Source organism: Ptychodera flava, chromosome 12 (genome assembly GCF_041260155.1).
Source record: "Ptychodera flava strain L36383 chromosome 12, AS_Pfla_20210202, whole genome shotgun sequence".
NCBI lineage: Eukaryota > Metazoa > Hemichordata > Enteropneusta > Ptychoderidae > Ptychodera > Ptychodera flava.
The window spans coordinates 24,376,626-24,520,804 of NC_091939.1; the positions used below are offsets into that span (position 1 = coordinate 24,376,626).

A 144,179-nucleotide genomic window follows, 5' to 3' on the forward strand; every position below is an offset into this window, starting at 1 on the left:
TTTCCCCGAAACCGCGTGATATAGTTTTCACTGCAAGTCGAAATATTTGGACCAAGTCGATCACCTCTGAGTCGGCTCGACTCTATCAACGGTTTTACACCCTAACATTGATAACTATGCTTTGCAAATGAAATAAAAATGAAATAATACAGCAACTCAAAGACTAGCATGAGGAAGGTCTATGCCTAGTCTGCATGATAATTACGAGGGAATTTTATACCAAGGCCCGGAGTGCTATATTACTGGATGGTAAAGGGAGAAATAAACCCTGAGCTCGACAGACAATTTAATTTTAACGCGAAAGAAGAGACTTATCACGGAAATTGAGGAAATTACAATTGCAATATTTCGGGAATAAGCTCGCCTACTATCACTTTTTAATTGAAATCTGATGTCGCTGTGACGCTAACATGTGATGTGTCCGCAATTACACCAGGGATTTAACAAGGGGCTTTAGAAACTGCTTGATGATTTCCAAAGACAGCATAGCCTGAAAGAAAATTATCTATATGACGCAACTAAGAAGCGGTAAGCTCATCTCTTTCTTTTGAATTATTTATCACAAGTCGATTTTTTATTCAAATTGTGCCAGATTCAATATTTGAAGATTGTCAACGCAGGATCGCCTCAAGCTTCAAAGCGCAAAAATTCTGAATGTCGAGGGTCACCCACAAAATAACATGTTAATATTTAACACGGTCGGGAAAGTGTAGAATCCCAGCACGATATTGCTATTAAACAAGTAACCAGTCATCGCATGGATAACAAGTCCTTTTTTTCAAGAAAGTTCTCGAGTTTATGTGTCTGATCAACTTATTTATAGCTTACTTTTCAAGTTGTGTGTCCTTTTTGCAGCGTGTCGTTCTTGTCATCCTTTGTAGTATATGCTACCTGCCCATCTCATAACAATGCATTATTCTGCCTAGTTGTCCAACAGTTGTTATAAGACACATATAGTAGTTAAAATGTAATATGTACTTCTTCGAGAATATATATATATATATATATATATATATATATATATATATATATATATATATATATATATATATATATATATATATATATATATATATATATATATATATATATGCAAAATTAATACAATGTGCCCTCCCGGTTATCACCATAATGGCTTTATGGCAACCTCTGAACTTGGGCACAGAGAGTACGGTTCCACATTGTTGAGGATTGAAATATGGACTCACCAGAGTGCTCGAACGGCAACACGTACCATGAGCGAAGCATAGTGCCAACAGTGAACGCCCCTTATTATGCTACACGAATAAAGTGCGCAAACGTTCAAGAGGCTGCCCAACGATCTCAGAGTGCTCTAACTGCTATTAAAGCAGTGAGCGAAATACACAAGATGTATACAATGTGCCCTCCCGGTTATCACTATAATGGCTTTATGGCAACCTCTGAACTTGGGCACAGAGATATATTATGTTATGAAGTGATATTAGGAGCGTCAGTTTAGACTACACAATGACATTTATGTTGATTTAGGTCGAAATTACAAAAAGACGGTCAAGAGTAATGTCTGTAAGTTTGAAGACGATAAATCGCAGAATACGTGTAGATACCCGTTGGTGCAAGGCATTCACTGTCAACAGATCGAGGCTGTTGGGCTATGATCAAACACGCCTAGCCTGTAAAGGTCTATGCTATGTTCCTATATATTATGGAATTCATCTTCTGATCAGGCCTAATACTAGCATATTAAATGAAGTGTTAAATTTTAATTTTAACTTTTGATATGCTCTCTCATATTAAATTAAGTACTTTGATAAGGGACCGTTCAGTTTTTACGGCCGGGGGGCCGGCAAAATCTTGTCGCCGGTGTTCAAAAAAATATAGACCCCCCCTGCATTTTTCGCGAAAAATGATGACCCCCCCCCCTTTGTCAGACGAAAAAATTTGATGACCCCCCCCCCCCCAGCTGAAAAATAACCAAAACCCATATGTCAAATTTACCCGCACGGTTTGGATTTGAACTCCGGTACGCGGCGCACTTTATTCGTGTAGCATAGATGCCAGTGCACAAACTTCTCAGCCACATCCATGCAAACGTCTGTTAATTAGGACGACTGTAAGGCAATTTTTAACTTCATTTCCATAGACAACTTATGTCCATGGACATTGTATAAAGTAAACTTTATTGGAGTGGTTCGCCAAAGGCAGCCCTCCGGTTAAGAGGGTCATGGGCCATTACGTAAAGTTAACTTTATTCTAGTGGGCCACCAAAGGTGGCCCGCTGGTAAAAAGATGGTCGATCATGGCAATTGCATAAAGTACACTTTACTGGACAGGGCCGCTGAAGGCGTCCGCCCGTTAAGATGGTCATGGGATATTACATAAAGTCAATTTATTGTAGTGGGCCGCCGCAGCCAGCCCGCCGGTAAAGAGGGTCGATCATGGCCATTGCATGAAGAAAACCTAATTGGAGTGGGCCGCCAAAGGCGTCTGCCCGTTACGCCAAAGGCGTCTGCCCGTTACGAGGGTCATGGGTAATACATAAAGTATATTTATTGAAGTGGGCCGCCGAAGGGGGCCCCCCGGTAAAGAGGGTCGCTCACAGCCAAGGCATAAAGTGAACTTTATTGTAGGTATTATGTTTTTGAAAATGTGGTGACCCCCCCTTCCTACCAGTGAAAAAGCGATGACCCCCCTTCGCGGATTCCAAAATTATGATGACCCCCCCCCCCTGGATTTTGCCGCCCCCCGGCCGTAAATACTGAACGGTCCCTAAGTTATGCAGCCATCTCATCATTTTATGTCACGTCAAACTGTCTTTAAAGTTCTTAGTGGGCGGTGCTTGAGTGCTGAACAGAATATTTAAAGCTTGACGTTGAACTTGTTTCAGGAATTTTGTAAAAGTTCAGATTCTAACTTGCAAAAAAGGTAAAGGAAGAATCGGACCACCAAGCTGCTTGTCTGAAATTTCCGATTCGTTGAAATGCGCCTTCGATGCAGGGAATACGCCCTCTATCGGTTGCTTTGGTTGAAAATATATTTTACTGGTTTCAATTATGTAGTTGGGTATGTACGTGTATGATAACGAATAGAAGACCTCTGTTCCCATGTGACATGATAAAAAATCGGATGTTTAAAATGCAGATACGCATTAAACTTTTCTTCTTTTGCACGAGCTTTGGTTACATTCATGGTTGCGCCTTCACGTCATAGAAAACCCTGCACACTCCTAAGTCTTGAGCCCATAGGTAGTCTATCAAAGTTTGTGTGCATGCTTGTGAGTGGCGAATGATTTTGTTCGAGATTCTTCTGTTTCTAAATCCCAGATACTATAGGGAATTGCGAAGTGTTCTTTTGACCACATGTCAATGTTTCTATGAATGCCCAGTCACAAACAAGAACAGCAATGTTTTATCAACTTGAAAATACTTTTTTCGTTTGTGGTTTTCCCTAGGATATAAAATGTATTTCATGTTGATGTGAAATTGCTGTGCAGTTTGAAGACTTGTTTTATATCTCTCTGTAAACGAATTTGAAATGTGCCTGATGGGATAGATGTTCATACACCAGCGAAGCGAACGTTAACCTCAGTTGTCTATTTCACAGCGGGCGAGAGGAAAGCCAATTTTTGGCTTTCCTCTCGCCCTAGCCCATAAATAAACGTTAATGGTCGCCCGTTATTTCTATAATAACGCGCGCACAAAAATGTGTCAGACGACAAGTTGTTCGTTGGTTGAAGTGCCATCATTTATGGGCGTCACCTACAAAATCTGGGTTCATAATCCTTGACACAAATCCCGCGTAAGCCCCTCATTTGAGTGAAAATTGATGACGATAGCATGCCACTACTTCATGATATCGTATTGATGTGTTGAACATATAGATTAACGCTACAAATGTGCGTAAGTGTGTTTGCAATAAGGGTGTCATTTTATGTTGATTTTGTCATTTAAGCAAACTTGACTAGCGATCAAACCCGCATTCAGAAACAACTTAGGTAAAATATTTTTGGTTCCCCGCAGCCGAGAACTAATGCCAGTGAGTGTTCGATCACGATAGTTACTGAAGTGGTGAATATAGTCTCGACTGCCTACATGAAATAACATGAATCAAATTATAATTGGCCCTTTTTAAAGGCACTCGACGATTGAAAGACTACAGACTCACATCTGCCACGTTATATGAACCCTAAATAGTACACAGTAGGGCCGTTCAACTCTATTTATTGTTATTATTTACCAACTTCCATCATGTTTGCTCGCCGTTTGTGACAACACCCTCATTGACGAAACTAGAGCTGCGGTTAAAAAATATCCATATTCTAGGGGCCCTTCATGTGCTCTCTGGTGATTCTTATATTGGTGTAGTAGTATTCGAACCGCCTTTGTAACCGCCAAATGTAACAGCAATATGGTCAATGGCAGTCAAGTTAACTTAAGTCCATACTATTATGATTTGTACTTAGAGGGAAACAGTCGTCGGAACTGCGCCTGTGCGAGTTTCTTGTTTACAAACAATGTATTCCGTGCACGATATCTACAGGCACCCCATCATCATAGCTGCAACTTTTAAATTATACGATGTTGATTGTAACAGAAATGTTTTAACTTTCATCAATCACGTGCACTGTCGTACATTGGATACAGTGCTTACATTGGTCATATGGGTCCCATGCGACCTTTGAGCCCAGTTCCGACGACTGTATCCCTTTAACAAAACTGTCTAAGTTTAATGAGTAGCTGCTGATCGTGACCCAGTGTCACGTGTTCAGGGCCTTCTTTCGTGCTTGACATCGTCCACGAAGGGAGGAGGCATTCTTATATACCATGCACAATGAAATGTTACTCCTAGGGGGGAATGGATTGGGGGACATTCTGCCGAAAGAAAAACACACACAGCTTTAAGTCAAGGCGCTCGGAGTGTTGACTGTGATAATACCAAAGCACTATACATTTTGTGCTGTTACTATACATTTAACACTCTGAACGCTTGCTGGTTTGTCTATATTATGCTATGGTGAAGGCCATTTCCATTGCAGTATAGGAGACGGCGTTATATGAAAGAGACTTTGCGAGGCCAGCTGACACCGAACATTGAAGACTAGCATGGAAAGTGGCACAGGCGTTCACGTGAGAGATCGCGATCGACGCGTGCGTTGATGAGATGTATTTTGGCCTTACATCCGTCACCTCAACGAGGAACAACCCTCTCGGACACGTTGATAATAGCAAGTTTTGCCTTTCTTTTTATTGCGGGATAAAATCAAGCGACGTTTTGACATCGTATTCGACATCGTAAAAATTTAAGTCTGCACAATAAACGTTAAAGGTTGATTTTTGCCTTTTATATAACAGGCATCGCAGTGTCGCAGCTCCTGAGCTGATTACTAGTTTCTATGGTTACTTTATTTAGTGCGCATTCACGAGCGCTTCAAATCTCAACAACATCTGTTGGGGCTTTCATGATGTGATCACTATGTAGTAAATAAAATCAAACTGCACAATCAGGCCAAAAAATATAATCGGATTCTTTCTCGCGATGTAGCTACATTGGGGAACCATTTAAAGAATCCATCGTAAGGCGGGGCAGGATATAGAGTCTACTCTCTACAGATTTAAGTGTGTTACCCTGCACTACGGTGTCCTAAATGATCTGGTTTGGCCAACCAAAAGCAAGAGATGTATCGAAACCAGCCGTGCCACCTGGCTGAACCGGGCTACACTCAGTGTGTCATAAGGGCGAGAGAGGGCCATACTGCATTCACAAATACCTCTGGAGGGGGAGATTTCAGGGGGGGGGGTTTGAAAAAATTTACAACACGCCGAGGGGTGTCTGAAAAAAGTTGACGTTGCAAAGGAGGGACTTGAAAATTTACTGAATATCAAATTCCTTTTCAAATACCTTCTGGCACTTTCATTTCCTGCTATTTCCATTTTCGGCGCGCCCTTCGAGTGCATGTTTTGGGGTATATTAAACAATTTATTGATGATCCAGGCGGCCATATTGAGGCAAAGGATTCAGGTTGTCATGATTTCTACTTACACAACCCCTCTGTTGTGCAAAGCTGTCCGCTATAATGACTAAAAGTTTCAACTTAACCTTTCAATAACGATTTGGGAGATAACTTATTTGATAACATTCTCCCATTGACAATACATCGGGTCTAGGTCAGTGTTAAACGTTCATGTCGCCGTAAGTACATTTTAATTTTTGAGGACTTTGACAGAATACAAACTATTTAGAATGATGCATACAAACTGATTAGAATAGTGCATAGTGTCATCAATAACAACAGGAAGCTCCAGGTCAAACAACCTTTGAATAACAATTTAGGAGCTGATAACCTATGCGTTATTCATAGTTTCCGCATCGATCACAATGTATAGTGGATTAACATTTCTTGTAACCACCCTAGTCTAATCAAGTACATTAACAATAATAATCAAGCATACATAATTACACAGATTTACCGAGTTTTGTATTTAAAAAATTATTCATAGTTTCCTCACAGACTACAATGTATAGTGGATCAACATTTTCGGCGAAATTCCTAAATCAAAATCTGTGCAAACATGTAACCCTCTTCTAATCAAGTACAAATATGTCAATTATTCAGGGTCCATATATGCACAAATATTGCATGTTTTTAATTGCCAAAAAATTATTCAACATTTCAACATTTTCGGTGAAATGCCAAAATCAAATTTCTTGTACACATATGGACTTGTAAACACCCCATGCTAATCAAGTACATTTATATAAGTTATCCAACGTCTATAGATGATATTGCTAATTTTATATTGGAAAATACGCGTTCATAGTTTTCTCATAGACTACCATGTACCGGTATAGTGAGTGAATCAACATTATCGATGAAATTTAAAAATCAAATTTTTTGTACACACATGTACTTTTTACCTGCAACTTCAAGCAAAGTACATTTTCATGTCAAATAGAATCCTGTGTATTATGATTTGATATTTTTTGACGAAGCACTATATCGGCCACATTTTGCCTTCCTTTCAGGAAGGATTTCAAAATTATAGCAAGTCAGAAGGTGGGGACTTGAACACATTGCGGGTTTGTTAGAGAGGGTATCTTAAAATATTTGAGAACTTTTTTGGAATCTCCTAAACCCCCCCCCCCCGAGGTGTTTGTGAATGCAGCCTAACCAACGAGGGGCTGTGAGAGAGTCTGTACAGATGGGGGCGTTTGGTGATTAGCCACAATTCAATATCGCCGTTCATAATTAGTACCATAGTGGGCCTGGTCAAGCGATTAACCCACCCTTGTGAACTAAAAATACATTTTTTTCGATGCATATGCCGCACCAGCCGCTCGTCACACCATACGTGACGACCTAATTAATCTTCACACCTAGCCAAATCGAATACAGTTTTTTGTGTTTACATCCCTTTTTATATGAGACCCAACACAAACTTATCGCCACAACGTGTCGCGATGACTTCACCCGGAATCATTCAAATATGTGAATAGCATATTGGCTTTGTTCATTTTTTGAGAGGTTGACACGATACAAGTTTGCATGTCCTTCCGATGGCCGACAGGGAAATATTTTTAACGATCTGAAACTAAATCATTAAACCGAATAACAGTATTGCGTCGTTCATAATCGCTCGGAGAAGTGAGCAGCGTGCTAGAATCAGGTTTAGCTCTTAACTGATTTAAATTTTATCGACGTCATTTTTAAGTTATTCGACTATACTATCTATGTGAGCGTAAGGTATTGTTATTGGTTTAAAGCTTGCCTTTGGCGGCAGCTGCACTTATAACAAAGACTGATATAACTTCCACTTTTCCGTTTGCGAACAGGAGGGGAAATATGTTTGCCGTGTTCAGGCACGCCAGGCTCCTCCTTAAAATCATATTCGTCGCCGTTGGGTTGACGTTGCTCGTGACATCACCGGCACCCATCATCTACGAGCTCAGGAAGTGGAAGGGAAGATCGCAATCTCTGGAGACTGTCAGTTTTCTATCGTCTACCGATCGCTTCGTCGCTGGCGGGCGGCTGTATGATATCGCCCGAGAGAGCGCGAGCCCCACGAACGTCGTATCTCAGTTACTACTGCGTCTCCACGATGTCAAAGTAGACTTGTCAGAAGAAACTAGGGGACTTGGCGTTACCGATGTCATGCGCCAAAGATCGATCGTTAATCAAGGTAACACCGAAAGACTAGAAAATATTTTATTTGAGGTGTTGAGGACTAATCGAACTCTAAACATAGGTGCTTTGGGAGGTTCTATAACCAAGGGTTTTCGGCTGTCGAACCCGAACGAGACATACGCCAGAATTTTCGGACGACGGTTGCAGAAGATCCTCCGTATACCAGTGAAAGTATACGTTGGAGCGGAAAACAGTCGCGGTAGCTATTATTTCCAGTATTGCGTCCAGGATTACCTTCCGTTGGAAAAATTAGACCTAATTCTGGGCGATTTCGCGGCAAATGATGGCTTTGGGCGCGTTTCTGCCGTCTTCCAGGAAACCCTGTTGCGCCTGCTGATGACTCTTAAACGACGACCACAAATCTTCTATGTGAATTTTCTTCTCGGCCCCTTTTTAAAATCAGGGAGTTGTGAGAATTCCGAAGATGACGAGATAACTCCTCTCAGCGAGCATTACTGCATACCCTCTCTCAGCTTCCGATCGGCGCTCTGCACACACCGACGGCGGCAGATTGATTTCTTCTACGCCGATGACGGCGTCCATCCGAATAGAATTTCTCACAAGCTGATGTCGAACCTCTTGTTGGAATTCACAGTCGACCTCCTCTTGAAATATTACGAGAAAGGTGATATGATATTACATGCAAATAGCATCAACCATAACGCTACGGATGCCAACGAAAGTACTCAGCTTCCGCGGGGTCTCTGGACATCCTCAAATGCCAGTTACCGGAACCGATGTTTGGTCAACTCGCCCACTTCGGCCAACAGATTAGTCCCGGTTGAGAAAGACCCCTCCTGGAGGCCGTGGCCGCACGGGTATAAAAGCGAACGCGCGAACACTTCCATCACATTTAAGGTAGCCTCGGCCGATCTCAGTGAAACCTGCGATATGTTACTGTGTGTGACACCTTGTGTGCAGTGCGGCAACTGTGGAGTAGAGGTCGCGGAAAGAGGCCAGGTCATAGCGTCCACTGTTATTGGTATGTATTCGGCTACGCCTGTTGCCTACAATTGGGTGACAATCGCTTCCAAGTTACAATCTGGAACTTACTCTGTGAAGTTCAAAAATTTAGAAAACAAGCTTACAAAACTCTCAACCATCGCAATGATCTGCACATGACATAGTTTTAAAACAGCATATCTTTCAAATTGTCCGTCTTTCAATTGATAACGGAATTCGATAGCAGATTTTGGTAACATCTGCGCCCATCGCGGGTGCTCATCGGAGGCCGAAGTATCTCACGGATACTATCCGCAGACTGTTGACCTGGTGGATACATGGAAAGGATGCAGAATCGACCAATATAAATCCTTTGGCAACCCTATAAAAGCCTATCATTGTTCATCGCAGCATGACTACTAGGCTGTGTTCTTGTTCATGAATGCTTTCAAACCTTTTCAAGTGACAACAGCCGAGTCGTGTTCACAGTCCCTCGTGGCTATTCAGCTCTGGGACTATTCGCCCTATAGACGAGTGTACAGGCGCGATTGTTTCTCGCTTCTGTACACTCGTCTATGGGGCGAATAGTCCCAGAGCTGAATAGCCCACGAGGGACTGAGCCGAGTCGTGTTCTATCAAGAGAACGCTCGAGACGACCTGTTCATATAGCGCCATCAACGATAGAGGTGGAGATACCGAAATGACTATTGGCCACTGAACCACAGGATATAGCGGGCAATATACGTCCAAGATTTATGATCAATATTAAATGTCATACTTTTTTATTATACAAGCCTTATCTGTGTCGTGTGTATCCTGTTACTTTATCCCCTACTATCTCTGTAAAGTATTTCAAAGAAAACAGTCCATTTCTTTCAATTGCCATCCCTAATTCCTTCATAAATTTGTTCTGCTGATCACGGGGGCTAATCGCACTGACCAAATAACTCGTTAGCTGCTAACGAGGTTATAAAAATGAGCTGCTAATGAGTTATTTGGTCAGGGCGATTAGCCCCTGTGTTGTTGATCGGTAGAACAAATTGATGAAGGGGATTAAGGAGGCCATTAAAAGATATGGAATGTTTTCTTTGAAATACCATACTGAAATAGCTAGGGTAAAGTAACAGACACACACACACGATGCAGTTAAGGCTTGTATCATGAGGAAGGTTTTATAAATGACATTTATTGATCATAAATCTTACATGAATATTGCCTGCAATACTCTGTTGGTTAAACTTTAAAGTCAGGTGTTATCAAATAAATCGCTTGGTTGTTGTAAACATATATGAGAGTACACGGTATTCGGAATGGAAATAGAAATTCTATATGTGGCTCTCTTCCTACCTCCATGCTTGACGGTTTGCTAACTCATTTTGAAACGCCTGATATCACTGGTCGGTATCTCTATTTATTTTGACTATGATGTAATATGTACATGTATTTTGAGTGCCAATCATTGCCACTCTTAGTGAATTTTGGAAATGTAAATAAAATGACCGTGACTAAAGAGTCGGCTTTTCTTGTCCCCTATTTGCTAGTTTCTTTTCCTTGAAGGTTTCACCGACTGCTCAGTACCTGCCAGATTTTAAATTTACATCCTGACGTGCCGTAAATGAACATTCCGAAAATGAGGAGAGTGTTTAAACATACAGTGGGGTTCCCTAAACTTTACCCCAAGTTCAAAAGTGTTCCCTAATGGCAACCCAGCTATATCATTTTCTAGCAATCATAAGTCTCTACGCGCTAGAGCTGTCAGATGTGCACCCTGTGCGTTTCACTCGCTGTTGCCCTCAGGTGATGCGGCAGAGCTGCTGTCTATGTCAACTCTAACGCCACTTTTTAGCTGTTATTGCTCTGAGTGAGGCCCGACTGTGTTTTTTCCGTGCATTAAACCACAATATCTAAGGGATATTTTACTTGAAATATTTTTCATAAGTAAAAATTACTAGTATTGAAACGTTTAAAATCACACTTTTTTATATTTTGCATGCTCCGCTAACACGTAATGATTTTGATCTAATATTTTATGCACAATAGGGACATGAAACGAGATTCACAAACGACGGCACCGCCACTAAGAATGAGAGATCCCGTCACCTTGAAAGCAAAGCACTCTCTGGGCTGTGGCAGGGATGTATTCTATCACTAATCCAACCGCTACAGCTGTACCCACTGGAACTACATTATTATAAACACAACAAAACCCCACAACGCAGATTAAACACCATTACCCAATCGTTATTATAAATTCGCGGCTGAGGAGGATTACTGCCGGTGGCCGAACGTGTCGTTTGATTGCACAGCTGACCTTTGACTCAAAATTCTCTTTTAAAAGTAAAAATCTAGGGGTCACGGCTCAAATTTTCACGTCAGAGCAACAATTTCTTCAGCACGCCTCAGTATCACGATAGGAATTGGAAATTATAGCTACACGAAGCATGAGAGTGGTGAACTGTAATGAAATGCTATCCATGCAATGATCGTTTGCAGCGATATGGTTATATGATTTTCCCAAGTTCAATTTCTCTCCACCCTTGATATGTTGAAATTCCCGGTTTATTGACAGATTGATTAAACGAATGCAAGACAGATTTGAAAAGCCCCAGTGATAGATGTCGACAATGTCTCTGACAAATATTTGTTATGTCCTTGTTTTGAATAAAGTAACTGTAGTTTCTGGTTCCTCTACAGTATGATGAAGTGATCAGATTATGAATGTATGTATGTGTTGTGATAGAGGGAGGGTCCTATCAAAAACTTAAAAATTCTATATCTAAAGGGCCATAAATTTGCGGAGGATGCGTTCAGAGCACATTTATGTGATGATACGGGTTTTTATTTTAATATTTATCTTACTCTTCTTTTTAGTAAAATGACTACTTTTTTCAGACAAGTTGCTTTGTAATTTTTTTTCATTCGCTCAACACATTTTTTCTCCACGTTGTCGGAATAAATTTATATATCTTTTCAAAAAAGGAGGGATAAAAACTTCTTGCTGTAATTTTCTTAGGGGGCATTAAAATCATCACGATATGGAAAATCCTCTCCCGCACAGAGTAAAATCTGGCCACTTCCTTACAGCGCAGACACGCCAATTGTCGTATTGTCGTACACATTGTTTACAGTGCAGTTCAGTTAGGTATCTATTATGACAGAAATATAATTATAACTATCATAGTGTCATAAGAAATTGTTCATTTGGGCCTACACATATAAATTAATTGATAAAATAAACAATTTAAGCTTTGATCGTGACTAATAATAAGTTTTCACTCTGTGCGCATGCACGCAGGATCGGGAGTTACAAACGAGACGCAAATGAGGAGCTATTAAAATTATGAGCGGGAGTATGTCCCGTAGTGTGATGATTGTTTTAGTGAACTGCAAAAAAAATGACCTTGTCATGAACATGACATCTGGAGGTATTGTATGTCACATACCTCCTTCCTACCTCCGTAATGTCAGTTTTGTGAAGAATATGCAAAATCGTGCAAATTTAAGCAAATTCACGAAACTTTATTTGCATTCAGAGTAAATTTTTAGCTACGTTTACTTCTACAAATTCTAAGTACTAAGTTAGTATGCATGGTAGGACTCAAATCACCCCAATTTATTGACGTTAGGAGAAAACAATATAATACACACCATGTAATCAGATTATGGCTGACTGGTCATAAAATATGTCCAACGTTTACCAACTATTTTGATTCATGGACTAAAACACATGGACTCGCCCAGGCAGAACCCAAGGAAGGGGAAGCATTTTGCAGTCAATGGAAAATGTTCAATAACTATTGCGGTAACAGTCTGAAACCAAAGTGGTTTAAAAAAGGAAATGATCAAAGGAAAGCGATCGAGTCACCAAATTGCCAGTTGCCAAATGTCCAAAAGGCCACTGAGAAACTTTCCTTTGAACCACATCCGGCGTTGATGTGCTTAATAGTTCGTCCAATCAGATCGATGCATTAACGAATTGTACACATTGATATTATACAATTTTCAGTGACTCTGTTTGTTACGGTTTGATTGTTAATTCATTTGCCAGGTTTTTTCTGTATTGTTTGTTCGTTGTCTTGTTTATTTCTCTTTTCTTTTTTATACGCTTTTTTTCGGTTTGTTCGGTTTGTTCGTTGTGGTTCAAGTCGGTGAATTTAAAAAAAATACCGTCAATGACGCTGTACCTTCTCTAATGTGTGGCCAGGTCAGGTAATTGGTTGTTGGCATGGAGTTGTTGGTAAATAGTTGATGATGTAGGGGCATGAGGTGGGATATGGACCCAAAGAACCCAAAGATGATTAAATACATCAATCAAAAAAATTCTAAGCTACTGTATAAACTGCCTAAAGATAGTTCAATGTGGAAAAAAGTTAAACAATTCAGAAATAAGAATTAACAGTCCAAAATAGTAATGACGCACTTCCTTACTGACCTGAGTGCATGTGAAATACACAACCTGGCATCTGTAAATTAAATGTATACCAAGTGATCATTTCCAGTCACTTTTAACTGTTTTTAATGGATTTTCCAAAGAGTCCTGTGGAAATGATGAAAAACGCCTATCTGGTCTTGTGTTTGTATAACCTCATGGCTGATAATTGTCATAGTATTGAAAAAAATTGAAAGTGAAGAAATTACTGTTTTTAATAGGCATATTTTCCTTGAAATACATGACCGTGTAAAGAATATATGCTAAAAGTGTTTAAGAGTAAATTTCTTTTCAAAAATAATTTAATTTGTGACCAAAGGATTTTTATTCTTTGAGTTTACAAATTCAAACATTGCAATTTGTTCAATCATCTTGTGCAGTGCAAAATTTATAAAATGACTGAAAAACAAAAAAAATTGGCAGAATTACAGTCTTTGTGATGTAAAATTATGGGTTGACATCACGATAACTGTTAATCTGTTTGAAGTACTAATATACTATAATTTAAAAAAGAAAAATTCATGCAGAAACGGTAAAATATATTGTCAGCAATGTAGTGTTAATTTTGACTTTACATCAAAATATGCCTTTGCTGGATACCAAATATATAGGGCGAAATATCAGCCATGTTCAGCAAAATCCACACAACAGCATTGATCCTTTTCTAATTTGATTTGATTTGCTTATGTTATCCTTGTATGACAGTCAGTACAATATGGAACTTGAACACAACACAGTGAATAAGTATGCTGTAAATGAAATGGTGTGGCTGCATCCACATGCAGCAATAGGAGTGCCTTTGTCTCTCACCCCTCATTTCCAACCTGTCCCATCCCTGAAAAAATAGTTTGGTCTTATATTTATAATGTTAATAATTTCTGTATTTGTTAAAATGTGCGCATCTCAAAAACTTTTGATCATAAACATTTTCATTGTTTTTTATAGCTGACCAATCAGTTAACCTGTTTATTTTGAATATTTGCGCATTTTTCCTCAGTATTTGACATTTTCTGAATACCTTCTTATTCAGTTTGTCATTTTCTAAAAGTTTAAATGCTCCATTGTGTGGTCAAGCTTCCACAAGCATCAAATGTGGTACTTCATATAGGAGGGTCTGCCTCTAGAGGGCGGGCATCATGAACATTCCTGTGTTTGTTGGTTAATTCCTCCACTTAAACTTCTGATTGTACTGTAAACATTGAACATGGCCGACGTCCGATTTTCCTGTCTAAAACTTTCACTCATTTTCGTTCATATGACTCTGAAACTCCAGGAAACGATTGGGAAGAAAGGGTTATCTTGAAATATTGAGGTACTCGCCGATATTTTGCAAAATTAAATGAGAAAAATGCAAGGAAAATGCCGACAGGCTTACACAATGACAGTTTTCAGACTCGGAGGCTTATGATCATCTCTGCAGATTATGCAACAGGCCCAGATCACGTGAGGCCATGAGGGGATATCCACACAACTCAGTACCAACACTAGCGCTCACAGAGTGAGCAAACACAAAGTGAGTACCCCTAACGTCAGCTCAGTAGTCTGTAATAGATTGTAGTCAACTAAGAAACCTTGGAGAAAGGCTTAACACTGTGGCTATGCCGCTAAGTCCCTTTTGATTTTTGTCATAGCTCAAAATCGTTCTCCCACACCTCAACCTGAGCCATGAACACCCCCACCAGTTTATGATATGACCCATCGCAATGGCATGCCGTCAACGGATCTTGACAGACGGAAGTCTTGACAGACGGAAGTTCTTGACAGCAGCATATTGGTTTTCAACTCTAATACCTTCTCTGTCTATAAATAGACACGAGAAGGTAAAAATACAATTAGTTTCTCTTCTCTCTCCTATTCCGTACAAATTAAACCTATTCCGAATTTGGCAGCCCTGACCAGGTTTTCCCAGCGATATAATGCGTTACCTTTGAGTCTGCGCAGTAGTGAGTTAGTTTCTGCCGTGATTCCGTGTGAAACTCCCTGTATAGCATCCACTCCGCTCACGCATTTCACATGAAAATAAAACACAAATCGTCGCGTTCACGCAACTCAAACATTCTCAAATCACAGACTTGAACAAAGTCTATCTTCAACCCCCGGGTTCAACCCACATGTATACACTCTTTTCCAGCGAGACCCAAAATAAGTTGTTTACTTCCGGGTTCCTAAACAAGATCAACGCGTGCTCATGCGCAATAGCACCAGCAGGGGTGGTTGACCTACAATGATGACCTCCCGAGTAGGACAACAGTTCAATGAAATGGCGAATGACTGTTAGACTTTAACCGTGGAGATGTTGTACATGTCATTCAACCAAGTGTCAGTCATTTGACAGTCTGGCCACTGCAACTACTGGACCCTGTTGGTTACACTGTACGGCCGAACGCACTGAGTTAGATCAAGTATGAGGGCGGCGGCGACAGTGCGATCACTTTTCCGCGGTTCGTACACCGCAAACGCCCTGTGTTATGGCCGCATCGTTAGTGGATCGCGGTTGTTCTCTTCCAAGGTCGCTGGTGGCGTTACGTATACGTTTCCAGATGGACATCCAAGTGGTAGTAAAGACGGCCAACTTGGAGGCACTCTTGAAAGTCTGGACAAGTTTAAGCTTCCTCCTGACGGGTACAGTGAAAGTTCAAGAGCAGAGGCCAAGAGAAACCTGCAAACACAGCTTGACTTCGGAGATGCCTCAAAAGCGTTCAAGGCCAAATCCACTGGTGAAATTTTCAGAGCTATTGTGGTCCTTAAAGTGTGTTCGTATGAATTCATGGTCAACAACGCTACAAAGGTGAACTTCCTTCTGCTTTCACACTATTATCAATTCCATAAGGCATACTTCATAATATGTAAGAGGGCGTTGTTGTTACGTAATTCAACTTGAAAACAATGATAATATTATTCGTGTCACATGTGTGTATTTGTTGTTTTGTTGTGCATGTGGTTATGTTTGCCATTTCCTGTTCACAGCCTGCAGTGCGTTTACTTAACTTCGAGGCTTGCCTAGTGCATCATAGTATGGATTGCACAGCTCACGTATACACACTATGTCTTTCTGGAGAGCTTGATGCAAGATAGATCAGTATAATTTATGAACAGAAGTTTACAGTAATAATATCGTACTCCTGTGTCTGTAACCTAAGGAGTGTTTTTATATGGTTAAGTTTCTCAATCTGTATGAGAGGATGCAGAGTCCTAAAAATTTTGGTTAGTGGCAGATGCCTTTTGACCTTTGACCTCAATCATTTTATGTAAACACTTTGACAACTACAAGAGTTCACCATTTTTAGCTCCGCTGTCAGAGACGCGGAGCTTATCCGATAGGCTGATTGTCCGTCGTCGTCCATCCGTCCGTCCGTCTGTCCGTCAACAATGGTCTTCTTCTCTGAAATTGCAAGTCAGATTTCTTTGAAATTTGGCATGGAGGTTCATAGGAGTGACCTCACTCAAGTTTGTTCAAATTGTGGTGAAATTTGCATAATTGTATTTTTGGGGCAATTTTTCCTGTTTTTGGTCAAGAAATCTTCTTCTCTGAAACTTCAAGTCAGATTTATTTGAAACTTGGTATAGAGGTTCCTAGAGGTAACCTCAGTCAAGTTTGTTCAAATTGTGGTGAAATTTGCATAATTGTATTTTTGGGGCAATTTTTCCTGTTTTTGGTAAAAAAATCATCTTCTCTGAAACCGCTCGTCAGACTGCTTTGAAATTTGATGTGCAGTTTACTTAGGGTAACTATAGTCAGATTTGTTCAAATCATGGTGAAATTTGCATATTTGTATTTTCAAGGCAATTTTTGTCGTTTTTGGTAAAAAAATCTTTAAAAATCTCCTTCTTCAAAACTACCAGTCAGATAGCTTTGATATTTGGTACATAGGTCCCTAGGGAAGATCTATTTCAGATTTGTTCAAATTGTGCAGAAATATGCAAATTTGCATTTTTAAGGCAATTTTTGCCATTTTTGGTCAAAAAATGTATTTCTCAAAAAGCACTGGTCTGATAGCTGTGAAATTTGGTATACAGGTTTGTATAGATGAACTAAGTAATATATATTGAATTTCTGATGAAATGTGTAATTTTGTGTTTTTGGGGCAATTTTTGCCATTTTTGGTCAAAAAATGTGTATTTTCAAAACTACTCATCTGATAGCTTTGCAATTTGGTATACAGGTTCCTACAGATGAACTTAATGACATTTATTGAAATTATGATGAAATCTGCAATTTTCGTTATTTTTGGGTAAGTTTTGCCATTTTTGGTCGAAAAATGTGTTTCTCAAAAAGTACTGGTCTGATAGCTTTGAAATTCGATATGCAGGTTCCTACAGATTAACTAAATTTGATATTTTGACATTATGATGAAATCTGCAATTTTGTATTTTTGGGGCAATTTTTGCCATTTCTGTTAAAAATATTTGTTTCTTAAAAACTGCAAGTGGATAGCTTTGATATTTGGTATACAGGTTCCAAGGGATTATTGTAATATGTGATATACTGAAATTATGGTGAAATCTGCAATTTTTATTTTTGGGGACAATTATTGCCATTTTTGGTCAGAAAATTTTATTCTCTAAAAACTACTCGTCAGATAGCTTTAGTGGACGTGTTCTTTGGAATGATCCGATGTAAAAATTCAAATTATGATGAAATCTTCAATTGTATATTTTTGCAGCTATTTTAGCCTCTTTTTTCTGGCCATTGAAATGAGCTATCAAAGATTTCCACCTTCTTCACCAACATGTGTCAAGAATAGTTATTCTCTACATAAACACAGCGGAGCTATATCGGCCGCTAGGTTGCTTTTTAAAAAAGATATACATCTAAAGTTCACAAAGTATCACGCAGTGACATTGATGGTAAGTCCAAAAGACCTGTGAATTTTGTGTAATTGTGCTGTTGAACTACAATTTCTTCATATGGGATGCATTCTGCAAGCGACTCCGATAGTTTTTCAGTCTGTACACACGCTGAATGTATGTGTGTTTGCATCCGAGTCTAAAGGGAAAATCACTTGCAAAATACCATAATCTATATGCAAGTATACACCTAGGTTACGTTTTATCAAGTTTTTCTTGGTCAAATCAACAAAAGGTCAAGGTTGTACATGACCTACACATGGCTGTGATCCAAGGGAAATTTAAGCCAGGGAGAGTGTACAGATAAAATGGGTTACAGTGTCAGATTATGAAGTTTATATCAGAGTAAAGAGTGAATCCTGACCATATTCTGAAGTTGAAATCACAGATTTCTATATATAATTGATACAAAATTATGTATGCATGTACTCGTTAATCTTTATTCACTTCTACTTTTAAAGTATAGAGGTGACTGCAAGTTTGAAAAACAACTCTTAGAACACAAGCGACTCCAACTATACGGGAGATAAAAAAATTGTGTTTAGAATTCAGGTGAATGATTTTACAACAGTTTGAAAAGTGAAAAATCTCCACATACACAGGTGGTTATTTATAACGGTTTAATAATAAAAGTTTGTGTTCTCTTTTGAACCTGTTTCTACTCTGAATATTTCTTATGTGATCAGGGATACTTAGATATTATTCCCTAATATTTTTCTTCGTTCAGCGAAGGAAAATACGAGTGACGTAATGACCGTGTCACCACGAGTCGAAGACGAGTGGTGACACGGTCATTACGTCACGAGTATTTTCCGAGCTGAACGAAGAAAAATATTAGGGAATAATATACTTATCACATGCACAAGCCAAGAATTCGTTATTTTTTGCAAAAGAAAATAACTTTTCCATGACGATTCCGCGTTTAAACTTTGAACTACTTTAGGAATAAATATCAGTACGCCGTGCACAAGTTGTCAATCATTTCCAGTCGTCCGTCGTGTGCGTTAGCGCTCACGTTCGTTCGTGTGTGGAGCAAATGACAGCTCTCGGTCTACACGTAGGCTACCTTCCGCAAAGTTATAATCTATTTCAAAGATAGCATAGTCCTAGAAATTTATCACAGACGAAGATACGGTATTTTTCGGGAACAAATATCGACTGAATCTCGACGGCGCGAACACTGTAAAGGTCGCGCCTGTTTGCAATGCGTACGGAACCCACGCCCACGGTAGGCTATACGCGACCACTTCGAGTTCGTTGTTTCCGCAAATTATTCACGTAATTCCTTCGGAATATACAGGCGGTACACTCTTGTGTTTACATTGTTCGGATAAGTAATGTCGTAGTCTGTGAAAATATCGATTTCATTACATGACTTTTGATCGTGGGAGAAACATCGGCCGCCATGTTGTTTGTTTACATATTTACGAGCACACCGAAGATCGACAAAAAAAAAGGTCCGACGCACCAAAATTGATGACATAGACGCGGGTTGTTGTGACGTAGAACGACCAGAGAATAAATCCCGTATTTTTTGTTCGGAGACGACAAACTTGGCTTGTGCATGTGATAACAAATGTTATTGTTCCAAATCTTTGGTCCAGCAAACTTTAACAGAAAATTGACCTGAATTGCTTTTATGCTTCGGAGTATGAAGATTACCATCAGCTTTGTGATGTGTGTCATTATGTGTCATGAGGGTAAAATAGTTTCTAAATTCTGGCGGCAACAAGTCATTCACTGCATCATGCACAAAAGTGCCAACTTGATATTCATGTTGTTTAAAAAGATCTATGCCCAAAATTTTAAATAACGGTGCTGTTCTTGAACAATAATTGCATCCCATGATTTCAGGGACAATTTTTTTTTCCTATACTTTAAAAATTTTCTCTAAGGAAGTGCGATAGGTATTTCCCCAAACTTCCGAACCGTAAGAAATATGAGGTAGAACAGGGGAATTGTACAGCATTACAAGTGTAGAACAGGGTAATATTGGCCTCAACTTATAAAATATACCAGCTAATATACATATTTTACTCATAACCCTTTGAATGCTATAATTTTTCCCGGCAAATTTTAGTGCAACATTTTACTAATTTTTATAAATTTTTCTGTAAGTTTTTTGATAATTTTGGACCAAATGGAAATCACATTTCATAGGCTACAGTTTTTTATCAAAATTTTGGAAAAAATCTAAAAAAACTGACTAAAGTATATTTTATAAATGTGACAAAAATTGACTTTGGTGCTCAAAGGGTTAATCAGTAAGAGGTTTCCATGTTAAAATGTTGTCATTCAACAATCTGGTCTGCATGTGTCTTTCTCATTTGAAGTGGCAGAATTTTAATGTAACCGGATTGCTATTGTCTACAATATTTTGTAGTTGATGTGGCTGTCACAGAGGTTCCTGGGGAAGACACTCTCGGATAAACTTCTGAAGTCAACCTTCTATGGCCAGTTTGTCGCCGGGGAAACAACAGCTGATGTCAAGACTCGCTGTGAAAAGCTCCGAGAGTCCGGGATACTGTCTGAAATAGCCATTCCTTTGGAAGAGGATGTTGGAGAAGCATCAGAAGGGTCAGTACTGTAACCATGCTACAAGTTCGACCAGTGAATGATAAATATGATTTATGAAAAAACAAACTGATGGGATCTATGGTTCCCAAATTGATAGCATAATTTTTCAAGGGCTGTTAGCTTACAGTATATAGGTAGTCTTATTCAGATAAAATGTGGATGTATAAGTTTGTGTGTGTATGTATGATATATATACATATATATCTACCATTTGTATCTCTATATATATATATATATATATATATATATATATATATATATATATATATATATATATATATATATATATAATAACACAAATTACTTCAAGTACAAATTAATGAAATCTGTTACTTAAGTTTCATGCATCCTGCAATCTTCAGACAGAAGATCTTCTGTCTGAAGATTGCAGGATGCATGAAACTCAGTAACAGATTTGGACTTGAAGTAATTTTTGTTATTATTTATAACGCTCTGCTTAGCATCAAGCACTGTAATTTCTCACGAGGACATCTGTATACTTTGATATATATATATATATATATATATATATATATATATATATATATATATATATATATATATATATATATATATATATATATATATATATATATATATATATATATATATATATATATATATATATAATATGGAAAATGGAAAACAAGAACACAACCGCCACCATCGCCAATAAAGAATGCAACTGCAGACAAAAGAGCAAATGCCCATTGCCAGGAAAATGCCTCACCGAGGGCGTGGTTACCAAGCAACGGTCACCAGAGAAGACAAAAATACACACGCAACATACATCGGCCTGACGGAGACTCCATTCAAAACAAGATATAATAACCACATGCTATCTTTCCGCAACACAAAATACAGAAACAGCACCGAACTGAGCAAGCACATCTGGTCACTGAAAGATGCAAAGACAGAATACAGGATTGACTGGAAAATAATAAAGCAATGCAATCCATACGCCAACGTCACAAAAAAATGCAATCTGTGCCTCCACGAGAAATGCATACTCCTCAGATATCCAGAATTGTGCTCCCTCAACAATAGAAACGAATTAGTATCGACCTGCAGACACAGGAGAAAATTTCTCTTGGGCAGTCACTAATTATTCAACCTTTTGCAACAAACAGGTGCCAACAAAAACAAAACAAAAGAAATCGTTTCCCGCCTAAAGTTTCAGTCGATCACAGCCACCCGATGAGTGTAGGCGGCTCTGCAGCCTATACGAAACAAATTTGTAGTGGAAATGTAATATTTTAGATTATCCTGATCAACTCAGTTGTGTATTTAGCTCTACTCTAGTATTGAGCACTCTACTCCAGCTGATCTTGAACTAAACAAGTATATATATATATATATATATATATATATAATATATATATATATATATATATATATATATATATATATATATATATATATATAATACCGGTAGAGAGAGAGAGAGAGAGAGAGAGAGAGAGAGAGAGAGAGAGAGAGAGAGAGAGAGAGTAGATGCACAGACTTGGTACATTTAGATTTAATTTTAATATATATACCTGGTATATAGTAAAATTAAAGCTAAATGAACCAGGCGTCTGCATCTAGACTCTGTCTCTCTGTAAATATAGACAACATATGCACAGACATTCTCAGTACATTTAGATTTCATTTTACTGCATGGCCATCGTCTGTGTCACCTTTCAAGACCTTTACAAACCATTTTCATCTTGTCTTACAAAACACATGTAAGAGTAGGTCTGTTGAACAAAATCCTCATTGCAGTATTTCAATCGATGTAAATGACGCACGGCATGAAGTAAATTATTTGAAAAGAAAGTGTTCTGGGCATTCTGTGAAAGTACGATTTCTGGTACTTGTCACATGTACCGGTAGTATTTTGGAAAAAGAAACGCTGTAGATAATAAGTCAATATCAAATCACTTTAATCATACGTCTGGAAAAATCTCCTTTCATTGGTAGAGTCAAGTTATTTAGGTAGAATGGTAAAAGTACCAACCCTTGCACAATAAAAGCTTACAGGTGACCACTGGGTCAAGCGCTGCTTGTCTAGTGTCAAGGCCACACTGTGTAGATTGAAAAGGGGTGAATGGCCAAGGTCTGTACCGTACATGCCATACAAATACTGCATGGCTTGGGGATAAGTAACATAGACACCACAGACAATGGACAACTAGACAACTGTGTAATTTTTTGCTCACGTGTTTACACACGTGAGCATATGTCGCAGTGATGTCTGTCTGTCTGTCTGTCCATCTGTCTGTCTGTCTGTCTGTCTGTCTGTTAGTCCAATATCTCAAAAACGGCTTATCAGATCAGAATCAAATCCGGTACATATATTCAGTTAGCAAATGGCAAGAACTGATTATTTTTGGTGGGTGTGGCTTGCATACTTTTTTCTCATTTGCATAATTAATGATTTTAGAAAAAACGGATATACATTAAAAACAACGCCAAACAATTTGATGAGATTTGCTACAAATGTTGATCGCACCAAGATATATCAGCAGTGGGAACCATTAAGGGGAACCATTAAGGGATGACATGAAAGATAAATGCTAATTTGCATATTTAATGAACTTTCCTAACTAGGGATATATGTCTGATTTGACTCGATCAAAATTAACCAAACTTGGTATGTACCGGTATATTAAAGATACTATGATTTAACATTATTGAAAGTCATTAAGCGTTTTAACTTCAGCCATTTTCTAATTTGCATATTTCATGAACTTTGTTAATTAGGAATATATATTTGAAATGACTGGACCAAAGTTGATGAAACTTGCTACATGTATTGAAGCCACTATGATACAACATTTTTGAAAGTCATTAAGCATTTTTACTTCAGCCAATTCCGAATTTGCATATTTGATGAACTTTCCCAATTAGGGATATATATCTGAATTAACTTGATTGTAGTTGTTGAAACTTGCTATATACATCAAAGATACTGTGATATAACATTATTGAAAGTCAAAAGACATTTTTACTTCAGCCAAAACCTAATTTGAATATTAAATGAATTTTCATTATTAGGGATATTTATCTGAATTGACTTGATCAAAATTGATGAAACTTGCTATGTACATTAAAGACACTATAATACAATGTTATTGAAAATTATTAAGCATTTTCTCTTCAGCAGCCAATTCCTAATTTGCATATTTTAATGATCTTTCCAAATTAGAGATATATGTCTGTATTGACTTGACAAAAGTTGACAAAATTTGCTTCACGTATTGCAGATACCATGATACAACATTATTGACAATCATTAAACATTTTTACTTAAGCCAATTCCTAATTTACATATTTAATGAACTTTGCTTATTAGGGATATATACTGGGATTTACTTGATCAAAGTTGGCAAAACATGCTATGTACATTGATGATTATACCAGGTACTCGGTCAAAACAATATCGAAAGTCATTTCACATTTTCATGTCAGCTAATTTATAATTTGCATATCCAATGAGCTTTCACAGCTCGGCATCACAGTCCCTTTTGTGGAGGGACCGTGTCGGCAAGTATGGCTTGAAGGACTTGGCCAACGGTAATTACACTTGCTATATAAAATGGTGATACAATGACAGCAGTCAAAAAACTTTAATATTTTTATTTCAGCTAATGACATATTTGTATACTTCATGACCTTTTAGAATTAATCTGTGGCGATTATTGTTCAATATGTTGATCATAATACTTTTAATGAAGTTGCAAACATGTGGCAAAGGTTCAAATTTACACGTAACTTCAACATATAATGAAACACGTGAGCATTTTCAGTTCATATCTGGTTATTGTAAGCAAGTGCCAACTACTGTATGAATTTGAAAGTGAATATCGCATGTGACAAAGGATCTACAGAGCAATGTCAAAAGGTAACCATCGCCCAAGCATCTGTTAACAGTGTACTCTGAGTCAAGGATTACTGTTCACAGTTGGACACTGCTGCCAGGCAAAGTGGATATTTCTTAGTTCAGATATTACTGATACTACAGGACAGGAAATAACCAGACAGCTCAAGGTTAAAGGTCATGTCACCTTTCCACCTTTGCTCAATGCTCTCCCAGTATGAATGAAGTTCCAATAAAGAGCAACTTATTTGTTTTTGACGTCTGTGGAAAATAGCAAGAGACCATGCGATATTCACAGTTGAATTTCTATTAAATTCACAGATTTTCAAATAACACTGCCTCCAACAGGCACTGCAGTATGCAAGTGCAATTTCAAAAGCAGGAGCGGTCTCCCAATGCCTCCTCCATATAGGTAACTAATTTACATATTGTGGGGAGCATTTTCATCCAAATGTTATTGTTTGTTGACTTAATTGATAATTGATATGGGTTTGCTTTTTTATCATAACAGTGACAGGGACAGCATCTATGAGCAGAACATCAACATCATGATCAAATGTGTGGATCAGACTTTGGTCATCTCGGACCGCAGTAAGCCACTCTTTATGCAAGTTAGGATCAGTCCTCTAGTACCACCGGACATCTTGGTACGTGGCGATATTTATCTGATTGGTATTTTTCGGGTTTGATTTTATAATCAAAACGGTCTAAATTGCAGAGCCCAGATTGGCATATCATCCATTGAAGTGTATGGGGTTAGGCAAATAACTTGTATGTATGGAAGAGAATCAATGTGCATATTACATTGTACAATGGGGATAGGCCTGTCAATGCCCATCAGATTGTCTGGCATCATCACTGAATGTAGGGTAATATCGATTTTGGGGAATAGGGTCAAAGCTCGTCACCATCTCACTGACTCTGATGTATACTGCCTTTGGCCCGTGGGTCAAATAATTTGTTTGTAAAACAAACATCAGCATGTGTGTAGCTGACAGTGAGGTACCTGTACCTGTACGACCCTTTACGTGAATAAGTATCAGGTATAAAAGTCATATCTCTGAACTGTGTATAATGTCATGTTAAATATTGTGTATCAGTGCAAAGTCAGCTTTAGAATACATTGACGTATCAAAGGTGAGAAAAAATACACCCCTATTTACCACAAGAGAACAATGCATATTTGCATAAAATCTGATAAGGACGATCCAGCTTGCCAATTGCAACAACAAAATTTTGAACTGCTGCTCACAAGGTTACTTTGGCAATCAAACTACCAGGTGAGGAAAAAGCATAATAGATACCCTCAAGATTACAACTAACAGCACTGTACAGCGTATCACTGATTGTTTTATGTACAAGAAACACAATATATATCTGTTATCAATTAATTCAATCATTAGGGGAAGGCTGCATTAACTTGCATGGTACCTGAAACCCGAGTTCTTGCCTGACCAACTCGGGTGACAAACAGAAGACTTTTAATCCCCAAGGTGTGAATGTTCCATTGATATGTTTATCTAATCCAGCTGGTGCCATTGTAGTGCCATTGTAGGAAGGCAGGTCTGTGAAATTGATCCTCTAGGGAAGTCGGGTATTCCTAAGTTAATGGAGCTTTCCCGTTATGGATGCAATTTGCCAGATCAGACAGTTGCTAGAGTTACTTAATTTCCAATGGAAAAGCCCCTTCCAAAATCAGACTTACATGTATTGTTGATAATGTATATTTTCATGAGTAAATAATACACTGTTCTTCAAAAACATACTGTATACCCACACATATGTACATGTATCTGTATGTAATCCAACTAAGATGAATTTCCCCCATGATGAATTGACTAATTGTTGCTCAAACTGGCGAATCGGAAAAGTGTTAGTATTTTGCTCATTGAATTTCTGTGAAATTTCCTACCCAAAAGTGACCCTGAGTTAAATGGTTCATGTATTGCAGGTCAAGATTGGTCAGATGGTAGAGCAAGGCAACTATAACTGTGATGAAAGTGATCCACTCAGTATTCAGAGCTTTGCCAGAGGACTTCAACAAAATGGAAAGATGGTGAGTCTCTATTAACATGTATTTTTTTTTGTGCAAAATCTTCTCATCATGTCAAGAGTGTTATATCAAAGATTAAGCCTTTGAATACCAATGTCAGTTTTTGTTGCCTTATTAGAATACCAGCACCAGCAATTTTTTTCGGATCAAGACAATTTTTATTTCTCAGTTTTCCACAAAAGTTTGGTGAAAAACTGTATCCTATGATAAGATATGTCCATTCGGTCCAAAAGTATGAAAAAAATTACAGCAAAATTCCTTAAAACTTGTAAAAAGTTGCACTGAAATTTTGTTGGGAAAAATTATGGCACTCAAAGGGTTAACTCAGGCTGAGGTAACCTTGTACACTGCTAATGCTGATAGTATTGCACACAGACTAGTGTGACAGAGAGTGGTGAGTGCACATGTAGACAACTCTGCAAGCCTTTGATCTCTTCACAATGAATACAGAAAGGTCTCTTATGAACTATGACCATTTCAAAGAAGGCCGTCAAAAGTGAAATTTTTGCAATGGTTCATAGTTGACTGTCCACCAATTTTAAAGTAAGCACAGCTTATCACTCGACACAAAGCTGAGGAGACACCTGGAAATGATAAGTGCACTCCATATGGCTTTTCATTGCACACAAAGTTCTATTGTTCTCAATGGTAGATGATAGTAATAATAACATTTATTCCACAGAATATTTTGATACCTGGCCTGAATGATGAAGAGAATGAATATCTCAATAAATGTCTACAACAGCTGGACAAAATGGCACAGGTATTGTGTAAAGTCATCATATAGATGTATCTTAGTTCACAGATATTTGGACTCTCAAACTTTTTCGATTCTTTTCTGATCCACCACTTATGGGGGTTCATTTTAAAGTTCTTGGTGTAAACAAACTTTGCACTGTCTTAAGTTTTTGAGATAACTCAGGGATGGTGGCCATTTTGAATGTAAAATATTAGTAAATCTTGGGTAATTTATTTCTCTAGTACCAAAATTTGCATGGTGACCCCCGATTTTTATTCTTGATTTTGAAAGAGAATAGTTGAAATGATCCTTGAGAAAAGTTCGAGCAGAAGTTTTCAATTTCTAGGCGCTTGCTACCTTAGGCACAGAAAAATCTACCAAACTAGTTGGCACTATAGCTGTTACATCTGGCGTAAGATTTCTGATACAATGTTTGGGGTAGACTTGGTTCAAGTCAGTGATTGTATAAAAAAATCAAGTCAATTCAGCAAGTTTTAACGCATCAATCATACTTGAATTTGTAATGAGATTCCGCAATACAATCCTATGCAGTCTTCACACTTGTGTGAGACGAACTCTCAGTAGTACATTAGTGCATGTGTGGTGTGAACAGTATCAGCAGTAAGTTTTTTGTGGAATCTCACATCAGGAAAAATTACTCTAGTACACAATGCCTTTATTAACTTAAGGTTTATTCACAGAATTGGACCTAGTCTAAGTTCAACATAGAATTATCAAAAAATTTAATTATAGTTAATGTAGCAGGTCATCAAGTAGTGTCAAATTTCTGTGACTCCAACTCAAAACAACGGCATGTTTTATGCACTATCAATAATCTGAAAGAGTCTCTGAACCATCCTGACAGTGATGAATTATATCACAGTCGTACATCTAACCACCGTTAAAAGAAGTTTGGAATTTAGGGGGAAAGTGTGCATCCATGCAAAATCCGTCCACACCCTCAAACAAAACTTAGTTGTAAATTTTTTCAACAAAAAAAAATACCAACCACCCCATGCAAGATATATTGGTTGATCTCTCTGAAAGAATCGTCCGAAATTTAAACTTACTAAATATTTGTGTTTAATTCTCTCTCCTGTCACACAGTATGCCGTGGACAATGATGTCAAAGTTCTAGTGGATGCAGAATATACCTACCTCAACCCAGCAATGACTCTGATTACACTGGCATTGATGTACAAATACAACAGACTTCAGCCATATTTCTTCAACACTTATCAATCATATCTGAAGGTACGGTGTTTACATATCCTGAATGTTACATCCTAACAGAAACCCTGTACAGTCAGCAAATATACATTTATGTACTGCATGTGCTTGGGATAGGATGTGCTATGCACAGTACAGATACTAAATTATAAAGGCACCTCATATACAATTGGAATTACATCATATACCAGTATATTGACAGCGCAAATACAGCGATCTGATTGGTTGCGCAATTTAGCAAGATTGGTATGCGCGTGAGCTCTTGGCAAGAGCAAAAATTATTTTTTGAAGTTCCATACCAGAATTTCAATATACTGTTATGATATAATAGTGATAAACCACACCCAGCAACGGTATACCACTTGGTTTTGACCAGTTCACTTTGTGTATATCTCGGTATCACTCGTGCGTACTGATATATGTCACGAGCTGGTCAAAATCTTGTGGTATACCGTTGCTGGGTGTGATTTATTGCTTCAATATAAATGCACATATCCATCCATACATAGTTTTACATATATACATGTACATACACATATATATACATAATTATATACATATTATTATATAGTAATAATAATTTTCAATGGGTACGATGCCTTTTTCCTTTCTATCGTGGTGTAAATAAGTCCTGTCCTTACAGTAATGATAGTATGTGTATCATTTTTATACAACAATGGAGAGAATTTTTTTTGAATTTTCTGTCTTGAAATTTTATCCATTCCTAAATTAAGTAAATTGAAAATCCATTACTCATCCATGAAAATGTGTTTCTGGTCACTGTGATGTGTTCATAGGAATTGGTCCTTATTGCTGGTGTGCTGGAAATCTGTTGACATGTTTAATGCTATTACATTTCATCACCATAATGAGTGCATGAGAATTGCTTCCGCAATATCAGACTACATTCAGAATTCCCCCAGTTTTCTAAAAAATTAATTCCCTTTTCACGTTTGTGAGTTAATAATGTTGTGTCCTCCAGGCATCTCAGAAAAACATTTCAGGAGATATCGCTGCCGCCCAGAAACTCGGGTTCTGCTTTGGAGTGAAGCTGGTCAGAGGAGCGTATTTGGACACCGAAAGAGCCAGAGCAAAAAATTTGGGATATGAAGGTATTTACTGATTTGCAAAAAAAAAAGATATTTAAATTGTGAAAATGTGCACAAGACAGACAGGAGATAGCTGTCTTTCTAAACCATGGAAGCAGGTTTAGACATTTATGCAGACTTTCCATACACATCTACACACTTACACCCCTAATTCCTGTATGCAGGTCCACCCATCCTACTAAAAACAATGGGAATATACCAAATTTTTGTGTTTAAAGGGCCATGTATGTAATACCTTGAAGTCTTTCAAAACAAATCCCTTTCATTAAACTTTTCATCCCCATATCCCTGCATGTGGATGTGATCACCCTATACAAACAATAGGGTGATACCAAATTTGGGGAGGTAAGAGGTTTTAGGCATTTTGAATCAAATCCTGATTGAAAAATTAATGATGATCCTTTGAGAGATGAGAATACCTGGAGGTATGGTAAAAAAAATTGATAAAAAAAACTGTAAATGGTTTTAAAATTTCAAATGAAATGGGATCCATTGATAACACAGTTTCCAAGAAGTAATAAACTCTTTCAAGAGACTCTGAAATTTAATGTCAGAGGTATTTAGTTCCATGCACCAGGTAATTTCCTTAATTACTACCACTTAATGAGGAGGCCACTTGAAATAAACTACACCATGACATTGTCATATATGAAAAGATGAAAATTTTGTGAAGAAAAATTTGGTGAACTAGAGAAATTGAGATCAACGAAAGATTCATAGTGGTCTTGTTCGCTGCAAAATGAATTGATAGTATGTTACAGTGAGGAATAGTGAAAGTATTTCTCAAAGCTATTCTACATGAGACCATGGGCAAAATGATAACAGATACAAACTTTTCATACCAGTGTCAGCAGTCTGGGTCATTTCCAAAATTGGCGACTCATTATGATAATGTATTCTGGCTTTTAGCCAATCATTGACCAGATTACATCATTAACACTTTCACTGCGTAATTAATTTTTATACGTGCATTCCTGTGCGTAGTTTTCTATAGAAATATGGCCTTATAAATATTGACTTACATGCATGTGCTATATCTTTGTAATTATTAGAGTATTCGGGACAATTTTTTCAGTGAGTATTGCAATATGACAGAGCATCACAAAAATGCACAAAAGGTCATGTGACACTCCTTGAAGATCACGTGATCATGGTGGCCATATTGGATTTTACAAAAACAATTCAAAAATTGTTGCATTTCTTGTTATTTCAATATACAAATGTATTTTCTCAGCATAACACTTTAAATATTATTACTTATGCTTTATCAACTCAAATTCAGAAGGGGGAAGACATACTCTGAAAAATATTCCACATAATTGAGATTAATATGCATATTTATTATAAGTTCATCTGACATTCAAAAGAGAGCTATATTACATACCAGTATAAGCTAATATACTGGTAGCCAGACCGATGTGTAATTGTTATTGATAGATTGATGTCGAACAACATTCACAGGATACCCCATCAACGTTTGTGACGTCGGACACCGGCCCTTTGTCTCACTTTTCTCTCAGCATGCTCAGCTTGCCTACCTTCCTGTCTTGCTTGCGATCTCTGTCTTTACTCGACTGGTTTGGGAACATATTCAAGTGCAGTATTAGAGGTGTAATTTGAAATTTGACTTCCGCTATCTCCGTCGAGTTCAGTTTCACGATCAGTGACAATTCCACTATTAGTGTCTAGAAAAACATGCTCAAGGGCATAGTGGGTGTTAAACTGTGCCCGCATCGCCATTTTAAATACCCTCTGAAAGAAAACAACAATCGATTACACGATCCTTACTAATCACGGCCGAGAAATGACCAAATATGGCGGCATTTGTTTACAAATTTAGCGCGCATGCTCATTTAGATGTGACCTCTACCTCGTACGCTACATTAGACTTGAGGAAATAGTCAACAAACATGATAAAGATCGAATAAAGCCAACGTATATCAAACGCATGTAAATGCATACGTTCTTGGCACGTTTACGCACCTCCCGCAGTCTGGCCGTTGACGCAGAATGCGCCCTTCCGCGGTGAAAGTGTTAATAAAGTACAGGTCACGCCAGGTCAGAAATTACGCACCCAGTGTGATCGGCAGTTTTGGGCCCCTTATTAAGCTTCTGCCTTATGAATTTCAACGAATTTCGACTGTCAACGTAATCCACGTGTTCTGCAGAAGATCATGTCCAACAACAAGTCCGATGAGTGAAAAAATATTCAAAATATTTATAATTCATTTCTACCCCAGTTTATCGATTTCGCTTAAGTACTGAGAATCGTTTTGTAGATGTTTGTCATCTCTATTAGAAAAACTGTTTAAAGGTTATTTGTGTAGGTACGCGTATGGCGTTTTGCAAGAAGGAAGAGCGATGTCAGAGCTTTAAAATGATACCTATTTTGTAGTTGTCCTACACAGACTAAAAATGGTACGCGATTTTGAAAATTAGTGACAGAGTGGCCACACAACTGTTCGACATTATGACAGAATACCGTAGAACTTGTGATCGCTGCCACCTCCGATACAAACGGGGTTTTCTGAATGATCTGTGTAGGTACACGATTTATATTTCGCAGGACTTCAGGCCAGAGTCCGGGGATCACAGCGATATATGGGTTTGGTTGTCTGAGCAAGACTAAAAATGGTACGCGATTTTGAAAATGTGTTTTGACAGAGTGGCCACACAACTGTTCGACATTATGACAGAATACGGCACGATTAATTGTTATTTCACAAACGACATCTGTATTCCCATGAAATGTGCAACACCAAGTGTTTTGGCAAAACCCCTCTTTCACAACTGACAATATTTTGACACTGATCTACGATAATTATACACAAAAAAGTTATGTGAATGGTGCAGCGGAGCAGTATATAGCAAGACAGAGTTCAACACAGTATGGCAAACGTAACCATGGACGCATGTGGAGGTTGCAAGGAAATACAGTTTTTACTGTAGGCGCACTGGCCGCTGATTGGCTAATGATAGGGCAAAATATTATGGTATAGCGTCGCCAGTTTTGGAAATGACCCAGACTGGTCAGACATGACATGACCCTGACTTTTTATGCTGTGACACAAATTCTCAGAATATTATGTTGCTTCTGTTAGAAGCTTGTGATACTGTTGAATTGGACTTCCTTATTAAAAAACTGTTACAATCAAGGTTTTGCAATAGTTCCTGTAAATTTATCTGAATTTCTAACTCCCATTTGATAAATTTATGTATAGCTTTTGGAGCTAATGCCACATTTGGATAAGTCGGCATATGTCTGAACGTATGTAAAGTAGTCAAAAATTTGTTGTTGGGCTGTTTTCCTTAGCCCAATGCCCCTAATGCCAGATAGTAACAATCAACCCTTATGCTTTCTGCTTTGATCAATATTGCGCATTAATAATTATGAGGATGATGATGATTATGGTGATGATTGTTATTTTTATTTATTTGCTCAGTAACAGTGCTGTGAGACAGTCACTCACAGATGAGAAAACAAATATGTAAACAACAGACAAAACAGATAAATAAATTGCTGTGTCAGGGAAAAACTCAAAAAAACCCAGAAATATGTAGACACACTTGGCATAATGCCAGAAACGAGTGAAAAAGTCTTTTAAAAGTTGAATAGGACTCACAATCAGTCATAAAGATTATCACTGAAATGTTTGAAAAGTCTTGATCTCGGCCCCAGTCTAGCCATTTCTGCCGACATCCACTCTACAGTAAGGAATTTGTGTTATTGAGGTCTATGTCACATTATACACAATGTCATAGACCTTGTAAACGGGTACATACTACTAGGCTAAGAATCACAAGAAATGAAAAGGATTAAGGTAGCGGTAAAGGCTAGAGCGTCAGTTATAAACTTCAAAAACTATTAAAACATAAAAGTAGTCAACATTCTCTGTGGAATAAAAAACTAGACATTTGGGGTCATAGGCATTGCAGAGTTATAGCCCGTTGAAACTTCTGAAAAACTGACCAAATAAGAGGAAGTTGGGGAGTCCTTAGTGTATTAACTATGGTAGAGGTCCCCTAGCTTTTAAAAAAATGTTTGAAAAGGGAAAGTCATTTTTTACTGTTTTTCAGGAAAGTTTGACAAGGCAGTGGTTGCATTCAGAATGCGTGACTGCTATTATAAATGCATTTTTAGATTCTTTGAGTGTCAAAGAGGTGTCAAAAGTGAGATTAACCAAAAAGACTGCTGTGTGACTTCAAAAGAGGGGTGCAAATATGGCTTGTTTTCAACATTTTTGACAGAATAACAGTTTTCCTACATAATTTTATACCAATTTAATCCAACCTTTGAAATGAGATATGGACATGGAATTTTTACAGCCTATTAACAAGGTTACAGATAAGATTTGTACGGCACAATTTTCCTGTATTTGAAGTACTTTTTGAAAAATCACATTTTGAAATTTGAAAGAATTTTTAATAATTTTTTGATATGTAAACCCATGTAAAATCATAAAAACAAATTTTATTTACAAATCCTGCCGTACAAATCTTACAATTAATAGTGTCAACATATTTATAACTAATTTGGTAATATTAATTTATTATTAAATTCAAATATGTAAAAAAAATATGAAAAATTAAATTTTAATATTGATTGGTGTCATATTTCAAAATCATGGCTACAAATATACAATTTTTATATTCTTTGGAGAAAGTATTAACTAAGGGAGTTATCCTGAAAATTTGAACTAAATATCTTGATTCTAACACTTGAAACTTGACATTAACTCTGAGAAAAGAATTGGTGCAAAAATAGCCTTTACCGCTACCTTAATGCATAAACATACAAACATAATTTCCAATGCAGAAGTGCGAAGGTGTAATCTGAATAAGTAACAGAGAGATTAGTAGTCAAATTCACACCGAGCTAAAATGTCTGTGTGCTATATATTCCAGTGTATAATGTAAATACTTTAGAAAATGTTTCTGGGTACAGTAGATTCAATGTGGTTGGCCTGACTGTCAGAAATTGAATTGAATATGATTGTATTGCAATTTAAAATTGAATGCACCATTGTAATAAATCAAAAAAGGCTGCTGCCATATGTCATTGAAATGATGTCACTGAAGAGCAGCTGCCATACGATCAATGTCAAATTATGCAAGACAAGACATGGGAAATTATTTGTGTGTATGTTTACCAACAATGTGATTGGCTTTTCCTGTAGTGGAATTTACGTAATAAATGAAGGAAGGATTAGCATCTCAAAGTGATATTTAAAGCTGTGGTGCAAGATGATCAAGCATAGAACTGCCAACACAATAATTAGCATGTTCACCCCCCTAATTCTCTGTAAACAGGTCCACAGCTACCATTGATAACAATGGGTTTGGGCCAAACCATGGTGATGAAAGGGTTAAACTTAATTAATCTCTTTGTTAAAATGACAATGTCTGCATACTTTAAATATGTAGGGGTTCAAAGAATCAATTGTTGTCATCCAATATTAGTACTGCATGTGGGTGAGGTCCAGTTGATGCAAACCAAACATTCCTTTTAGTAAGAAAAAGTAGTGGTCAGAAACCAGAGTTTTGGCGTTAGTTAGTGTGATGTTTCGCCAAGATCTGAGCTAGATTTTTTCCCATACTTCAAGTTCGTTCATTTTGAAGATTTGGTCCCTTGTAGGTCTTTGTCCTTATCATGCAGAGTACCCAAGGCTGGTACTTGGTCATAGATGTACGGTAGTCTGGTAGGTGTCATCTTCTCAAATCATTCCTCTAGATCTACATCCTCTCAACCTGTTCATCCCCAAAACCCTGTAAACAGGTCCACAATTACCATTTGTAACAGTGGGTTTGGGCCAAACTATTGTCATCAGTTACAGGGTTTTAAGGGGAATGTTGAGATTTTCTTCTTGTTGAGTTCAGGCAAATGGTCAGTAGTATTACCAGATACACATTCATTGGTCCAAGATCTCAACCAGTCATCTCCTCAAAATGTTCCCTCCTCGCATCTCAATAATTGCTTACATGTACACTGTACTTAGCTTCTTCTTAAAAACCCCCAAACGACTAGGGGTATTAAGACGAATGGAGCTTGTAACATGATCAACCTGTTAATGCTTTGAGATAATGGCTCACTTTCTGCCAAATCAGGATCACTAGATTTATCACCAGAAGCTTGAATAGGTCGAGAGATCTCTTCATCTTCAGCTTTACGTATTTTAATGTCTGCGTCATCTGCACTGTCATTAGCCCCACCTGCTTTGGTTGGAGTCTGATCCGTGTCGTTGGCCATTGTGGCCTCTAGCCGCTTCTCATTTACTTTGGCCTGTTCTTGGACCTTGTCAGTGCTCTTTGTTACTTTCTTTTTGTTGGCTTGGCATTCAGCCTCTGGTCTGTCTCGACTACTCTGTTCTTTACTCTCAACTCTCTCTCTACACAGGTTCTTATCGCAGTCAGTACACCAGTACATTGCTTCATGGTCGCTGCATCCATTGCACACCGCCTCCAGCTTTGTTGATCTTCTATCCTGACAAGGATTATTTTGATTACGATCAAGCAACAATTTTAAGTTGGCTGCGAAGTCATTGTCTTTCACTTTTGACACACCTCCTTCAGGAAGCTGTCATGACATGCAGCATAAAGGGCATTTTAACTCACCTTCATTCGTCAGCAGTGACACCAGACAATGCTCACAGAAAGTGTGCTGGCAGGGGAGAATTTTGGGTTTCCTGTAAGGCTGACGACAGATAGCACAGATGAGGAAATCACTTACTTTCAGGTGTTCTGGAAATGCAGACGCCATCTTGTTTAGGTTATACTGTTCAGTGAAGCTGCAATCAGACTTATGCCTCATGTATAATCATAATATTGTGATTTGAAACATGGTCATTCCACAATGTTCATCGTTCCTGTTCTACATGCTTAAGTTGTTGACTAAGACTTCAAAGCAGATTACAGGTGATAAACCACATGACATTTCACAAATGTCATACTGTATATGAGGGTACGTACTGTAACCTGGGAACACAGATGACGCACTTAATTTACTGTACAAAGACTAAAGGTCACTCTAAGCGACATACATGCATACCACAATACAAACCACCTGTCAGTGAGTATTTCAATACCAATCAATGCCTACATGTACATGTGTAGAAACAGCGAATAAACATTCAGTCATTTTTTGCTCACGTGTTGACACACGTGGGCATATGTCGCAGCGATGTCTGTCTGTCTGTCTGTCTGTCTGTCTGTCTGTCTGTCTGTCTGTCTGTGTGTCTGTCTGTCTGTGTACTCAATATCTCAAAAACGGCTCATCAGATCAGAATCAAATCTGGTACATAGATTCAGTTTGCAAATGGCAAGAACTGATTAGTTTTTGGTGGGTGTGGCTTGCTTACTTTTTGCTCATTTGCATAATTAATGATTTTAGAAAAAACTGATATATATTGACAACGACTGCACACAATTTGATGAGATTCGCTACAAATGTTGATCACACCAAGATATATCAGCTTTGAAAGATATTAAGGGGTGACCTGAAAGATAATTACTAATTTGCATGTTTAATGAAATTTCCTAATTAGGAGTATATATCTGGATTTACTTGATCAAAATTGACAAAACTTGGTATGCATATTGAAGATACTATGATTTAACATTATCGAAAGTCATTAAGCATTTTACTTCATCCAAATCCTAATTTGCATATTTAATGACCTTTTGAAATTAAGGCTATATATTTGAAAGAAATTACATGACCAAAATTGATGAACTTGCTTTGTACATTAAATATACTATGATAGAATATGATCAAATGTCATTAAGCATTTTTACATCAGCAAATTCCTAATGTGCATGTTCTATGAACTTTCCTAATTAGGGGTATTTATCTGAATTGACGAGACCAAAGTTGATGAAACTGGCTATGTACATTAAAGATACTATAATAGAACATTATTGAAAGTCATTAAGCATTTGAAGTTTAGCCAATTCCTTATTTGCATATTTAATGAACTTTCATAATCAGAGATGTATTCACAAGACCAAAGTTGACGAAACTTGCTATTATGTACATTAAAGATACTATGATACGACATTATTGAAAGTCATTAAGCATTTTTACTTCATCCAGCTCCTAATTTGCATATTTAATGAATTTTTGAAATAAGGGATATATATTTGAATTTACATGACCAAAATTGATGAAACTTGCTATGTACATTAAAGATACTATTATGTAGGCTAACTTTATTGAAAGGCATTAAGCATTTTTGCTTCAGCCAATTCCTAATTTGTCCTAATTAGGGATATATACTTGGATTTATTTGATCAAAATTGGCATAACATGCTATGTACATTGATGATTATACCAGGTTATATCAATATTGGAAGTCATTTCGCATTTAAGTTTTCATGTCAGCTAATTTATAGTTTGCATATCTAATGAGCTTTCAAAGTTTGGAATATATAGTGTGAAGGACTTGACCAAAGGCAAATACACTTGCTATATAAAGTGGTGATACAATGACAGCAGTCAAAGAATTAATATTTTTTTCAGCTAATTACATATTTCAATACTTAATGACCTATAGAGTTAATCTGTGGTGAATTATGTTCATTATGTTGATCATAATACTTTCAATGAAGTTGCAAACATGTGGCAAAGGTTCAAATTTACACATACATGTAACTGCAATATATAATGAAACCTGTGAGCATTTACAGTTCATATTTTTTGAGTATTTAACTACTTGTAAATCATGATATATACTGGAGATTTCAATTTAGCTAACAAGCTCTAGTGATAGAATTAATAATCCGCAGGTGAGAAACGTGTTGTCCATGCTTCATTCACAGACTGAATGTGTTTTTCCAAACAGAGAGGTATTAATGTAGCTTGCAACTTGTGTTACTGCAAATTTATACAAGGTCTCCTCTGCAAGAAATGTCTTATTATTGATAATCATTATAATAATACAAAGAAAAAAAGACCTGCTTAGATAAACAGGTGACGACGGCCCACATCATTAATGTTATGTAGGGAATGCATACTGTGTTACTACCGGTATGTGTGTGTATTGTCATTAGGGAAACCCGGCACCTGAAACCCGGGTCCTTGCCTGACCAACTCGGGTGACAAACAGAAGACTTTTAATCCCCCAAGATGTTAATGTTCCATTGTTACGTTTATAATATCCAGCTGATGCCATTGTAGGAAAGGCAGGTCTGTGACATTAATCCTCTGATAACTAAGTAGGGAAGTGGGGTATTCCTAAGTTAATGGAGCTTTCCCGTAATGTATAGGTGCCTTCACAACCTTAATGGAGTGTTATCATACAATATTACGGCGGCAGTACCAGAAGATGCACAATCCAATACAATAACTTTGAGTGTTACAATAATCAAATAACCTACCTTGAGTTTTGTTGAACTCTTCATGACCTTTGACCTTCTTTGTGCAGGATTCATAAACCCCAATTCACCACCATCGTCGATTATTATCAATGGGGAGTGTACAGAGAATTGGGGGTGAATTGGCTAAAAACTGGAACTGAATTGACAAGGTACATGTACAAGACTAATTCAAAATGCTTTTCCTTCCTTTTTAGATCCAATTAATGACACATACGAAGACACAAGCACATGCTACAATGCAAATCTTGAAACAATGTTAGATAACATCCATAGGCACGGCAACAGGTTCAACATTTTTGTCGCTTCTCACAACGAAGAGAGCGTCACCCTTGCAATTGAACAGTAAGTCTTCATCTCAGATTTTTTTATGACCAGTTTCATGAGAAGTTGATGCAAACTCCATTAAAAATCAAGAGGCTGGCTGCAACAAAACTGTGGACAGAACCGTGATTTGCTGAATGAATATGGATTGATAGTGAACACACCTCTGGTACTATTTTGCTTGTCTGTGTTGCACATTGTTTATAAGCTCCTCTTTGCACTTAGGCATTAATGTCGATGTGAATTAACATCACCAGCCCATCTAAACTTTGTATTGAATTGGCATTACGGCAATAAAAATGTTGTGTTAAAGAGAATTAGCAACAGAAAAAAGCTGCTGCTTCTTGTTCTTGCATAGAAAACTGGAAAGATAAATGAGAAATAAATTGAATAGAGAGTGATGTATATGCGTTAATGGGGCACTGGTTAAAACCCTAGATAACCCTCAAGTTCATGGCATTTTCTCTGTTCATGGAATGGGCAATACCATCAGGCAAATTTTGTTTTGAAATGTTTTGTCTGAAATATTGGTGTTTAATTTGTCACTGTTAGAGTCAATTATATGTCAGGTTTTCAGCACCTCTGAGTATTAAAATAGATCTCTTTCAAGGTAGCTCTTTAAATTTCCAACCTGTGCATCTACAGGATAGTTGTGAATTTATCACCATCCAATCTTTGGAGATATGTTTTTGATTTCCTTTATTAAGCTATACTGTTTTTGAAAAAGTAATCAATCTTTGGCAGTAGATTCGGTCAATTGTTCATATTGTTGATGTACTTTCTCGTTGTGGCCATACACATGTATAGGACTTGGAAGTCAAAATTATAATTACTTAAAGGGACAAAGTCAGCCACTTTTCATGAATTTTGTTTGATATGAGATACTACTTATATTGTTTGACACGTTGAAATATACTAAATGAATGGGTGACCATGCATATATTTGACCCCGGTTTTAGACAAATTAAATGAAACCATCGCGAAAATGAATTAATGGTCATGACCATTAATTCATTTTCTCAATGGTTTTGTTTATCGTCTCTAAAACCGGGGTCGAATATGTGCATGGTCACCCATTCATTTAGTATATTTCAACGTGTCAAACAATATAAGTAGTATCTCATATCAAACAAAATTCATGAAAAGTGGCCGACTTTGTCCCTTTAATCTATGTACTTGTAAGTAGGTTGCCAATAATGTTTGAAAAAAGGGTTTTTAGTTACACTTTGGTAAGCATTTTAACATACTGGGCAAATTCAGGCACTAATTTCAAACCATCTTATCAAATAAAACGCAAAAAAAAATGCAGCTAATGGGGCTTTAATCATCATCAAGTATTGACAATTAATTGACTTTTCCTCGTATAGTTGTGTCTTGCAACAAACTTTTTTACTGACATATTCAATGATCGCACACAAGACTGTTACCAATAACCATGAATATTCATTGACATTGACAAAGACCAAAAATTGCAAAGTGAATGAAAAACATGTATGGTACAAGGAAAGAATAGCAGGAGTTTGTTTCTGGTACAGTTTTCCATAATTTACATGTATCTTATCATTGCACATGAAACGTCTATAGCATTTACATGTATGTAAAAAAGCAAACAAAGGCAATGGTTGAGACAAAAAAAGTATACACTGTAATATTTAGAAATTTTCAAGACTGGCGAACTTTTCCCTTACAGAATGCGAAAATATGGTATTGGACCAGAAGATGGAAAGGTCTTTTTTGCACAGCTTTTGGGAATGTGTGATCAGGTTTCCTATGCATTAGGTAAGGTTATATATCAATTGATTGATTGATTTATTGTTTAATTGGTCAAATTATCAATTATTGATCTCTATGTACCAACATATGGGTCCAATGAAATAAATTTTGAGTTGTACAGAGAGTCTATTGATAAAGTTTTCTATGAGCCGTGGTGTCCCACATACACTTTTTGCCAGAAAGTATATCATATAAGCAGGCAGCCATCTGCCTGTGTCTTCATACTTGCTGTGTCCTGTTTTAAATGTCTAACACTGTCTGGTTCATCATAGATCACCAACCCTCTTCTTTTGTATGGTAAATTTTTGCATGATCTATAAGTTGTAGTATCATTGACATTGTACACAATGACAGTGATCATTTAAGAATTTTCTTTTCCAGCAGAAAAAAAATGTTCTGCTTGTGATAAATTGTAACATTTAGCGGCAGTGTGGAATGATGCGTTAAATTCTTGGCTTCTAATCAAATTAAGTTTCTGGTTTGCTGAGCCGCACTTCGCCAGATTTTTGTTTGATACCAATTTTTCAAAAATTATGTATTCTGTAATGGGATCTTTGTACAGAGACAGTGCTATACCTTTAGTTTATGAACACAAACATACTGTACACTGGTATTTGCTCCTACTCAAACGATACACTTGCCCCATATCTATTGGTATGTAAATATCAAAACAGAGTAAACTGAAGGAGTAAACTTCACTGTTGCTGTAGCGGTGAGGTGATTGCAAAATCCATACACAGACTGTTGTGTAAATTTTAGTGTGAATGTGACAGTCACATACTTGTAAACCTTGCAGAGTTTGGGTTGTAATAGTTCATAATGACATCAGTCCTTATGAATATGCATGAATGAGCAGGTACAGTTTTCCTAAGTGTACTCTATGACCATTGAATGACGTCCCATTATTACGTAAGTTTTAGTTCAATTAACAATGTTCAGTGCTTATATTTGTGAATGTTTTTCAAATCGGCTAGAATATGAATTTGATCAAGGCGGACTGAAAACCATGGAACATATGGAGGCATGGTTTAATGTGATGCAGGCGTATATCAGCACTGCACTGTGTAGTATGAGTCTTATGTTGGTGTCAGCTAACTTCCTGATCATTTTTTCTACTCCCATATTAGTCTTGAATCAAACCAAGAGGAGAAAACCTCCCTAAATAAGTTTCGGCTGCAAATTAAGATAATTCTTGTGATAAACTGATAACATCTTGAGTCCAATGACTTTGTTAATTGTTTGCTTACACAGTATGCATATTTATGTCAACAAAGTCTGCCTGTAACACTAGAGAGCGTTTCTTAGGTGCAGCAGTCACTTGGCCAGCCAGTAACTTACTGAGTCAGCCCAAGAAAAGCCAAGCTAGTAGAAGGTCCAATCTACTGAAATCTCACTGTGTCGCAAATCTGCAGTGAGTTTGCAAGAAACCTACGTGTAAATTAATTTGCATCTGCAATGCATAAACCCATGGTCCCTGTCAATTTGTAACAGTGCCACAGGGTTGCCGAGTGAATTTATGAGGCTTTAGTGTTTGCAAGATGCATTATACCCAAGTATCAGATGTGCCAATTTTAGACACTGCAAATGTAAAATATTACATACTTTGTATTTCCTAAAATACCAGGTACTTATCACTTACATCACTGCATTATTTAATGTATATCTCAAACTCAGAGTCTACAGCTGTCATTTTCATAGATTGTAGATTTCTGTTCAGATCCATTGTACTTTTGCAAGGTGGCGTCCTACCTAGATAAATTGATGGTGTTATAGACTTTTTAGCAAAGGTCAGCATACTCTCTCTCTCTCAATTTGTCATATGACATCATGAGACAATTATGTACATCATGTATGGAAATGTTGTTGAATTGTGTTACACTTGCTGTGCACTATGAATGCTGTTGCATTCCGTTACACTAGCTTTGCACTATAAAACAGTACAAGATCCATTGCAATACAAGTACATAAACCTGCCTGACAGCATTATTTCCCATCAGCCGAGTCAGTTCAAATTGGTATTGAATCAAAACCTACCATAGTATACGCATTGTATTCTCACTTGCGTGGCATATATGTTAATACGGTAGGTTTAGTCATGCTAGCTGCAGTAAAGACAATATATACAGTATCTCTGTTTTCAGGAGCCATCAAATATTCAGGTCTTTGTCAAAATGCAACATATGGCATGCATGTTATGCCTCACTCAGGTTTTCACCTACGTGACCCTAAGGTGACATATGAACTTTGCAGAATTGGGGTTTAGATATTTCTGTTATTTCGTCTTACGCCACTCTCCACACAAGGTTACATGCACTTGGTGAAATCAACACTTTAGCCGCCTGGTTCTGTCTCTGGCCTCTCAGCTAGGCGACTGATGCCGTATGTTGTGGGTTCGAATCCGATTGAAAACTATCCGTAATTTCATGTATATGCATAGCACTACTATCGTACACACTAGCTTTAAATGGCAAAAAGGCAGTCTGTAATAGCTGAGAAATTTTCCCTGTCTTTAAAGGACATACATATAATTCTTTTATTTGTGTGCGAGCTTCACAGTCAACAAAGCATCACATACGTATAATGCTTTTATTTGTGTGCAAGCTGTCAATTCCTGATTCCGATCAGTTTGTGACGAGTCATGTATAAATATTGCAATTGATTGCTCTCGTCATATGGTACCAGATTAAAACCAGTGAAAGTTCTCATAAGTAGGTTGTACAGCTTGTCGGCGGACAGAGCAGTCGCTCAGTGTAATTTTGTGACTGCTGTTTAATAGTTGTTCATCATTCTTAGTTGTATCCCGCTCTAAGCATTTTATTACAAAAATATCCCTGCAATTCTAAGGACAGTCATGTGGATATGACAGTGTATTGCTGATGTTTGCATCTTGTGATCAAAATCTCTCAAAATAACTCTTTGCTCCCAGCTGACTTATGTGTACCTACTGCTATAGACAAACGCAAATTTTTGAGAAACACAAATACTCTTCAGTATGGCCGCATTATAAGGCTTTTCAAATAACTGTGGTACCGATCTGCAGGAAAGACATAATAAAACGTAAAATTTACAGCGATAACTATTAACATGACTAATTTGGGATAATTGGATTTTTATATTTTTCAAATTTCTCAAAAGTATTAGGCGCCCTATAGCTTAATGTTGCAATATTACAAATTACTCATGAAAACAAGTGTATAATTTAAAAAGAAATGCAGATGAGGTTACATTTGCAGATTAAATCCTCACTACATGTACTTCACCATCCAATTATCCCAAATTAGTTCCAATCGTGTTTATTGTAGTACTGTATTCATTCATGCGATTGACAGTTGAGGGTTTTTTGTGCAAATCAGACCATCGCAAAATTTTTGAGGAATACCATTTTAATACTGTTTAATTCCTCTGATGAAAGTAAAAGATTTCAGACATTTTTTACGCATTTATAAGTTAATTTCATTGATTCTTTGCCCTGCAGGTCAAGCTGGGTATTTGGTGTACAAGTCGCTGCCCATGGGTCCTGTGCAGGACGTCATACCGTATCTGCACAGGCGGGCATCGGAGAACAGGTCGGTTCTTGCCGGCGCGAGACGGGAACAGGAATTGCTCTGGGGAGAATTCAAGCGACGCATGAAAGTGGCATGAAGTCAATTTGACAGAAAACTCTCTCTTTCTTTAGCATCAGATGTCCTGAAGAACATTTGTGTCTTTCGGGGGAAATTATTTCAGGTCCATAAGTTTTCATCCTCGGGCTGACTGCCTAAAAATGCTACATGTCTACTCACTGTCTAAAAACGTGTCCTATAATCACTCTTGAAGAGGTCTTATGGTCAAATGTACTTAAATTGTTATCTGTTTTACTGTACAGTGTATGTTTACTTCCAGACTTGGTATAACACTAATGATATTCTGTTTTCAATTTCTGTAAAATGATTTTGCTACATCTCTCAAAGGCAAAATCGGTGGCAAAATTTGATCGGAAAATCTAAATGCAAGACCAAGAGACGAGTGTTTGTCCATGAGCAAATTGACACTACTTGTGCTGTTGTGTACTACTTTCAGCTCTGATCGAGCAGTCTTTAAGGAAGTGACTCCGACATCAATTGACTGATCTGTCATTTGATCATTTATTATGTCAATGAATCATTCAGTGAAACAATTCAGTGAGTCTTTGAGCAAGTCAATGGATGTGCTCGTGATCCAATCAGCGGTTCTGTGACCCCGTCAGCGACCATTAGGGAAACTATCATTGAGTTAGTTGATGAGCAAGTAATTGAATCAATCATTGAACCACTCAGCAAATCAATGAAATATTAGTTAGTCAGTCAGTCAATGGACCAATCAGTGAACCAATCTGTGAATCAGTAATTGAAAAGCTTCATTAATGAAGGAGAGTCATGTGAATCTGTGATCAAATGAATCGGTCAATTATTTGATCAGCCACAGTCCTTTTCCCATGAGTCAAACATTTTGGCACTGACTTTGAAGAGAACTTGAAAACAAGATGAATTTGCTGAAGGGCACTGAAAAGCTTTTGTTCAGAAATTTGAGAAAACAACATGTGAGCGAAAGTGAACAAAGACACTTCTGTGAGAGGTTATTGGCAAAATTGGTCTCTGAACTTGTAAACTTTGAGATAGTGTTGCGATATGTTTCACTTGTTTACCTACATGTATGTCCAATTGAGTCGGTGTAAGTTAGTCTAAATAGACGTGTAACTCATCCATTACGAGAACCTTTCTAAACTCTGCTGATTGTGCTAGTGCTGCTCTGCCTCTCATGTCAGTGGTCGGTGAATTTTATTTTGAATTTGAAATATTGCAGTAATCATGTCAACTCAATGATCTTCTTAAGTGGGCAGCCAAGTCTTTTGTTTGAAAAAACAATGAAATAATGGCAAAGATGATGATGACTGCACTGGGAAAGAGTGATCATATACTACAGAAAATTTAATCACTCAGGTATTAAGCCGTTTTAATCGTGAGAACAAAATCAGAAGCAAAATTATTTGGTCATCTCAAGACCTGGTATATTAAATGTATTAAATGTAATTCTAAGAGTATCTAAACATGAGATAAGTCTATTTTAAAATTGCAAGATTTTGAAAACTTCAGGTCTCACATACAATCATATAGTGTAGCTTTTGGTCATGGGTGTCAATAAAGATGAGTTCCTCTAAGTACATTTCTCAGTGCAATTGATATATTTTAACCAGAGTTAATTGCCTTCTTTAGTATTCACAGGCCTTGTGCAACAGTGGCTGGTATGATATTTGACTAAGCTAAAAACGTCAAATGATACATCACTTTGGAGTCCATGAAAGACACAGTAACGCTTTCCCAAAGACTTTTTAAGGTAGAATGTGTACTGGGGACAGATATTTGTGCTCTCAAATTTTTACGATTCTTTACTGATCTACCTCTTGTGATTTGAAAGCTTCTGGAGTAAGAAAAATTTTCACCGTCTTGGTTTTTCGCAAATCAAAAATTTTTATTTTTCTCCAGGTATGGCAGCCATTTTGAATTTCAAATATCGGTAAATGCTAAGTAGTTGGTTCTTTTAGTACAACACTTTGCAAGATGACCGACCCCCTTGATTTGGCAAGAGATTGTTGAAAGTTCCACTGAGGAAAGTTTGAGGAAAAGCTTATGTTTTTGAATATAAGAATTAATAACATGATTATCCAACAAGTACCGGTATGGTTAAAGCATGTATTATAACTCATACATGTATTTACATACTGGTACATGTACCGGCCGGTACCTCAATACCTAAGCATCTTTCACGCACGTCGTACCCTGTTGGGCTCATAGTAGAGACTCACAGCCCCTCACTGGCTACTAACTGTGGCTTGTGTAGCCCAGCTAAGCTCAGTGAGCTGGGTCAGCCTCACTGCCTTCACCAGCTTGCCGAGACAGCTACATGCTGGCTTGTGCTAAGGCAAGCCACACTAGTGTCAGTAGCAAGCAAGGGGCTGCGAGTCTCTAGGCTCGTAGTATCCTAGTACAGTGGATGTATAGATTTGAAATATTGTAAAATGTTTGTACATAGAACTAAAACAGATGGGTTATGGTATAATAGTGCTTTTGCCTATACAGAATATTTCAAATGATAAAATTACCATTTGCAAATACAACAGAATTAGTAAGAGACATTTTAAACTTCTATTAGTATGCAATAATTTTTGTGGACTTCAAGTCCAATTGTCAATGGATGATTGCAATATTAAAGAGAGATATCCTTCACCTATATTTTGATACATACCAGTCAATTGCCTCAGATTTTGTGACGTTTCAAAGAAACATGTTGCATAGAAAGTGGACGTAACCATGTTCACTGCAGCTTAAAACCTTGCAGCTATTTTCCTTTTTTGTGCCTTGTAAGCAAACCTTAGATGTGCTGCACACTGCTGCTACAATTCAAGAATACATCCAATTACGACATAAAACCAGCCATAGCCAAAGAGGCTTTTCACTAATACTTACTTTGCTATTTTGTTTTGACATTAGCTCATAAATATTTTCACAGTACTGCTGATTTAATTTTGCCAATTGTTTTCACATTAACTGAAGACAATAAAGTATTTGCTAAACAAAGCAGTGCAGGTGTGTTCTCAATTCATTGACTATATTTGGAATTTGTCATTAAATGTATTGTAAGTCTTTAAATATGCAGCCCATTGACTATCAAGTCTTGAACGCGCTAAAAAGTAGGACTCTCTAAGATTGGTAATTGAACACAACGCGGTGACCTTCAGCTTACCCTCTTGTGACCTCTACCCATCTCATCTGGGGAAAAAAACAAATCCTGTACAATCATAATAGACAGGAAGGGTGAAGCCTGCTTGGCCTTGAAGTATTTTGTTACACTGAGGTGAAAAGTTCACCTACACTCTCATGTGGGGGAAATGGGAGAAACAGTTCTACGTTTGGCAAAAAAAAAGATGGGTTTGATTCTTGTCCTTGACATCATATAAATGTGATTCAACTTTTACGATTTCTTCCGTGACCATTTCTTCTAGCAACTATCGATGGCCACTGAAGAAGACCTGCTGGAGGTGAAAATTGTACATGTGGATGACTGTACAAGGTTTGGAGGAGTTAGTCTCCCACCACAAACGTAAGATACCACAGGGCAAATAGTGAATTTGCAGAAATTTGTCTTTAATGACAATGTCTTCTTGTTTGTGACAGAAAATACACCATGATGATGGAGGAATCTGTTCCAGTACATGACATAATGTCATGAATTAGACAAAACTCAAACTGACAGTAATGCCCCTCTATTACTGCCAGTGTTTTTTTTGGAAAAAAAAAAATTGGAAAAAATCCTTTTCAAAACTAACTAGAAATGCAAAATATGACAAATGCCCTATAAAACATACATGTACATGAACCCCACATAACTGTAAGCTAAGGTCATCACAAGTTCATCAGCCTGACTTCTTAGCATCTAGAATATGTGAGCAATGATGTTACCACTGTCTGACCTAGGTGCCATTCAATAAATGTTATCTTGACTGTTCTTTATACGCATTTCAATGCACGGTACATCGGTGATTTATCAAATAACACAAAAGCTTACCAACATACATGTACATGTAATTACCCAAAAGACTGTCCTTCCCCCATAATGTCACAGCTTGATCATTATCATTAGCGTAACTGCCTAATCAGTCATATAACAATCTTATGTGCTTCAAATTGACCAAATTTGCAAAATCTTTTGCAGCAAAGAAATTCTACCAAAGCTGACCTTTGATCCAGGAGTTGAAATAATCGAAGCTGTTTTAAAATGGTTGGTGAAGTCCAAACGATTTTGCAGAGCTTCATTATAAGCACTATTTTACTTTGAACGTGGGGTTCATGAAACCTGTATGTACGCTGTGTGTGTAACATGTATACTGCAGTGGTCAAGGGCTCTGTGAAACACACTTTAAAACTAGAATCTTTTGAAAGATTACGTAGTGTGGTGCAAAGTAGACTTATAATAAATGTATACCCTGCCACTCATTAAAGTACATTTATTTGGCAGTGTCAACAGCTATCTACATTTTGATAGAAAAATATGGAAAACCAAACTAAGAATGTTACCAAGAACTCATTGGATCTTAGTGACCTGTTCATCAGACTAAAGATAGAAACTCATGCAATATTGTTCCTGATCCATTGATATCTTTTTTACCATCTGCTATGTATACATGTATACATGTAGATGTTAATCACTGTTACACACTTTTTAAATCTGTTGTAGTAATTGAGGGGTAGCTACATGTACTTGCACTTGAACAAAATCGTGAGTTTCTTCATCTCACACTTACCATAGCGTCTCCGTTTTTGGATGTTGAACTTAGTACTGTAAAACGTCTTTTTAGCTAGCATCCTTTTTTTAGCAAATTAAGCTAAGTCTATCGATTCGCTGATTTAAGATTCTGCTATTTTAAACTTTTCCCTATTTTGACCATGGTTTGGATGTCATTTTAGCCAAATCATAAAAACCTGCAAATGCATGAAAATCCAAAAACGCTAAAATAGTACGCAGCTAATTCAAAGTGTTTTACAGTATTTGTATGACTGTAACTTACAAATACCACTGGCACTTAAAATAACCACACTACTTTAACACTTAAAATCATGCAGGGCAGCTTTAAGAAATCAAGTCAAGGTCACTGGGGTCATCAGCCTCAAAAAAATCCTCTGTGTTCTGAGACCACACCACCATGCCGCAGTCCGTTGTCCACATCATGCCATCACCATGGTTACCGCGTTCATTTTCCTCCTCTTCCTCTTCCTCATCACTCCATGAAGCTGCAAAAACAACAGTAAATATTATCTTTTGGTGCAAAATTAATAACTTGGTGTAAAACTATTAGTTAGTGATGATTTGATGTAGCAGTGTCGTACAACACTGCATGACATTTCAGTTTTGATGAAAAGCTACCTGGCAGTGTAGGTAGGAATTTGTCTCAACAAAAAAACATCTCAATTTGAGTTCCCTACCCATGTTTTGACTCAGATATATTATGTAAAATGTATAAGATATTTCATGGTGCACACTGAAAATGTAGTGCATGTGTATTAACTCTTTGTTTCTCCTGATAAGCTAAAGAAAAATACCGTCAAGGACACTATGTGCTCACATTCGGTTTGAATTGGTCCATTTGAGAAATATTTAAACCAGGAAAAACAAGAATGACAAAAGCAAATAAGGTCTCCAACTTAGGTACTGGAGGTCATCTTTAGGAACACGCATATCAACTTCTATAGCAATGGGAGAAGCAGATCCTAAATACATACATGTAAGCAAATGTCAACAACAAAAAACAGAGAAGGCTTGATAAAAAGAAAAGGTGGGAGTGGGCAAAAAATGCACAAGGGATCTGGTAAAAAAGTAATGCTACATCATCGATCTTCTAGACCTACCCCCTCCTGAATATCAAATGTTCCACCCCTTGGTATTACATAAGACCAAATGACAGGAAGTACATTTAAAACCTTGGAGATTTTTAATTAATGCCATGAGTGTTATCATTCTAATGTAAACAGCACTTAAGTTAGTTACAGATAGTGAAATGCCTTCCACTGTGGGTGGTGATTACAACATCTGGAATTATCCTGGATCCAAATTTCTCATCAGTTCTTGTATGTCTTACATAGAAAAGTTGCAAAAATTGGTCCAAAATGAAAAAAATCACCTCAGCTTTGTTTTCTGGATCAAATTTTCTTACAAATTGGTACCAAATATGACAAAATTATGTTCACAGCCTTCAAAATTGTCTCACAACATATCCTGGGTTGGTGTAGGTCATTTAAGGTCACAAACTGAGAAAAGTACCTAAAATATACAAATTTTGGGGTTTCCCAACACTTTGAGCAGAAAATTTATCTAATAACATCTTTCAGGACTTTATACCAAATTACAAAGCTACCAAACAAGGGACTTTATACCAAATTACAAAACTATCAAACAAGTAATGCTGAGATAAAGTTTTCTTGACCAAAATGACAATATTGTCTTAAAAATACAATTTTTTTATATTTCAGGACAATTTCCTCATATCTAACTATTGTTATCTCTGTACGTCTGTGTACCAAATATGAAAGCTGTCTGTCCAGGGGTTTTAAAAAGGAAATACTGTCTAAGATTTTTTGACCAAAAATGACAAAATTGCACAAAAATAGTAATTTTCCCAATTTTGTCATAATTTCAACAAATTAGAAGAGTAACACCCTTGCAAAGAGACAACCCAAATTTGAGAGCGATTGGGCTGGCGCTTTCAGAGAAGAAGAATTTTTACTGAAAATGAGAAAAATCACAAAAAAATTCAGCAAAAATACAAAATTAAGGACATCTTCACAATATTCATAAAACTGTATAAGGTTCACCTAAGGTACTTGCACACAAATTTTCAAAGCAATCAAAAAAGCGGTTCTTGAGTTATTAATTCTTAACCATTTTCACATTTTGTAAGCTCATTTGCATAATTTTGGCAATGCAGACTTCATTTGAACAAAATCCCATCTACAGCCCAGGATGCATCCACACACCAAATAGCAAGCTGAAACGTGCAGCGGTTTGCGTGTTTTTGATGTTGACGGACATACTGTACGTACATACATACATACATACATACATACATACATACACACATACATACAGACGCCATCGACTTCAGCCTATACGATAAACTCACATTGGTAAAACCAAATGTGAGCTAAAGAAAAAGTACATTGTTTAAACTCTATAGTATTAAATGTATAGTGACTTGAGGAGTTTTTGAACTGCTTTTGCTGCTTAACTATAATTTCTACAACTTGGACATTTTACTACAGTCCTATTGAGAAGTTTGATCAAAACATGAACATCCTGCACCAAGTAGATTTGGACCTTCCCATTGAAAACGGGGATTAAAGGCTCAATGGAGGGACAATTAGTTTTTAAAGGGTGCTTAAAACATTTTTTTTCCAAAAATGCATAGACCTCTTTCGGAGTACAATCATTTTAACTTTTTCAATTGTTTGGGTATGGCACAAATAATTATTGACTTCCAGTGGATACCATTGATAAGCATCTACCGGTAAGTAGGACACGTAGCTATAACCTGTGCAACAATTTTTTTGACATTTTTTTTTTGTCTCCTTTTCATTTACCACTTATGACAATCTGTACATAAAATTCACTGATATGGTGATAAGTCCTATCTAGGTCATTTGATATTGTCACTTTTGAGAGCATTATGCATGTAACAGCTGCAAGTTGGAATTAAGTTGGTACTTTATTGTGTACAGCAACGTTCCAAACACAGATGGTAGAGAAACACCATAACTCAATTCTCCTGAAGTTTCACCACAAGCACATTTCTTCCTTGTTTTTCAGAAAAAAGCTGTAAAGTTTTTGAATTTCAGGGCAATTCAAACCCCATGAATAAAAAATATATTAAGCAGCTATTAATGCACCTATATTGTAGTGGCTGCATTGTTACATTTATCAGACTATTATATTGTATCCTCATGCAATTTTTACACTTTCATCCACCCCCATCCCCAAATGGTTTGGCCTAAATCCATGTTACTAATGGTGAACAGGTTAGGAAATGTGTATCATCAACTGTCCAGAGTCCTTTCTTGATTTTTTGTCAAATTCCTACATACTGACGCATGGGAGGTACATCACTTAAAAGTCTCTTTGTACTTGATCATGAAGATAAATCACCACCAGTCAATAATTTTGGTACCAGCTGGTGCGTAGACAATGACTCAATATCAGGCTCTAAATTCAATACAAATATTTGTTTTTGACAATTTTGTGTGCATTATTTTACTATTTACAACAACTTCTACCAAGCTGTGAGTGATGGCATATAAAATACAACTTATCACTTTGACTATTGTGGATTACGAATGCTACAATGATTGAGGACGTCCTTGCTGTCCTCAGTCCCTCTGGAGAAATGCACAAAGCATCCTTCACTGAGTGATGGATCTGCCATTCTAGAAACACTCCTCTCTCCTGGTACGCAAATACTGGAAAATTAATTTTTGTTGTTTTCCAGTCTGTGCCTGCAATTTTGAATCATTTATCTGCATGAGCATCGAATTCATTTGTCAATTGGGATGACAAAAGTCCCATACAATATTGGCAGTAACTAATCCCGTCTGGCATTAGTTGTTGACATCAAGTATTTACAATTATATAATGGCAAATTGTTTTCCTTTGAATTTTTTCTCATGTTGGCCAATTTGCTTTCAGGCAAAGCTGATAAATGATCTGCCTGTATAATGAGGTCCTTTAAGACTTACGCATTCCAATCATCATGTCGTAGTTGGGATATCTTCCAGCTACTGCCATGTTCTGTAAATTCACTTCAATGTTCGTGTTTTTGAACAACTCCAAGCAGTCCTTGGTCACTTGTGTCCCTGAAAAAATGTACCAAATGAAAGATATTTTATTTTGCACCATTGGTATTGTATATATCCACAATAGCAATAGGCTGTGCTATTCCTACACACCGATCAATGTTTACGTCCACTTGATTGCCACGCTAGCTTTTCTGAACAATCCTAGAATAGAATTTTTTTTTCAATTTCACACCATCAGGCTATTAACAGGATTGAATCTATTTGGAAATATTTCTTTTGATACTTCAAGGGCACAGGTATACCAGTTATGCACAGTATAACTGTAACATTAACCCTTTGAGCGCCAAAGTCAATTTAAGCCGCCCCTATAGAACGTAACCGAGACAATTTTTTTCAGATTTTTTCCAAAATTTTGATCAAATACAGTTGCCAATGAAAAGCAATGTAAATTTGATCCAAAATTGTCAAAAAATTACAAAAAAATCATTAAAAATTGGTAAAATTTTGCACAAAAAATTTTGATGGGAAAATTTACAGCACTCAAAGGGTTAATTGCGACTGTCAGTCTTATCTGAATTGCAGCAGGGCAGAACGAGTACATGTACATTATCTTCTTGAAAACCACGTATGATTTTAATTTGATGTCTGCAATAATTGCACTAGCTTTAACCCAAAGTTGGGACAAAGCAAGAACATTTTTAGATGCACAATTAACAAAGACACAGTTCCAAATCTAAACTAAAAGAGAATCCATCTTGAGTTTACCTCCTGCAGTGATTATCAAGGAAGATTTCCTGTCTTCATTCTGTTCCTGGAATGCTGTTATTCCTTCATCGGTGATCCTGTCACACCCACTGATGTCTAACTGCGCCAGATGAGGGCAATGTAGAGCCAATATCTTCATGCCTGTCAAATATTTATGGACCATTGAATCAGTTACATGAGAATTACAAGTAAAATGGTCAACTTGAATATGCACCTTGGGAAGATTTTTTTTGGGGGACACTCAAAGTTTTGCATTTCTTTTCTTGTCTGCTGCACGGTGATGACAGACATTATAACTGGAATTTTCACCTTTTTGCGAAAATTGAAGTGATGAGTGAGTCAGTAGTGGACATGCCTCTGGTTGCAAATGTAAAGGGACTTTCTTGGGGAGGCTCTGAATAATTCATAGTGAGCACCCTAGGTTACTAATAAGTTAATCAAATTTCTTTGTGTCCACTTATCTTCAGTCTTGCTAAATTCAAAATTGAACTTCTGAGGCTATAGAGGTAACACATAGTAAAGTTGCTATTTTGAATTTCTATTATTGGTTAATTTTAGTTAACTTGTTTCATCACCACCAAAAATTTGCACATTGACCTGGTTTTTTATTATTGATTAGGCCAAAAAAAATAATTGTGCTGTTCTGATAACATGGTTTTCAAAAATAGGGTAGGTAGGTCGACAGGAACTTTTTTTCCAAAATATTTTTATTTTTAAATATGCATGTTTAAGGGGTTCTGGGTGCAGGTCAAACACTGGCCACAACATTTCCAGAAAAATGTATCATACATATAAAATGAAAAAAAACCACATAAAAGACATCCTCGTTCAAGCAAAAATCAAATGCCAAATAATGAACGCGTAATTTTACAGGGTTTTTCCTTCTTGTTTTTAAATTCCATGTTTGCGAAGCTCTAAAAAGTTTAGGTCGACAGGTGAAAAATAGGGTAGGTTTGGTTATAAGAACAGCACAATTATTTTTGTTCGGCCCTATTGGTTAATTTTTGTCAACTTTATTCATCATCAACAAAAATTTGCACGGTGACCTGGTTTTATATTCTTGATTGCTGAGTCTCTTTGAGAATAGTTTGAGCAAAAGTTTAAAACCCGTTTTGAGATGTGTACCACCTTGCACAAACAGTTCAAATTTTTTCATTCAGTACATGAAATGTCAAAATTTCTGTGAGGCTAGGATACATATATTGCAATGCAGTTTAATTTTTGAATGCTGAAAAACGTCTGAGATGTACAATATTCTTGTCTTCACAAATTCTTCAACAGACTACTTAACACTGAATTAATACACACTCACTGTCATCTGTGATTTCAAGACAGGCCCTGGCTACGACATTTCTCAGCTGTCCCTCTATAGCCAGTCTCTGCAGGCTGCTGTCCCCCACCTGAAAACCACCACATGAAAATTAAGGCTCCATTATCTGACACATTTGATATCTTTTCAAATATTCTTGTTGTGCTTTTGAAATTGTACTTTTCTTGTTGTGCTAATAAAATTATGTCAAAATTTAATTATAGTCTTAACTGCTTGTACATGTAAGTACACAATATATTGTGTGTAACATCGGATGGATTGTTGACAAATGAATTTACGTCATGCCTGGCATTATATGCCGATGATAACATTGTAAATCGACCATTGTGTTGTGGTACCAACAAACCTAATAGATACACTTTGTAATTCAACTTACACACACTTCAGGAAAATGAATAAAAATATCAACGTTTTTGTTTTGCCCGATTTAACAAATTTACGTGAATCGACATTCCGTTGATGAAATTGACTAAAGCTGACCCAAAACACCTATAGTACTTACTTTGTCAAGATAGCTGATGTTTAGGTGTTGCAGTGCGGGGCATCCTGATAGACTTTCAATACCAATGTCTGTTACACCTTCAAAGCATCTTTCAACATCCAAGGATCTGGGAAATACCATGTCATTCAAACAGAGTTTTGGTCATGGAAAAATTATGCAGACAAGTTTAAAAGTTTCTTCCCACAAAAAATACATCCCTTGTAATTTTTGTGAGCTCTACAACCACAAAATCAATCTACATATTAATTTAAATTCACATCAGATAGCTATGTCAGAGGCATAATCAATTTCTTGTGATTTTATGATGCACTCAATGATATGTACATTTGCCAGTGTTGAAGCGCTGTATGCATTCTAATGGATCAGATAAAAACTATTTTATTACACTATCTATCACAATTTGCAAACCCAGAGTGGACATGTTTTGATTGGATTTCAATGATAAACAGTAGATGCAAAATACTTTCAATGACTGACAGCAGTATTCAAATCATCAACTGCTGCTGCTTGTCCACTGGGTCACATCCTACTGGATGCCTTTAAAGTACTAATGCTCCTAAAAATTGGAAGACTTAACCCTTTGCTCAAACCTTCCATTAGGGCACTATAAATCGTTTAATTTCGACATGGAGATTGAAAATCACGGGTCACCATGGTAAATTTGGTGCTAGAGAAACAAATTACTGTACCCTATATTTTCTGACACTGACACTCAAAATGGCGGCCACCCCTGTGTTAATTCTATGGGTAAAATTAAAGTTTTTGGTTTTCACAAAAAATATGCCTGGTGACAACTCAAGTTACTCATGAGCGCCTTTAAGTGGTACTAGACCAAAAATGTACTGTGAAAGATTGTGAGTCAAAATATCTGCCACTCAGGCGCATTCTACTTTTATAAATGAATAAATATACATCCATACACCTGATTTAGTACTAATTTAAAATTGCACTACACTGCAGTTTATCATGGTTGCAGATTTTTTTTGGTCTTGCCAAATAGCCTAAAATCATCAATTATTACGCTACATTTAATTTGCTTCATTGCAACTCACCTCAACTTTTTAGATCCTCTGCTGACAGCAACCAGCACACTGTCATTGGTGACATGGTTGTCTGATAATTTCAGAGTCTCTAGTCCATGAAGCTGGCCTATTGCAGCAAGTGAAACGGCATCGACTGAGGGAGCAAAAATTAAAAATTAATTCCGGCTAATTCTGTGACTGGCACGAATCTGTACATGAATACAATTGTGGGAGCGCATACAGGCTATTAAACTTCAATCATTCAGAATAAGTTATAGGTCTATTGAGACATCAACTGTAAAGTTAAAGGCACACAATAACAACTAATTCTACAGAATTGCACGTCATTTGATTCTGCAAGTTTTTCTATGGGGCACATAAATCCATAAATGTTCCTTCCCCGGAATCCTTTGTAATAAACACTAATCTGCTTAAAAGACAGCACATGTGGCACGGATTGTAATGATAATCCACTGACCATATGCCCCATCATGCATTTTAATTCCTTAGACAGTCGTAAAACTGAAAGTCAATTCAGACAATTCCCATCAGCTAGATGGCATCAGCTGCTGTGAAATGAGTGTCGCGGAGTATCTGATCACGTCATAGTTTGCATTTTCACATTGCCACCTAGCAATGAATATCATGAGTGATGACTGTCAAATTAAGTACACTAAATTTAATTTTTCCCCATAGAGTTAGCACAGGGATCATCTGGCAGCCATTTTGAATTTCAAGAGTCGGTAAATGTTGGGTTCCAAATTTTGCATGGCGACCCATGGTGACCCTAATTTTGATTCTACATTTCAAAAGGCAACCGGTAAAAGTTTCTTTACGGAAAGTTTGAGAAAAAGTTAAAAGTCAATCAGTTGCGAAGTGCAAACTATCTTAAAATATTGTTCAGCTGGCATGCAGTTTTATGCAACTCTGTCAAGTGATCAAAAAGTATACATAAAGAACAGTGATACCAGAGATAGAATTTCCAATTTTTTTATTAATAATTATATAGAAACAATCCTTTCTCTATAGGGAGTTACCATTGCAATACTTAATGTGGTTGAAACTGTGGTATAAATTATTGACACTAAAGTTGTAGATTACACTGCTTCAAGTTTAGCACTGGTAATGTTTGATTTAATAAGTCATTTCTTTTCTGGCTATCAACAATTTGAATTTAGTACTTTTGACCTCCAATTTCTCACATCTTACCATATAATACAATAAATTTGCAAATAAATAAAGTTTTGTCTATTTAATTGGAACTGGACACATTTTTAAACATGTTTTCCAACAATAAGTATTACCATCTCTTCCTTGCCCCCAAAACCACCTACGGTAATATTAACCCTTTGAGCACCAAAGTCAATTTTAGTCACCTTCATAAAATATACAAGAGTCATTTTCCCCCAGATTTTTGACGAAATTTTGATGAAAATCTGTAGCCAATGAAATATTATGTCTATTTGGTCCAAATTATCAAAAAAAAACCCACAAAAATTCATAAAAATTAGTAAATTTTGCACTAAAATTTTGATGGGAAAAATTGGAGCATTCAAAGGGTTAACACTATTATCAATGAGTATCCTCAGCATTATTGATCACAGTAAAGAATACATACTGTGATATGTCATGCTGCAAAATAGATAGACACAGAGATAGACATAGACGCAAAGACAGAGCTATAGAAAGAATAGAAGACAGATGCATGACCCAAACCAATTTTGCATAATCCAGCTTACGAACAAGGAGTACATCATACGATTTATTTTCCTCTTACCTTCTTTATAGAAACCGGACATCAACAACGTTTTCAAATCTTTGCAATTCTAGAAAAAAAAGTTGTTGAGAATATGTTAATGGTTTTTGCCTTTTATTTTTGATTTGTTTTAATTCTGAAATATTTCAATTTAACAAGGAGCATTAGAAAGATTGAACTGAATTATGTTAAGTCATTTTTAAACACAATATGGATATCATCCAGGTAAATTTTCATTTTGTATACATACAAGTGAAAGGACATAAGAATTTGTAAAAAGCTAACATGATGTACCGGTGCGTCTTTTTTTTATGTGACAAATTGGGAGCCAGGGATGTGCAATGTTGGAAATGAAATATCCATGACAGGAAATAAGTGTATAATTTCTAAAAGGCCTATGAATTCTCAGATTCTGGTTTTGAAGACATGTACGATAAAAATTGTTTGTACAATATAACACTGTCCAGTACTATGGATGCAATGTCTTCCTGTGACATCCATCAAGATCCGCAGCGTAAATATGCTAATGAGTTGGAAAATTCCAAAGTTCAGGGCCTGCAGGGATCATACATACAGTACCTTGGTGATCATATTGACTGCTGCACTGGTGATTGTGGAACAGTTACTGATGTCAAGATGTGTCAATTTCTGACATTTTACTGCAAGCTGCTGCACTCCGACCTCACCAAATTTGGTACAGCCTTTCAGAACCACCGTCTTGCAGTTCGAGTTCAGGATGTGAAAACACTGTCAAAGCAATTATACAATATGAGGGAAAAATGTATCACACTCAAATTTAACCCTTCAAGTGCTGTAATTTTTCCCACCAAATTTTAGTGCGAGATTTTACCAATTTTTATGAATTTTTCTGTGAGTTTTTTATTAACTTTGGACAAAATGGACATCATATTTCATTTGCTAACGTTTTTTATCAAAAAATCTGAAAAAATTGACTGGGGTAGATTTCATAAAGGCGACAAAATTGACTTTGGCCCTCAAAGGGTTGAGCAAAAGAACTGAGTCATTGTTTTCACTACTGTTTTTTAAAAGCACCTATACATTCCTTGAGGAAAGTTTGAGCAATAGTTTAGTCTCTCACTTTCAAGCGCATACTACCTTAACCCTTTGGGTGCTGTAATTTTTCCCACCAAAATTTTAGTGTACCATTTGTCCTACTTTTAGTAATTTTTCTTTATATTTTTGATAATTTTGACCAAATAGACATTACATTTCATGGACTACAGTTTTTATCAAAATTTGGTAAAAATCTGCAAAAACTTGACTGTGGTATATTTTATAAAGGCAACAAAAATTGACTTTGGCGCTCAAAGGGTTACTCTAATTCTTGCCTACAATTCCTGAGCAGGTAGTGAGGAAGCCATTATCAGGGACATTTGTGTTTCCATGATAAAATATTTACTGTACCTGTCCCGTTATTCGTATGTTTTCAGACAAGTACAGTGTTTGAACAGCCACCAAACCCTGTAAGCAAATAAACAAAAAAAAATACCACTGTGTTGACATAAAAATGATAATCTGCTGCTTGCAGGCATTAGATAATACAGGAGTATCAAATGCCAGGAAGCAAACCTGGGATTGTCAGTGTTATCGCACAATTTCAGATTGTTGGCAACTTTACAATGTTTGTCATCAAACTTCCTTTCACTTCAGTTAATAATTGTTCCTTTTGTGAGACATGATCTAGAAACATGATATAAGTTAAATGGCATACCGTCAACAGCCAGGAAGTCCATTTGGTAACAGCTGATGTATGCCAGAAAGGGAATATTTCCTTTTATAAATATTGCCTAATTTCAGCCCTAGATCCAACCTCGTATCTAAATACCATACTTGCAAAGAGCTGATCCCTGAGTGAATCAACACTCACACATGTACCGGTAGTACATGTGATGTTCAGACAAACTCTAGGCAAACATGGATGACAACATGTATACATATGTACTTGCCTTAATGTCCAAAAACCCAAGGAGAAAAGTCATTGAAAGAACATCTATTTGAAACAGATGTCAGTAAATGTGTAGATGTGATTACATTATTGGTACTCAGAATATGTAAATGTGCAGAATGACGAGTCCCAGGTGTTGCTTTTTCAATACACACACACACATGTAAGTGTCAAGTTAGTTGATCTACCATATCGCAACTTGAGATTTCTTCCTATTCCTACTAAAACGGAAGTTTACGTAAGGGGAGTCCACTTTGATAATTGGTGGGGGGGGGGGGGGGAACGATATATGAAACAAATTTTTTGCCTTTGCAGTATATAGCAGAAAAAAATAATTCTACTAGTGGGATGGCTATATGAAATTGCTGTGATTCATTAATTCAACGAACTTTAGCTGGCACATATTGGCTTCAGTGGTCACTCGAGCTGACATCATGATAGACCAGCATTGGTGAGCAAATTCCCTTAGCAGTTACAGCTCAAAGTTCCTGATTCTTGCATACCTGTTGGCATTGAAAGCTGACAGTGCTGGTCCTTTGTCTTCCATTGAGAAGTGAGAAGTCCTCACATTGTTTCCCATTGAAACTCGATCCATTGACAAAGCTGATAAACAGCCTACTTTCAGGAAATGTTTCATAATTCATTCTACATATAGGACTTAAAAAAAAACTGCTAGAAAATATAAACTAGCTGTACCCTTTTTAGAATAAATACCTACAGTACTTGCAATGGCAATTATGGATAAAAAGTGTAATATTGACAGGCCCTCTCCCTCCGATATCACATTGCTCACCCCTGAATGATAATGCATTGATAAAGTGTCTCTGAGTCAGATATTGAGATTTAAAGGGGTATGAGTGAACTGTCTAAATCCACTGCATTCTTCTATTCTGCACCATCACTGATAAATGACCAATTTAGATTATGGAAATAGTCTAGGCCGGGAACAGCTGTATTAACTTTTGATGATTTTTCACCATTTTGTTTTGTATGTCAATGGCACCCTCTTGTTATACTTCCCACAGCATATGAAACACCAGCTATTTAGCTTTTCAACACAGTATCGATATGTGCAAAATGCACTATTAATGTTTAAATTTGAATTCACTAGTCCAAACTAGAATTCTGTTGCCAATGATAATGATGTAATTTACTCACGTACAGGCTAAACCGACATGCTGAGCACTGTCCATCATAACATACTTTTGGGAGAAGAACAAGAAACTGTGGTTCACATTAAAAACAAACGTTGTGAAAAAATCATCAAAAGTTACGGCTTTAGTCTGGCCCTACAACGGACTCAAGTTGGTACATACGTACTAGCCAACATGTCACTTTACTTGCCAATAGTGAACCAGTGGTGAATTTCTAGCCAGTCAACAGAGGGCGCTATTACATTTTCCTAAAAATGTGTTGATGAAAGTCCATGGGTAAACAATAAACTTTTAAATTTACCATACACAACAACATGTCTGTGTACCTACCCTTTCTCTCCAACATCAAAACACCGAGAGAGTTTAACCACCTACAAAAGACAACACAGAATACACATATTCACATGATCTGATATGACATTAATAGCTTGGATTCGAAAACGCTCTTAAAAAAGTAAAGTAGTTTTGTTTGTGACATACTTACACTGAATTACTGTTGAGAAATGTAAACATTGCCTGGACTAACACAATAACAGAAGACAACTCATTAAATGATTCTGCAGGTTTCTGATTAGAAGGGCCTAGAGTGAGCAAATGATCTAGCTACTTTGTATTTCAGTGGTTGTACCCAGCTCCTTTCATTGAACTGTAAGCCCATGAGACCACTACAAACGTCAAGCCATGCTCCTGTATCATGCAGAGGGTATTATTAAGGTAGACTGCACCTCAGGGAGTGTTTTTCCTATTCTCAAATTCTTACAATACTTTTCTCATACTCCTCTTGTTGACTCATCTTGTTGACTGCATAGTAAATGATACTTTCACTATCTTAAGCTGCAATAGTGAAAACTGAATATTTAATTATTCCCTGTAAAAGTTAACATTGGGTATAATAGTCAATTTGAATTCAAATTTCAGCACATTTCGGAGAATTTATTTCTCTAATCCGAAACTTTGTGCTATATCACCCCCCCCCCCCCCCCCCCCCCCCCCGTTTTATTCCTGACAGCGAAAGAAAGTGATTCCGAATTTCCTTGAAAAAAGTTTCAGTGACATTCTGCGACCTTTTTTCAAGGTACATGGTATCTTAAATACATTATTAATCAACCAGTTAAGTGGCATTCATGGGTTTACATAACCACTGGAATGGCAGATTCATTGCTGCAATCTCAAAAAGAGAATGTGACCTTGAACATGCAATTTCTCATCTGGCTCTGGTGGCAATGAAGTGAGCGAGGCCCAAAGAAAAGACTTACATAAATAAATGTTACCTGTAATTTGGTGCACTGTGAGGCTAGCGTTCTCAAGTCAAAGTTGTTGATCTTGACACCTGAGAGATTCAACTGAAGGAGATTTCTGCATCTCTTGCCTGTAGAAAGTTGTGCAAACAAAGATAGTTTCTCATAATCATATTTTGCATCTACCGGTACACAACAATTATCAAATCTGTAAGTATACTGTGGTTCTCAAGATATTTGAGTGGACGGACATCCTCAAAAATGGACATACATAGATACATAGTATAAATAGATACATACATAGATACATACATACATACATACATACTGACGCCGGACGGATACCCATCCCATAGCTTCTATAGACTATAGTCTATAATAACTAAAAACTGATAGAAATTAAATATTTGAAGTGAATCTCTTGAATTGTACCAATGTATCTCACTAGAAAACAATTTTATGGTTGTACAAAATGCCTTATAAAAGGAGTGATAATGGTGCAGTTGTGCAAATACAAATAAAAGAGATTAAAATCACATTATGTAGAATGAAAATGCCAGTGGATCTAAACATCATTAATAATTCTCCAACAACTGATGTTTTTATTCGTCATAATCTAGAAAAAAATCTACTTTAACTAATTATAAGTATTAAATGCTATTGGGTGTAAACTTTCAAGACTTATAAACTTTGATACCAATTAATGGAACTTTTGATTTTCACAACTGATCACACCATTATCAAATGCAGTGTCTAGCACACATTAAAACCTGCAGAGAAGCTGATGTCTCATTCTATGTAAAAATCTGTAGGCAAGTTGAGCAGATTTTCTGGTACCAAGTCAGTGACCATGTCATTGAAAGCAGGAAGCATTAACATGACCTCATCTTTCCACTTTTCTAAGGACACTGCTTAACTTTTAAGTCTAATATAAGAAGTCTTAAAACCTGATATAAGATTGGGTAACCCATAACTACTGATTTTAATGTTAAAGCCCACCTCTAAAAGGCATTTTGAATACTTTTTCCAGGTAACAAAGTAATGAAATATTGCTTTCTTTCATGAAAGATATATCAATCTTACTGATTTCTTCTATTTCAAAGTCTTACCTATCTTGTTAATGGACCAGTCAGTCAAAAAGTGTGGTGAGGCAGACAGATCTAGTGATCTGAGTTCTTGACAACCACGTTTTAGCACCGAGCTAAAGATATAATCGGTCAGCGCTACAGAAAGAGTTTCGAGGTAAGAATTAACGCACAGCCATATTCAACAACTGAGTAAATTCTCCTCTACCATACATTATATCGCAAATCCACAAATTACTAGCACTGGCTTTACCCTGTACAAAGTATTACCATAAGCAGCCCTAGTGATGTTTAGGTCAAGTGATACAGCACACAAACTAATCTCATAATAACTAACATATCAATTGGAAAGCAGCTTGTGATCAAGTCACAGTTTGAAGATGTCCAACGTATAATAATGACACAAAATTACTTTTGGAGTACCTTGAATATAAATTTAAAGTGCTCATAATTTTTCTTTTGACTTTGCCAGGGTTTCTCAAAACCTTTAAAGACTCTGAAAGGTTGATCCCAGCCTTCACTGCACTTTGATTTTGGCGCACTTCAAATTCAAATACCTTCGCAAAGGTTTTGTTTTCAAGTATACAGATATAAATTAACACATGAGCAATATTATAAATCAACATTTTTCGAGGAGGTACAACTACACATATGGCACCCCTTGACACGCATTACAACCAGGAAGTGGGACGGGCCCAGTATACTTCATGTGAACTTTGGTTTAAATTCTAGTGTTTTCAATGTTATGGTTATAGACCTGTGATTGGGGAAAGAACAGAGGGTGTGTAAGAAGCCAGACTTACCTCCAAGGTGTGTAAATCCTCCAAACAGATTTTCAAAACTGAGAGACTCTAGGGATTGCCAACTTCTGAGTACTACAAGCCTCCATCTTTTGCAAACTGGTGAATAAATTGAGTAAAAATATGTATAATTACAGGATTTACAAGAATAGCTGTAAAAAAGTTAACAATGTTATTCTCACAAACACTGAATCAATTTATTTTGGTCTGAGGCTCAATAAATGTGATACATATGATAAATTTTGCAAGTCCAGAAAGTTTTTTGGGTAAATAGTCCTGGTAAAATTGCAATGTAATAGTATTCATACTTTGAAAATTACAAAATATTTTCAAAACTTTCAAATTAACAAGTTCTGGACAAATTTGAATCAATGTTTCCAAGATTGTGTTCTGTACTCAGTGCCACCATGTCTCTTTGAACTTGCTACTTGACTGACTTGACATCGAGCAAAAAACTAAAGCCATGTGCAAATCCTTGCCAACTGCACTGTTATGGTATCAGATATCTATATGACTGTTGAAAGTATTGACGAGTGCATGTCACACGATTCTTGGAGGGTCTGGACAAAATTTTGGCCACAAAAAACTAAACTGTGCAATACCTCTTTCAATAATGATGCGATCTTTGATACTAAGATAACTGAAGATGTTCAACAGGATATCAGCATTAAGGATCATTATCAATCCATTCCCGGGCGCTGACTCCTCTTCCAGATTGAGGTTTTCCAGGGCTGCGGCTGATGTCACCACCTCAGGTGTGTTGTCTCTGGACATGGCACCAGCTTTTCCAACATCAACATCATGTTGAAGTTTGTGACGTGCAAGCTTATCATCTGATTTGTCCGCTGCTGTGCTCAACTCAGACTTTTCAGCTTCACTCTGTGGAATAAAAATCTCGTCATTCTATACTTCAATTCAAATGGTGTTGTTGTTGATGGTAGCTTGTGTACATAAACAACTTCATACTTTGATGCACTGTTTGCTACTGCTATAATCAAAATTGTTTGTGCACTAAAACGCAGCCAAACTAATTACCAACTCTTTGGTGCTACCTCTACAACCAACTGATGCTTTAGACAGTTTAATTTGTCAACATGCTAGTGTAGAAAAAGGTACAGAACTACAGTGAATTCCCCAATATAACACATAACTTAACCTTTTTCATGAAATATATACTTACTACAACATATAATGTAGCCAAAATTAACTTTGGCTACATACCTCCAGATTTCTGTACTATTGAGTGGTCAAAAATCATTTATGCAATGGGGAGTTTGGCATTCTGGTAAAGCAAGTAACTGGCTAAAAAAAAATTCCAATATAAAACTTTCAGTCTATTTTAATGTAAACCCACAAATCAAACTCCATGGCTTTTACAAGCAGTAATTCTATCACACTATGTTATGTTTCCATTAGGCATATTTGTCTGAGCATTTTTTCATCAATGGAACCAACACAAATTTTTACATTTCAGTGCTTTTCTTCAGAGTTAAAAACTAAATTTCCTTGCGACTACTTAACTTTGTTGGTCCAAGGTGAAACTCGAGATGGTGGTAACAACAAAACATGAGGTGAAAATTGTTTCTATACTCTAGTGTAATATAAAAGAGCACCGGTTTCTTTTACTCACTGAGAGGGGAATTTAAACAAGAGCTGTCATACTCACAACACTGGCTGTGACTAGCCGCATTGGCAAAGACACTTTTGGTAACTGCTTTCTCTCAACTGGTGCCACTCTCAGCTGCCTGGTAAAAACAAAAGGTAAACACAAGACTCAACACTGGTGGCTCATTGTACTTGACACACAACGTCTGATATCAGTTCTAGCAAATGTATGAGCTGTCAAAATTCTGCAACTAAGCTGAAGGAAGAACACTGCAATCTCCTATATAGAACTTTCTTTAAGTCAGATGTTTAAGGAGGTTTGTTTACTACCTATTATCTAACACCAATTCTTCATCTGCAGCATTTAAGACCTTTGTAGCATCTTGTTCACGCTTGAACGTTACAAAACCGTAACTGCAACAAAAGACAACATTAGCAAAATTATATTACGGCGGTGTTTTATCTAGAGAGGGGGATGGGGGTATTCCCCCTCTGTTGTCATGTTGGCACCCCTTGTATTTGTTACAGGGGACCAGCCCCCCACCCTCAAACCCTCATGAAAGGGTGCCAGTCACACCTTAGAGATACAAGTAGAACACATGAACTGCTGAAATTCCCCCTTTATTTCTGGTAAAGGGGAAAATCCCCCCTGTTGATGCAATCCTAGATGAAACACTGTTATATATTACGGCTTCATGCCTTTAATGTTACTTTGGAAAAATTAATGGTTTGCACAAGAAATATTCTTTACAGTAATCTTAAACATTTACACTGAGCACAGTTTTATTTATGTGGCCAATGGTTCAAGTGAAATTGGGGGAAAAACTTATTAAAGTAAAGCAGAGATATTTCAACTGAGTCAACTATTTCTCTCTCCTTGTACAAGCGTGTTGCCTTTGTATTTTGCGGATGAATTTGTGCTTTTTGTAATCATCTCTTTATTTGCTTACATTAGGTGACCTTTAATCCTTCTCATCACAAGATCTCAGTCCATCCCCCAAACCCTTTCACCCCGGAAGGCACATCTCAAAAGCCTCATTTACACAAATTGTAAGATACCTAAAGAACCACCATGTATTTTGCAAACGCTCAATGTTGAGAGTGTTGGTCAAATTCTCTCAGAATTGCCATGATTTTCTTGAATTTTTCATCCATGCTGCATTGCCTCAGCCTTTCACTTACCCCTTGTGAGCTCCTCCCTTCCTTGCGTTGTCCCTTGCTAGGTACATACTGTCCACTTTGCCAAATTTTTCAAAGAAACCCCACAATCGATGTCGTCTGACCTGTGGAAAGAACAATAATACCGTTGTAAAATGTGTGCAGACTGAACCTGAAGAATCGTGGGTCTAATCTTACATACAGTTGTAATCTGTTTTGTCTTTGGGCACCTTTCATTTAACAGAAATGGAAACAGAACCGTCTGACAAAAGTAATATTGAAATGTAATGCAGCGAAGCCTGAACTCAGTGTTCAGTTCAGCATCAACAATTTGTATCAACCGTAACAATTGAGGTTGACAGATTGCACTTTAAACAGTGTCATTAAATTGAAATTCGCAACACTGACTAGAAATTAGAATCATACGATAGGAACAATGCTGGTTTGGTTGCACATTACACTTTTGCTTGCAGTCGGTCCATTCTCAATCGGGTTAAGCGAGTATCAACTTTACATAACCAAACTGTGAACTAGTTCAATAAAGATGACATCACACTGTGTATATTTGCAAGCTGCGGTGTTTTCTATTGAAAATGAAAGCTGGCGTGAAATTTGAAACTTACTTACAAGTCACATTCAGCAGAGTTTGAAAAAGTAATCAAACGATGGTTCTACTCCAGAATAAAAAGCATGCGCTGTGTTCTACATACACAGTACGCCCAAGAGATCATGTGATGGTGGTACAAATAAACGCACATGTGTACAAACGCGTACGGAAATACACGTACTTCTAGGCACGTTTGCGCACGTGGGTTTGTTTGTACTGAGGACCGTTTGAATTTCAGGTTTGACCTATTGGACAAGTACGATGTGTGGTAAAAGAAAGTGCTGTGTTTGTCTTTGACCCATCAGCTGGATTTTTAAGACATTATTTCACACATAACTTCAATGTATTTAAAACTCAAATACTGATTCAGAACGCATAAATGCTGCGAGCATTTTTAAAATTAACTCACCCTGAAACTGATGTTCCCAACAAACACTTTCCCTCTGTGAAGGTTGCAATCACCTTGACCTTGACTATCCTCAGGGTCATTTTTCTTCAATGTCATCTCATCAGGGACATGATCAGACACATGAAAACCATCACCGCAGTTCTCAATTGTCTTGCTACCGTTCTCCATGTCTTTACCTTCCATTGGAATTACGTTGCATTTTTCCATGTTATGGATTTCAGTACAGTACTTGTGGATGATTTGGCAGTTTCTCCACTGGTTAATGTCACTACAGCAAGATGTAGACTTGGATATGCATAATATTCCAAGACTTCTGTGATGTAGCTCTCTTAGCTTTTTACACAGCGAAGCACTAACTGTTCTCATTCTTTTAACGTCACACCGCACCACTTTCACCCTTCAGTTTTCATAGCTTGATTGGACCTAAAGAGAAAACATAGCCGAAGACAACAAAATCACACAACGTCTATGCTGGGCAGGGGGGGGGGGGGGGTGTCATAAGTTTGCCCTTCACACTAAAATTATTAGGTGGTAATTTTTAGGGATGAAGATGTAATTTGGAGAAATTAAACTGGGTATGTGAAAGCCATGTACGCACATGGGCCGCCACCCCTCTAAAAATAGTCGGATGGGCCGTCGAATTTCATTAAGTATTTCCCTATCATGTGTGCAGCAAATTTTCTTAAACTTCAATGTAACAACTAACATCAACTTTGGTCAATGACAGCATTATCATATGATTGGGGGATGCTTGTCATCGCCCACAACGACGTGAAGTTTACACTTAACTCACAGTCGCCTGTTTTCTAAGTAAAATTCCGCTCTGCGCCCAGACGCACCATAGACGTGTGTAGATACGCAAGGTTTTTATTCGTAGAAAATTTGGTTTAGGCCTACGCCACTGGCTTTCGACTCGTTGCAGGCAAACCGCCAAATCGTCACTGATGCAATAGAATAATTATTACATAATTATTTATACTAGTTGCATCAGTGACGGTTTGCTTGCATTGAGTCGAATGCCTGTTACGCTATCGCTATACATGATATACAAACATGAAAATACACAGCTGAGCGGAAGAAGAACAATAATGTATACAGCGCCCTCCCAATGAGTTACGATGTGAGATGCATGACACTGTTCAGATGGAGCATTATGACTTCTAAAAGACCGAAATCACAAACTGTCCCCACAACAGTTCTGTAAAACGGTGATTTATAGCAGAATTATCACATAGAGTAAATTCTGATTGATACCTACGAACGCAACTGGGCCTATCTTTTGCAGTGGCGAGCGTTCACACGTCTGTACTCGTAACCAACTAGTAACTAAACTTAAGTGCAAATTCGTAGATTGTTGTTTCGAGCAGTTTGCAAAACAAATTGAACGATACAACTTTCCAAATACATGTATGCAATTTTTATCATATATAATTTAGTATCTATAGAATAAAGAAGGAGGAACATAACGCAAAATATCTACTCAATCCTAGTGTGCATTAGAATGAGTTGGCTGATAATACAGGAACTGATGCAACTACAGACCGAACCAGACATTGACAGTGTGCCCATCAACGTGGATCAAAGTACGTACATAGCTGCTGTTACGCGGTGTGGCCGACCAAGGCGAAAGAAACAAAAACATGGAAACTCCAGAGCCTGTGCCCGAAACTCAGAGTTTGTCTACCGAGGACGAAGACAGAGAGGTTGGTGGATATAAAAAGTGCATGAGACAACTTTGTTCCAGGCGTGGTCTTACTTTGTTTTAGGTTCTGTCTCAGAGCACGGTCCCTCCACAGGGGACCGTGCTCAGAGGGAGGACGTTCTGTCTCTGTCTCAGAGCACGGTCCCTCCACAGGGGACCGTGCTCAGAGGGAGGACAACTGAGGGTGACATTCATCATGAATTCTGATTCATGATCATCACACATGCATTAGTGCACAGTTTGTAATGTCCCTCACCTGTAATAAAATGTTATGGTACAGGGTGCAAGAATATAGTTAAAAATGGACACGGAAAACATTTCGCATCAATCACTGGTGACTTAGGGAGTCATTCTGGTTAGAGTTAGAATTTAGGGGTGGAGTACTGTTAAACCAGACGCCCCGAGGAAAGCTGTTTTTATTCATAAATGTTTGGGTCCAACAATTTTGACATTCAGTATGTATATAGCTTTACTACCACAAGAAAAATGATGAGGGAGTGATCATACCTAAAAGAATTAACTCTTTTGGCCCCGCATCAGTTCCAAACCCACCTGCAAAAATTATAGTGCTACTGTGAGGCGGTCGGGAGTTTTTTTGCGACCTCACTCATTAGTAGCGCTACAATGCCGGTGGCCCTGTAGCTTTCAAAATAAGGGCATCCCATTGGACGAGGCGTGTTGATGTGAAATGCTACATATTTACTGCATTTGGTCATACCGATTTATCACTACTGAAGACTAAGCACTATATTACACTAACCTTGTCGTTTATTGGGTGTGGAATTTGTTCAAACACGTCGATCACGTTTCATAAACATTGAATGTGGCGCATCTGTGTTTCTGGGAGCCGCCATTACCGGAAGTTGACATTCTATTTATTATTATTTACTTACGTACTCTTACTTACTGTACTTACGTATTTCATACACCATGTTGAAGTTGTAAATGTGTAGTAGGCGATTAGTTTACCCAAAGTGGACACGTGACTCCATCACTTCTATTCAGCATACATCACCAAGGAAACATGACACCATGATGACATATATCACCATGGAAACAGACACCATCGTGCCATGATACTGCACAAACACTATGACAGAGACTTTGGGGTTACCTGGTTTATTTAGTATGCAGCTTGTCAAACTGCCCAGAATATGTACTCTGAAGTCAATTCCAAAAGACTTTAGTTAAGAGTTACAAGATCAAACCATATAGCAATTCTCATCAGACAATGTACAATAATTGTATGTGATATTCTTCAGAAACACACCCCTTTAAAAGAGATTTCAGTGAGTTGGATTGATAGCCAAAAAACTTCATCACACTATAGTCATGCTCTTTTTGTTTTAGCCATTGCATTCCGTGCAGATAAAAGGTGGCCTTGATCTGAATGAGTTAAGCCGACCAGATGGAGAAGGAGCAGAGTTTGAAATTGTGGAGGACATGCCGCCCCTAGGTACTGGTATTGATATTTTTAAAATGAATTTTGTTCATAATTTTGAGGAGATGTAATTTGCTTAGGAATGATGACAGGAAGACTTTCAGGGCAAAGCCCCTTTGATGTGAATGATACAGGAACACGTGACTGTTCTGAGGAATCTTACACAGAGTTCCCCACAAGGGGGGTTTTTGAGGGGTGGGCCACCCCTCTATTAGTGGAACTTTCCATTCATATTTTAAAAACCATACAAAAGAACACATTTTCACAACAAAAGAATGTTCAAATTACCCATTGTTATGTAAAGTTACTGCCCCTTGTTTTTCAAGCTGTGGAGAATTGTAAAACTTCATGGTACACAGTACTAGAGATTTCCCATAATACATCATGATTTGTACCAACGTAGATTCCCCTGTGAAGTCTACCATGTCTTCAATGTGTAGACAAATCCCTGGACTAGTTGTAAAAATTCTGAAAACGTACTTTTAAAAAACACCTTTCTTCTCAATTCCCATTTTAAAGAAAAAGAAATTGTGCTTGATTGAGAGAAGAGAAAGGATTTTTGTAAATTTTCCACTGATTGTGTCCTCAGCCATACAGAATAAAGTGATGGAAAGTAGGGAGACTTGTTGCACCTGTTTTATGAAACAAAAGGATATTGATTTTTTTTCAAATAGAAAAGACAAAAGAAATTTACATGCTAACTTTTTTCAGAGAATGACCCCTTCAGTTGGTCATAACTTGCTTCCAAAAACTGTGACATTTGTAGTACCTGCAGAATGTGACTTTTATGGTTATTTAATGGTTTCTTTGAAATTTATACTACAATATTTCAACGTACTTTTAATAAATATAATTAATCAATTATCTTAAGACTTCACATTATTGTTATTATGCAGAACTGGAAAAAAGGAAAACTAACGTTGTTGGTACAAATCAAACAATTGTGGGTAATTTATTGCACTGTGTGGTATACGCATATTGACTATCCAAGGTAACAGCAGATATCATTCCTATGGAGCCAGTAAGTGGCTGACCCCAAACTCAGTCTGTTCCAGGAGGCCAATTAAGGTCTCAAAGTACTGTTTGTAAAATAGAACTCTCTGAAGAAGTGCCTGGTTACACTGAGTATATATGACTGTGTTCAGAGTGTTGTCTATAGCTTTTGAACAATGGTGGATGGTTAAAGCACGATGGGGGCTCTGACTAAAAACAAAATTTCCCATTCAAACAGCAAAGTAGCTTGAAGTGTACATCAACAATGAAGATTCAAGTGCAACCAGTGAGGTCACTCAGCATGTCAGGGATATTTTTTGCTTCTTTTTGTGAAGAAACTGGTACCACTATGACCACTTCAGAGAACTTACATGTACAGGGCTCGAAAATTCTCGCCGCCCGACGCCCGTGACAAGTGAATTTTGAGTCCGGGCAAGTGAAAACAACATTCTCCCAGCCCGACGGACAAGTGAATTTCAATGGGGCCACTGTACGTACGCGCTGCCACTCTCTAGTTCTTTGAGTGTACCGCTTTCGATATGGCCGGCCGATAAAATAGCTCTGTTCTGCTTGGTTACAAAATGGCAAAATATTGACGTTTTTGCACGCTCTTATGTTTTTTTCTTCTCATGAAATCATGTCAGCACGATGCCTCCTCAACAGAAAACTACAGCTTACAATAAAATGTTGTAACGTGTTGAAACAATTTACCCTCCTTCCTACAAAGTTACAATGTATTGAAACACTTTACTCTCCTTTCTACAAAGTTACAAATTCCCTGGTACGTGAATCAAACAATGTTGCTGTTCAATACTGCTCAGTCTCTCATGAACGGACCGTGCTACAATACATCATGGGCGACCATGAATACACTGAGCCTTGGCTTTGCCTCCGTGATCTGTGTCCCGCGTACCGGTCGTCCTTTTTAGTCCAAGTTTTACCTACTTTGCTTGAATCAAAATTTGGCCTGCAATTACTCAGTTTGATAGTAAAAACCATTATTTCAAAGGAAACTTTCACAAACAGAGTCATAATACAAGGGAAAAGGAGAAAAACTTGAGGTTTTCTGAAAGGTCAAATCTGGGTCATCTTATGTGATGTCATAAATGAAGACCCTTAAGTACACAATTATGGTTCAAAAGAAACCACCTAGGAAGGTCCAATAGGTACAATCTTATGATAAAAGGTAATTTCTTGGTGCTTTCCAATTTAATGGCATTTAGCTTGACTGTCAGTTTTCAATTAAATTTTATTAACAGTTATGGCAAAGGGATATTGTCAACAGTAGTTGCAGTAAGCATTATCCATTTCAAATATCACATTAATATTTCTGCAGATTCCTCCAGTTTAATGATGTAATAGTGAACATCACCAGACATTTCTTGATGATATCAAACTATCAAATGAAAATGTTCCTGGGCTACAATGTTATCATTATCATTAAAACTATTATTACTCTTTAAAACATTGGGAAATGAATTGAGCAATATCATTGTGTCTTGTTTTAAAGGATTTTGACCTGACCCTTTTTGTCTCAAGAAAAATACTCATGCTGAAGATGCTATTGAGCCTGCTTGATCACAACTATGACACAACACCATAATACTTGTATCTACACTGTCACTATGCTACCGAATGCTTTCTTCTGCATGGAAAATTTGTATTTGTGTGGCTAACAAAACCACATAAGGAGCTTGTAGTGTATATGTATGATAAGTTGTCATACTGTGAATACTGACTGAATGCTGCAGAAATATTTTGTATCTGTGGTAACGTACACTTCACATTGCTACCTGATTTTTAGAATTGCCACCTAATTATTTCTTGTGGCAAAAGTTTACCACTAGAAATGAAAAGTATTTCAATCCCTTCAATGTCATAAAAAACACAGATAATTAATGTAATTTTAAAAACTAAACAAATATTTCTTTAATGTAAAAATTATCATGAACAATATCTTGATTTGTAAAATTAGGAACTCCTGAATGCCGAGAAAGCTGTTGCTACACTTGAGATCATAAACTGTTTAAAAGTTGCTCAAAGTGGCTACAAGATTTTTGATTTGGTTAATGAGTTGGCTAATCATTTTGGTGACTGAGGGGAACCCTGCAGTTTATGCACATACCACATGGTAACAGTAAACTAAATGATACTGAAAGTTTCACATGGGCACAATTTGACACAACACTAGTGGCCTATTATATACTTACCCTTAGTGCACCTACCTGACTTGCCTATTTAACACAAGGTACCAGGTCATGATGACACACAATGACAATGTACCGGTGTTGTCTTATTGGAATATATTACATGTCCCCCAAAATTTAATTTGTCCCCATTAAGACCTACTATGGGTCACTGTGTCCCCATGCTAGCAAAAGCTGGCCGAAACACTGTGCATGTATACGTTATATTAGATATTATTTTTGATACACAGAACAAGGACACAATTTATAAGTAAGTTACAGCTACTGTTTCTTTAAATGACATGAATAAAACCATACACATTTACTCCTTAAATCATCTGAAATTCAGGGCAAGTGAATTTTTCTTCCGGACAAGTGAAATTGAAAATTCACTTGCCCTATGGCAAGTGAATTTAAAAAAAAATTTTCGAGCCCTCATGTATCTGATAAACTTCTTACAATTGTTTCAGTGCTCATGTCAAAGCACAGCAAAAAACTCTGGTGTGTTGTAAATTGCCTATTACTGTCTTTATTTTGGCCATAGCACCTATTTATTACCCCTTGTAGCAGTTCATGGTATTTCTCTCAGCCTACAGCCTCAGGATAACAATATATTTCTTGTAACAAGTGGGCTTTCAGGAAAACAAACAAGTGCTATACGTGACCAGTTAATAGGTGTTTGCCAGTCAAATAAGACAGAATTTACGTACATGGCTCATCATGCATACTTCTTCTTCGTTGATAACACTGAACAAAGAGTTTGCATTGATCAACAGATACGGATGATCAGTATTTTGATTCTGAAGTTCTCTTCAAGCAGCTAAACTTTGAATGCACAGCAGTGGATGACGACGACCCCAGCACTGAAAACTTGGTAAGTTGTTCATCCAACTACTTGTCCATAAAGGTTTCAAGCAGTTTCTCATCAAAATACCACTAAATGTGATTGTTTGTTCAAATACATGTCCGTTTTCAACATTGTTTAACCAATATCCTGCCAGGGTATCACTCGCTATCTGCCAAGTCAGTAGAAAGCGGCATTGAACCCAAATCTGCTCATATTTTTCACTTTCTTCGCATGCTGTGTCATGGCAGGGCTTATCAGTAAAAATCATGTTCAGGGTGTACATATTTTCAGGGATCTTCGATTCAAATGTTAAAGACTTTGTCAAAATGTAATATCTGACATGCTATATGCATCACTGGTTGTAACCAACTTGACCTGATGATGACACATGGACTCGGCAACTAGGAGAAGGGTGAATGTAATGTGTAAATGTACATTATACAAGTATAAGGCATAAACTGCTTGAATTGAAAGGTTAAATTGACTCAATGTTCCTTCATCCATGTATTGTCAATGTCGGTAGAGTCCTTTTGAGAGGCTTGCCCGTGAGATGGATGATATTTCAGGTGACATGGGCGTCCTCAAGAAAATGATCAAGACCGGAATGGGTGACATAATCCCGCCATCTTCCCACTGCAAAGGTAGATATGACTTCTTTATCAATGATAGTGTCAGTCCAACTTTTCCTAGTTTAGCCAATATAATGATTCCGTATTTACTGATGTGAAATGTGCGATATACAGTATTCCCACATTCCAAATGAAGTAATAATTGCTTCATAATTACATGTGCAAAATTAGGCGGCAGTAACTCAGGGAGTTTGCATCGACTCATTTGGGTTGTGGCATTGAAATACATTTTGTTTTGCAGCTCAATATTTTCCAATACTAGATTACCATATATATGGTCGTGTTTAACATGTGTTGAGTGCAGGACCTGTATTGGAGAAACTGAACTGTAATAACTGCACATGCATTGTCAGATGACTGTTGTTTTTTATCAACAGTACACTACAGTGGCTATTTGGAATATTCAGATGAACCCTATGATTCAACCAGACTGAGAAACAAACCACATACATGCAAACTTGGTGAAGGTGAGTCATACCGCTCCCCTGTGATACACTACGTATGTGGTCAATACCTACATAGTGTTCATTATTATAGCAAAAGAGATAACATCAAAGAGCTGGGTTACAGAAGTATTAATGGAGGCATTGCAAAACGAATATCACAGAAAAATATTATTTCAGATTGAAATATCGATCAGGGTACACCATACTACTCAAATACTGCATCAAAATTGTATACCTAAAATGGTGTGAAATTTAATTGTCATCGTCCAGCTGTGATTAATCTTAGTTTACTCAGTGAACTCTTGTCAGATGTATGTATGGTACTTCTCTTGTATGTAAATTATTGAAATTATTCCATCACAAATTTGCACCAATTAGTTGTTAATTGAAATAATAGCTCTCTACCAGCTGTAGCAACTATAAAGAAGAAATTGAGATGCTTGGCAGTGTTTGGGGTATTATCTTTGTGATCACCAGGCTTTAGAACAAGCTAATTGTGGGAGTTGCTGATTTGAAGAACAGCTAGACTTGAATGTGTGAGAGAAAAAAATCATTCACATCTGTCGACAAAAAATTGCAATATCAGTGCTAATATTTTGATGAGAAATGACAGAAAAAGGCTGATTTGATGACATTTCTGTTGCAGGTATGTGTATTCCTGGATTTGAGATTGCCATAGCATCCATGAGAAAGGGAGAATTTTCCAGGTTTTTGGTGAAGCCGGAGTTTGCCTTTGGGAAACATGGATGTCCACCAAGAATACCGGGAAATGCACAAAGTAAGTGGCATTGAAGTTCTGAGCGGCCTTGGAAAGTGGCTTGCAGGCTTCTACAGATAACCAAGCTTTTCAGCTCGATCAAAAGATGATAAAATTTGTTTGTGTTAAAGAATTGTGGAATTAAAAAAGTGAAAACCAAAATCACAATTCAGTGTACGATGGACATACAGTAGTCAACTCTAAATTCAAAAGAAATATTTTGTACCATATATGAGTTGAATGTTTGCTTTGAATAACTGTGGTATTGTCATCGAGGAAAGTACGGGAAATTTACATTGGAATTTAGCTACACTAACAGCAGTGTGCCCTCTAAGGGCAGGTGAAAAAAAATGTTTTGAGTCAAATTGAAAAAAAGTTGACATGCTGTGCGTCATTGCATGCATGAACAGGTTATAACTAAAAAGTCAGCAGGAAGAAGTATAGCGCCCTCTATGGTCGAATGTCTTTCTAGATTCCTGATACTCTCGCGTAAGTTAGTGAGAAGACAGTGAAAACATCAATGGCTGCCTCCTTGCCCATCGATCAATCGGCAAGATAAGTTTACTATCTGTACGTAGTATCAATGCAGAGACTTACAGAAATGACTTTTTCAGATATTTTTTGACCCAAAACTACAGGAAAACATGTTATCTGTGTAAATTATGAATCTGCTAAGCATTTCTAGTCATTGGCAGGCTTTTTACAGCTGCGTCAGTGACACGTCAGATTACTTGTAATTTCAATTGCGTCAGGCAGGTTTGCCCTGCGTCATGACGCGTCAAATTGGCTTAGCGGGCACACTGACTAACAGTACGCTCTAGCAGTGACTTGAACCATGTGAGCTTATAAACTGTAGTTTATATAGAAAATAGCTATCAACATAAAAATAAATGCAGTGTTAACTCACAATGCCGAGTCTGTGCTCCTGTATTTCTTAAAGGTGTTTATTGTTCCATTTATGGAATTGCAAAGTCAAAATTTTTGTCAGTTGTGATTGCTTTTACTGGTATTGTTGTTAAATATTGATATTAATTCTCCTCTTAATTTTTGAGTGGGGGCTGACAGTGTCTTTGCAGTGGTCTGACAGATTTGTAATTAGGCAGGCAATACATTTACCTTAATCTTGTACAGCAGGGCACTGATAATAAAATAGATTTAATCACAGTACTCAGAATGACGCTGATTTTCCTGTTTACAAACACAGAATCTCTTTCAGCAACAACCAGGTTCATACATGTATTAACACTTTTGTGACCAGCAGTGTAAGCTATACCAGTAGGTTGTGTCAACAGGGTTTGGCTTAGCAAAGAGTGGTGCACTGAGAATGAGATTTCAGAATTGTAGAGTTCAAACCATGAAAACGGGTGCATACAGCAATGTCAGTGACTCAACTACTTCACATACATATGTACACCACAATATCTCATCATTTATCTTATTCTGACATCACCCTTTATTTTTTGTGATCTGAATGTACTCATAGTCTTGTTTGAAATGGAGCTCATCAGTTACATTGACAACTCTTTGGTGGAGGATTTTCACAAGTGGTCCAAGGAAGATCAGAGAAATGCCTCATTTGACGAGATTCTCGCTGTAGTCCATGCTGAGAGAAAGGTAAAATGTTTTGATACAATATCATTTTAGAGTGATTCACGGCGTTAATGTCTTGATTAGTGAATGTTCAGCCACAAGGGAATATGGTCCATTCAGTGGCACAATTAGCTAATTGAAAATTCCAATAACTTCTTTTCACTTTAGACAAACTGAGAAAGCGAGCGAGAGAGAGAGAGAGAGAGAGAGAGAGAGAGAGAGAGAGAGAGAGAAGGGGATGCCACAACACCTATATGTACATGTACATGCCCAGTTTGCTGTTTACAATGTGTATATATCATTGTATGTGCATGTGAGAGACAGAAATCTACCGGTATAACAACGCTAACTGTGCTATTGTACATTGCAGGCTGGTAATGAATTGTACCAATTAAAACACATCAGCAGAGCATTTGGAAGATACAACAGAGTGAGTTAAGATTTGATTCATATCATTCCTGAAATGGTGTCAGGAAGTTTGTCACAATACATGATGTTACAAAAAATTATATACTTGTCACAGCGTTGTACTTGACATAAAGCAACTGAGATAGAGGGGTCTTCAATGATGGGCAAGACTGTAGATCACTGGGCCCACACTCACCAATGCCACATATTCACATAATCCTAGAGGATACACTAAATTGCCTCACAAAGCTATGGCAGGGCCCCCTAAGAGAATGTGGTTGTTTTTCTGAGGTGGGTCGGGCTCAGTGTTCGTAAGGTGTACCCGATGATGAAAATATATTCCACTGTTGATTGTTTGAAACAATGTATTTGTGCAACAGACGTTGAAGAGAGATTTTCTTTAAATGAAGATCAGCAATGGCAGAGAAAGCTAATAGCAGCATCAGCTTGTCAAATAAAAAGCATCTTGATGAAAAAAACTAAGTTTTCTCTTCAGTGTCATTTGCTTTTTACTTTTGGTTATTTTTTCAACTGATTGTAGGCTCAGAGAATTTTGGAAAACTGTCACCTGAAAGACGAAGCCGAAGAGAAAGCCATGAAGAAAGTGATGTTGAAACTATGTCTGAATATGGCATTGTGCAGTGTGAAGCTCTGTCAATCTGCCAGGGCAATCATGTTCTGTAAGGCAGCCCTTGAAATTGACCCTCAAAATGTCAAGGGACTGTTCAGATATGGACAGGTAGGTGACTTTGTGTACCCCGGAACATCAAGTTATCTGAAAGGAAATGCCGTGAAATGAAGGTCATTCTACCCCAGGATTGAAAAACAGGGTCTATTGGATACCATTTGACAATTATCTTCACATTTAGCACTGACTTACAAGAACTGTGTACGTCTGATCTTTCCAAAATAGAAATGTGACTCTCTGTATATATGTATGTCAAAAAGAAATTCTGAAAGCAGAAGTGTTATCAAAACACTGTACAAACTGCCTGCAAGATATTGGAACGTTTTGTCAATCTTTTTGATTTGTTTTTCTCATTTATGTAACTATTGCAGTGAAAAAGTTAGTTTTGAAAATAATATGGCAACAAAATTATGCATGCCCTTGTAATTAAAATGAGAGCTTGTAATTATGACTTTCACTTGTGCTGTCCATACATACCAATAGATCACAATTTCTTGTACTGCTTCAATTTATGCAAATATGACTGTAGATATCATCCATTTGTACTCCCTTTCTCCAGGCTTTACATCAACTCAGCGAGTTTGACCGTGCCAAGGACTTTTTCCTGCGCTGCCAGAAGATAGAGCCACACAATGAAGAGATCACCAAAGAGCTGAGAAAACTAGACAGCTCTGTGCGCAAGTTTAAAAGCCTGGAGAAAGAGATGTATGGCAAAATGTTTGCCAGTGTCAAAGACAAAACGAAAGGTCAGAGCTCAAGTGGCTGATTTTTTCATTGTCCTATTAACTTAATGGTACACTCACTATCAATGAAAGAACATAATTTGGTCTAGTAATATGGCTATGTGTTGAGAAACTAATGAATTAAAGAGAGTATGGATTTGTATTGTTTGTAGATACTAGATATGTTGGCTATTTGCCTTCAGTCTTCAGGATGTTTCAGCAATTACCTCAAGTGCGCCCTCAGTGGCAGGGACGTTGTACTCTCTCAAGTAGCCATAGGCCCTTAGTGTCTCAGATATTACAGTTCTAACAGTGTGTGCCTCAGTGTCAGGCTTGTTGTTCTCCAGTAGATGTGTGCCCTCAGTGTCAAGAAGTTTGTAGCACCAACAGATGGATGTTGCTGTAATCTCCATCAGTGAGCCATACCATTAAGAGTTGGCTGGAAAGATTTTTCACCAAATGAAAAGTTTTTATTCACAGAAGTTCAGGAGAATGAGACGTTTGTAACATTTTTATTAGTAAGTTTATGCAGTGTCTTGAATTCTCCTGCAAATAAGAACTGATACCATTAATGGTATCTTTTATTTCTCGCATGTTCTTGTCTTTTCTCAGATGATAGTGGAGATGTTACAAAGCAACTACCAAAGGGATGCTCCCCAGACTTTCAGAAGACTGTCAACGACACGTTCAGGTAAAGAAATCATCCAGACTATCAAACCTCTCATCACAAAGCAAAACACCATGGACATTGGCTGACAGCAAATCCAAGCATTGAGATTGCATTGGCACAATTCAATTAGCAATTGCAATGCAAAATTTATGTGAAGTATAACAATAATCAATGGATACCAGTGTTCTCCACACCTTAGAAATTAAAGGAGTGGTCAATTTACATAACAATGTGTGATTTGCATATTCTTTTGTCATGAAAATACATCTTTTGCATATTAATATAGAATGCTCCGAAAACAGAAGGGTGGGCCACCCCTCAAAACCCCCTTTTGGAGAACCCTGGTTTCATCGTTCATGAGTTATCTCCACTTTGATGAATGTATGTTCAGAAATATACCACTTTCTGTAGACTGAAAGATTCAGTCGTGTGCGGGCGCTCCAGCATACTGCGACCTACGACCCATTACTACAACTGAAGGCACACTGTACTTGGCCGCGGCAAACTCAAAAGAAAGAAAGTACTGCCCACAACTGACATTACAGACTTCTTAAATACGTAAATCATGGTAGTGTAATTTGAATATTCATCATGTGGGCTATTTACATACATAATGACCATAATGACATAAAGAGTGAGCGATGTGGGCGGTCTTGTTACCCTACATACTGTCAATTAACTTGTTCCTGTAATATGATTGGTTCCAACAAAATTTTGTTGGAGAACAGGATTTCAACAGTGTGCCTTCAGTCGTAGTAAAGGGTCGTAGGTCGCAGTGCGCCGGAGCGCCCGCACACGACTGAATCTTTCTGTCTACCATGAGGGGAACGCTCCATTAACTTGGACGTACCCGAGTAACCCGAGTTGGTTATCAGAGGATTAATCTCTATGTCAACATATGCGAACAGATTATCTTTTAGTGTAAACAAAACATTAGCACTGCCGGAACTACTTTTAGCATGGCCAATGCCAGTCGGCGCCTGACTTGATGATGGCCCCCTGTCCGGCACTTAGGATTTCCAACCAGCGTTAAAAGTGCCGTCCAGCACTTGCTGTTACTTTGAGGTCATCATTTAGTTCATAAAATTGCATGAAGAGTTTACAAAAACGAGTGTACTATAGAATCCCTTTCAAATAAAATGCTGTTTAAACAATACTAGCAGTTAATTAACGTACGCTGATTTTGCATACGAAAAGCTATTTTTGTATGAATGTTTATACCCCTATAAAAGAAAGTACGGTAGCGAAAATCAGCACAACAAAACAGGACTTCAGCACAACAAAACAGGACTTTTACTAAAACGCACTCTTTCAATTTCAGTTCAGACTCACATTGCGGAAAGGTGCATGCAATGCAATGAAAGTCACGAGCAAACTTTGGTGTCAACGGATCCAGTCTTTGAATTATCAATGAACACTCACTTACTTTTCTGGTCAAAAGCCAAAGGCTACTTGTCTATCGCAACAAGCCTCTCTGTTTGAATCCGCGTGTTCATTTTTAGCCGGATGCCGGCCAAATTGACTGGCTACTTCCGTATTTTGGCCGGCTACTTTTCAGCAATGTTTTGCGCTCTAGCCCCGAAATTCTGGTTTTGATAATAATATTTTGATATATGCTGTCTTGCAAGCCGGAGATAACATTTCAGAAGTGCCTATGTGGCTATATGTAATCTAGCAATTTACGCGGTGAACTTGTTGCTATCTAGTATCAGCCTGTAGTACCGCGATCTGCGAACGTGTACTGTACTGGGAATCGCTCTCGAGGTCATCCTTGCTTTCCCGACTACAGCCCGAATTATTCCGACGTTCACATCGGGTGCAGCTTACCATTGGACTGACGTTACGCCCACCAATAGCCGGCCATTTCCGAATAAAGCCGACGTTTGTTTCTCTCAAACGCGAAAGAGAAGAAAGTCTCAAACGCGGAAGAGAAAGTCGACGTTCCAGAGCTTTTGTTTTCTGCGTAAGAGTTGGGCCTTGTCTGATGGGTAGGTTTTTGATCAAATGTAAAGCAACCAAAAGTTACTGAGTCTCATTTTTCATACTTTTGAAACGCCACGTCAATCCATCCATTGTCGATCATAGATCTACATCGCGTTTTGTGGAGGGGCCGTGGTTTAAGCGGAAGGGAAAGTCTACGCGGGAGTCTACGCTTGAAAACGTTGATTTTCTGCGTAAGAGTAGGACTTTGTCTGTTGGTTTTGGGAGGTTTTAGATCAAATCTAAATAAACAAACGATTACTTGGTCTCATTTTGCGTACTTTTGAAACGTACGTACCACAGCCCCTCTGTCTATCCACCGGTCTGGAAACGCCTATTGTAAAAGGTGTCAATCACCTGGACCGCACAGCCAAACCGCGATACGAGGGGCAGTCACGTGATAATGCGTAGCTTGGGTTTGTCCTGCATGCCACAGTCCCCGATTGTGTGTACGCTTTCTCGAATTTTCGCTGTTTTTGGCTCTATTAAGTGTTCTCTGCGTCTATCTACGACACGAAGACAGAAATCATCATATCTTGAAACCGATGTTTGTTTTTCGTGATCCTTCTCCCATCGTAAATGATGATAGTGTGCGATAATTTCTGGGGTTGATCGCTGCGAGTGTGTTGACGTAGCACAAGCAACGGCTGGAATCAAACCGGAAAATTTGTCGTCGCTTTCTCTTGCAATGCTAGTATTCAGTGCCTCCAAATATGATAAAATATGTTTTCTGTGTAATATTCTGTGAAATCATGTCTGTTAACTGAGCAGAATAGGAAAGACAACTGCAGAAATGCATGGATAGAGGGACTGTGGGTCGACCGATATTGCATTATGTGTAAGCTTACTGTGTCACAATCGACTAATCGACTGCAGCTGTGTTGTACACATACGGGGTCGTACAGGTTGACGTTGGGTGTCGTCAATTTGGAATTTTATCAAACATGAACACTGGAATTTAGCTCTCTTTTTCAATTATATTCAACATCACCAAAAATCAATGGTAAGCTCGCGAATTCGTTTTATTGTGAAATTAATACCGTGAATTAAATCACTGAAAATTGTGCCGTCCGCTGACCGGCCTCGTTAACTGCCTCTACTATTTCTCCTTTCTTATAATATGTACGAGTGGCCATACTGTTTACAGACGGATCCGGCTAGCAATTCATTGACTTAAATTCGCTCTATACGAGATGTAATGTCACAGGATACGCGCAGCTCTTGGAGTCCTTACTCACTCGTTAAGTTGTTTGCAAGTGCAGAAAAATCTCGCCACATGGAAAGAACGTTCCATGCTGTTCTGATCACATTTGCATATACGATCAATGCGCGTTACTGAAGTGAAGCGTCCGAAAATAGGAAACTTGAATGAAAATGAACGAAGAACGATATTTTGTTTCACCATAATTCTAAAACTTAGTTTAGAGCCTAAATTAAAGAATAAACTAGATTACTTGCATTGAAAAAGGGCAGTTCACTTTTTCCTGTCAACATAGTTCCATGTGCAAGCATATGTGTGTGCCCGTGGTATTGAGTGAGTCGTTACAGCCCTGACGTTCCTATCATAGCACCAGCTTGATAAGATAATCGCAACAATGGAAAATTAACACCTTGGGGATTAAAAGTCTTCTATTTGTCACCCGAGTTGGCAGGCAGCAACTCGGGTTTCAGGTACCATCAAAGTTAATGCAGCCTTCCCCTAATGCACTTTCTGATGCATTTAAAAAAGTAAACAAGGCCCAAGTGAGATATGTATGCAATGTTCATTTCTGCAGGACGTTCATTGAGACCAAAGACATGCAAGAGATGCCATTCTCAATGGTCTCTTTCACAACAGCCGAGATGGAATTTGTGACTCACACAGCAAGTCAGATGGGACTGACAGTCAAGCATGTGGGTTCTGTAAGTATAGTCACTAGTATTATTGCTCTAACCTGGTCCACACTCACCATTGGTAACAATGGGTTTAGGGCAAACCATGGTGGTGAAAGGGTTAAAGTTGTCTGTCTGTATGCGTGCGTGTGTGTGTGTGTGTGTGTGTGTGTGTGTGTGTGTGTGTGTGTGTGTGTGTGTGTGTGTGTGTACATCAGCTAACTTTGCAGTGTCTGTAATGCAAACTTCTTTAATTGCCTAATTACCATCTGAAAAGGTTAAAGACTAACATCACTGTAATATTCCTTACTTCTCTCTTTCTCTCTCGTGCTCAGTTAAGACTTTTCGCCAAACTCATCTTGTTTCCATTCTAACATTCTTACCTTCTCAGAAAAGTGACAGGTTCCTGAAGATTGGAAAGAAGAACATGGCAGAAGAGTGAAACAGAGAAGTTAGATTAACCCTGATTTATATCCTGTCCAAAGACAACTCCAATCGTGAGAGAAATTGTTACCTGATACAGAAGTAGAGATTTGTTGAAGGCTCAGTGACAAACAACAAGAATGCATCTCTTCTGAAAGGAAAATCACTAATGTTGAAATCATGGGATGATTGTTTTCCACGACTATAATGACGCAGGCCATGTAGAATTGTTATGACGAAAGTTGAGACTTTTTGTTACATAATACGTGTGAGAAATTCTGTTACAATCATGAATGAGTTTATCACATTTTTATCTATAGATTACTGAGGCGTAACTTTTGTTCTGATGTCTCTGACATGCATTTGCTATGGTTTGCTATAGCTGTCAAAAATGTTTGTTTTGAACTATCCCAGTTTTAAGCTTACTTAATTTTTTTTTTTTCCAGAGAAAGATTTTATTCTTAAGGAAAGCAGTTGTATAATTTATAGAAGGCCACGCCTAGTTTTCTTATGTTGATTGTTTTTCTTCATATAAAGTAGATAGTTACTTTGATAGCAGAAATATAGATCAATGTGGTATTGTGTGCGCATAGACTCAATTGCAAACAGTTCAGTCTTCTGAAGTTTAGAACTAGCTGCCAAATCTTTTGCTCAAAACTGGGAATTTTTTGTTGCACTTTTCCAGTGGACAGGCAAATACCAGTTCCTTTATTGGGCCAGTAGGTGTAACTTTAGATGACCTTTTTTTCACTGCTTCAGTTTTGTATGTAAGTTGCAAAATTCTTGTTCTACTCCCCAGAGCGTGTTAAACCGTCAATTGTTCAGCTTGTCAACACAGCATCTACACGTGTTAAATGCACTGTTATTGTTTACATCTGAATTCAAAGTTATTATTTACATATAACTGTTCTCCACAGCTTGGAAAAAAAAACAGAGGGTAAACCAACTTATCGTGACAATTCTTGATTTGCATTTTCATTTGCTGTGTAAAATGTATTCTTTAGTGTAGCTACTAACATTTGAAAAGATTGCCTGAACTCAGGGGTAACCAGTCCCTCCAAATTTCCATGTGGAGAACCCTGCACTTGTCATCAATAACAATGCAGTCTACAAACTATGTTCATTGTGGAGTTGACAGGCCAATTACTGTGCATCTCAACTTGCTTTACGTCGTAGAACAAAAAAAGTGTATTTGACATCTGAAACAAAATAAGTGAAAAAATTGTCTAAATTTACAACTACTGGCCCTTATAACGATTATAAGGTAGTGTGAATGTAGCAAACTAGACTAGTGGGCAGAGATAGGCTTATCTTGATATTGGGACAGGAACCACACTGTACTGCTTGGATTTGCCTGTTCCAGTTCTTCAGGTATAAACCCCCAATGAGATGAAAGCCTGTTCACATTCAATATTCTCCTGAAAGAAAAGTTTGTACGGTAGTATGATAGAATTTTTATTTTTTTATTACATTCTGAGCTGATTAAAGCAGTCTTTGTGTGATGGACACAAAACACAGGGAAGCAATTTTTCACACTGGATTTTATGGGGCATAATCGATATGAAAAAACTGTTTCCTCAATAGTCTTTTGTGCAACATGATGCTTTCATTGCGCAGGACAGCAAATCGACAAATCACCCTATGCCTCACTTAAGGGGTCAGTAGCTGCAAATATCAGTTGCAAGTTCATGTTCTATACCCAAGGGCAAGGTCAAAAACAGTATCCAGCTTGCCAAGGCAGCCTTTATACGGGTAAGTGCAAAATGCACTGTTGTTGTGAACATTTGAATTCTAGTCTGGACCGGAATTCACTTGTCAACAATAACAGTTAATGTGGTCTACCTATGTACAGTCTGAGTTGACAAGCTGAATACTGTGTATCTCAACATTCTTCTGTATCTGACATTAAAAATTGTGGAGGAAAAAATCATCAAAAGTTACAGCGACTGGCCCTTTAATGTTGACTTTATTCTTGACATTGTTGTTTCTTAACAAGTGATACAGCTGTTCTTGATGACCATTGGTTTACAAATACTACCCTTTTCAGTAATAGAGCGCGAAGCCACTGCAGTGAACTGCAATAAAACTGCTCACACTAATTAGTTTCAGCTGTAGCCAGCTGGCAAAGTCGACAACATTGTATGTCCCATGCAGACAGTTTGTCTGGGGAAGTTGAAATAAAAAAGATGGACCCGTACATGGTAATGTTACATTGTATCTTAATCTTGAACACAGGGTGCCAATCGTAAACTCTCATTTACAACTCGAGCCTCAGACAGAGCTAGTTTTGCCCTTGTACAAGCAGACTTTTTGGTCTTTATCAAGTAGCCTTGTTCAACACCAAAGTAGCCACGGCTACAGCTGAAACTAATTAGTGTAAGCAGTTTTATTGCAGTTCACGGCAGTGGCTTCGCGCTCTATTACTGCAAATGGTTGTAAGACTGATGAGCTACTTTGTGTGTGTGTGTGTGTGTGTGTGTGTGATATATTGTTATTAAAAGTGCGTGACAATCCTTTCCAATTGATACAACAACAATTTACTTTACGAGAGCATGATGTTGAAAACATCACATTGATAATGCACTTGTATTTTATGCAGGTAGGGCTTTGCATGCTATGTGAGTTAACTGAATTTTTATTGTTGCAGTTGCGTGGCATTCGTTCAGTTCCCTTGGAGTGAGATTACAACACCAGTACACATGCACCAGTTCATCAGGTCTGTGTTGCTCGGATATTGAATTGCTGACATCTCATAGAGGTCATCATCATCTCAATAGCATACTTGATCTCTATCAAAGCAACATGACCGTCCTTGGTGATGTACATCAGGCAAAGCCGAGTATCTGATGTTCCACATTTAATGTACATTATGTGTTTCCCGTTTGAATGAGTGGTTGTTGAACATCTACCCAAACCCTACACTAAACCCTAGCCTATGTTCAGGCAGTAGATGTACAAGGGTACAGTCCTTATGCATACGATATGAAGGACTCAAGTTTAGCAGATGGCCTTCCAGGGCAGAAATCCAAAGATCTGGCTGTGTGTAGTGGCTCGGAAGCTGTATCAGCACTGTTGTTTGCGACTTTTTCAAGGAGGCTCTCAAGCAAGGTTTTGCACAATATTTTACATCTATTTATTTGTACGCACATTTTGAAAATTAGATTTTCTCTGTTCAGAAATAAAGTTTTGAAAAAGAAGGTAATTCCTGGCCCGTACCAGCTTTTACAATTGCCCTCTGGTACTGTGAGTATACAATACAGTAAAGTACAATCGCTACTCTCATAATCACCCACAAACGGTATAGCAACAGGGGCTGTTTCTGCCTGTCGGATCACAACATGTGATTGAAAATGAGCTAAACCTGAACCTTTGCTGCGTGTTGCTAGTGAATATTCTTTGTAATGAGTGATGATCACAAAATTTGCATACTACACTTTCTTTAAGGTAGAATGCGCCTCTGGTATACAAATTTTGGACTCTCAGACTTTTATAATTCTTTTCTGATATACCACTTATTGGGGTTCATTTTAGAGCTCTTGGTGTGAGGAAAATTTTTAAGGGCTTAGTTTTTCGAAATTCGATAAATGTCTTTTCCTCCATAAAGTTAACACAGGGATGGCGGCCATTTTTAACTTTAAATAACAGTAAATCTTGAGTTATGTTTCCCCGGTACCAAAATTTGCACGGTGATCCCCGACTTTTATTCTTGATTTTGAAAGAGAATAGTTGAAACATTCCTCGAGGAAGGTTTGAGCAAAAGTTTAAGTCTTACACTTTCGGGGGGCATTCTACCTTAAAGCATCTTCGCTTGCCAAGGTCTCTTGTCCGGGCAGCTGGATGCTTCCCGAAAACAGTAGTTAGTAGTTTGTGGGAAGTACGAACCCGTGCGAGCGGACGATGCCTTAAAGGGGCGATGGCTTTACGTTTTGAGAATTAGCTCTATAAAGATTTGGAGGATGCTCACTGGAAATGCAAATCTCACACTTGTTCTCAGGAAATATCTTTCTCAGTCCGAACTTTGGGTTTCAAATTACCCATAAGGCATTATAATAATAATAATAATAATAATAACAAGGCGTATTGCTGAAGGCAGTGAGTACTTGGGCCGTGATAGAGTAATTTTGAGGACAATATATACTACTATTCAAATATGGTCTTGAATTTCCTCCTGTCAATTAGGCATTTGATTAACTGGTTATTAAACGAAGCAATGGCATGACAACGGCAAACACAGGGTGAAAAAACGAATTTATGCCGTATAAGTCGACCCATAAATGATCCATAAATTGTAAAATGTGCGTTTATGCAAATTTTCGTCCGATTTACGTCAAACATATAACGAAATCCCATTTAGTACAATTTTATGCACATTTTTTTCGGCTTAAATGAACAGTCTGAAATGCACAACTTTGTAGCGCTCTTAAAGGTAATGAAAATACCTTCAACATCAAGTATCACATTTTCCTATGTCATTAAATAGTAAAATTGACAACGATGGATGGTACTTTAAGATGTTATTTCTGAAAACAAACCAAAAAGATCTTCTATATGGCAGCATATACGTGGAAAATTAAATCCTAGGTTGAGGATAAATGCGACCTTTATGTTTCACGCATATTTGTATACAAAATCTTCTTTTTGGCGTGTAGTTTTCGGAAATGAAAACAATAGAAAGTTTTCTCTCCTTTTCAGACCCTAAAGTTTGTAATTTTAACGGTAATTTATAACAATATCCAAGTTCGTTTCGTTTCGTACTTCGGTATATGTCTCATGAAAGTGATCATAAAGGCACCATAAATGTTTTCTAAAAATAGTCATGAAAGTTCGACGAAACTTGTGATAAATTTGTAATCCATGTTTGCATTGTCAAGATTTTATATGATCTTTTTTAATGTAGACCTAAACGGGAGCCATCAGTTTCTCTGTCAATATAAAATCTTTCACGATTTTTGCAAAAAATAAAAATTTAATTGCTTAATTAATGGACAAATATCTGAGCTGAACTTTGTAAGTATGATTTTGTTCTTCGTGCCGGGATCGATTGGAAATAGGGATAGAATATGAAGCTGCGCCACGCTATCGATGTACAAGTAAGTTACTACATGATTAAACCAGCATAGATAGCAGCAAGTTTCCGTCACAAACGTAAATATATAAATGACGGTTTTACACACACATAAATGCACACATACAACTACACACACCCACACAGACACTGATGATCGCTACAGAGAACACATGTTGCGTGAAACTCTGAGTAACGCCTGCTAAGTCCTGTTTTCTACTTGTTATACATATATATATTATATATATTTTTTTCTCTCTCTCTGTTTGACGTCACCGTATACGAGTGTTTTTCGCGGAGCCGTACAACTTCGAGCCAAAGGAATGAGTTACCTTCGTATAGTTCGTAACATAATTCTATTTAATGACTGTTTCAAAATGTTCATTCAGGGATACAAAACTGTTGATTTGTGTAGACCGATTGACTCTGCTTTCTACTTACAGTCTTCCATCACAATAAAATCACAAGTTATAAATTTTTAGTTATTTATAACATTTGACAATCACGAAGAATAGAATTAGCAATTTCTTTCCTGTACAGTGTGGAGCTTGTTTGTGTCTCAAAATTATGGTAAACTATAACAAGTGTGGTTGTTTAACGTACTTTATGATGTTGATATCATTAAGTATACAGAGAGAAATGTCGTTTCATCGATGATGATGATGATAATAATAATAATAATCATAATCATAATCATAATCATAACAGTAGTAACAAAAATCAGAAAGCAGCGACTTGAGAAAATATGATATTACGCCATGGCTCCAATCCTTACGTACTACCGCCGCCTATCTTAGTATTTTCCCTTACTTTCGTTTAAGTTGGCCGATTCCTTCTATCAGTTGTGGCGGCCTCTGGTGTTGTAATTTGCACATTACCTGGCGATAAATTGGTTGGTTGTGATCGTTCAGTCATGTTGTAGTCCTATTACTGGGTAAAAATCTTTTTTGCTCTTAAGGCTTTGGTCTATCTCTTTTGTATCTGGTATTGCAGTTTCTATATCATCTTTCTTTTAGTACAAGGCAGAAACTAGATCGAACTCATTAACGCTTTGTCGTGAACTAAACTTTACGTCATATATGCCTAGTCCTATTGGAAGACTAGTTTGATAAATTTTTTGATAATGTTTTCGGTAATTAAATTGAAGCAACGGGCGAGATGGTAGAACGACATGACCTATGTTAGTTTTGAGTGATAACTTTGAAGTCAGAAACATGTATACAGCCTGAGACTTTTCTCTAACATGGAAATGTCTCAGTGTATATTATTAAATAGTTTGGTCGGACTTCATATTCAAGGAATCCCTTCATTGTGACACTCAATCATACGATGGAGTATCTTCCTATAAATTCACATCAATTACTTTACATTTATAACATCACACATTAAACAAAATAAGCAGGTTGTAAAACGTTTCGACATCTACTAATCTTTGAAATTCTTACTGGAAAATTACACACATTTCAGCGAAGTATCAAAACGAAACAACTCAATTTGTGCAGACAAATTCTACCTGTCATCCTTAGAAAACCGCAATCACACTATATACACTGTATATACACTGTATACACTGTAAGACTAAAGATAAGATATAAAAGTAAGCTACCAGTTACTTCATTCTAAAAAGCGTCTTATATGCAGCGAAAATATCAGGTATCTCACCAATAATAACAACCCAGAATCCATTTTACGATTGAAAATTGACGTATCGAAGGAGTGATCATGACTCGTTGAGGAATACTACTAAAACAGGCAAATCATTGACAATGAAAATATGGAATGATATGTCAAGGATTGCAGCCCAGAAACAGGCAAATCATTGACAATGAAAATATGGAATGATATGTCAAGGATTGCAGCCCAGAAACAGGCAAATCATTGACAATGAAAATATGGAATGATATGTCAAGGATTGCAGCCCAGAAACAGGCAAATCATTGACAATGAAAATATGGAATGATATGTCAAGGATTGCAGCCCAGAAACAGGCAAATCATTGACAGTGAAAATATGGAATGATATGTCAAGGATTGCAGCCCAGAAACAGGCAAATCATTGACAGTGAAATATGGAATGATATGTCAAGGATTGCAGCCCAGAAACAGGCAAATCATTGACAGTGAAAATATGGAATGATATGTCAAGGATTGCAGCCCAGAAACAGGCAAATCATTGACAATGGAAACATGGAATGATATGTCAAGGATTGCAGCCCAGAAACAGGCAAATCATTGACAATGGAAATATGGAATGATATATCAATGATTGCAGCCCAGAACAGGCAATCATTGACAATGAAAATATGGAATGATATGTCAAGGATTGCAGCCCAGAAACAGGCAAATCATTGACAATGGAAATATGGAATGATATATCAATGATTGCAGCCAGAAACAGGCAAATCATTGACAATGAAAATATGGAATGATATGTCAAGGATTGCAGCCCAGAAACAGGCAAATCATTGACAATGAAAATATGGAATGATATGTCAATGATTGCAGCCCAGAAACAGGCAAATCATTGACAATGAAAATATGGAATGATATGTCAATGATTGCAGCCCAGAAACAGGCAAATCATTGACAATGAAAATATGGAATGATATGTCAAGGATTGCAGCCCAGAAACAGGCAAATCATTGACAATGAAAATATGGAATGATATGTCAATGATTGCAGCCCAGAAACAGGCAAATCATTGACAATGAAAATATGGAATGATATATCAATGATTGCAGCCCAGAAACAGGCAAATCATTGACAATGAAAATATGGAATGATATGTCAAGGATTGCAGCCCAGAAACAGGCAAATCATTGACAATGAAAATATGGAATGATTTGTCAAGGATTGCAGCCCAGAAACAGGCAAATCATTGACAATGAAAATATGGAATGATATGTCAAGGATTGCAGCCCAGAAACAGGCAAATCATTGACAATGAAAATATGGAATGATTTGTCAAGGATTGCAGCCCAGAAACAGGCAAATCATTGACAATGAAAATATGGAATGATATGTCAAGGATTACAGAATAAAGTTCATTTATTTGTAGACGTATACGATGACTTCAATTAAAAAAGAATATACGTGACGTTGTTTCCGAGATAACACAAGAGTACTGTTGTTGACATCAATTTTTACAGAGGTAAAGCGTTTTTTTTGCACGCCATTCTCACTTATACACACTTGCGGTCAATATTTGAAAGTAATAAATTTTTCAAAAAATTTCTAACTCTGATGATTTTTTTTGCACATTCTGATCATATGCGCTTGACGCCGTGGTCTTTCAGCTAAAAACTGCGATGTACTCTGCTATCTCGGGATAAGTGTGATGCACTTTCAATAGAGCCAACATTGCACCGACTAGTAATGGGTGATGAAATATGTGATTTTACATTGGATAAATCGGAGAAATCCAAAGGGACCCCATCGGACATATTCTCATTGACCAATGATATATTTATAAGCATTTCTTCAAGTCCCTCCATTTTTTCAACGAGTGATATAGCGTACCTATGCGGCACGCCATTAGTCATGTGTGAAATATCCGATAGATATTTCGTGATATAAATATCATCCGATAGCTGTTTTGTAAGAAGTGATCCTCCAGCTGACAACTTATTTGCTAATTGTTTTTTAAAGATTTCGTATTCTTTCTATCACCATGAGAGCATAACTTTGTGACACGGCAGTTTGTCCCGGTGTGCAGTTTAACTCGTTGATATCCATGTAGAATCCTTGTAGAATCCTGTCGCGCTAAGCCATGGCTCTTCTTTTTACTTTTTTTCATTCTGAACTTGCAACTTTTCAACTTTGTGTATTCTTTTGTTCGAGGTTTCCATTTCTTCTCTGTAAGATAAAGTTTTGTACTCAATATCGTATTTGGTTCATCGGCGTACTGTCACAACACAAGCAAATGTGCACAGCTGTAAGGTCTTCACCTGTGATTTACAATGCGTTGTATAAATTCGTTCCATTTCATATGTTGACCATTGTTGACTCATCAACACATGAAACTGAGAACATAAACGTGATATTTGTAGATTAAGTAAAGACATAATGCAACTGAGTGTTAGACCGATAGAACACATCATTTCTTTAGTTATTTGTTGTCGAGCAATGGCGAATATGATATTCATCAGCGCTATAAATACCCTGTGTTTAGTGTAGTAGACCTACTGACCTTTTCCGCAGAGGCAGCTGTGACATCCATATGAGCTTACCATCGTGACCGTTATCGCTAGCAACAACAACTGAAAGAAAAGTGCTACATGGTTACAGAAGCTTTGCAACAGTTGCTTCACGTCTTGCATTGGCAGCAGAATGTTGTTCATTATGCCTTCATTTAAATAGAGGGCTACCCGTGAAAAAAAGGGAATCATGGTGATTATTTTTGTGTACAGCCGTAGGACTGTAGGTCAGGGCCAATCAAATAAAAGTGGAATTCCAGACAACCCAGGCAAATGCACAGCTCCTCATCTTCGCTTGCCATTTCTTGTTCGAGCAGCCCAAATGCTCACGGAAATCAGATATTAGTGGCCCGAGAGGGATACTCCTGATATTTTCATACTGGGTGTGCCGCCTAAGTTGAGAACATTTACCCATGTATATTCCCAAAATATGACCCATTGTTAGGGATTTGCTGACACACACCCGTACAGCCTTTCTATGGTAGTACCCCCCCCCCCCCCCCCAGGATAAGTGGGAGATAGTAGTCAAATAACAACCCGTGCGAGCGGACCATGACAGGCGCGCGAGTTTGTGACACGTGTGACGCCAGTTCGCGTGGCCTGTGTAGCATTTTTTGCCTAATTCATTATAACAGCTTCGCGAAACGACCTGTAAGGCACCTGTTACTTAGTAACGGATGTGTCGTGGTTTTCCATGCGATTGTGAAAGATATTTGTGTGTTTTCGTGGGTTACTTTCCAGGCCCATATGTAGAAAAATATAATTTACAATTTACAGCTACGGAGGATGGACAGTCGCGTATACATTACGTTTACTTTTTTGTTCTTCGCACACAAGTTTTGTAAATAACATCGTGAATGAAAAGAACCGACTTATTTGAGTGTTGGGATAGAACACGGAACTGAGAATTCTCGCGAGTCAGACCATAATTTCCCTTAAGCTGTTGCCGTAAAGAGGCTTTAAGTTTACGACGACGAGAGCTGAGGTGCCGAAATACCGTAATATCATGTTGATGATATCTGAACAGTTTAGTGTCGGTTAATACTGAACACTCCGCTGACTCCGTGTAGACGAAATATGATACAATGAATGCAGACGAATGCTGATCAGTTTTTTGTAAAGCAGCCACTACGACATTTGTGTCAGACAGAAGCGTCTATCGAATACTAGTTTTTACTTTGTCATATGCAAGTTTGATGAAAACATATTTACATAAAATAAAAACACTGAGTCATGGATACCATACAACATATTGCCTTTCATGTCATGATTACGAGTACCAGAATCAAAATTATACAGAAAATTCAACATATCACTGCCTAGCCTGCTGTATATATATATGAAGGAAGCCGGGACTAATTATCTTCATCCTTAATCAAATTCAGTCTCTACAATCATGACAATAAGTAATTTTAACCCTTTCGTTGTGTATTCTATCAAACACTCAAATGTATTTCTTAGTGTCTTCACTCCGATTTCAAGGGTCATGTCGTGTAAAAGTTAAAGGGCGTGCATTTCTTAGAAGTGAATAACCTTGAAGTAAGTCTTGTCTTTCACAAAAACAGACTTCTATCATGGGACACTACATACCACTATTTATCCTTGTATGTCCATAAAACAGACTGGTATCTGTCTGCATACATGGTTTGTCCAGCTAGAGTGCTCTCCCAATTAACTTCAGTCTCCACACCATACTTGTGTGTTCTATGCAAACACTCGAATAAGTCGGTTCTTCATATCTACAGTGTTATCTACAAAACAGTAAACGTAATGGTTACACACAGTTACGAGTGTAGTGATACATAGCGGCCGCCGCGTAGTATGCATAGAATAAAGGGCGGCGGCCGCTATGTATCACTACACTCGTAACTGTGTGGTTACTCTATTGTCCATCGTCCATCCTCTGTTGCTGAGTTTCTATCTGTGCGGTAGGCTTTCATCTGATAATAATGTGTCATAGACTTCTGACTCATAGTTGAAGACACTGCACCAAAGTTGACCTGTTTAGGTATTGATTAATATCTACAATAAGTTGCAAATTTGTAGACGGTGCTTGTATAACCAATAGTAGGTAAGGAATTTCTTCAATTATTGTTTACTTTTATTTCATTGACATTTCATGTATTTGTCAATACGACTGACCTGTAAGGTCAGCGGTATTTTTTAAGGACATAGTTTCTATGATTAGTGAATTTTTACGTTTAACCACTCATTTTTCTGTCATTACTTATCTTTCAAATTAAATAATACATTTGCATATGTAAATTTTTCATCCTATTTTGTCATTTTTTCAAAGATTTTTCTTTGATTTCACCGAGTAGCTTTAACATTTAATAGGTATGTTACTCAAGATTTGTACACATTTACATATATGGTTTAAATTATTGAAATCTAAAGCTAACGTTGCCAGTGTTAGTCAGAAAATATGTATCTTACTGCAACTGCTTCTATTACAGCTTTCATTTTTTGGTTTGTAAATGTCTTCACGGTTTTCGTATCCTGACCTAAATGATAGCGAACATTGACAGTATAAATTTATACTTCTGCACACTGAGGAGAAAAACATTTACTTGTCCAAAAATGTTCAAATGAGCTTGAAAATGTGAAACAATAGCATTAGTCAGGTAGCTCTGATATTTAATCCATAATTACCGAAGGTAGAATCTGATATTGTTTACCAAATTTTATTTGAAATTTCATTTGTAAGTCCCCCAGACGTGTATAATCAAATCATTACGAAATGAGAACAAATGCAACTTGTAGAATGTTTTTGTGTCGTCAGAAAAAAACAAATCTGTTCAAAAATGAAACTGAGCATTCCCATTGGAAATGTCCTTTGCTCCTTTTGCTGTGCTGAAATATTTATACTACACAATGAACTTGCTTTATGTGAAATTCTTCTCTGAAATTGTTTGATAGCAATCAAAGTGGTAGTTGCTAGGGATTGCCTTATTCAGTTGCTTAAAATGATTACGGAATTTGCATATGCAAATTTGTAGCTAAATTTCTTTGTATTGGTCTGATGGCTCTTAAATTTGATGTGCTGTTGACATTAGCATGAATTTGCATATATGATATATTTCATTTGTCATAATTGATAAATATACTATTTCAGGAATCTTTGCTAGATGTTAAATGCTGTACATCGTTTCCATTCATTGCGCGGATCGCCGAGCTATATCGGCCGCAAGTTAGGTTGACGTTGAGTGATCACTCATTCTGTAATTTGCATGTGATCTGCGTAGGGCAATAAGCGCGGGAAATCCAGCGCTGCGCTTTCATGACCTGTGACAAAACTTTATCAACGTTTACTATATATCTATTTTACTCTTCAAATTTATGGACATGTTTCCAGCATGCTCGGATTCAACTCAGATTTTAAATACATAGCTGATGTCTAGTGTAACATGATGCACGATGCGCATCGTTCACGTTTAAATTGTTTGAAATGCAACGATTAGAGACCAATTGAAATGCAAAACATGGTACAAACTTAAAGCAGCGTAAAGCTAAGAAAGTTTGCGATGGGGCGTCATCTTCATTTGCGTGCCTTTTAACCAATTCTAGCAAACTTTAAACACTCGAGCTAAACAGTTGGATAATATGTCGACATAAAGTAAGGGCGTTCCTTGGTTAAAGATAATTTTAAAACACAAAGCAACAATAGTATTTGATTCAAAGTAGGCGTGTGATTGTCATTTTAAACTTTACAGTATTCGTCGCTACCAAAACTTACCTCCTTTTTCAGGCAATCTTCCCGTTGTTTGACTTTTCCAAAGTGAACAGACAAAGAGTAGGAACGTCCTGACACGCCGTTGCTATTCGTGGAATTTCGCGTGTTCCGTCAACGCATGCGTTGAACATGTGTTTTCCCTCCATCCCTTCCTGAACAGACTGAGAGTTGAACCAAGGTCCCTCTATGACCGTGGTTGAAATTAAAATAAACAATTCTGTTCTCCGGAGGAAATTCAATCGTGCACGGCAGTTAAGCATTAAGAGTGACTCTATGAGCACTGGTCTGGCCCCTTCTACCGTAACAAGATAGTCAAAGCAAAACACTTCACATAGAGTCTGGTTGATAGCATACATAAATTAAGTTTGGTTGGGAAAACGCGTGTTAAAATCAATTTCAAAAAGTAAACTCACAGAGCAATGCAATGCTTCCGGCCAATTCAATACGGCGTAAGAGGCCTTTGATAATTAAAACACGAACGTAAAAACCGTCACGGAACTCTTTACATTCTGATACGTTATCTTTGTCTGCATGTAGGGTGCGCCAAGTCACACTTATTGTACTCTATGGCTTGAAACCATGGAAACCATGTGTATGCATGATAATTTGTACTAATTCTCGGTTCGGAGTTTGTTTGAAGAGTGTATTGTTCAAAACCAATTTAATCAGTTTATGATATTTTTGAGAAGTTCAGATCACAATGCCATCGTCTAATGAAACGAGAGAAACTCATTGTTTATTTAGAGAAAAAGAAAAGAAGGGAAGAACTAAATGAATGCATAAAAAATGAATCTAGCTGTAAACTTCCGATGGCATTACTGTTTTTTCGAACATGCAAACAAACTCTGTAATGACAAAATGTTAGAAACTATCCTAAACTAATCTGAAAAAGTTTAACGATCATTATACATGTAACAAGAAATGTCTCGTAAACCAAAGAAGACAGACTATGCGGACCACATACTAAAGTGGTTTAAAAGTCTACATAAGAGCAGTGTTCTCCTGTACACATCCATTCAATGTTTGAGAAATAAATAAGACTCAGTGACGGTATACCACGAGAGGTTTGGCCAATTCATCACGAAATGTACATATGTGCACGAACGATAGTGAACTGGTCAAAATTGAGTGGTATACTCGCTGCTGGTGTAGTTTATTAATGTTGTGTCATAATATTAAATTGAAATTTGGAATGAAACGTCAAAAAGGGGATTTCTCTAGCTGAGAGCTCTTGCATTTTCCAAATGTGTTATATTGCGAATATGTCATGGATATTTACCGTCTCGACCAATCAGATCGTAGTATTTGCGCCATTAATACACAGTTATAATGTTATTCTTGATACTATAGTGTGATCTTCTGTTGATTTACGAGTATACGACCGTAGGATTTTTTCACAATCGGTTTGATTGACCTATGACATTAATATTTCACTTCAGATAGATAGATAGATAGATAGATAGATAGATAGATTGATTGATAGATAGATAGATAACTTTATTGCCATTATACACACGCATGTACATTAGGAAATTGTTGTGCTGTCGTTACACAAAACAAAACAACAATATATATTACATGTAACTAAATCACTTTAAAAACCGACAATAAAACCAAAAAGTAATTCGAAGGAGCCATGAGTAAAACATAATATAAAATCTTATAGATACAGGTAATAAAAATGCAATTGCAAATTAAAAATTGCGATCTGAAAGTATTTGAACAGCACGTGGATAAAAACTATTACTATTGCGGTATTCACTTTAAAGGACCAATAGCGCCGTCCAGAGGGGAGTAATTGAAATAAATCATGTTGCTGGACCAAAAGAATACAGTGAAGAACAGTTTCCGTGAAAGATAATTCTAATGCATGAGTTCATGGTTCTTAAAGTTCTAGTTCCGTTTCGAACGCAGGATCTTGTTGAGAAGAAATCGCAATATCAGCACACAAAGAGTGAAATCAGTTTAGGTAACTACGAGGAAGTTCGGAAGTCATTCTTATGTATTCACTCCAAAGTCTAATATCATTTCTTTTTCGAGCAGGTAGCCCTCATTTGTTTTTGTTGTTGTTGCATTGTTCTGAATGGTCTGCTCGAGTAACATTACTTCACGCATGCGTCATGACCGAACTCTTCAAGAAGACTTGTTGAAGTGCTGATAGAATAATATACTAAATGTCTTTGTTGAACTAGCTTCGTGTGCACGTATTTCTAAATCAAGAAAATTTTGTTCTCATGTGCAGAATCTATTTATGGATCTTCAGCACATTTCAACCATACCGGTGCGTTTGATTGATCTGTTCCGTAGTTTTGTAGCAGTTCGGTACCTTCGTGGATCCGATACTTCGCTACAACCACCAGCCTCGCCTTCCCTTCTATTTCAACACTCACTCATCACCACAAAATTGCACGTGAAATGTGATGGTTCAGCCATGCACCATGATTAATGTCGATTTCCATGTAGTTTCTGTAATGACCGTCGTTACCATCAAAGTTGCATGGAACACACGAGATAATTATATCACCAATTATATCACAAACTACTTCAGAACCATCTTCGTGTGTTCGAAGTCTAGCATAGTTTGCAAATGAGTGTGAACTGCGAACATTCGCCAGTGCCTCTTGTCTTGTGCCTGACGACATGATGGATGGTGTCCTTGAGGTCATAACTTGGAATGTAAACAAATGGATTGTGTTTCCTGTATGTAGAAATTTCAATATAATTCTTATTAGACTTTCTTATATGTTAGGAAATGGCACAAAATGCATCGATGATTTACATCTGAGTTTTGTCGTATATCTCATGTATGCTGACATTTTAAGTTTATCGCAAACTTTACAAAAGTTTACAATTGTACTGTCAGTAGTGGGGCAATAAGCCATTAATCGTATAAAGTCGACACCAAGCGACCTTTACACTCCTTCATGCCGGCCTACGAAATATGTCACGATACAAAGCAGAGTATTTTTCTGTTGAAAAGTGAAGTCGAGATTCCTACTCAGGTCACTTGAAAAAATAACACAACCATATGGAAATTGAAAAATCTGACACATTGTATTTCAAGGTATGGAGAACTTTTACGTTGGTCTCTAAATGTTATTGCCTTTGATAGAGAATCGGGGTCAGAGCCGCTTCAGTGTGTTTTGATAACTCGTAGTTGACAGAAATGGGTTGTAAGTGCCAATGAAAATGATGCAGAATCTGAAACATAGGATCCAGCACCCTCAAATGCTCTTTCCCGTACATATTCGTCAATGTCAGCGCTAGCACCGTGGCAACAATTCAGTTGAATTTATAGGAAGGTGTTAAAAATCAAGCCAGTATCTTAACATTGCAACATATTGGTGTTCAATGTGCCTAAACAAATTCACACGGTACGGAGGTTTGAACAATAAAATAAATTACAGCGGTTTTGAAATTGCATCATGGCCAAAACGAACGCACAAGACGCATATGCACTTTTAATTTTATTACATTTGCATATGCGTCTTGTGCATTCGTTTTGGCCATGATGCAATTTCAAAACCGCTGTAATTTATTTCATTGTTCAAACCTCCGTACCGCTTGGAAATTGTTATGGCACATTGAACACCATATATGTTGCACTGTGGCTTAGAAATCCTCACAGTTTGCAACTGGCCGGCATATCACATAAATTAGCTCCACGGATTCGGATTCCTTCAGGATGTTTGTATGTGTTTAACATGATGCCACTTTTCCATAGTCGTTTGTTTTTCGACAAGTGGTTTAAAAACTCATTCAAATTATGTCGTTCATTCATTAAAGGTGAAATCAAACTGATAAGGAGCAAATTTTCTTTTTTAAATCGTAAGTGACGGGGTAAATCACTACCTATATAAACAACGCTAAAAGAAATGTTGGTTTGTCTTTTGAAATGTTGAAACCAGTCAACATAATTATTTGGAGCTGCTATGGAGTTGCTTTTACAACCTGAAAATTAGGCCACTAGTTTCCATCTTATATATCTGCGTAAAAATTCGGTGGCATCTTTCTCTTTCGCAATTTTTCACAATTATCTTTAAAATATGGTCGTTTAAGCAGAATTTCTGAAGAATTTATCAGCAAATTGTAACAAAATATTTACAACGGTACTTCAATTTAATTTTTTCAATGAAATGACCACCACAGGGTGTGTTATATTTCCGTCCCTTTGGAAATCGCACTGTCTTGCATTTTACTACACAAGTCGATATCACCACTTATATTGACCAATGTTGTACATTTATCAAACACTGCAAACTTTTGAAAGTCGCCTCTCTCAATGCCGAGAAACAATCTAATTTGGTACATAGATTTTGGGAACGATCGATATCAGTGTGAAACACATTTGTCACTATCAAATGTACGTGGTACGACTGAAAGCAAAGTCCAAATAAAGAGCACCAATGTTTGAAATGTGCGGTCACTCACAAAACTGTACGATTTCCACAAACACAGAAACCATAAGTCCACGTCAGTAATATGGGCTTCTAATTAATCTCAACAGTCTTTCCTTCCAGCGATGATACTGGTTTCTTTATGATTGTCGTCTGATGATGACCACATCTCGGTAATACCTGTGTGTTCTTCGGTGATATTTTCATTGCTTACATCAGTGGATGAAATTCCACTTGACAACAGTCTCCTTGGTACAACAGCTTTTTTCTTTATGTCGAGTGTTTGCGTTATTTAGCGAGTGACTTGGTATCTGCAAGAAACGTGTCATGTTAGTGTATACATATATCGATTTCTCTCAAAAAGTAAATTAATTAATCATGTTAACAGTGAATTAAAAAGAACTCCACACGGCGAATTGCATGATTCAAAGATTGCAAGGTACATTCGCAGCGTCTTACATATATGTATACTTTTGCACAAACATAATGATTTTCGATTTTGAAAGATACCTTCACTGCTGCTTGCCTCATCAGCATTAATATCGCTGAACGATGTTGTGGAGTTAGATGAAATGTCTGAGAACTCTTCTTTATTTCTTTTACGAAAGGATCCCTGTTCTGCGCGTTTTTGGTGACGTTAAAGAACAGAAATATGTGATTACTATAGGTACTGTAAGTAATAGTCTCCTGTTACAATGGTCGCATTTTCGATATGTTTCGTTATTCCTCGGATCCCTCAGTTTCGCGCCCATTCGTTTCATGACATTCAGTTCTGGAAAACAAACATATTGAATGCGTCTGAATTATGTGATTATTTTCTATATGTTTACACTATCGAGGTATAATATAGTATACTTTGGTCTCCTATATGACCGCTTTGTGCGAGATATACTTATCGACAGTATACACGTAGCTCTAAAGTCACTATAGCAACAACGATTTAGAACGGAAACAGGCCTTCGCAGCAGGTATGTTAGCTTTAACTCTAAACAAGCTTTTTAAGTCGCTCGATTTGGCAACTTTCTCAACATATAACAAGATGCCGATCTTATACTTTTATAATTAACTAAATTGACTTTTTTCGCTGGAACTGAGACGGGGACGCTTGAAAAATGACCATGTAAATGTTTTGACGTGTGCGTCAGCTGTAAAAGTTAATGGGGTCTAATTATAATAATGTCAACACAGTTTCACTTTTCGTTTTTGTAAATCGAAGTCAATATCGGAAGCCATAAGTAAGCCAATGAGTAAGCCTGGTTTTATCAAGCAGATTGGCATCATTCACTAAAGTTCCCTGCATTTAAGAGTATATTCCCTGAAGTTCCCTGCATTTAAGAGGACACGTGACTGTGTATAAGAACTATATCAGCTGCATCTGTAGATATAGTCAAGGTCGGAATTCTAGCTGTCTCATTTTGGCTCAACACTCAGAACATTTCAATATTATAATTGCATAACGCAGTAATACCATGGATCAAATAACGGTATCATTCGACTAGGGACTGTAGCTCAATGAAATGGCATATCAAAATTGATAGAAAGTATAATTTTGGTAATCACGCAAAGTACACAGCATGTACAGTGATGAAGGCTTCAAATTGTTATCTCTGAATTTTGAGTGCAACTAACAGCTAGCCCCTCCCAGGAAACTGTTTGGATTAACCAGTTAAAATTGGAGGGAAAGTTACATGCAGCCTATTCCATTCTCAGCCCACTGATTGGATGTGCTATGACCTACTTAGAAAGTGGAGGGAAATACGACTTCAGAACTAGATATCGATAGCTCTCGGCTTGGGAACAACATTATAGAAAAAACAGCGACTTTGTGTGTTCTTTTCATCTTAATAAGCTCCTTGCAAGTCACACAAGTTGAGAAATTCTGAACCTACATTAGTGCGATTCACAGAAATGTCGAATTCTACAAATGATAAACACGCAGTCGGGACCGAGGTTGCCTCTGTTAGTTCAGTAGCGACGAGACCTTAATGACTGATACTCGTTCAGTACAAAGTTCTGGAACAATCCTGTCGATACTTCTGATAACAGTTCATTATCATCAGGTAAGTCTGACAATTTAAATTGACACGTAAACTTTCCTGTCTAAGTTGAAGGCTATGCTAATGTCTGTTTTCTATGAAACCGCGGTCTTCGCAATCGTCAGACTTTTGATTGGCTTTTGTTGCTTATCTATCAGACAAAATTCAAAATGGATGTCCAAATACAATTTTGAACTTCCTCTTATATTGCAGAAAACGCGAACATTGGCAAAGACATATGATCCCGATTGCTGTACATGATGAAAACAAAAGACTGAAGCAGTTGAAGCGGAGAAAAAGCAGTTGATGGCAAAAATTCCGAGCGGCAAATCCCGGAGACGCAAACATAACATCCACGTTAGCTGTGAATGTGCGGTAAGGCAATCCTTTCCCGCCAATTTCTGCTCCACTGTACAAGTATTTGTTCACATATACAAACGGGTCAACATGTTATCACTGAGCACAAGAGTGAGACACACGTTGACTGATGATGGCCACCATGACCTTTCCCCTTAGAGTAAGGTTAATATCAAGAAGGAATGTAGAGAAACTGGTATGAGACATATGGCGAACTGTGCTATTTGTGACAGCGGTCATCTGATGGATACTGGAAAGCTGGAACATGTCATTGTAAAACAGTAATCTACTTCGTTCTATAAACCGGGTCTGAGCATGTTTCGTGATTCTAACAAAAGTGCAATTTGCTGGTAAAATAATACTCATGGAAAATTGTCAAAGACGGTAACTTTGCCTTAGCAGGTGTTTCGTGTTATTGCAAGATTTACATAACAAATATTGATATTGAGAGAGAGAGAGAGAGAGAGAGAGAGAGAGAGAGAGAGAGAGAGAGAGAGAGAGAGGAAATGGGATATGGGAGTATGCCTTTACGTTTCAGAAACCGTACTATTGAATCAATAATAAGAACACGATTGGAACTATTTCGGGATAATCGGATCTTCATATTTTTCAAATTTCTCAAAAGTGCCCTATAGCTGATTACAAATTACTCATAAAAACAAGTGTACATTTTTAAAGAAAAGCAGATTAGCTTACATTAGCTGATTAAACCGACATTCCTCATCCAATTATCACAAATTAGTTCCAATCGTGTTTAAGATAAATAATTTAACAATCTTACCTTTAAAACGTGTAGTAGTCATCAGCAAGAGCCACAACAAGTCCAAAATGCTGTACCTACTTAACGGACACCAAATTTGAATCTGTATTACGTCGGACTGCGTATGGGATGGCGAGGGCGTAGCCTACAAATTTTATCAAACCGTGATTGGTCGATGTGTGTGCATTTCAATGAGGCACGTTGTCTTCTCAAATCACGCCCACCAGCTTTGTTCATGTTCTCTACCATCACGCCTTACCGTGAGCCAAATTGGCAAACGGGGAGCGATAGTGACTGTTCATTATTGTTCTGTATGAAAATTTTAGTGCGACCTAAATGAAAATCCGTTGTACTCTTCGTTTTGTAGTTTTGAAACGAATTTGTTTCTTTGTGATGAAAAATGAGTGACGTTTCGTTGTTGTTTTGTTTGAAAATGGTTCAGCCTGTTTCGTTCTAAATTTGTTTTGCAGAGAGCAGTGAAGAAAAAGGAATTATATCACACAAAGACTTTACGGGCTTCGTTGAGAAAAGGTAAATGACCTACACTTCCTTTATTTTATTTTATTTTATTAATCTCGAACCAACAGGTTGCCCCAATAACAGGTTCGTTTGAAAATAAAAATATAATACAAAAACGAAAAATATTAACAGTTACAACGTAAACAAACAGACAGGAGAATTCACATAAGAAATAACCAAAAAACAGCAAACACAGCGAAAGACACACAGAAAAACATCCAGATAAAAGTAATCATTCAGAAAAAAGGATCTTACATAATCCATGACGAAAATTACTTAAGTTATTAAAAATATCTAAATTTTGCTTGTTACAGATAGAGTTAAAATATGTCTGAGATCGTGATAAAAATGAGTGTTTCAAGATATTCGTACGTGCTGACACTGGTCTAAAAAGAACAGCACGACGCAATGTAAAAGCAGGAACGTTAAAATGAATCTGTGCAAGGACATCTGGTACACTATAAACTGTGTGAAGGATTTTATAAAGAAAAAGAGTGTCTAACAATTTTCGCCTGTTCTCCAATGTGGGAAGGCGAAATTCATAACATAGGTTACTATACAGAGCCCTTGAGTAAGCCATCGATGAACGGAAACAAAGATACTTGATAAAGTTTATAGCAATATGTCAAATAACTAATGAAAAAATAATGAAATATCCACTTATTATTGCACGAAAACTCTTTCATATTAACTTATTATTATTCTCCGCTTTCAGTTTCATGAAAACTCATTGATATTAACTTATCATTATTCTCTGCTTTCAGTTTCAAATGAACCAGAAAATCGCGCTGTTATGAAGAAACTCATGGGAGAAATACGCTCAATCTATGAAGAGAAAGCGTGGAATGCTCAAGAAATTGAAGGTAGGCTGACTGAGTCCTCCAGACTAGCTAGGATTTTATCAATCCATTCAGCGATCAACAAAAATTAACCTGACTTTTCAGAAGACTTTGTCAATTACTATTTCCTTTACAAGTATCTAGTTCCCATTGATCACAAAAGTCTGTTTATCTTATTCAAACAACAGAGGCTGCTACACTTACTGGCGAACACGCAGCGATCAAATGACAAGGCAGAGAAGAGGAACTGAAGCTTGACACAGGGAAAAATGTGTCGTAATGAACGAATCAAAAGGGTAAGTCTTCTCACATGATAGTCTACAACTCTGTTGTATATGAGCGAACAATCTTGACTATCTTAATTTGTAAATCTCTAATGTCAGAGGTGTATATTAGAACAATATGATTTCTTTCATAAGAACGAACTTAATGACCGAATTTAGTTGGAACACACTCAGCACACCTGGCGATCATGGCTTAAAATCAAAAATACCTTTATTGTTGTTCAGAAACTAAAGTGCACAACTGAAGACCTAGGGATGACCGACTGGAAGGAAAAAAAGAAGAAAAAAATCAGCGCCATTCTTCAGCCAGAGTATCAGAGTTCTGAAGACGACGACAAAGACGCAATTCCATCAATGCCCGAAAGTGGATTCGGCTCTTCCCGAAGAGTCAGGAAACTGAAATGGCGGTCAAAAAAGTTGACAACTTACAAAAGAGCACTCGATAGCATTTTTTTAGAAAATATATCTCCTAAGCGCCGAGCATCAATGGCAACTATATCAAAACCTGACAATTATATGTCAGAAAGGCAGGTTCCAAAAGACGCACCTTCATGGGCTGTATCGAAAGATTATGATCAAATGTCTTACCTACAAGCATCAGATGAGAATGATAAATAGGTTCAAATATTTTGTTAGAAAGGTATCAAACCTATAAGTCTCTGTGCATATTTTGATGACCAAATAGAATATTAACACGACCACTTTTCTTTCCTTTCATAACTGAATGTTACGTACTGAAAGAATATATTTACAGTAATTTTTAAACTGTTTGACGTGAAATTGACTACCGTAAATGTTTTGATTAGTATGGAGAAAATCATTACAATTTAAGATTTCACTTGATGATATGTAAAGATACTCTTTTAGCACAGGCTGGTACAAGTGTGATAACATTGTTTGGGATTTAAAGCTGCGTTAACCACAGACAACGGAAACAAAGAAACCGAACAACTATGATATTATAATCCAAGCCGCACTTATCTAGATTTAAGTGTAAGAGTATATGCTAAAAAGTAATTGGATGCATGCAATATTGTAAAAGGACCATCCACCTCGAGCTGTGTGTTGAGCATCATGAACGAGCGCCGCTCGCGTTGATATGTTATATCCCTCTTGAACGATTCTCATGGTGGCGTGGTACTCAAACCTTAACTCACAGGAAGTCGGGCGTGTTCTCGTGACGTGTGCTTTTCCAACAGCTACAGCTAGAGTGTTTTGTGTATGTGTGGTGTATGTGTGTGTGTATGTGTGTGTACACACACACACACACACACACACACACACACACACACATTATCGTGAATTGTTGTTAATTGTAATTTTTTATGTATTTACAAATATGCAAAAATCGATAGAGGTTTACCAATATATAGAATGCGTTTTTGGCCATGTTCAAGACATTATCGCAATTGCAAATAAGATTCTTTTCTTGATTTTGTTAGGATTAAAGACTTAATGCTATTCATGTAAACATGTTATTCCTGTTTTTTCAAAGCATTTCCATGGAAAGTGACTTATAACTATTTTTCTAAATTTAAACGACGAACGGGATACTAATATGTAAATAACATTGTGATATTCGATATCAGATTAGTATTTTTTACCGAAATAGTGTTGCACTAAATTGCACTTACGACAGTTTCCATGGAAATGCAGAACTCAAACACACACACACAAATATGCCAGTTTAAATGCTCATTAAATGCGACAGTAAAGAATCCATTTATGGCAGCAGAATGCCGTAATGATGAACCATAAATTGGCGTAAATATCAATTATAGGTATACTTTATGCGACATTTTTGTGTTACATTTCCAATCAATACGCAGAAAATATGTAAAAATAAATTTGTCATATATCCGATATTTCAAGACGACATAAAAACATCGTAAATGTGACAACATTAGCACATATATTCCACATAAACGTAACATTTTTTGTATATATATGATTCATTTTGTGTTGTGTTTACGTAGACATATATAAGGTATTTGCGCGTTTGAAAACATTTCCGCCAATTCCATAAATTGTATAATTCCGCATAGCAGTCATTCCATAAATGACACATATACACATACCACAAGTTTGCTGGGATGTGTCATAAATAGGACATAAAGCATCAATTTGCGTCACGTTTCTTTAAATTTAGGTCTGCAGAAATGAGTTTTTTCACCCTGTGAAAATATGTCTAGCAACTTTTGTGGAGTTTGAGGCAGGGGTTCTTTATTTATAGTGAAATTGCTTAAACTCCTTAAATATTCAAATTACAGCAAATTTCTTTTGTTCTCGATGGTAGATGTCTAATATTTAGATGGGCATATTTAGATTTCTACCCTATAGTTATCCCTATATACCAAAAATCGGACATCCAGCTCTATTGGCTTGCTCAGAATTAGATATGCGCATAATTAATGAGGTACAATATGTGGTGTCATAAGGTGTCCCATCATACCAATATGAAGGGTGTAGCACTTGTGGTTACTGAGTTGTGGACAAATATATCTATTTGAGGTCAAAGGTCATTGAGGTCACGTGACATTTTGTCAAAATAATTGTATTGCTAAGTTATTCCTATATACCAAAAATCAGACCTCTAGCTCTATTGGCTCGCTCAAAATTAGATATGCGCATAATTAATGAGGTACAATATGTGGTGTCATAAGGTGTCTTATCATACCAAATATGAAGGATGTAGCACTTGTGGTTACTGAGTTGTGGACAAATATGTATATTTGAGGTCAAAGGTCACCAAGGTCACATGATATTTTGTCAAAATGTCTGAGATATCTGCGTGAACCAATGGACTCACTGATGGACTCACGGACGGATATGACCCAATCTATAAGCCCCCTGGACTTTATCCATGGGGACAAAAAACTGTGTCACTGCATCCTTTAGGCAATATGAATACGATGAGAAACTAAATTTTTATTTTTCTTGGCCTTATACATGGGAGTCTATGGAGAACTGCCTTATACATGGGAGTCTATGGAGGTGTAAACTAAAAAGTCCTCTAACACGGCCAATTTGATCGCATTGTGAAACAAATCGACGTGCATCTGTATGGGGTTGGGTACTATTCTTGTGCAAGGTTTGAAAGAAATTGACCAGGGCGTGTCTGAGATATCTGCGTGAACGGACGGACGTACGGACTGACATGACCAAACCTATAACTCCCCCAGGACTTCGTCCGTGGGCACTAAAAACAACGCAACAGTTATTACAGCTACACCGGCGGTAGATTCATATCCAGAGCCCCGTACGGTCTGCCGCCGTCGCTTGAAAACAATCTCATAAACCTGGCCATATGGGCAACTGTGTATGGGCAGCTGGATGCTTGACTTCCCGGAGAAGGCGAGCTGTCACGTTCAAGCTCAGGATTATTTGTCGATCAAATTTCAGTAAATTTACCTTACCTAGATGAAATTTTGTCTATAGGCTGAAATTTCGCCGAATTTTGACGAAATTGCATCGATTTTTCAGGTTCATATCCGACATTTTTGAGTTTTGAGTGCAGACAGAAATAAGTTTTGAGGCAACATGCACATGGCTGCGACCCCATGTTGACCCCGGTATCTGCTAAAGTGCGGGTTGCGGGCTGCGGGTTTTTAGAATTATGGCTAGATTTCTAATATATGTAATATGGCATTCAGTATATAAGAAATAAAACCTTTAGAATGTGTCTATTATCAATAATGATGATCAGGTCTATCGTACAGTATCCCTTTTCCTGCGAAGTCCATAGTTCACCATCAGGTCTGAAAGATGGTTAAAATTAATGAAACACTACTATATGGTGTATTTTAACGTAATACTGTATATTTGAAGGCTGTTGAAAACATCAATGCTGTAAACTTGATTTTTTGGACTACAGATGCTATAACAGACCAAACCAAATGGGTGAAAATACGTCATGTTTCTGAAAAAAATCAAAATCTGCTAAACTAAAAGCGGCGATTCCGAGGACCAATTCATCTATTCCGAGCTGCCTGGCCATTACAAATAATTAGGGATCTGAACCACTTTCTTTCTTGCCATGGATGTGAGTGAGAAATATACGTAATACCAGACTGACAAAAAAAATCGCGCCTCGGAAATGTCGCCACTTATCGCGGAATGAAAATTGTTACATTTCTAGTATCAGGCCATAGGAAGTAAATTCTTTGTAATGCATCCATTCACAATTCGGTTCCAGGGCAACTCATACAGAAAATTAAACAATGCCTAGTTAAATGCAATGCATAAGGAAAGATTTGACTTAAAAAAGCGTAGAAGTGATGTGTATTGTAAATGCTGTGTATTTTTCATGAAATCTTTAAAAAGAAAAAGCCGTACAACAAAGGACTAAGTTTACTTTGCCGTTTCGGTTCAAGCGAGGTCGCGACCTCAGAGAACGACATTCTGCTAACATTTTACGCGAGAATTTCAGTGGGAAAACACGCCGGTGCGTTGCCTTATTTTCAGGAATCGATCTAATAGGAATATTTTTGGATGAGTTTGTGTTCTGCAGCTCTCAATAATTTATCTCCTAATATCATGAACGTATGACTTGCACCTGCAGTATGATAGTCGCTCCATGCCGGTATGCCCCCTTCAAGCATTTGATCAAGCGTGACTTTGAAAAGTTTCCTAGGACTATAATCGTGTTCACCACAATAAATGAATTTCACTTTGTAATAGAATGTCCAAAATACAGAGCTTATCGAGATAGTCTATTTTCATCCACTAGTTTGTATAATCCTGGCTTTCTTGATTTGAATGATAGAGAAAAGTTCATGTATATCTTTACTCACGAAAACAAACTACCTCTTGCCAAATTTATTTCTTGTACGTTAGTTCCTCCCCCAGCAGCAGCTTCATCCAGTGTTTGCTGAGTTTTGTAATTTTTGCCTTACCGCACTCCTTGAGTGTGTTGTTGAGCAATAAAGTAAAGTAAAGTAATAAAATTATTTGAAACGGCATTGAAAACGATTTTGAAAATTGTGCTTTTATCGGCGGTTGAACTAAACTTAAGTGTGAGAAGGGGGAAAATGATATAAAAAAAAAAACATTTTTTCATGCCCGCAACCCGCAGCGCAGACGGCAACCCGCAACCCGCAAAATAGCGCATCCGGTTGACCCTAGCCCTGCGTACGATGCTATGTGCTACAGCTAACACACAGCATCGTACACAGGGCTAGCGAGAGAGTTGCCGACATCGACGGTTATTTACGAGAAGTGAATAAAAGACTGTCACTTTTGGAAGCGATCGAGTAGCTGAGGTAGGCTGGGATACGACTTGGGCCCAAGAACGCTGAATTTCGGCAGTAATTTGGCTTTTTACGTCAAGTCCCAAAATGGATTTGAAGTCACCGACCCTACGTACGGGTCTTTGCAGGGCTGTGGTGAGCGGGGCGATTAGCTGTAGCGGAACACACAGCATCGTACGCAGGGCTAGTTGACCCCAAGTGAAAATGTGTTCGCGATCAAATCTTCCTATGTTTTTTTCAGAATTTTCGACAAAATCATTGCTTCTTAAATCTTTTGTAAAATATAAAATACTAAAATAAAAATGCGATGTGCCATGTCTCCAGATTTCTAAAACATCGTTCGTTGACCGTTCGACGGAATACTCATTTCGCAAACTTGTGACGCAGTTGAAATTCAATACTGACCGCCAAATAATCTTAATGAGACGAGATCATTCTAGACATCCTCCAAATTATCCAACCATTCGCGTTAGAGTTCAGCTCGCTTAGAGTATCATAACATTCTTCGGCCTTCGTTTAGATCGATCCTAATCTCTCCCATTTAGGAAATAAATACACAAGCTACCTCGACAAAACTTCGTGCACCATCCAGGACCAAACGCACTACAAATCTGTCTTGACGTCATCATCTCCTTACATGGTAATCGGCATACCGTATTTTTTAGCAAAGGAGACACAGAATACGTCGGAGTATTCAGTTTCAAAACGTATTACATTGTGTGATGTTGTCAAAAAAAGGTAATGTTACTGCAGTGGTATAAATTACAAAACACAAAAGTTCAAATCAGTTTATTTTGGACTGGCTTTACCCAACATTTCATATTGTTTCTTATGCCAGATTTGACCACGTACTTACTGGCGACCCCTTTACATGCAAATTTTGTGTCAAATGGTGTGTTCTCCTGGAAAAACAAACGTACGATTTCTATATGAAGGAGGCGAAATTTGCCCTCAAAACTCGAAACCACCCCTTTATGGGGTGTACCTAGCTATTTTGAACGAGCTTCTCGAATCTGCAGCTCTATTTCGAAATGATGGTCTGGTTTTCTCAGCTCAAGGATAAGTGTTCTCCATCGCTTTGGGCATTACTATTCTCAACTGGGGGTACAGTTTCCAGTCATAATGTTTTTCATTGTGTCCGGGATATAAAACCTTTCCTTTTCAAACTTTCACTTTGATTAACACTAGTCCACATCTTGTCAGTGATTACACATGTTTCAAGTTTAAATGTTAAATTCTGGTCTCGAGCCCTCCTGTTCGACCAAACTGAAATTACCCCTCCCACTTTGGCTCGTCCAGTGGGTGTAGCAAGGTCGTGCCATCGCTTAGGAAACGGAGGGTGCATTAATTGTTGCATTTCGATGCACATTTTGATTATATTCAGAAGATTTTGTGGCAAAAACTCAGATAGAGAAGCATTTATATTCACATCTCACTTATTCATGACTGGCTGAGAGCAGCACTTCCATTAAGTTAGCATCATTACGCCATTTATTATGCCAAGAAAGATGAAGCCAAGACATTTTGCCCTCCCTGGTCTCAGCCAGAAATGGTTATACCTTACAGAGTTTTTTCCCACGGAATGAAAACAAATGTACTTGGGCTGAGGCCCAAGTACAATAAATGAAAAATTTATATAGTGCCATATATCCCAAAAAAACTGCCCATAGGCGCTTTACAAAAACAAAGTCTTTCATGTATGATTTGTAAGCCTTAGTGTACAAATGAGTTTTCAGTCCCTTTACAAGTCACAATTGACGTAGACTCTTTAAGTTGCTGCGGAAGACAATTCCATAGCCTTGCACCAGTGCTATACAGCAAAATGTGCGATCTCCAAAAGTTTTAGAAGTGCATCTAGGAACGACCAACAGATATTTATTTCCAGATCGAAGATGTCGATTGGGTTGGTAGATGCTTAACAGGTCACTGATGTACGATGGAGAATTACCGTGTACGGCGTGAAAAGTAAGCAGCAAAATTTTGTATTCAATCCGCTGATAGATTGGTAACCAATGCAGCTTGGCTAAAACACTGGTAATGTGGTCAAATTTCCTGGTTTTTGAAATAAGACGAGCTTCAGTGTTGAACAAGCCGCAGTTTACTCAAATTAGTCTGGCTGATGCCGCAAAGGAAACTGTTTCCATAATCGATCGCGATCCGGGATATCACCAAGTGTGTGGACAAGATATTTAGCAGTGTCCTCTGTAAGGTACTTTCTGATCAGACTAATACTTCTGATGTGAAAATAGGCTGTTTAAAAGGTTTCTGTAATGTGGTGATCCATATTCATGAGACGATCAAATTGAACTCTAAGATTTCTGGCTGGTGATAGTACAACCATTAATATGAATATACGGAAATTTGAAAAGGGAAAGTTTAGGTCGTGATCCAAAAACCAGCAATTCAGTGTTATTAGAGTTTAGCTTCAGGAAATTAAAAGTCCTCCATCTGGGTATTTCAGCAATTGTGTCCTCCATGTGAGAAATGCTCTTGTGGGTGTCCCTTTGAAACTTAAATACAACTGAGTATCATCAGCAAATAGATGGAAATAGTGTTATGTCTTATCTCGTCGGTCTTGGGAGTTTACTCGCTGCTTAGAGGTACGTTGAGATCTTGGACAGAGTAGAGACTCACAAAGTTGTTGGATGTCAATGATGATGGTTTATTACTGAAGTGTAAAGTTTACACATCAGAGATGCCCAGCAACCTCCGACTGAAGATAGTGGATGATCATCCCTCATTTAAAAGAAATTGTAGCACCCTAATTAGATTAAATTAGTTAAGCCTCCAATCACTAATCAACTAGTATTTCTTGATTGGCTAAAGTAATTAAGATATTCTTCCCTTCGAGAAATACATTACTAAACCTACTTTCATCGGGCATCGATCATACAAAATTTTACATAATCTGCATAGGTGACATCATCGTTATACAACATTTCCCTCATGTAATCCTCCCAGGGTCCTGTCTGGAATTTAGGCATTGATGATACGAATTCACTCTACTGCCTTGACAATAGATGTCACTAGTACAAGTCTCTACCTGTATCCTTGATACTTAGGTATCAATGACGTAAATACATTGAATGTCCCTGACAACGGAGTTTTAACCAAGATGTAGGAAAATTCGTAACAATCATTAACCCTTACACAGACTTGGAAAGTTCAGCCGGCTCGTTCACTGACCTTTATACAGATTCCGAAATTACAAAACAATATCAAACAGCCACAGAAAATTTAGTCTGTAACACTGTATATTGTGTCGCCGGATGATATTTCCAAGTGGAGACATTTATATGATGAACAGAATTGTAGCTGTATGTACCCAACAAAGGGAGCCTTAGAGAGCGAACAAAATTAATCTTGCTTAGTCAAGGGCATTAAACCAGGTGCTTACTATGTGGGCGTACGTAAAAATGAAACAACATGGCTTCAAATAGGGATGTTGGGTCACCCTTTAATGAAAATAAAGTTATGTATCACGGACCGGTCAAAATGATGAGGTTGAACACATAAATATACACAGACTGAAGAAAAGAAAATTGTAAGATAAAGAGGCAGTAAACAATTAAACACAACCTAACAAACAGACTGATCACAAAATATGTTCAGTTGATCTGCACTTATGAAACTTCTAATCAAGGTATTTAATTACGCTGCAATAGGATAGCCTCTCAATCTGCAGAGATTGAATGTGGCACTCTAGAGTCGATATTACGATGATGGAAGGCGTTTCTGAGATCTAATACAAAACACGTTTACAATTAATCGAACAGAAGCGACCCATTAATGATGACCGTTAATGCATTTGTGTAATTGTGTTTTCAATTGAAAATAAAAAAAATGAATCCTATCGCATTAAGTAGCTCGTATATTCTAGTGTTATGAGAACGGGAAATTGTGTAACCGCGGTGGCTTTGAAAATGAAAATTAATTCTCAGGCGTTAAAAGCCCGTCATTCTAGCTTACTGAGAATGGGAAATATATGATTGAGAGCTGTCAAAAACCATGTAACTTATTTTTTTTCAGTTGAAGTCTCTCGGGCCAGGGCGTCAGCATTGGTCATCTATTACTGAAAGTGGGTGGAATCTGTAGGGAAACAGTCGCTTCCGTTGCAAATCACGGGCCATGAACGTAGGCGGCCCTGTCAATCATAGAAGATGAGCTTTCCTCGTCCTTGTCGTACCCAAATTCAAAGAAATTTGACTCACATATTTCATATAGCGGTAAATAATTCTCACGACGCTTGTGAAGTTAGAATGTCTTGGTTTCTTTCGGAAAACGATTCGAGTATGAAAATCGTGTAATCGTAACGACTAAATTTCAACCCGACTATCTTTCCGGCGATCAAATATTACTGACATAATGCGCAGTCACAAATTTAACTCTTCAACGTTTTTCTCTAAAAAACTGTCTCTCCTTGACATTGAACTCGCCATGGTTAGTAGATGCCACAACCCGAACTCTCATATATGTTATGACGAAATTCTCTTAGAAAAGCTAAAGCATGTAAATTTGTTTTGTCGTTTCCATTGGGGAAAAATCATCATCCTTTTGCCTCATAAAATAGGTGCAACTAGTCTCCCTACTTTTCATTTCATCATGCTGTATGGGTTAGATAGAACACTTTCAGTGGAAAATGTTACAAAAATGCTATTCCTCCCTCAAGCGTAATTTTCCACATCATTTAAAACAGGACTTGAGAAGAATAGTGGGCTTAAAAGTACACTGTCAGAATTTTAAAAACTAGTGTTTGAATTTGTCGATAAATGGGAGAGGTGGTAGAATTTTCTGAGGAATCTCCAATGGTACAAATAATAACTTATGAACTATGGGATAACTCTTGTACTGTGTAATAGTCCGTGGGCCAGAGGGGCTCTCTGTGCGCCCTATACAGCCCATAATTGTTATGTTTTTCTTCTAATTATATCTTCTTATGTAAATTTTGAGGCATGATGCCTCAACTTTCGACTGTGAAGTTGGAGTAGTTCAGGGAAAAGGCGTGTCACGTGATCAGTCATTCTAGTGCCCTGTCAACTGACGATGGAGTACTATCATCTTCAACGGTGAAAATGCTACTGCAGAAGATAGCCAATCGCAATCCATTTGCTTTATCGCCGTCACTATTGCCAATGGTCTACTTTACTCAGTTGCAGCCAACGGAGCTTTTCATTGAAAAGGCTATTCCGGGAGCAATTTTTGAGGGCAGGGAAAATTTTAATTTTGCTTGGGCAGGGGACATATTTTTAGGTGGCAGGGGAGCAAATTGTAGCTTTTTTTGTCCGGCAGGGCAGATATTGGTTGATTGTCCCTGGGACAGGGCTTGGTGAAAAACGAGGAGAGAGGGGAAGTTACATTTAAAACGGGGGTAGGGGAAGTTCAACCATGGTGTTTCCGGTAGAAGGCCACTGCAGTATGTGTCTGCATGGAAATGTTAATTTTCAGGGGAAATTTTTTTCACAGGGCAGGGGAAAATCGACAGGTTTTTTCATCTCAGGGTAGGGTAGCTTCATGTCTGCAGGGGCAAGGGAATGACAAAATTTTGAGGGGAATTTTTTCCAGGGCACAGGAAATCGGCAAGTTTTTTCGCCACAGGGCTGGGGAGCTTCAAAAATTGACAGTGGGGAGGGGAAACAGACAAAATAAGTGGGGAGTTTGAGTGCGGGGGGGGGGGGGTAAGTCGAAAAATTTTCAGTGGGAGGGCAAATTATGAACAGCTGATTAATTACCCTCATGACTTAAAATTAGGCAGTTCACATTACTTGTTATTCACCATATATCTTGCCATAGTAAAGATCCCTTTAAAAGTCCATTGTTCGTTGGCTGCACCTGTTTACTCACCATTCTCAATCACAATTATGTGGACTTCGGCATTTCCTGATTTAGCCTTTCTTTTGGAATGTTATTTGTTCTCTTCACTCTGCTAAACGATATCTATCTTGCGTCCAACTTTGACTTGCATACATATATTATAGCTCAATCATGAAACCTGACATTTTCAAAAATTCCTTTTTGGGAAAGGACAGATTGTGAGAAAAAAAGAAGCATGGTAGGACAAGTAAACTATTTTTTAAGGTCACTCTGACCACAGTGGATAGAGGGACTGTGCTCTGACATACTTCCCGGAAGCGCCATTGGGCAGTTTCGATTTCCTTCTTCGAAAACCGAACCAAGACAAGTCCTCTGTTGGCAATATTTTGAACAGCTAGTAACGGTCCATAAAATCCTGTTTGACACCGGCAAAAGGGCATTCAGGCTAATGGTACATGAAAAAATGATGAAGACAACACGAACTGCAAACACAATCTTAAAGGTATACAGTCACCTGTAATCTAAATATGCCCATATATGGTCAAAGGGGCGTTCCTTGGTGTTCAAAATGCCCATGCGAGGGCGCTGTTTTTAAAAAGCGGCCACCCGCTTAAAATCTGTGATTAGGTAGATTTTCTCTTTCCATGGTAACTGTGGCAAAATTGGAACAGGTGACAGTATACCTTTAAAGAAAGCACATGAAATGCATGTCTATGAAAATTATTGACCTCAAATTTTGCGACTATTACCCTACCAATTAAATGATGGGGCCTATGAATGTGTCACGACAATATTCATTTATGACAGAACCTTTACTTTACTTTATTGCCAATTTCAATGTATACAAATATGTAAATCTCATTACGCAATGACGAGGAAAGAGGCAATGTTGGAGCCAGGAATAATAGCTTAGAGCTAATCGAGCCTGGCCCCATTTTCATGAAATTTACATTGCAATATAGTATTTATGTCAATTGTTAGTCAAAATTCAATTTTTAAAAAAAAAAAAAAGATAAATATTCACACATATTGGTATAGTGATTTTATAAATAAATCTCTTGTTGCACTTTGTTTGACAACATGTGGTAGGTTGTTCCAGACTTGGCACCCATATATAAAATTGCAAGTTTACTGTCCTGCAGTGGTACTTTCGGTAAATGCAAGTTTTGACCGAATTTAAATCGAATGTCATAGCAATGATCAGCTAGTCTGAAGTAATCACTCAAATTATGTGGTATATTTTGATGATGCAAATCAAACATGAACTTTCCCAGAAGTAATTTATGAAGTTTATAGACATCCAGTATACCAAGTCTGAAGAATAAAGGTGCAGTAGTCTCGAAAAATCTAGAAAACGTAATTATTCGTACCAGCACTTTTGGGTGATAAAAATCTGATGAAGTACTTCCCCAACACTCAAGACCGTACATAATATTTGGTTCAATAAAAGCTTTGTAGAGCAGTACTAGAACAGACAGTAAATGGAAGTTTTCAGTTCATTTAAAACTCCTACCATTTTCCAAAAAATGGCATAATAATAAATAACTGAGATGACAATGTCACAATGAAGGACACTCAGTAACACGTGTTCAAAGAGATGACAGCGTGTTGAGTCCGTAATGGTTCCAATAAATGTAAACACCATTTCCGCTGTCTTTTAAATAATCGCATGGAGGCAGGCATATTGCATTGTCCGCTCGCACGGGTTGTCAAGGCGACCACAGTCTCTCATTGAGTTTAGACGTAAATTAACAAATTAAACACGATGATTTTTAAAAACTACTTTCGGTTTGAAAACTACTTTAATATTGGATATATTAAATTCGGTGACAAGAGGAAACTACTTAATTAAACCACAGGGATTCTTAGCAGGCAAGAAAAAGATAGACAATCAATATTTTGGTATCTGATGTAATGTAAATCAAGATTTCAAACAGCTCGCCATTATATCACGCTCTGCCTTAGTACTTTATGCAGCGACTCACCGGAACTTGCCATAACCCATGAGGATATTTGAAATTCAACTAAATGGCCACCATCCCTTTGTTTACTCTATGACGCAAAATAAAATTTTCGATTTTCCAGAAACTAATACAGGAATTTTTTTCTTTCTCTGACAACTTTAAAATTAACCCCCCCCCCCCCCCCGGCTTGGTAGATGTAAAAAAGAACTGAAGAACTGAAAATTTTGAGTCAAAATAGCTGTCCACAATGTGTATTCTACCTTAACCGTGACAAAATGTCGGCCCGCACATATGTATAGTCTGTTTTGACAAGTTTAACAAATTATTTTGATATTATTACGGAAGTATTACGATAAACTGTTTACAGACAGCAAATATTATGAAAAATAAATTACATTGACAGATAATGGTCCTCTTAAGCTGCTGTCTTATTTCTTAGTGCGGGGGAAAATTATGTGCGTATATGAACTCAATAAAACAGTTTCTATTCCTCCCAGTGCATGAGGCAAAGAAGCATCTCAATATGCAATGGCGAATACTCACAAATCATTCGTTGTGCATTAACGGATACAAAGGAAAAAGGATATTTCACAAGTATAACAAAATAAAAAACACCTCAGATGTTTCAACTAAATGGGCTCTAACATCATTTCCTCCACTGACTAAGTTACCTACAGGTTACCCGACTGAAAGGCTTTCGGCATTATCAACACCCACTTGTCTGCACTGAATAAATTATGGAGCACTAGTTGTAGGTGGTTACCGAACTCATCATCCGTACATCTGTTGCCCTTAACAGTTCAGATCACTCGCAAGTCGCCTCCATAGACGGGTTTGCATAAACCTGATCATTATCATTAGAAAATATACTTGATAAATAATCAACACTAATAATTATCGATAATAGCATAATTAATACATAACACGGTTGGAACTTATTTGAGACAATTGGATTTTCATATTTTTCAAATTTCTCAAAAGTGTTAGGTGCCATATAGCTGAATATTACAATATTGCAATTTACTCATAAAAACAAGTGTGTATATAATGTAAAAAGAAAAGCCGACGAGATTACATTTGTAGATTAAATAAGCATTACTTTGCAGATTAAACAGACATTATTTCACCATCCAATTATCCCAAATTAGTTCCAATCATGTCACATCTCGGTGCGTGAACTGGCTGTTCGATCATGTTCGTGGTTATGTAAGCTTACGCCTTAAAAATTTTAGTAAACTGTGGTTGTTTTCGAAATTCAGCAAAAAATATTCGTTTTCGGCTCTGGGGTTCACATAAATGCTTATAGATGGAGAAGCAACACGATTGGAACTAATTTGGGATAATTGGATGGTGAATTAATGTCTGTTTAATCTGCAAATGTGAGCTCATCTGTTTTCCCGTTGACATTATAAACCTGTTTTTATAAGCAATTTGTAATATTGCAACATTCATTTATAGGGCACTTTGAAAAATATGAAATCCAATTATCCCAAATTAGTTCCAATATTTGTATAATAAAATCTTGAAATCCGTACAACACGCAGAACACAGCAATACCACCGATCACAAATATTCTGTGATACAACTGCCGAGAAATTTCGTCAACACTTCCTGGAGAAATAATGATTCGCAGCCCGTTTGCGTCGACTTTTTATCAGGAAAAAAAAACGAGTGGTGCTATTTATAGCAAGAGCACCGACAATTGTCGGAGTTAGTAATCTTTATGGCCCTGCCTCCTGCAAGCCGATTCAGAGGAGAATAATAATTCAATTTGCAGAACAAACAGTGAACACACGCACTGTTCCCATAGTTTTGCTATATAATGCGACTTAAAGGTATACAGTCACCTGTAATCTAAATATGCCTATATATGGTCAAAGGGGCGTTCCCAGGTATTCAAAATGCCCATGTGAGGACGCTGTTTTTAAAAAGCGGCCACCCGCTTAAAATATTGATTGGTTAGATTTTCTCTTTCCATGGTAGCTGTGGCAAATTGGAACACGTGACAGTATACCTTTAAGGTAGAAGGCGCCAGACATTCGGACTCTCGAGCTTTCACAATTCTTTTCTGATACCTATACTTGTGGGGTTCATGTTAAAACTCTTAGTGTAAGAAAACTTTTCACTGGGTTTATTTTTCGAAAATTGAAAATTTTAATTTACGCCATAGAATCACGGTTACTCTTCATGGCAGAGTAACCGTGATAGAGTTAATACAGGGATGGCGGCCATTTTTAATTTTAAATATCGGTAAATCTTGGGTTATTTGTTTCTGTTTACCAAAATTTGTACGGCGACCACTTGAATTTGGAAGAGAATGGTTGAAAGAGTACCTGTGGAAAGTTTGAGCAAAAGTTTAAGTCTTTCACTTTCGAGGCACATACTACCTTAAAGCAATGCTTGAGCACAGCGCTTTTCCGTTTTCTATCCGGTTTGAAAGCGAGGCTGAATTCACCCACGCTCAGTGGTTCATTCAATTTTTTTTTTAAGACAGGCTTGGGATACAATCGTGGCCGCATTAATCGAGCACACACACACTTCCGTTTCAGAGAGCATTACGTCGCGAAACCTCAGTATCGCAGAGGGAATCCGTGAACGCAATAGTTGTACTCGTAAAACAGCAAACAAGGAAACAAAGCTGAAGGTTGGAATTGTAGGATTCTTCAGCTATTTCGCAGACAAGCTTTTCCAATACCGAACCGCGATATACTGACCTCAACCAACGTTGATGGAAATATTGAAAGCGATTGGCGGATCACAGCAGCACCGTCATTGAAGATGAAGAAGTAAGTTTTCTTACATTGGATTTCGGAGCTGTCATTTGGCGAATATATAATGAATTTTCAACCACAAAAGTGGAAGTCGATGTCAAGTCATACACCGAGGCCTATTGATACAGGTGTACTGCAGGTATTTCCCTTTTGAGAGAAATAGAGACAGTCCTCCCGCAGAACTTATCATTTGCAGAAGTCATACAAAAGCACCCAGCAACAGTTTACCGACCGTTGTCATGCGCGATGGCTGTCAACTGGATAAGTCTGGTGGGTCTGGTTGTCATCTCCGTCCCGTGCATCGCACTGAACTTGATCGTGATGACAGCTCTGTACCGCAACCGACATCTTCACACAATCACGCACGTATTCATTTTTTCCCTGGCGATCGCTGACCTACTCGTCGGAGCGGTGAATGTACCCATATACGTCGCCGAGCAAAATAACGGCCACGGGACTGTCCTGCATTGCATTCTCAGTCGTTCCGTCACGGCGTTTTTCATTCTAGCATCGGTTGTCCATCTCCTGCTTATCGCCATCGACCGCTATATAGCGATAACGTTTCCCCTAAGGTGAGTAATGTCTCTAGCGTTCGATGGACGTAAAAGTTTTGATACAGGTATATTCGATATTGAGCAGCTTCGTTTTTCCTATGCAATTGATGTTTGTTCCGCTCCACAATCTTACGTTACTAAGTCTCTTCGTCCATTAAAGCAAAAAAATACAGACTTGTTTCTCATCCTGAGTCTTTTTCCAAAATTTGTGGTGTCAAGATTTTGTAATATGTTTTCGTGTTTTCCCCTTTATTTTCAAAGTTATCTCACAATATCAAACAATCCACATGAAAACAGCATAAAAAGAAATGTTTACATGCTTGCGATAATTCTAACACGTAGCCAGTTCGACCGACGATAACTCTACTGTTTACAAACTCAGGACTTTTGCAGCGCGTGACTGAATGCCACCCGACCGACATTGCGTGATACATGGTCTTATTTTTGTATGGTTTTAAACTTTAATCAAGCGATCAAGGTAGTCGCGGCAAGTCCAGGTCGGACTCTGATGAGAAACAAATCCTTTTCTCTTTTTAGTTTCTAGAAATGTATAAATGGGGAAGTTATTCGCGAATTTTTGCTCTGTCTGATGGTTACGGTGCAGACGTCAAAGCGGCAAAGTCATTGTCTTCACACTTGAGTCATTCTGAAGTCATATACTATTATTTGCATCTCAACGGAGAGAATTGTCGACAAGCAAGGATAACTTCAATCCCGCTAACGAAAGAAGAACAACAACTCTGGACAAGAAACACACCCCGCACAGCAATATTAGATAAAATATATGAATCGTTAGGGCTTGTTAAACTTAGAACCTGTGCATGCCATAATTTATATGTATTTTCCAGTAAAGTTAAGCGGGCCCATCTTTTGAGTAAGAAGCAATTGAACGACTTTGAGTATGGCCTTTCTTTTGCCCTATTTACAAAACGCATGGCCAGGTTCTAAGTCTAAAGTCTGAGCTTATCGTTACTGCGTGAATGTGGGACATGTCAAATAATTATGTTATTGTCGACAATGGAAAACGAGATAAAGTGCCCAACCGACCGGACCACTATAACATGATTGCATAAGATAGCCTTCAGTAACATACCGGTACATATCGGGTTGTCGGACTGAAAGTGGTATATCAACATAAGGAGAGCAAGAATAAAGGACTTGCCTACTATAACAAATACACTGAAAGTGTTGTAAAACGTTACAGCTGCTGTAAACTTACATGTACTTCTCCTTACCGCCGTAAATCAGTTATAAAATTCTTTGTGGAATGAATAAAATTTTTAGGAGAACTCGTAACACCTCTCAGTAAATGAGGCGTCGCAACTACTACACTATCAATGTGTTTGCACAACCTAGAAGTATACTGTCAGTATTTGAACTTTCGTAATGTTCAAAATACCCTATTACCCTTTCGGCGGAAGTTGATGTGTTAATGGCGTTTACTGCGACAGAAGCAGAATTAGCAAACGCAAATTCGCCTTGTTTAAGGACCATAAAGTGACGACATTTAACAATAAAATCACAACTTCCCTATCCTTCGTCCACGTCGTTAAAATCTTACACAGAAGATCTAAAAGACTTGCCTTGTAGCCTAAAAACTCTTCTTGGGAGTAACATCTTAAGTCGCGTTTACCGGATCGTTTCACAGAGTATTGATTGAGGGACGGATCAGTATAATTTTGGAGGGACTGCAAAATGGACAAATCTGTAGCACTCGAGAACAGTGACAAGTTCTAGCCTTTTGCAAACTGTCAAGGGCGATCGAGCAACGTAATTTTTTACCAGCAATTTTCATTATTTTCTCTAACAGTAAGACATATGTGAAGATGAGATATGTCACCAGATTAATTTGGCAGCTAGAAGGAATTGAAATACACCCACTTTATCCCATTTAAATGACAGAAGTTATGAATCTCCCGTAAATGTTTGCCCAACCCGATATATTTACTTTCAGTTCCTGTCTTGAAATGCTGGACTTGTTTTATATACATGTGAACCACATTGAATAATAAATGAAAGTTTGAGGCTATTTTTCCGCTGCATGCCAAGCCAAGCCGGCACAAACTTTGTAGGTTCATATCTCGCCTAATCCCCAAACGGCGATGAAAAACCGCCGTTTGCCGGATTACAGCCAAAGGTGAGAACGAGTTGATCAACACAATGGACCTCCCGGAGAGAAATTTTATGTCCAGTATACCCTGATAACGTAAAAAAAGATGGCTATGATGTTAACACCTTGTCATGATTGACATGGTGCGCGGCACGCGGCACAGAATGATTGAATGTTCTACGCGTGCCGGCAAAGGGAAAAACGGCACATCGATGTATTCTGTGACAAGCAAATGCCGTGAAAAAACATTAACAACTCCATACCAACTCTCTCCGTATTGAATCTATAGTACATCGTCTGCTTCTTGTGTGTGATGTTATTCGTGGCGAATTACTTGGTACGTTACACAGTTGCTTGTTTTCCGATACACACTGGCCGGCCGTGCTGCAGTAAATACCGTGATACACGCCGGTCGGCGGCCGTAATGTAGTAAACACGGTGTTCACTTCGGCAAGGCCGGCCAACGTGTTTCGGAAAACAAGCGATTGGGGTACTGTATGATCGTGCGAGCCTATCATTACTTTATTATTTGGTAAATGTGCGTTAATAATTGTCATCAGGCAGTTTTTACACTGCGTCTCACCATGAGTTTTCAGCTCCCCATACAAACAAACATTATCGTACACATTAATTTAAACTTCCCTGCACAAATCCGAAACGAAACAAACACTATTGTAACACAAACAATCGGATAGTAAAAACGTAGGGATCCTATTTCACACATATCCGAAACGAAACAAACACGAACGCAACACAAACTTTTGGATAGTAAGGTGGGGCATAGGCGCACGGCGAATTTGAAATTCCTTGTCTGTAATTTAATGGTGAAACATGTATTTTATCAATAACTGCGCAAACAGAAATCACGCGGGCAACTTTTGAAACATACAGTGAGCAGCGCCCAGAGCACAGCTGTGGCCGCTCGGCTGTCATTCACACATTATAGCCAAGCTGAGAAAGTAGTCGGAAAATAATTTAGATAAATCCGTAAAATAAAACGTTGTTGGCAACTCTTGAGATTCAAACTTCTCTGTGTTGTCGCATGTATGGTATCAAATCGATCGACTGGGTTCTTGAACCATAAAAACTGCACCGGGCCATGTTGTTGCTTGTAAGTCGCTAAATCTTACCTCCGGACAACTCCTGTTCCACCGCCATTTTGAAGGCCATTATTCATCATAACAACTCACAATGACGCAATGGTTTAAAGGGAAAGTGTGCGCATGTGTCAACTTTCCAGCTATATAACTGAAAATGGCGCCGGAACGGGGCTTGTCCGTAAAAACACATTTAGCGAATTATCAGCCGTAGATAGGGCCGATATTGAATTTACAAGTAAGGAAGCCAATCGATTGATTTTTTTAAAATTGTTCCCTTCATTCCGTTTAAGTTTGACTTTCCGACTCGAGGATGGCCAATAACCGTTTATTTTGTCGAATTTAAAAATCATTTTCCCAATACTTTCCTATCTTGAGTGTAAGGTGTACAAGACAGCCTAGGGGCCACATCCGTGCACGGGGCGCTGCTCACTGTTATGTCTCAAAAGCTGCAAGCATGAATTCCGTTTTCACAGTTATCAATAATATTCATGTTCAACATTAAAATTACAGACAAGTGATTTTAAATTTCGCCGATTGTATAAGTAACGTTAACAGTAGAGCTGAGCGGCCACAACCGTGCACGGGGCGCTGTTCACTGTTCACTGTATTAATAAAATGCATGTTTCAATATTAAAATTACAGACAAGTAATTTATAAAGTCGTCGTGCGCCTGTGAGTAGAGGGAGCCTCGAGCTCGTTCACATTTTCATACATAAAATTGTGGTGTGCCATTCTACAACGCATTACTGAACGCCGATACGCATAATTCTGTCAGCTACACCATGGATGTAAAAAGTCTATTTTTACCGTCCATGGCTATACTTAGCTGCGGCATGCAGTAGTCGCAGGAATTGCACACAAATGAAATAGCCGTGTGTGAATCCAGCTGATTTTGGAAATTATGTAACCGACCACGTCCGTGTTTTTTTTTTTGTATGGTTTACTTTATTTGATTTCATTTATTTTGACTGTGATATTTCAAATAAAGATTTCAACTCAAAACCGCCTGACTGCGTTCTTTATTACTACAAGTCCATATCTCCTCTCCAACTTGTGTATACACCACGTACACTGTAATTGCTCCGCAAAGATTGCCAACTAGCTAATCCGCTGTGCGTATCAGCGGATTAATTAATTGCTTAAGTTAACAGCATAGCCGTCACACGTTGTAAAATAAGCTCTTTTTTTTACTACTGTATGACGGCTGTGGTGCTGACTCAATCAATTAATTAATCCGCTGATACGCACAGCGGATTAGCCAGTTGGCAATGTTTGCGGAGCAATTACAGTGGTGTATACACAAGTTGGAGAGGAGATATGGACTTGTAGGCAATATAGAAAGCAGTCAGACGGTTTGCTTGGAGTCGAAATCTTTATTTGAAATACCACAGTCAAATGAATAAAATTACTTGTAGTAATAAAGAAAGCAGTCAGACTGTTTGGAGTGGATATCTTTATTTGAAATATCACAGTCAAAATTGATAAAATCAAATGAAGTAAACCGTTGCACATAAAACCCATCCCTCCCCACCCTTCTCCAGCCCCAGGAAACTTAATGCTGTACTCTGTGGGTTTACTCAACAGATAAAGTTGTTCCAAACTTAAAAGCAATGACCACGCCTTATCCATACTTTGTAGAATTATTTAGACTTCCAATCCAAAAATTTTGTTTATTTTTACATTAATTATTGTTCAGATATTGCACATTATATGCATCAAATAAAAATATGGGCTCACCAAGTTATTTACAATGCTACATCGCATAAAGGAATACTGTTACCTGTTCCAATTTTGTCACAGTTACCATGGAAAGAGACAATCCAACCAATCACAGATTTTAAGTGGGTGGCCGCTTTTTAAAAACAGCGCCCCCACATGGGCATTTTGAATGCCAAGGAACGCCCCTTAGATTACAGGTGACTGTATACCTTTAACATCACCCCCTCCATATGTAAAATGGGGAAAATCACAATTTGATGAGAAATATGTCCTTTTCAAATTATTTTTGGGGGATTTTTAAATACTTTGTAAATATATCAACATTCAAAAATTTAAAACTTACAACCCGAAGATAATATAATGATTATTTAATCATCACTAACGACGTCCGTTTTCATGCTAAAAGCTCTGACAATAAGTTGTATGAAAATAGGTTCCATCAAAATCACGGTGTAATTTTTACAGTGAGCACTGTCCCCAATCTCCGGGACAGAGATTGTAGCGGCGTGGAAAAGTATAACCGCGGTCAACGACTCGGAGACCCTCTAGCTTGGTTCGCATTATCCACGCCGCCCCGCTGCCCCACTGCACTGCGCTTCAATCTCTGTGTGGAGATTGCACTGTCCCGTAGAGTGGACACGCGCGTCGCAGAGTGTGCGCGATCTATTGTTTGCACGTATGATGACGTGGGCAAGTGACTCGATCACTACAGACAAAAGTGTGAGTGCTCTGCCTCACATCTTGAAACATGAATAACAAAGTTGGATAACTAATCCTGACCTCACCCCAAGTCTAATGGTCCCGCCCTTGGTGAGAAACGCCCACCTTTATCGCTTGTCGGAAAACACAATCCCTTCCCGTGTGACGGTGAATTAACATCTTTCTCGTTTATTTTTCCCGACTGGTCGCAGGTACCCAGCACTGATGACAAAGAAGAGAGCTGTTAGGGGTATACTAGTATGCTGGCTACTTGCAATTATGGCCGGTTTCGCTCCGTTATTTGGATGGCGGAAGTCAGAGGCGAGAGATATGGGAGTCGTGTTGGAGAGGTTGTGTGGCTATGGGGCCTATATGACCCTTTCCTATGTCATGTTCATGAGTATATTATGGTACGCTATTCCGGGTGAGTATAAAAAAATTATAAGGCAACAAAAATAAAGTTTGCTGTTCCGATAACATGGTTTTCAAAAATAGGGTAGGTAGGTCGGCAGGATGATATTGTTATTTTTAAATATGCATTTTTCAGGGGTTCAGGATGGTCAAACACTGGCCACGACATTTCCAGAAAAATGTATCATACATATAAAAGGAAAAAAAATATAAATGACATCCTCGTTCAAGCAAAAATCAAATGCCAAGTAACGAACGCGTGATTTTACGGGTTTTTTCTTTCCTTCTTTTTTTTAATTCCGTGTTTACGTGTAGCTCAAAAAAAGTTTAGGGTCAGCAGGTAAAAAATAGGATAGGTCGGGTTATCGGAATAGCACATTTTTTGTTCGGCCTAAAAGGCAACAATTATTGCATAGACATCAGTCAATCCTTCGCCCACATCTTACACAGCACAATAAGAAGTCTTGTGACACTCGATATTAAGGCATACGATATCATAATTATGATTCCATTAAAACCGGATGTTTCCCAGAAGCATTCTCAAAACGTGATTTACGGACTTAAAGGTATACTGTCACCCGTTTTGCCACAGTTACCATGGAAAGAAAAAAGAAAAAATCTCACCAATCACAGATTTTAAGAGGGCGGCCGCTTTCTTAAAAACAGCGCCCTCACATGAGCAGTTTGAATATCAAGGAACGCCCCTTTTACCATATATGGGCATATTTAGATTGAAGGTGACTGTATCATTGTAATGATTTTAATAATACTAACAATGAGAACAACAGCCTATAGTCTTCCCCTATTGTGGTTTGGTGTCTGTTTCATATGTACAGGGAAAATGTAATACCAAATCATGCAATTATGTGTAATCATTAGAAAGGATTATATATATATATATATATATATATTGTATACATTTTGTGTATATATATATATATATATATATATATATATATATATATATATATATATATATATATATCTTGATTTTAACATCATCATACTTCATTCCCCGCTGGCCCTAAATTTTCTTTTATTCAACCTTGGATTTGGAACTGCGAAATAAAATATTCAAACAATTTTGCCACTCTAATGTTTGTAAGACAAAATGTTAACATCCAGCTCGGCAAAAAGATATCAGGTAGGGAAAATAGAATACGTGCTTCGTGAAAACCGAAAAAATAAATTGTGAGCTTTCAGAACGCCAAGAAAAACTTGCACGTCGGCATCCACTGAAATGTCGTGGACTTAGATTTTGGTGGGGACAATGTCAGATGTTCGACGTATGATTAAAAGGCTTGACGTTTTAATCGGGATGAGGGTCTGGCCGCCACAAAATTAATAACTGGGGGACCTAATATTCGAAAATGGCAGAAAGAAATTACTTTGTTGAATACGCATTGAAACGGGGATTGTAAGTTAAGAAACGAGCAAAAAAATATCAGAATTAAAGGCAGACTTGCAGCGAAGGAAAAGAGATTCAACTTTAGCGAGCTCTGGAAAAACACGGGAATCGAATAGGAAGGGGCAGCTCAAATAGCAGGAGAATGGAATTAAAAAAGTAGGGTATTACAGAGTGTTCAACTTGCAATTTCCTCCATGCGTAAAACATTAGCGACATAGACATAAATAAGTAGCTTGGCAGACCCTCGGTGAAATATGACGGGATTTGATTCAGTTTCTAAAAATGTACCACTATATCGCACCTTTATCTAAATCACCTTCTAAAATTAGGTGTTCATGTTCTTTTGGAGGCCGATTAAATGTTGGTGATAGTTTTATGGTAGTTTTTAGCATTTCAAAGAGATTGCATGCGCGATATCGATGCAGGAACAGTTACAACGCTTACGGTTGTTGTGTTTATGTAATTCGAGCATAATTGATTTGATAATCTTATAGGATGAAAAGGTGAAATACATGTTTCATTTTGTCGCTGTCTTTTGATCATGTCAAATCGTTTATGTTTGCACGAAAATACCTATTTAATGACCGATGAAACCTTTTTTGTGTGTCACAAGTCTTCTGAATGAATCAAAGTATCACTTTTTCAACCTAAACCATCCTGAAAAGGTCCCAATGATTAGTCATTGATCAATCATCGGGGGAAGACATGTGTTTGTCATACAAAATTTATTGGGCCTATATTAAAGGGAAATGGTCGTTGGAACTGCGCCTGTGCGAGTTTCTTGTTTACAAACAATTTATTTTGTGTAAGATATCTAGATGCACCTCATCATCATTTTACAAATTTAATTTTTGTCTAAACTTGAAATCGACGATAACCAAGCAGCTCAAATGCATGTCTTCGTGATTTTGTTGCCGGACCTAGTGTAGGTTTTGGGTCGAACGTCTGGAAGTTATCATGCCATATTTTACGAGATACACATACCCGGGCGCACACATTTCCCATTCTGCCAGCCGCTGCGATACTGTGCAGATGTTAAGTCTCTTGAGTTGGTCTGGAAGTCTTTCACGACATGCCACTGTACCGGTGATATATCAGGCAAAAAGTTACTCCTCTCCTTTTTGGGGATCTCGAAATACGGGGAAAGCCATTACAAAATTTCTTTCTATTTGTTCCTTTTTATCCAGTTACAATAATGTTGGTGCTCTATGGACTGATATTTTGCACGGCCAGCGAACACGTCAAGAAGATACGCGATATCAACCGATGTGTAGAACCCTCACGCCGAATTCCCACTGAGGCGAACAATCCATCCGGTCGGTCCCTGGGAAACACAGCGCCGCCGACGGCGACGGTCGATCAGAGGAAAGCTGCAAAGGTGCTGTGCGTCACAATGGGGTGTTTCCTGGTGTGTACACTACCCGGACTGATATGTATTGTAATTGATGACGCGACCGATGGCGTCACGGTACCGAGCATCGTGTCCAACTTCACCAACTTTATCGTTTTTCTGAACTCCGCTTTGAACCCGCTCTTGTACGGTGTTGGAAACCGCCAAGTGAGGAGATCGATACAGAAATTGCTCAGTCGCAGGGCTAAGACAGCTGTGGTGTCTGCAAATGGTGTGTCGTTTGTACAGACCATTAGTGCTGCAAATCGAAGTGAATCGACAGTTACTTTACATGCAAACGACAGCAACATGCTAGTGTGAAAAAAAACACTTGGACAGCCATTACAATAGGCTAGGGAAGGAGGTACAAGACACATTTCGCTTATTTTCATTTCCGATCAGAACACAAATAAAACGAAACACAGCACAACCGGCATATCCAAGTCGAACACAGAAAGATTTGAAATACATGGGAGATCAAATATTGACAATTATATTGAGAACTGCTTTTGCTCTTTAGTAACAACAATATTTATTTTCAAAACAAAAAACAACAACAACAACAAAATATGTACTTTCACACCTGTGTAAATATCAAATAGATATTTGAACAACCTATCTAGGGTTTTGCGCACCGTACTGTCTCACGTTTGTTTAATTTACACAGAAGCTATAAAAGCTATCATTTCGCTTGTTTTACAACAATTACAAAATATCAGTTGCCGGTTCCTTAATTTAAAATTTTTAAACATAGAATACATAGGAAAATTGATGCACCACAATGCAAGGGCCGATGAGGGGATAGAGGTTAATGTTTTGTGATATGAAAATAAAAATTAGAATAAACATTTACTGTCATCACATGACACGCCTCGGGAGTGGCCGAAATCGCGATGTCGAGCGCGCTCGAGTCTTCGCGCCGGCTTGGAACGCGTATAGTACTATCCTTTCTGGTATATATTGACTACTGTATACGGGACAGACGTGCAAAGTGGATAGATGCCAAGCACGACGTTTAGGTTTAGGTTTAGGTATAGGCCACTTCTGATTAATGTTAATCGATAAGAAAAAGTGGCGATACAATTCTTTCATTCTCTATACTTATTGAAAATTAATGACACTCCTAATACGCTTGAGCACCCAAGCGATATTGCTCAAAACCCTTTTAATAAACAGACTTCACTACGGCGAGATATAAAAGTTTACGAAGTGTTATTTATAACTTTATTACTGATGATTTTTTTTACTCATTTCCTCTTCGGCGCCAATCTTGTCGATAGATAAGAGTGTTGACATCTGAATAACTGTGCAGTGACGTGGCGTGTTCCGATAACGCAATAATCGACCGTGAACGAACTCAACTTGAAGACTGACACGTTTCCTGTGCATTATTTATTTTTGTGCATGGTCTGATGATAGAACATCGGAACAGTGCACTGCATATATGTCTAGCGCGAGTGTGCTTAATTTTTGTCACTAATAGTTCTAAGAGCTTGCAAACACATTTACAAATTCAGGGCCGTAGCCTTGCCAATTTGCGAAGGGGAAGAACCTGACTAACAGCTAGCTGGAATTGGGTAATTTACATAAATTTACATAATAGCAGTCCAGGGGCCTTCTCGGAGGAGGGGGGGGGGGGGCAGCTGCTCTCCAGGCTACTGCCCTGGTGTGTATGTGAGTGTGTGTTTGTTTGTGTGTGTATATGTTTGTGTGTTCGTTACATGTATGTCCAATATTAATGTTGACAACATACCATTATATTCTAGTCAGGACAAGAATTCAAATGTCAACGGTATGAGTGCATCTTGTACACAATGAAGTATGTAAGCTAGGTTAATGCTGTTTGTAGTTTATTTCAACATGCTTCAGGTAGGAAAATAAGTGAATGTATTAATTTTCCAGGACATATATAACTTGATTTTGGGGCGCAACTACTAGATTGCCGAGACATTTTACTTATTACAGTTTTTAAACAGTTTTTACTGTTTTTAACGCGGGATTTTTGTTACATTGGTGGCCTATTTGTGAAACATCGCGAAGGGAGTCATCTCTGGAAAACAAATTCAGAAAGACTTAACTGGGGTTAAAACCTAGTATATTTCCAAGACTCAGGTATGGTACACGTGGGCGTCGCTTCAAATATTTACCACAACTATATCTGCGAAGAGATGATAACAAATTGTTTAATCTGTTACAAATGACACTAGAGAATTCCAAGAAAATGATTAGAAACGAAACATGACGCCGATGATGAAAGCCCAGTATGTGTTCCACTATGGTTTTATTAGCTCACGTGTTCACGCACGTGAGCTAATGTCGCAGCGATGTCTGTCTGTCTGCGTGTCTGTCTGTCTGTGTGCTCGATATTTCAAAAACGGCTCATCAGATCAGAATTAAATACGGTACATACATTCAGTGTGCAAATTGCAAGAACTGATTGGTTTGGGCTGGGCATGGCTTGCTCACTTTTTACTCATTTGCATAATTAACTATTTTAGAAAAAACGGATATACATTGAGAACAACTGCACACAATTTGATGAGATTTGATACAAGTGTTGATCACACCAAGATATATCAACTGTGACAGATATTAAGGGGTGACATAAAGGATAAGGGCTAATTTGCATATCTAATGAACTTTCCTAATTAGGGATATATATCTGAATTGATTCGATCAAAATTGACGAAACATTCTATATATGTTGGAAATACTATGATTTAATATTATTGAAGTCATTAAGCATTTTTACTTCATCGAACTCCTAATTTGCATATTAAATGAACTTTTCAAATTAGGAATATATGTATTTGAATTAACTTGACCAAAATTGATGATAGTTAATATGTACATTAAAGATGCTATGATATAACTTTGTTGAAAGTCATTACGAATTTTTACTTCAGCCAATTCCTTATTTGCATATTTAATAAACTTTCCTAATTAGATATCTATATATCTAAATTGACTTCACACAAGTTGATGAAACTTGCTATGAACATTGAAGATACTATGATATAACATTGTTAAAAACCAATAATCGGCTTCACTTTAGCCAATTCCTTATTTACATATTTATTGACCTTTCCTGATTAGGGATATTCACCTGTAGTGACTGGACCAAAGATGACCAAACTTGCTTTGTGCATAAAAGATGCTGTGATACGACATTATTGAAGGTCATTTAACATTTTTACTACAGCCAATTCCTATTTGCATATTCAATGAGAACATTGCAGTCAATTCATAATTCGCATTTTCCACGAACTTAATAATTGTGGTATACACTTGGATTTATTTGATAAAAGTTGGCAAAAAATGCTGTGAACATTGATGATTATACAAGGTTATACCAATATTGAAAGTCGTTTCGCATTTTCATGTTAGCTAATTTATAATTTGCATATCTAATGAGCTTTCACAGTTTGGTATTTATAGCTTGAAGGACTTGACCGAAGGCAATTACACTTGCTATATAAAGTGGCAACACAATGAAAGCAGTCAAAGAAATTAATTATTTTTATTTCAGCTAATTACATATTTGAATACTTAATGACCTTTAGAATTAATCTGTGGTGAATATTGCTCATTATGTTGATCATAACACTTTCAATGAAGTTGCAAACATGTGGCAAAGGTTCAAATTTACACATAACTGCTACACATAATGAAACACGTGAGCATTTTCAGTTCATATATGGGTATTCACTTTGTTAGTGTAAGTAAGACAAAATCTGTGAACATTTTACAAAAATGCTACCTCCTCTCTATATCAAGCGTAATTTTCCAAATCATTTAAAAAAGGAATTGAGAAGAATTAATGTGTGCTTAAAAGTGTGTTTTCAAAATTTTTAACACTAATCCATGAATTTGTCTACAAATGGGAGACATTGTAGACTTTCCTGAGGAATCCCAATGGTACAAATCATATCTTATGAAGTATGGGATAACTATATAGTACCGCTTAATAATCCATAGGCTAGAGGGTCTCACTGTGCGCCCTCTACAGCCGTCCAATGGTATACTTTTCTTATACTTATGCCTATTTAGACTCTGAACACAGACAGTGGGTGCCTCTATGCCCATATCTAGACTCTGAGAACCTGGAGTAGTTTTACCGGTTCTGGTTTTTGTGATAAAAGGTATTCTTTTGTATTATATGTCATGGGTTGATCATGCAGTACTCTGTCAAGTTGATTTTTGAATGAGTTAACTGAAACTGCACGCAACAGTAGATGATCAGGCAATATACACTCTATATCAGGGTGAAGAACTTATGTCTAATCTCTAGCCGCCAATGGTGTTTAACTATTTTGAGCGAGAGTCCTCTGGTTTGGTTACAGCAGCTTAGAGTACAAATTCCATCTGTTACTTTGGTATTATAAAGACCAGCCATAATCTTATACATCTCATTTAAATCGCCACGTCAGTCTGCGAAATCGGAGTTAGGCCGGGGTAACGTTCTTCATTAGATAATTGCGTCAAACCTTGTAACATTTTGGGAGCTTTACGCCAAAGAAAGCCAATGACGATATTTGAAATTCAAAATGGCCACCATCGCTATAGGTTTGATCTATGGTGCAAAATATAATTTTCGATTTTAGAAAACTATGACTGTGATTTTTTTTCTTTCTCCACTGGCTTTAAAATTAGCCCCACCCCCAACAAAGAGGTAGATCAAAAACGAACTTTAAAAATTTCAGAGACCAAAAAGCTGTCCCCAGTGTGCATTCTACCTTAACAAAATATCGGCAAGCACATACAGCCTGTCTTGACATGTCTAACGAATCATTTTGATATTACTATGGAAGTATAACCAGAAACTATTTACAGACAACAAATATAGTGAAAAATTAATCACAGTTGTAGATAATGGTCCTCTAAAGCTACTGCCTTGTTTCCTTAGTGCAGGGGAAAATTATGTGTGTACTTAATGAAACAGTATCATTTCCTCCAAGCGTTAGGCCTATAAGTATCTCAGCATACTTAAATGGCAAATACTCACAAATCATTCGTTATGCCTTAACGCATACATTATGGCAGCTCCTGAGTACAGGGCAACGCTCAGTTTACATCTGACAACTCTACTCTCTGTATGAGACAGTGCATCTCGGTCGCCAACTGTTTGGATTTCAAAACATCGGGCATAACCCCCACACACTCAGTAGGTGAAGATGTGTTGAATACGCGTCATTTCGATGTTTTTTGGCGAAAGGTAGAAAGATAATTCACAAATCTGACTGTAAAAACACACCAAACATTTCAACTGATGGGGCCATAACATCCTTTTCTTTGATTGACTAAGTTTCCTACAGATTGCCAGACCGAAAGGCATTCGGCATTATCAACACCCACTATCTTCAGTGGATAACAAGATAACTTGCTGTACATTGTATATAGTTACCCCACTCATCGTTCGTCATCTGTTGCCCTGAATAGTTCAGTTTGTACTGCATGCGCTCGGAAGTCGCCTCTATCCACAGATTAGCATAAACTTGATCATTATAATTAGTTAGAAATAAAATAAATGAAATAATCAGTAGCGTATAATGATAATAATTATTGATAATAGCATAAGACAATCTCGGTCTGTGAACTCGCTGTCTGATCATGGTACTTTATGGAGAACGCCTTAAAACTTAAGTCAACTGTGGTTGTTTTCGAAATTAAGCAAGAGAATCTCTTTCAGCTCTGGGGTTCACATAACCTACCGGTGTGTATAAATGGCGAAATCATGATAATTGTACCTGTATGATATGATGTTGAAATCTGTACAATACGGCAATACCACCCGGTCCCATACATTCTTTTGTAAAACTGTCAGAACATTTCGTCATTACTTCCAGATGCTGGAGAAATGACAATTCGCAGCCCGTTTTGGTCGACTTTTTATCATCAAACACAACGTAGTGGTGCTATTTATAGCCAGGACACTGACACTGGTCGGAGTCAGTTATCTTTATAGCCGTGCCTCCTGCAAGCCGATTCGGAGTAGAATAATAAGTCAATTTGTGGAACAATTGTGAAAACCACACACACAAGCACAGTTCACATAGTTTTGCTATCGTGTGACTGAAAACAGTGCTTGAGCAGTGTATATTTCCGCTTTCTGGTATTCGGATTGAAAGCGAGGCTGCATGCACCCTTGCTGAGTACTCAATTTTTGAGGACAGGCTCGGCGAACAATCGTGAACACTCACGATGCCGGCGGCGTTACATCGCGAAACCTCGGTGTCGCCAAGGTAATCCGTGAAGACAATTAGTTTTCATCGTAAAACAGCAAACAAGGAAACACAGCAGAAGGTCGGTATTACAGGATTGTTTTGAAAGACTTCAGCTTTTGCTGGCACAAGCTTTTCCAATACCAAACCACGATATTGATCTCAACCAAGGTCGATGGACATATTTATATTGACAGTGACGGCTTAAAGCAGCACCTACATTGAAGATGAAGAAATGAGTTCACTTACATTGGATTTCGAAGCTGACATTCTGGCGGATGGATATATGAATTTTCGACCGCAAATAATGTAAAGTGGAAGTTGATGTTAAGTCATGCATCGAGGCCTAGTGATACAGGTGCACTGCAGGCATCCCATTTGAAAGAAACAGATATAGCCCTTAGGTTGAACTTTTCATTTGCAGAAGTTATACAAAAGCACCAACCGTCAGTTTACCGACCGTCGTCATACACTGATACGATGGCTGTCAACTGGATAAGTCTGATGGGTCTGGTTGTCATCTCCGTCCCGTGCATCGCACTGAACTTGATCGTGATGACTGCTCTGTACCGCAGCCGACATCTTCACACAATCACGCACATATTCATTTTTTCCCTGGCGATCGCTGACTTACTCGTCGGAGCGGTGAATGTACCCGTATACGTCGCCGAGCAGAATAACGGCTATGGGACTCTGCTGGATTGCATTCTCAGTCGTTCCGTCACGATGTTCTTCATTCTAGCATCGGTCGCCCATCTCCTGCTTATCGCCATCGACCGCTACATAGCAATAACTTTTCCCCTAAGGTGAGTAATGTCTCCGGCTTGGGTAGACGAAAGGGTTTTTGATATATTCAGTATTGAACAGCTTAATTTTTTAAGAAAGCGGTGTTTTTTCTCAAGCTTATATTAGCTTTATCCCTTGTAATTTCGGCAAAAAATATAGGCTTCTTTCTCATCGTACGTCTTAAGAAAAATGTGCAGCATCATGACTTTATATTTTCGTGTTTGTTTCCTTTATGTTCAAAATTATCTCACAATTAATATCAAACCATCGACATGAGAAAAACGTATAACAGAAATGTTTACATCATGCTTGCGGTCATTCTAACACTCGGCAACTTTGCAGACTACATATGATCCGACCGACATTAACCCGGAAACCTCGCGAGCAGCATTTTTAGGTTGTTTTCACGACAGCAGTACTATTCACGAGCGTAGCACACGGTCATGTATGTAAGTTTACTTTTTTTTACAATCGATCACAGAGTCACGGCAAGTCAATGTTGGGCTCGGATGAGATATCGGAAGAGACTCTTTTCTCTTTTTAGCCCATCATGGAAATTTATAAATAAGGAAGTTACTCTTGAATTTTTGCTCTAATTACGGTGCAGACGATCAAGAGGCAAAGTCGCATCTTAACATATACTTAAAGAACTGTGGACATGCAAAGATATCTTCAATCCCACAGAAAGAAGAGGAAGAATATAATTTCGGACATGAAAACACACGCCGCACAGCAGTATGTGTTGAAACAATGAAATACATAAAATTACGGCTTGTTAAACTTTAAAGCTATTTATGCTATCATTTTTATGTGTTTTCAAGTAAAGTTAAGCGAACCTATCTTTTGAGTAATAACCAACGATGGAGTGTCTATGAGTATTGCATTTTTAAGGGTTCTGTTTACAAAACACTTGATGATATTCTACAGTCCAGAAAATCATATTGAAACATTTCGTGTTCAGCTTGTAATTGCTGCCTGAATGTCAAATGTGTTGTTGTAAAAGGAAATAATTCAGTTCGCTACCGGCATTCACAACGTCAACAATAACATGATTGTAGAAGTACGCGTATACAACATACATTCACCAGGTATGTCAACATATTTCAGGAATAAGAGCAAGAAAAAAGGTTTTATATAACGAAGATACTGAAAGCATCGTAAAATGTTATAGCTGTTGTCACCTTACGTGTAATAGTTCTCTTGACGACAGTAAATCGGTTATAAAATCCTTCAAATGTGATAAAAATTTTTTCACAAGCAAGACTCAGTCCTGGAGGTCGAAGTTGAACCTTTCAGTAAAAGGCGGCGCTGCGACTACTGTCACTGTGTTTGGACAACCTAGAGATACACAGGTACAATAGCACTGACAAGATCACTACTCGATCTTTCGTAATGTTCAAAAATTCCTAGTTTGGCGGAATTTGATGTGTGGACGGTGCTTAATTCAATAAACGTTGCTCGCTGCAACAGAAGCGGAATTTATAGCAAATTAAAAATCATAAAGGGACGACTTTAAACAGTTTAAGTTCCACTTCCCTATTCTTCATCAATGTACTTAAAATTATGTAAAGAAGACTTGCCTTGTAACCTAAATACTCTTCTTGGGAAAAGCGTCTTTTACGTTCATCGGATCGGCTCACAGAGCATTGCTATTGGGACGGATCATGGATTCTTTGGAGGGGAGTGCCAAATGGGGAAATCTGCAGTACGCGCGAGAACAGTCGACAAGTTCCACCTTGTTGCTGTTGCGAAAGAAGCGCATGACCTAACGCTAACGCCTAACACCTTGGTGAGAAACGCCAAACTTCATCACTCTTGAAAAATAATCTCGTATATCGGTCAATTAATATTAAACAACGTGTCTTTCTCGTTGATTTTTCCCGGCTGGTGGCAGGTACCTAGCAGTGATGACAAAGAAGAGAGCTGTTGGGTGTGTACTAGCGTTCTGGTTACTCTCAATTATGGCCGGTTTCGCTCCCTTATTGGGATGGCGCAAGTCTGAGACGAGAGATATGGGAGTCTCGTTGGAGAGGACGTGTGGCTATGATATCTATATGACCTTTTCTTATATCATGTTCATGTGTATATTATGGTATGCTATTCCAGGTGAGTATAATCATATCGTCTCCATAGAAGCAAACCATTGAGACCAGGGCATCAATCACAACTTCGCCCACATCTTACAAAAACATGCAAGTTTGGCGACACTCAATAATATGGCATGCAGCATTATAGTTATGAGCCCATTAAACCCAAATGTGTCCAAGAAACATAGACAAAAAGCGTGACCATTGGACTAATAACATTTCAGTAATACTAATAATGAGAGCAAAAGAGTATTATAGTCTTCCGCTGTTGCTCTTCAGTGTGGGGTTCAGATGTGTAGGCAAATGAGTAATACACAATCATGCAATAATGTATAGTCTTGAGAAAGGATATGATATATATATATATATATATATATATATATATATATATATATATATATATATATATATATATATATATATATATATATATATATATATATATATATATATATATTATATATATATATATAAATTATATATATATATATATATATATATATAGTGGTGAATGAAAAGTGACCCATGCGGGACTCGAACCACACCCCCCGTAGACATTACGGATGCTCTACCAACTGAGCTAATGGATCGGTCGGTCCAATGTGGGCGGTCCTGACTCTTAGATGGGGCTTTTCATTCGTTGTGCGTTGATGGTGAGTAAACGGCTAAACTCATCACCTAACCTTTCAACCTAAGGATCCCGCGGGATTCTACAGGGCCTCGCACACAAGTCACCAACTTAGGAATCAGTTATTGGTAATGAGGATCAATCTTATGAATGATGCAAAGCCAGAGAAGGGTAAATTTGAAATGACTCACCATACGACTTTCTATATATATATATATATATATATATATATATATATATATATATATATATATATATATATATATATATATATATATATATATATATATATATATATATAATATATATAGATAGATAGATAGATAGATAGATAGATAGATAGATAGATAGATAGATAGATAGATAGATAGAGATATATACACACACACCTAAATAGAATCGCAGCAACTTGGAATTTGATCAAGCTTGACGTCCTTTTAACTCTTTCATTTTGCAAAATGCAATTGAAATTCTCACATTAGGTAAACATTTATGAAGAAGTGTGTTATCAAATATTGCGGAGAAATATTTTGTGTTTTTGGTTTTTGCATTATTTTGAATTT

General features: G+C 37.6%; 4 protein-coding genes and 2 long non-coding RNA genes across 6 annotated transcripts; 3 read left to right on the forward strand and 3 right to left on the reverse strand.

The window, feature by feature from the left end:
* The first annotated feature begins 15,729 nt into the window (after positions 1 to 15,729).
* LOC139145470 (hydroxyproline dehydrogenase-like) lies at positions 15,730 to 48,009 on the forward strand. Its single transcript, XM_070716668.1, has 10 exons — positions 15,730 to 16,320; positions 20,764 to 20,957; positions 25,331 to 25,466; positions 26,771 to 26,875; positions 27,555 to 27,635; positions 28,719 to 28,865; positions 29,824 to 29,953; positions 39,517 to 39,664; positions 41,334 to 41,422; positions 44,892 to 48,009. The coding sequence occupies exons 1-10, from the start codon at positions 15,937 to 15,939 to the stop codon at positions 45,056 to 45,058; spliced, it is 1,581 nt and encodes a 526-aa protein (XP_070572769.1). The 5' UTR covers positions 15,730 to 15,936; the 3' UTR covers positions 45,059 to 48,009.
* A 1,484-nt stretch (positions 48,010 to 49,493) lies between these two features.
* On the reverse strand, positions 49,494 to 70,494 carry LOC139145471 (putative RNA-binding protein EEED8.10). The gene is made up of 19 exons (XM_070716669.1): positions 70,424 to 70,494; positions 69,170 to 69,592; positions 68,178 to 68,278; positions 67,326 to 67,409; positions 67,057 to 67,135; positions 65,993 to 66,269; positions 65,394 to 65,489; positions 64,615 to 64,728; positions 63,539 to 63,636; positions 62,598 to 62,638; positions 60,573 to 60,629; positions 59,727 to 59,894; positions 59,169 to 59,217; positions 57,422 to 57,545; positions 56,370 to 56,475; positions 55,850 to 55,937; positions 54,538 to 54,678; positions 53,713 to 53,829; positions 49,494 to 50,220 (listed from the first exon to the last, which is right to left on the reverse strand). Exons 2-11 carry the CDS (start codon positions 69,533 to 69,535, stop codon positions 60,581 to 60,583), a joined length of 1,305 nt encoding a protein of 434 aa, XP_070572770.1. The 5' UTR covers positions 69,536 to 69,592; positions 70,424 to 70,494; the 3' UTR covers positions 49,494 to 50,220; positions 53,713 to 53,829; positions 54,538 to 54,678; positions 55,850 to 55,937; positions 56,370 to 56,475; positions 57,422 to 57,545; positions 59,169 to 59,217; positions 59,727 to 59,894; positions 60,573 to 60,580.
* A 226-nt stretch (positions 70,495 to 70,720) lies between these two features.
* Positions 70,721 to 88,045, forward strand: LOC139145472 (inactive peptidyl-prolyl cis-trans isomerase FKBP6-like). Its single transcript, XM_070716671.1, has 13 exons — positions 70,721 to 70,872; positions 72,222 to 72,327; positions 76,268 to 76,365; positions 76,862 to 76,979; positions 77,345 to 77,434; positions 78,060 to 78,191; positions 79,654 to 79,784; positions 80,131 to 80,190; positions 80,710 to 80,907; positions 81,416 to 81,602; positions 82,191 to 82,269; positions 86,004 to 86,130; positions 86,492 to 88,045. The coding sequence occupies exons 1-13, from the start codon at positions 70,810 to 70,812 to the stop codon at positions 86,540 to 86,542; spliced, it is 1,440 nt and encodes a 479-aa protein (XP_070572772.1). The 5' UTR covers positions 70,721 to 70,809; the 3' UTR covers positions 86,543 to 88,045.
* Positions 88,046 to 95,776: 7,731 nt separating this feature from the next.
* Positions 95,777 to 99,642, reverse strand: LOC139146114 (uncharacterized). Its single transcript, XR_011555084.1, has 3 exons — positions 99,520 to 99,642; positions 97,374 to 97,534; positions 95,777 to 95,846 (listed from the first exon to the last, which is right to left on the reverse strand). It is a non-coding gene; the product is annotated as an uncharacterized lncRNA (long non-coding RNA).
* A 1,511-nt stretch (positions 99,643 to 101,153) lies between these two features.
* Positions 101,154 to 104,516, reverse strand: LOC139146116 (uncharacterized). Its single transcript, XR_011555085.1, has 3 exons — positions 104,424 to 104,516; positions 103,948 to 104,224; positions 101,154 to 102,214 (listed from the first exon to the last, which is right to left on the reverse strand). It is a non-coding gene; the product is annotated as an uncharacterized lncRNA (long non-coding RNA).
* A 19,703-nt stretch (positions 104,517 to 124,219) lies between these two features.
* On the forward strand, positions 124,220 to 135,087 carry LOC139146117 (alpha-1A adrenergic receptor-like). The gene is made up of 3 exons (XM_070717548.1): positions 124,220 to 125,075; positions 130,898 to 131,109; positions 133,692 to 135,087. Exons 1-3 carry the CDS (start codon positions 124,750 to 124,752, stop codon positions 134,213 to 134,215), a joined length of 1,062 nt encoding a protein of 353 aa, XP_070573649.1. The 5' UTR covers positions 124,220 to 124,749; the 3' UTR covers positions 134,216 to 135,087.
* Positions 135,088 to 144,179: the final 9,092 nt, after the last annotated feature.

Excerpts from the sequence above, each read along its gene's own strand:
- LOC139145470 (XM_070716668.1), top strand. The coding sequence starts at position 15,937 with ATGAGGGCGGCGGCGACAGTGCGATCACTTTTCCGCGGTTCGTACACC. Across the intron at positions 26,876-27,554 it reads TTCAACAAAATGGAAAGATG|AATATTTTGATACCTGGCCT; the intron begins GTGAGTCTCTAT and ends TTTATTCCACAG. Across the intron at positions 41,423-44,891 it reads TCAGGTTTCCTATGCATTAG|GTCAAGCTGGGTATTTGGTG; the intron begins GTAAGGTTATAT and ends TTTGCCCTGCAG.
- LOC139145471 (XM_070716669.1), bottom strand. The coding sequence starts at position 69,535 with ATGAGAACAGTTAGTGCTTCGCTGTGTAAAAAGCTAAGAGAGCTACAT. Across the intron at positions 64,729-65,393 it reads AGGATTTACACACCTTGGAG|CGCTGACCGATTATATCTTT; the intron begins GTAAGTCTGGCT and ends CTCTTTCTGTAG. Across the intron at positions 60,630-62,597 it reads TTTGATGTTGGAGAGAAAGG|GGTTTGGTGGCTGTTCAAAC; the intron begins GTAGGTACACAG and ends ATTTGCTTACAG.
- LOC139145472 (XM_070716671.1), top strand. The coding sequence starts at position 70,810 with ATGGAAACTCCAGAGCCTGTGCCCGAAACTCAGAGTTTGTCTACCGAG. Across the intron at positions 76,980-77,344 it reads GCCATCTTCCCACTGCAAAG|TACACTACAGTGGCTATTTG; the intron begins GTAGATATGACT and ends TTTTATCAACAG. Across the intron at positions 80,191-80,709 it reads CATTTGGAAGATACAACAGA|GCTCAGAGAATTTTGGAAAA; the intron begins GTGAGTTAAGAT and ends AACTGATTGTAG.
- LOC139146117 (XM_070717548.1), top strand. The coding sequence starts at position 124,750 with ATGGCTGTCAACTGGATAAGTCTGGTGGGTCTGGTTGTCATCTCCGTC. Across the intron at positions 125,076-130,897 it reads GCGATAACGTTTCCCCTAAG|GTACCCAGCACTGATGACAA; the intron begins GTGAGTAATGTC and ends GACTGGTCGCAG. Across the intron at positions 131,110-133,691 it reads ATTATGGTACGCTATTCCGG|TTACAATAATGTTGGTGCTC; the intron begins GTGAGTATAAAA and ends CTTTTTATCCAG.